The sequence below is a fragment of the Lathamus discolor genome, chromosome Z (assembly GCF_037157495.1).
Source record: "Lathamus discolor isolate bLatDis1 chromosome Z, bLatDis1.hap1, whole genome shotgun sequence".
Classification (NCBI taxonomy): Eukaryota; Metazoa; Chordata; class Aves; order Psittaciformes; family Psittacidae; genus Lathamus; species Lathamus discolor.
In genome coordinates, this window is record NC_088909.1 from 21,951,514 (window position 1) to 22,073,409 (window position 121,896).

The 121,896-nt window shown below is 55.4% G+C and overlaps 3 protein-coding genes across 3 annotated transcripts; all 3 read right to left on the minus strand.

Moving 5' to 3' along the window:
- Positions 1-10,824: 10,824 nt before the first annotated feature.
- On the minus strand, positions 10,825-48,332 carry LOC136005844 (hydrocephalus-inducing protein-like; the record flags this gene model as incomplete). Its single annotated transcript, XM_065663738.1, has 20 exons — positions 10,825-11,004; positions 12,213-12,266; positions 12,365-12,493; positions 13,261-13,398; positions 14,265-14,474; positions 15,183-15,222; positions 17,157-17,470; positions 18,204-18,347; positions 20,024-20,167; positions 22,268-22,508; positions 24,019-24,257; positions 27,076-27,228; positions 28,603-28,767; positions 30,645-30,734; positions 40,103-40,293; positions 41,751-41,875; positions 42,728-42,927; positions 43,477-43,611; positions 46,762-46,881; positions 48,243-48,332. Coding segments are annotated over 20 exons (3,102 nt in total), but the record flags the coding sequence as incomplete, so codon positions are not given.
- Positions 48,333-48,418: 86 nt separating this feature from the next.
- LOC136005845 (hydrocephalus-inducing protein-like) lies at positions 48,419-56,034 on the minus strand. Its single transcript, XM_065663739.1, has 4 exons — positions 55,977-56,034; positions 55,279-55,499; positions 54,442-54,834; positions 48,419-48,463 (listed from the first exon to the last, which is right to left on the minus strand). The coding sequence occupies exons 1-4, from the start codon at positions 56,032-56,034 to the stop codon at positions 48,419-48,421; spliced, it is 717 nt and encodes a 238-aa protein (XP_065519811.1).
- A 15-nt stretch (positions 56,035-56,049) lies between these two features.
- On the minus strand, positions 56,050-118,700 carry LOC136005846 (hydrocephalus-inducing protein homolog). The gene is made up of 48 exons (XM_065663740.1): positions 118,628-118,700; positions 117,660-117,787; positions 117,381-117,572; positions 116,836-116,985; positions 115,934-116,098; positions 114,317-114,426; positions 111,189-111,267; positions 110,689-110,868; positions 109,020-109,214; positions 102,813-102,902; positions 101,331-101,450; positions 98,045-98,179; positions 97,296-97,495; positions 96,319-96,443; positions 95,229-95,260; positions 90,816-90,915; positions 89,583-89,701; positions 88,991-89,214; positions 87,697-87,775; positions 87,500-87,560; positions 85,888-86,123; positions 85,205-85,305; positions 83,929-83,932; positions 83,174-83,338; positions 81,648-81,800; positions 78,633-78,871; positions 76,882-77,122; positions 74,638-74,781; positions 72,818-72,961; positions 71,775-72,088; positions 69,801-69,840; positions 68,868-69,077; positions 67,863-68,000; positions 66,918-67,095; positions 66,328-66,458; positions 65,551-65,601; positions 64,443-64,506; positions 63,475-63,602; positions 63,196-63,387; positions 62,651-62,800; positions 61,749-61,913; positions 61,076-61,138; positions 60,132-60,346; positions 59,581-59,773; positions 58,589-58,801; positions 57,051-57,214; positions 56,601-56,751; positions 56,050-56,352 (listed from the first exon to the last, which is right to left on the minus strand). The coding sequence occupies exons 1-48, from the start codon at positions 118,698-118,700 to the stop codon at positions 56,050-56,052; spliced, it is 7,047 nt and encodes a 2,348-aa protein (XP_065519812.1).
- Between the last annotated feature and the right edge of the window lie 3,196 nt (positions 118,701-121,896).

Below are 121,896 nucleotides of genomic sequence, written 5' to 3' on the forward strand. Positions count from 1 at the left end.
ATGGAGGTGGTGCCGCCGGCTGGGATGAGGAAGGGGCCCTGGGGTTCAGGGGGCAGCGCAAGGCCGATGAGTGGGATGCAGTAGTGCCCGCCCAGTGCAGAGCTGAGCTGCAGCGTGGCCTTGGCTTTGCCCAGGTGGCAGGGCTCAAAGGTCACTTCCACGTTCAGCTCCGAGCCCCCAGCGCTGGCGGGTGCCGCACTGATGGATTTTGCCGTCTGGAAGTCGGCACAGTCGGTCTGCGCAGAGGAGACAAGAGACCATGGGGGGTTGGTCACAACAGCAGAGCCAGCGCCTCGGGAAGAACACGATGGTCCCCTGGCCCTGGCCCGTCCCACCCAGACCATAGCCCTGGTGAGTGCCTGCGGTGAACGGGCACGAGAAGTGTGCAAACGTGCCCAGCAGGGACAACCCTGCACCCAAGCCCCAAGACTGCCAGACCTGGGCTGCAAGCGGGAAGCAAGCCCAGGCACCACGGGGCCTGCAAAAGCAGCTCCAACCAGGGCAGCAGACACGGGCCCGCAAGGGAGGACAAGCCCACACTAGTGGGAAGGCCCCTGGGCTCACATGGCCACCCTGGCTCTGCCAGGCCACGCCAGAGGCACTCGGACCCCTTGGTGGAGAGGGCTGGTGCTGGCCAGAGGAGCTGCCTCCCAGCCAGAGCCCTGGCAGCCCGGGCTCACCTGTAGGAGGTACTCGGTCTCCTGCTGGGCAAAATTCCGGATTTTGGTGGTGATGGTCTGACGGGAGCCCAGCGTGGTGCGGAAATACACGGGCTTCTCTGGCCTGCTCGAGGTGGCTTTCAGCTGCAGGTTGTAAGACAGAGAGCCCAAGTCGCTGCTCTGGAGCACCAGGTGCCCGGTGCTCTCACCCGTTTTCAGGGGCTGATACTCCAAGACAAGATCCGCCTGGGAGGAAGGAAGGAAAAAGCCACGGCGTCAGGCACAGGCAGGGAACACGTGTGCCTGAGAAGGGGGCAGCTGGTCCCTGCTCTGCTCAGGCAGCGCTTGAAGGCTGGGCTGCCTTCCCCGCTCTGACTCCCTCTCTCTCGGGCACAGCCTTGCTCCTTCTGGGGGACGGTTCACTCAGGGACAGATCCCAACAGCTCAGAGCCCTCCAGCATGATGCCAGAAGCTGCCCACCCTAAAAAGCCCCTGTGCTCCCCCAGGGCACACACCACCTCCTGTCAATGCAGGCTGCAGACAACCTGGCCGCGGGATCAGGCTTGTCCTGCAGCCACTCGCACCTGGAAGCAACACATTAAATGAGGGGCACATGGCACAAGGACCTGCCACGTGACGCCCAGTGGCGGCGTGTTACAGGGGCCAGCAGGGCAGACTCCACCAGCGCAGGATGATTCCCACTGGGGATATTCTCGCACACTGCTCCCTCTCTACATCATCGGCAGGGAGCTGCCACCACGGAAAGAGGCCCCACATGGCTCCTTTCAGGCATCACCCTCCAAGAGCCCCCCCTCCGGCCACGAGTAGGGAGAGCAGAGTGAGCCGCAGGAGCTTTGCTCCTACCTTTGACTGTGCAGGAACAGTAAAGTGCTGTGGAACGCTGACGCCCGGCACTTTGCAGTTGATGGCAAACGTCACCGGGACAGGCAGAGGGTTGTCCACCTTGACGGTGGAGGACACTCTCTGCCGAACGGCGGTGCTCATTTCGACAGTGCCGATGGGTCCCGAAGCCATCACCTTGAAAGTCACCATGTGGAACAAGTACTCTCCGGTTGTCTCGTTGAGGAAGGTCACCTGAATCAGACAGAAAGGGAAGTGCTGCTCATTCCACACATGAAAACAGACCCGGAAGAGCCCACCGAGCTCAGCGCCCTGCTTCCAGGAATGGCTATGAGCACCCAGCGAGGAGGAGTGCAAGACCAGAGAAAGCACCTGTGGTATTTCATAGGACCCGTGCACGTGGAGGTATGAAAACAGGCGTGTAGCTTCTCGGTGAGCCAACAGCTCCTTGAAGGGCCCTGCAGACCAGTGTCCTCACTCACCTTTGCCCTGTAGACTCCTTCTTTGTAGGAGAAGAAGGTGAGCTGGTAGTCCTTCTTCGCAGAGCTCGGCACGTCGATGTATGAACACCCCTGCAGCACAGAACTGCTTTCCAGGTTCTCTGGTTTGAGCATGTCAATAACCACCAGGAACCTGCGGGTGAGAAGGACGCAGTGAAGGTCAACAGGAAGGACTCCCATAGGATACCCATCCTGCGGGGGTACAATACAGCCCCTCTCATCCTCAGTGCCTCGGGCACAGGGCGCCAGCTCTCACCCCCCTTGGAGGAAAGCCCTCCAGGATGGCTCTGCACAGGCAGAACGTGGGTATGGCCAGACACGGCCAAGGAGAGGGAAAAGCTTTCAGGAAGGAGCTTCCAGGCACTGGAAGCTTCCTGCCTTGTGCTGCTGCAGGGATTGCTCATGAGGCCAGACTCCCTGGGCTGGACTCACCTCTGTGGTCTCTGCAGCCAGTTGGACACAGGGATGAGCTCCGTGTGGGAATTCCTGCACGGAACCTGCCGGGAAATGGCCCCTGAACACCTGGGGGCTTCAGCAGTTCCTTCCAGCTGGTAGCGTAAGCCTGTCCCGTCCGGCAGGGGGAAGAAGATGGAGCCCTACAGACAACGAATAGGACAAGTCGGCTCTGGAGCACCCCTGGACAGTCCCATGCCTGAGGCTCTCACTGAGGCAGCTTTCAGCACGTCCAGCTGGCAGAGCTGTGACTGCAGCCCCGTCCCGCGCAGGAGGAGACAGACGCCAGCGTCGCACCTGCTCTGAGCTGCTTGTGAGCGGGTGCGTGGCCCACAGGACACGGCACAGCTACAGGACACAGAGGCATCATCTCTGGGCAAAGCAAGGAAACACGGGCCCTGCAGCAGAGCTGCTCTGCACATCCCAACACTCCCTTACTGGCCCCACTCACCTTGGGCATGTCCCTGCCAGCCTGTGCTCACGCAGGGACAGCCGTGGGCAGGGGGTGGCCGTCCCTGATGAGCTCCATTGCCTCAGTCCTGCTGGCCTTAGCCCCAACAGCGCTGACCAGAGAGCAGCCTGTAAGCTGGCACAACAGGGGCCCCCCAGACATGGGCCATGGAAAGCTCATATCCATGCTCATTCTGGGTGCCCGTGGATCCCAGACACCTGCCTCTGCCTCCACAGCAGCTGAAAGCTGCAAGACTCCTCACGCAGGCTGAACGTTAAAGAGATGCTGAGCACGTGCGACCCTACGGGCACAGATCTGCTGAGCACCCTGGAGACTTGAGGCCAGAAATCTCTGACCTGGCCCACTGTAAGGCCAGCTGGAGCGGGACAAGGAGCGTGACAAGGACCCGGCAGCTCCAGCACCACAGAGCCCTTCTGAACTGACCCCTTGGATTTAGGAGCTTGTTGCTGGCCTGGCACAGAAAACATTGCAGAGGGGCCAGTCACCCCCATGTGCCCAGCCTGAGACCTGCAGGAAGGGCTCCTCCCAAAGCTCCTGCATGACCCTCAAGAGATCTCTCTCGTTTCCCACCTGCCTGCTCACGGCCAGGACGGCACTGACAAACTGCAGGGCAGCTTTGCCCTTCTTGCTCCCTGCAAGCTGCAGAAGGACACCAGCCAGGTGCTGCTGGCAGAAGTGGTTGTGCCCGGGGCTTGGAGAGCCTGTGCAGCCCGTGCGCTGAGCATGGGGGTCTCTGAGCCCCCTGGGCTGCCACAAGCAGCGACCCGGAGCTACGCAGAACAAACTTCATTTCTTGGCCTGCAGAAAGCCTGGCTTTTTACGTTAGCTGCTCCAACACGTTTGGCGCTCAGTCCCGACTTCCCATCTGCCCTTTGCCCGTGCCTGGCCCCCAGCCACCACAAAACCCAGCTTCCAACAGAGAGCACAGGACACCTTCAGCTTGGACAGGGCCTCCAAAGGTCATCTCGGCCAACCTCCTGCCCAAAGGAGAGTGACCTACGAGGGTCATGCCACGAGGGTCAGCACGCTGGCACAGCTCACCTACCTGATGCTTCTTGTTCCCACAGCTCATGGTTAGGGGTCTGTAGGTGACCTGGTAGGCCTTTTCTTTTTGCCTGGCCTCCAGATGGATAAATTCAGGCCCTTTCCAGTATTTCCCCTCAACAATGGGCTTCAGGGTCCAGGCCTCGCTGCTCGGGTTCGACAGGAGGATGGTCTGGCTCTGCTTCTCACGCACATTGCAGCTGAAAGTCAGGGTCTGTAACAGAGGAGCACACAGGCTGCTGGGTCGTACCCACAATCCTTGCCACTCTTCTCACGCTGGCTCTACACCAGGACCTGGAGCACAGGGAGCAGCTTTTCCTTGTCACATGCAAAAATTACACTTTGGCCACAGCTTTTGGAGTAAATCAAGCTGGTTGTTCTTGAAGAAGGGAGCAGAACAAGCCTTTCGCATGCTGGGTGAAAGGAAACTTCAGGGGAGTCCTGAAAGGAAACTGCTGTGCAAGGACAGATCTGCAGCCACACAGGCCCTTCCTTCATGGGCAGGATGAAGAGGAGCTCCATGCTCTCTTTGGGAGCAAGAGCCAACTGCTCCCAAGCTACCCCCTCCCAGGGGCTGGATGCAGATGCCTTGCCCCTTCCTACTGCTGAATGCCCTCCCCTGGCCCGGCACGGGGGAGAAGTGTGGCTGCGGGTGCAGTGCTGGGATACAGCGGGGTGGCTCTGTGGGGAGGGTCTCAGGAGAGCCCGGCAGGGTGCTCCCACGGCACGGGTGCTGCAGTGCAGAGCCAGGACAACCGAGCTGCTCACTGGAGGAGCAACACCTCGAACAGGGGAGAAAGGCAATGACAGGGCTCAGGAACTCTGGCAGTCCTGCCCAGCACTTTCTCTCTGGGATACCCCGGCACAAGCGAGTCTGCGCTCGCAAGTGTCCTTCAGTTCCTGCCCTGGGAGAGATGTGGCGCAAATGCTGGGGTCCAGGGGCCCATCCTGTCCCTGCTGCGTTACCTCTCTGGTGCCAGGGGCCTCCACGCAGGATCCTGATAGCGTAAGGCGGAGCGCCTCGCTGCCCGGGATGAAGCACCGCAGCCCCTCGTACTGGACAGCCTGGCTCAGCTTCGAGGGGCGGAAGGTCACAACGAAGGGGACATCCACCCCTGGCCTGATGGAACCCTTTGTGGGGCTGATAGAAAAGTCCGGCTGGAAGCTCTCCACGTCCCACAAAAACCTTGCCAAGGAAAGCACAAGGACAGGAAAGAAGGATTAGCCACGGGGAGCTGTCAAGGCAGGGTAAGTCTCAGCGTGAGGCTCTCCGTCTCTGGTGGGCTTTCCCACCACATCTCAGGCCTGATGCTGAGCCACCTGGCAATAAGGCTTCAGGCTGGGCAGGACCCACTGCACCCATCTCTAAATGAGCTTTTGCTCGTACCCCCTTGCTAACTGCCAGGGCCTGACTGCACGGCCATGGCTGCACGACTCTCCAGCGGGATGGAGAAGCAGAGAGGAGCTATCTGGGCACACTACGGCTCCTCACAACCCTCATCCAAGCAATCAGCCCTCAGAGAGGCGGGGGGGGTCCTGCTTTACCTGACTCCTGTGTTGCCCGCGTTCCGCATGACGACGCGCCGGCACGTGTAGCTCTGCCGCACCACGGCTCCAAAGCTGAGCTGGTCCTGGTCCAAGCTCACGAGGCTGCCCTGGCAGGAGCCCCGCACCGCAAAGAGGGAGCGCACCAGCCCGCGGCACTCCAGCAGCACTTCCCCGCTGAACGGCTGCATGCGGCGCTTCGGGGAGAAGGTCACCTCCACTTTGCAGGTGTCTCCTCTGGCCTTCAGCTTTAGCTCCTTGCTGGGCTTCAAGCACAGAACCTACCCGAAGAGATGAGTGGAGACTATTTCATCTGGCAAGCCAGCTGCGGAGCCTCCCTCACCAGACTCAGGGAAGAGGCTTCCAATTCCTCTTCTGTCCACACCAACACTGACCCAGTCCCACTCATTCCCTCGTAGGCATTCCTAGGTAATACCAAAGGTGTTTTCTGCCATGTGTCCACCTGGTCACGGTGAGGTCACCTCTGCCTTCTAAAGCTTTCATGGAAGTTCCAACAGAGCTGTAACCCTCCCTCTTTCAAGATTCACCTCCCTCGCCTTTCCAGATCTAAAATATGCGGCTGCATCCTGACCTATGCGTCTAAAACAGGTTAGAGGAATTGTGCCGCCTTCTCACTTGTGGCTCTCGGGGAGTCCTGGCACCCAGCTCAGCTGAAGCGTTCACACTGCAAGCATCTGCTGGCAGAGCAGTGCCAGCAGGGAGGACGGGGCAGGCACAGGCAGCCAGGGCAGCCCACAGCTGTCATTAGCTACTACCTCCCACCCACAGCAGCTCATCGCTCCCTGCAGGCACACTAAAGTGCTCTGCAGAGAAGGAATGGCACTTACCCCAGCTTCCTGCAACTCTGGCACGGTGGATGTGACTCTGAGCTTAAAGGCGAGAGGGCCTGCGCTCTTGTTGGCTATGGTGACGATCTTCTTCACCGTCTGCCCAATGCAGATGTTTCCTAGCTTCACCACCTTTCCTGGTGGATGCACAACGTCAACCTGAGGCAGTAGGGATTGATATCAAGCCAAAGGAAAGAAGGAGAAGAGGTTTTCTGCCACTCTCGTGGCAGAAACACAAACCATGGTAGGCTGGGGAAGAGATGAGGAAATGAGAAAACCACGCTGGTTGCCACCTGCACTTTTAGCATTTAGATTTCATCTCACCTTCATTTCTATGCCCCTTCCTTGGGCCTCAACAGTCAGCTTCTCAGCCGGGGCACACGGAGGCAGCAACAAGCTGTTGTGGCTGTTGTCGTCTTTAGGTGTCCGTAGGAGCTGCGCACAGAGGGAAGAGAAACCACAGACAGCATGAGTTTCTGGACCTTCACCACGTGAACAGACTCCCCAGACGAGCCATCCCCTCCCATATTCTTTCCCCCCAGTGGCAGGGATTATCCAAGTCCCTCCACAGCCTGCCAGCAGAGCCGGCTAACCCTGGGATGCTGCCGGGCTTTGCCCTGCGCGCTGCCCCCGTCTCCCTGGCACAAGCCTGGGAATGCTGGAGCGATGGGAATCTCCAGGAGCGTGCACAGACCTTCCCCCTCACCTGCTCCTCAGCAAGGTGCTGCTGGTCAAACTCCAGTGAGTAAACCCCACAGGGGTTCTTCACCACCACCGTCCCCTCTTCCCCATGGCTCTGTGGCAGCAGCGGTCCCAGCTCGAGCTCTGCGGGGCTCAACTCCAGCCGTGGCTGCAGACCACATCCCAGGACCGGCACCCGCAGGCGTTGGCTGCTCTGGCAAATCTGGATCTGCAGCTCGCCCCGGTAGCACTTCTGCAAAGAAGCAGCACAGAAAGCTCCTCCGTGAAGCCCCAGGTGACAGCGCCTCCAAGGCAACAATCGCCCCAGGCTCAGGGGTCTTCTCAGCACCTCTAAGCTGAACCCAAACCAGGCAGTTACTTAGAGCAGGGGCTACAGCATCGGCATGGCTCTGAGTAACTGCGGTGAGTCCTGCCGGGGAGTGTAACTGGTCAGTTGGCTACCAGATGGATCTAAAACGGCCTATCAGAGGTTTTCACCTAGTCGTGGGGGAGCGCAACGCACGTGAGAAAAGTCTGCTTTCTCAGACACAGTCCTGGCGCTGCAGCACCGGGCAAACATCAGCTGTGTGAAAGAGGCAGCTGAGCTCTCACTGGACAGAAATAAGGATCGTCTTCTCTGCTCAGTGCTTGGCTCTGGTCAAAGCCAGACACGAGACGCTGAAATCTCCACGAGCAATTGAAAGATCCCTGCGACTGTCCCAAGCCATGGAAGCACTTGGGTCCATCCTGTCACACGCTGCCAGTTTCCAAGTCACGGTGGCCACATGCAAACTGCCTTTGGGAATGCTCCACCATTTAAGCTGACTCCCAAACTGCGTGGGACCGTGCAGGGGAAACTGAGGAACGGTGGGCACAGGGCTGGCAGAAAGCTCCACGCGGAGGCAGAGCTCATTCCCCGCTCCCTGTGCTGGCCTCCCCTTACCACACTGCCCTGACAGACCTCCTGGGGGTGACACCCACCAAACTCACCTCTTCCGTGGGTGAAAAACGGACTTGGACATGGCACTGCTGTCCTGGAGCGAGGGTTCCACCTGAGGGCAGCACCTCAAAGCCACAGGGCGCGGGCCTCATCTCCTCCCACAGCTTGCCATGCTCGCTCGCTGGCAGATGCTTGTCCACCTGCGCACAGAAACCAGTCGCGTGAGGTCTCCTTGGTCTGTGAGGACAGACCCTCGGTTCCTGCAGTGCTCCGAGATGCTGGCACGGTGCAGGGAGCACCTTCATCCCACCCAGACGTGGCCACCCCTGCCTAGAACTGGAGGGCAAACATGTTGGCAGGGCAGGCAGATGGGGAGGCAGTGTTCTCGGAGGGGGAGGAATGGGTGAAGATGGCAGAGAAGTGAAGCATCAGCTAGTGAGCAGGCCCAGGTGAACCAGCCTTGCTCTGTACCCTCAAAAGCTTCCTCAAGCGAGCTGCAGCCCAAGTGCTCAGGCAGCCAGAGGGGCGGGAAAGCCAAGAGAGGCAAAGAAAACCCAACCGAGAAGTTGTGTGTTACACGTTGTCTGTGCTTTACCTCCTTAACAGCCTCATTCATGCTCATGGACCATTTACAGGGGACCTGGGACGTGTTGTGGAGCTGGATGGTTTCTTCCTGCCACTGCCCACACTGGACAGAGGAGAACTCCAGCCTGTCCCTCGAGAGGCAGAGGGATGGCTCAGCCACCATGGCACGGAGGTGGACCTGGAACGTGGGGCCTCCTCTGACCTAGAGAAGGACAGAGCATCCAGTTGAGAGCCCGGCTGACACTCGCTGCTGTGCCCAACCTGCTGCCTGCCCCACAAGCTGGCCTACCTTGATGGGCAGGAGCACATCCACCTTTCCCAGGGGCACGTTGGCACTTTGTGGGTCGAAGCACACTTCAAATGTCTTGGTCTCACAGCAGGGCAGGCGCTTCACAAGGTCCAGGCACACGCTGAAGCCTGAACACAGGAAAATCAAGCAGCTGAGATACACAAGCAACAGGAAATGGCTCAGGAGCATGGCAAGGCCACAGGGGTGTCCTGGCTGGCAGCTCTGTGAAAGACCCCTTTCCATCTCCAGAGAAGCTGCTCTTCTCCCCTTGTCACTGCCCAAAGCAAAAGGATTTTCACAGCCAGAATCCAGGGGTTGCAGGGTAAAACCGAACCACATTGGTTGAGGAGCTCCAGCAATTCCTTCAGCAGGCATCTCAGGGAAGGACGCATACACCTCTCCAAAGGACAATTTCCAACTAAGATACCAAATGCTGTGGTGTTCCCTGGACAGCGGCTTAGAAGAGACGCCTGGCCACCCGTCACAGACAGCAGTCCCCGTGTGACGGAGCTGCAGCCTTACCCCAAGGCCTCTTTGAGAAGCCTGTTTCAATACGGCACAGGATCCCACAGGCCGTTCAATAAGGCTGAGCAGAAGTGCTCTGGCACTAGGAACTCTAAACAAAGCACTTCCGAACCACAGAGGGTCCATCTGGCTGCAACATAAACCCTCAGAGTGCACAAAGAAACTCCGATGGTGCTCACGGGAGCCAAGAGCAGAAGATGCTGAGAGGCGATCACGCTGATCAGCCCATCTGGCCCCTGCAATGACTTTTTAGGGCAGCCACAGGCAGACCAGGTCTCTGGGCACTGCTCGACAGAATTCACGCTCTTGAACAGGGCACCGGCCAGAGGGGTACTAAGGAGGAAAAAGCTGCCCAAGGAAGTACTCAAATCTCCCCATGCCCAATGGCTCCAGCTGATGTGGCAGAGACAGCCCCTTCAAGCCCCCGTGAAGCCACTGGTTACCTGTGTTATACAGGACATATCCATCGGCCTTGAAAGATGCAGGGAAGTGCCCGGTGTTGGTGATCTTCACCATGTGTGTGTGGATGTCACCAGGAAAGACATAGCCAAGGTCCAGGACGTATTCGGGCAGCTCAGCTCTGAAAGGAGGAGGAAGGACACTCTGTAAAGCCCAGCATGGCGCGGGGTGGAGAAGCAAATGGAGTGGATAATTCTATATCCACTGCTGTGAAAACTCAAGCCAAGCCCAGGAAACCCAAGGCCTGACCTGAGCACCCAGTAATAAGACTTGGCTAAGTCATGGGGAGTGCAGGGCCTAGGATTTATCAGCCACCAACGGGATCTTCGAGTCAGTTTAAAGTGGGTACTGGACACAGTTCCTATGCTGTGAAAAGCCATTGCAGAGAAGTCCACTGCGTCTCCACGGGTCTCAATGAAACTGCTAAGCTGGTGTCCGGCCCAAGCCTGAAACTGCTTCAGGACCTTCTCATAGGATTTCCTTGCAGAGGATACCTCCACTGCTCTGCAGCCAGATCTGTCCCCAAAGCAGCGCTTGAGAGTATCGCGTGCAGTAACCAACACTACAAGATTGCTGTGAAGGTCTTTTTGCAGGCAATCCCACTTGGAAAAGCACATAAGGGATCTGGACCATTCCCTGCTCTTCCTGCTTAGTGGGGTCTGCTTCTCGGCACAAAGACTCCGGCTTGGAGATGCCCCTTTCACAGCTGGTCAGCAGGGGTGGTGCCTGTGCTGTCTGCAAGGGCTTGCTGGTCTGCACCCCCTCAGCTCTGAGAACAGAACCCAGCAACTGTGGGGAGTGGAGCACCTCCAGAGCTCAGGGTAGCACTGTGCAAGTGAGGACACCGAGCTGCCCACAGGGAGCACGGCGTAGCTCTCAGCATCAGGCCCTTTCGGAAGTCTTCAGCTATTCCCAACTCTGAGACACAAGGAGCTCTCAGGGGCAGGGCTGCACTGCTGGCTGTTACCCTCGCGGCCCCTGAAGACCGGCTACAGGAGTCCCTACTAACTTGAGAAGCCTCCGATGTACACGCTGGTGAAAGGCAGTGTCCTCTGGGGGACGGGAGGCGAGAGCTTTCTGCTGCTCCAGGGCATGTTCCTCAATCAGCATCTCCTCCATCTGCATCTGCAGCTGAGCATCCCACTGAGGAAAGGAAAGACAGGGGCTGGTTAGCCAAGGTCCTTCCCAAGGCACAAGCTTGTCTCGGGTGGAGGATCCCACCCTGCTCTTGTTGAGAGGGGCGATGGAGTCAGTCTGCCTCACTGATCGGTGTCTGTGACACTTCCTGCTCTCTCAGGCAGGATCATATCCCCACAGAAATGAACTCCAGTGTCTCTGCCTGCCCAGTTATCAAAGCTGATCTGGACAGACACACAAACAAGCCAGAAACCTTCCAAAGCTCCAAGTATGTCCCTGCCTCCAGTCAGTGCCAAAGCAGCCTGGACAAAAGCTCTCCTGGAAAGGGAACCATGAGAGAGCTGGAGCCTCCTGGAGATACACAGCACAGCCTCAGGATGCATTCAGGCTGCTGCTTTACGCTCTGTAAACCTGGCAGGGTTTGGCCGGTGAGCAACAAACCCCCCAGCACCGCCCTGTGTGTCCTTCAGAGCACCAGAAACCCAACTGCCCGAGCACAGCTTTCAGCATCTCCCTGGGGTAGTCAGGAGCTGGCGCATCGCCACGAGGGACAACTCCCAGAGGTGGGCAGCCCAAGGGGCACGCTGAGCTGACACACTCCGTGGCCAGGGGCGTGCAGGGAGGTGCCCAGTGCCGGCAGGGCCCTGGGCAGCTGCCGTGGGGCGCAGGGGCTCCAGTGTCTCGCAGGAGGGTGGCACGTGCGGGACAGGGCAGCAGCTCTACTCACCACGGTGCCCGAGTCGTCCACGCGGGGCTCGGCTGCCACAGCCTCCCCCAGAGCAATGGCCTCTTCTCTCTGGCTGCCTTTGTCCAGCTTTTCTTTGGCCTTTAGGAGGATCTTCTCATATTTGGCGTTGCCTGAAAGCACAGGACACCACCCATAGCAGTGGGGCAGCACAAATCCCACGGAAGACGGGAAGCCCCATTCCCCCGACACCCAGACACAAACTGCTCCAGCAATGTAGGGAAAGGAGATCCTGCTGCTTCTCACCCCCACCCGTCTTTCTCGCCACACAGGAGCATCTCAGCCCCACAGCGTGATGCAAACCCAACCCCTGTCAAAATCCCTGCCAGCCTCTATTACAGCTTTCCCAAGCTTTTCTGCCCAGCCATCATCTTCCCAGACCTCTTGGCAAGCTGTGCACGATGGTTCCTGCGACAAAGCCCACATGGGCTCGTCTGCCAGAGGCTAAAGAAGCAACCAGAGGGCTGACCTGGTCTGACAGCCCTGAAACCTCCAGGCCTGCTCGAGGTGCCTGTGAGCTGCCCTGTGGGCATATGGCATGGGGGAAAGCCGAGCAGACAGGCAGTGCTCACCTTGGATGTTCCTGGGCAGGTCCAAGTGGATCCTGGGAAAGGTCCCCTCTCCTTTCAGGGAGATTTTTTCTGGCTCCAGGTGACCCAGTTGGATCTGGAAAGCCCTGCAGAAGACTCCAGGCACTCCTGGCAGGTAATACACTTTCAGCACTTGCTGCTTGCCAGGTTCAACGTAACCCTGCAGGGCACACAAGAGGGAGGGACGTAGTGTACCAAAGAGGATTCAGTGGAGGGATGGCTCACATGACAGACGCGCTGAGAACACAAGACAGGTTCTCATACATAAGGAAACATCAGACATCACCACCTCCAGCTTTCCTGTATCCAAACGCCTGAGTCTCACAGCTCTTCTGCTCACAGGGTTTACCCTCTGCTAGCCAGAGCAAGGCACAACAAACCAAAGCTCTTTCACCAGCTGCTCTGGAAGAACGGAGAAGGGCCTCTGCTTCCAGCAGGGCCAGCAGCTCCTGGCAGCAGCTTGCAGGAGAGGACATCAGCATGTCACCCCTCAGACGGACAGGCACTGAGGAAGGTGGAAGCCACTTGGCCCTTTGGCTTCCTCTTCCCATCGCAAAAGGGCACCAAGACAGGAACACTGCTCCAGCTCTAAGACACCCAGGCAGGATGACAAGCTGCGATGGAGTGATGCTCCAGTGATGGCACAACCAGAGAGCTCAGCACTCAGCTCCAAAGAGCTCCCGGAGCACTCGTGTCTCCCACTGGTGCTTGCTGTAGGACAGCAGAGCCAGCGGCGCCCAAGGACAATCAGGGGCTCCGTTAGGATTCTGCTCGATGGACCTCCTCTGCCTCTGCAACAGTCGCTCACAGCCCTGTCTCTCCTGGCTGGTTTTGGACGGGGCTTGTGTGTTCATTCCCCCTGTTTTCCCCCAAAACGCTCTCCTGGGCAGCCTGACACAGGCCGGGTGAAGCCCTTGTGCTACTCACCCTGCTGGGCACGACCAGGGGCACGCCAGGCAGAGGGCTGGCTGCAGTGCCTGTGCCGGGGCTCAGCACCGCAAAGGCAAATCCCAGCTTGCCGCTGTTTTGCAGGGTCACCGCTGCTTCCGTGACTTTGTTAAACACCTGAGGAGAGGACAGAAGAGCAGGAAGTTACAGGCACACGTCTGCTGCCGAGAATTTCATTCCTCTTCCATCGGGTTGAAAGCAAAGGAACACAGCCCAGAAGCAGGGAGCGCACAGGAGAGATGGGCACTGGGCTCTCTGGGTTAGCCTGGGCAGCCCGCGGCCACAGGGTACCCCTGGGCCCTACACAGGAACAGCTATTTGTGGCAGAGGTGCAATAGCAACCATGGAAAGATCAGTAATAAAGCAAGTAGGGGACACAAGCTCTCTGCACCTGAAGGTGTCACCCAACTGCGAGCTGAAACACAGGAGGAGGCATTGGGGCATTTCAGGAGAAAAGGCACCTGCACACAAGTATTTGTGGGCACAACACAAGCCAAAAGGGAGGGAGAGAGGGCAACGCACACAGGGCCAACAGCTGGAAACAGCTGTGGGGGTTGTAACCGGAAAGAAGTACAGTGAGGGTTATTCGGGGACATTCTATCCGGCTACGGTGACTGGAAGCCCAAGTCAGCTGCCTCCTTGGTTGATGAATCAGGAGCATTAAAAGAGAGCACCTCATTTGGGCTTTAGGAGCAGATCAGCGGATGGATGTCTCAGGGACACATCCCTCTGCAGATCACCACTGGGATCCTGCCTGCCCCACGAGGCAGCGTTAGTTAGAGGAGGGATTCCCAGCTTTGGGCTGGGCTGGGGTGGAGATGGCCATTAAACGCCAGCTTGGAGGTATCCCCCAAACGTTGGACTTCCAAGCCACAGAGCCAGCGAAGCAGCTGGGAAGGGGGGAGAGCCCTGGACCCGGGTGGGCAGCAGCCCACCGGTCATGCTTGGAGGCAAGGAGCACTGACAAGAGCAGCGTGCGGCACCTGCAGCCCGCAGTCGATCTCGGTGGTGTCCAGGAGGTAGCTGATGCGCGAGGCCTCCCCACGCAGAGCCACCTCGTAGCTCGGGCCTCCCTCCACCCTGCACAGCGCCGTGACCTGGCTGACGGTGTTGGCGTGGCCGAAGAAGGAGAAGCAGACGCGCTGGCTCTGGCCCGGCTGCAGCTCACCGTGCAGCGGCAGGATATCGAAAACCTGCACGCAGGGAGGAGAGATCCACACGTGGAGCACGGGATTGATGCAGGAGAGCAGCCTCGGCTTGGGCCAAAGGACAGACGTGGCTGCAGGGGCCTCTTCCTCAAACACAGGCAACATCATCCTCATCTCACACTGCAGCCGTTCCACTCACCAACGGAGAGACCATGGGGAAAACCTTCTCCCACAGTCCCAATTAATGCAGTAGCTAATACACAACATTAATTTGTGGTGTCTCCTGGCAGCAAGAAATTCTCTCTGCTGCAGAACTTGCCTTCAAAAACACCTTTTCCTGCCCTCAGAAGAACACGAGACTGGGAGCTGAGAGCCTGTGGAGCCGGGGGCAGGATCCAGCCCAGCTCCTCGCACTCCTCATGCTTTTCCCTGTCTCTGATTCACATCCTGCTCTCTCCAGATGCTGCAGCAAATGCTGCCGCAGCAAATGCTGCTGCAGCAAATGCTGCTGCAGGAATTTCCTACCCACCACTTGATGAGGACCAAGATGGATAAAGTCCTCCATAGCTGCCGCACAAGGAATGTTCTTGACCAGCCCTATAACACCTCCCATGTGGCCTCTCCAATGACCAGCGATGCGCTTGTTATGACATGAGGCCACTCTGGCAGCAGCACCCAGGACACCAGTGGGAGTGGGAGTACGTAACTGCTTGCTACACTGGAAATGTGGAAGTGAGACAGATTCCCACTTACCTCCTCCACACCCAAGGCGAGGGGCTCTGTCTCCATGAACCTGGAAAAAGAACAGACCTTTGCTCAGGGACCTTGCAGTGGGAGGGAGGGAAGTCTGCACAGCAGCTCCTCGGCAGGATGGGGCCCCTGCGGGGGCATCAGTGGTGTGAGCTCAGCAATGAGCTCCAAAACTGGGATGGAGCAGGTCAACGCCTGGCAATGACACTGGTACAGCAGCGCTGCAGGCAGCTGGCAACTGCTTGCCTCCAGATCTGCTATCTCCTGCTGCGTGATTCTGAAGATCCATTCCGTCACTGGAGAAAACACCTTGGTGCAAAGGCTTAGCTCAGCTTTGAGCTCTCAGACGTCCAAGGGGTGAGGCTTAGGGTTAGTCTGTCTCTAACCACGTGGGTCTACAACAAGAGTAACCATGAGAGGTTCATGCCTCAGAAGTCAGAGAAAGGGCACACGTTGGTCTACACTGCCTATGTCCAGCCACACAGCAACAGTTGGATTGTGTTGCTCATATGATCACTCTGCCCCAGGTAGCAGCAATGACCAAAGAGCAAGGAGGAAAGAACGGGCTGGACAATTAGAAAGAAAAAAATGTAAACACACAAAGTCTTGTTGAGGCAGAGAAACAGCATTTTTCTCTCCTGACCAAAATAAACGTGCGCGACTGATCCTGGGAGTCTCTGATGACCAGCTCCAGCAAGGTCCCAGGTAGGGAAAGTTCCAGTCTTTGATCTCCCCTTCATGAGACCTGATGTTTGATTCCCTCCATGTCAGACTGAGCTAGAGCTGATAATTTAGAATACCAACAGTGCTTAGTGTGGACCAGAAATAACATCTGACACGCTGCTCTTCTGCAGGCTCCTAATGAACACTTTGAGGTGATAACACCTTGGAGACCATCTTCATTTCCAGCTCTGGCACACAGCATCCCATGGTGTGTGCGGAGCACCCCGGAGTGCTCCAGTGCCCTAGTCGTCTCCCCCAAGCCCTCCTAATAGCCACAGCTCATCTCCAGTTCCCAAGAGGTCACCTCCTCCGAGTCAGATCCCAATTCCCTTCACACAGCTGCTTCTTGATCATTTCCCTTGTTTGTAATAACAGCGCTTCAGTGCCACGTGGTGAACTTTGCTGGGTTTCCTAGGGCATTACTGAAAACCATTTGCTACCGTCCTTCAAACTGCCCAGAGCAGACTTTTGTGCTATGCAGAGAAGCCGCAGCAGAAGGAGCACTAGGAATGTGCTTCTAGATGTGCTTCAGCACCACTACAAGTTTGCTCTTGGCCTTGGAAACCGTAGACCACCACTGCATGGTCCTCCTTCCCAGGGATGTCCATACAAGGGCTCCCTCCAGCATCTACATCTGGACCTAAAGTCACAGCAGAACCTGCCATTCCTCACTAAAACTCTACATAGCTCTTCTGTGAATGTGACGTGCAGTTCAAGAGATGAACACTCACTTCAAGGGGCTGTTTGCCTCAGGCCACGAAGATCTGAGAAAGCAGCTTTCTACATCAGCCCTCCTGCCCCCAGGAACCCATACAGGCCTACAGCAAAGCAGAGCAAGGGACTGCGACAGCAGTGTGTCACTCTGGTGGCAGTGCCTGGGTAGGATCTTAGTACAAAATGACAACAGATGGGCTTAGCAGGGAAGGACACCTTCTACATCCGCTTCTCCAAGTGCCGAAGCATGCCTTTGCAGCTGCAGAGATAAAGCAGGACTCCAGCTTATGGCTATGTGAAAAGGGTCAGTAGTGTCCTGCAGTCCCAGCCTGGCTGGAGAATGCTGTCTCCTTCCCAGCATCAAACCGGTGGAGATCACCTGTTCCCTGAGCACCTTGGCTGAGCACAACTGAGAGGTGTGATTTCCTCAAGGGAAGGTTGCAAACAATTTGGCAGATCAGGCAAATGGCCTCAGGCTTTGCAAACCACAATCAGGACACCAGGAAGAAGAGCTTCCAGGAGGGGGAGAGGTGCGCATACCTCACTGGGTTCACCTGGCTGTCCTTCAGGAATGCCCAGTGGTACTGGACAACCAGTGGGCTGCAGTTGGTCATCTCCATGTAACGCACATCCTTGGTGTCATTCAAGATGCAGCCAAAGTCCACGGCCGTGGTCTGGATCTGGAGATTCGGGAAGTAGACTTCTCCCCGGACGGTGACCTGCTCTTCGTGAGGATGCTCCAGGAACTTGATCTTCAGAGCCTTCTCCGCTGCCCGGATAAGCAAATCCTCCTCATAAGCAGGGTTAAATCCGATGCAGAGTTGAAGTTCCTCCCCTGTCCTCAGCTTCATGGGCTGCAAGCAGATGAAGAGAAAATGTTCAACGTGTGACCCCAACACGGGCTTCTCGCTTCATCCTTCATTTTCTTCACGCTGTCTGACCAAGCACCGCACTTTTTTCTGAAGCTGCCTGAGGCTCACGGTTCTGTGCTCTGCACCAATACAAGAGGAAATCCACATTGGTCTCCTGAATTCTGGAGCCGCAGAAGCCACCTGCTAAACACAACCAAAGCAGCACTCTGGCACCCAGGCCTTCGCCCTCACTCTGGAGGAACTCCTTTAGCCTGCAGCACAGCGGTGGCTGCACCTCTGACAACACGTGCACTGCAGAGCCCATGCCCAACACCTTCCGCACACACCAGGGCAGGAGCCAGACAGCAGCTGGAGAAGCCTACCTCAGCCTTCCCAAAGGCAGGGCTGCCCTCAAAGACAGCAAGCTGTTCCCCAGCTTATCTGAGGATGGCTGCTGGAGAGCTGGCATGCCTTCCAGCAGACACCTTTCCTACAGCTTGCCCACAGCTGGGTGCCTGCTCCCTCCTCCCCCTGTCTTCAAGCCAGGAGGTCTCTTCCCGATTCAGATGGCATTCTGTTTCCTTCAGCAGCTCGTTTCACATCTGATTTAGCTCGGGCCACTTTACTGCAGACTCTACAGAACACACTTCCATCATGGAGGACCTCCCAACAGAGACACACCACCACGTTCATCCCCCTTCAAAGCCCAGCAGCAAGACAGTCCGGGGCTGCTCACCTGAGCATCTGCAGGGAGAGGCTGCTGGTCCGCAGTGCAGATGGAGAAGGGCTGCTCTAAGGCAAGGACCACGCTGAGGGGCAGCGAGCACATGTTCTTTACAGAGAGAGGCTTGTACATCACAGCCAGGACATCACCGGGGTGCTACAGAAACAGGAGACAAGAAAAAATGACCTTGAAGTGGCCATGGACCTCCTCCCCTTCAGACGCATTTCAAATTTTCCAACCCCAAAAGTGCATCCATCTCTATTTACTCTTTTGATTGGTTTCTACCCCTCTGCAAAGTTTGTCCTCCAACTCTAGCAGACGCTTTCGCGTTTAGAACCCACAGCCTTCCCCAGGGGACAGGGAAACAGTCTCGCGTACAGATGAGGGAGCAGCCCCCCAGAGGAGGCAGCTGCTTCAGCAAGATCCAAAACAGAAAGTGAACCCACTCTGGCTCCAGTTGTGTGTCCTCTCCTGCCCAGAGAGCACACACAGGCACAAGGCACAAGGCCATTTCCACTCCCATACAGTAGTTTCTTACCACCCTATCAGCTATGCCAGGCCCGCAAGGCAGTGATGCTGCTCAGAGGAGGCAAGCAAGCAGGATATGGCCTGCAGCGGACAGCCTGCAGCAGCCCGAGGTCAGCTTTGAACATTCACGGGCACATGCAGACAGCTCCAAACCTCAACAGTCTGGCCGCAACCTGCTGCCCCTGCTCCACTGACAAGATGTTGCAGCCTCAAAGCTAAGCTCAGCCTAAGCCTTTTCCTCCTGTCCATGCATTGCTCCGCGCTTCCTGCATGGTTTATCTAAACTAGACAGTCTTTGGGAAACTAATTGTGGATGCATTGGCATCCAACTCCTGCAGTGTCGCAGCACGCAACACATGGGAGCATGTGGCATCAAGCAGACCACAGGCAGACATCAGGGGGAGCTGAAAAGCTTCTGATTAGATGTGAACCGCCTGCTCACAGGATTTGTGCTTCTCTGGAAGCCTGGGAAGTGGAGGAGAGACCTGAAACCGCAGAAACTAAATCATGAGCTATCTGCTCTTTTTCAGACACCTCACGCGACGGGGAAAGGTGATGCAGGAGTCGGGATCCAGACACTAAAGGGCACACACGTTGCACTGGTGCTCTCATCGCTGCAGCTGAAGGGCACTCGTGGGTCCTTTGAAGAAGGTGAGGCTTGGGAAAGGCAAAGAGGCAGCACCCATACCGACGGCAGGGAAGGCAAAGAGGCGCAAGAGATGCCAGTTTTTCCTCATCAGCTTGAGGAGTTGACAGGAATCTCAGCTTTTCTCAGCTTCCCTACACGATCGCTGCTCGGACATCACCACACCTTGGAAGATCCTCAAAACCCTGACTACAGACACTGGCGTCTCTCTAGAGGGGGGCATGCTCCCCCTCGCCAGAGCAGCTGTAATCTCAGTTCTACCTGGCTCAACTTAGAGAACAGCCTCATCTCTAGCAGCATCCTCACTCCTCTCACCACCACCTCAGGGAGGGTGAGGAGGGATCTGCTCTCCACCTGCAGCCCCAGCACACCAAGTGGCTCTTCCAAAGCCCACGCTGCTCTCACGGGTCCCACATCTCAGCCCGTGCCCTTGGCTCAGCAGCTCAATTCTGTCTCCACCTCGAGAAGGGCAGAATAGAGCTGCGGAGACTGTCCCCAGCCCCACAGGGGTGAAATAATGATCTCGGCATTCATGACAAAAGCTGGGCCTGGCTCAAGTCAACAGCCAAAGCTCTGTGGACTTGGAGAACTTCCTCCTTAGGACACAGGCACACCCCAGCCACACCAGTCAGTGCCAGGATGCAATGCAGAGACTCACCTTCTCCACCCGGAAAGTGATTTCTCTGCTGGATATTTGCAGAGCAGGAGCAATGAACTCGCACGTGACGTCCACCTGCACGATCAGATTCTTCACTCCCTCCTTGCCCACGATGGCGTGACACAGCAGCTTCTCCTTCACCACCTGCATGCGAGCCACACGGCCCCCAGCGGGTGTTATCAGGGTGTCCACAAAACACACTGCATCTTTGAGCCGCCCACCCACACGCCCCATTACTGCATGAAGTTACAGCCATTGGTCTCCTCAGGAGCCCTCTCTTCTTTATAAGCTGCATCCTCTTTGTTCTGCACTCACGCGTCCCTCGTGTTACAACCCAACCACCACAAAAGGCCCTCAGGAGTCTTGTGCTGCCTACAGCTCTCAGAACAATCCCTGCCCAAACGGTTATTGCTTTGCTTTGTCCCACTGCCAAACAAAATGCTTACCGAAAACTGTAGGAACTCATTAAAAAAAAACAAACCAGACTGTATGAAGGGAAACAGGGGATAGAAGGATCAATGCCAGCAAATCCTCCCTTGCAAGTTTAGTGGAAAGGATCCCTGGGAAAACCCCAAACAGACAGCCTGCCTTCCTAGGATGTACTGTGTCCCCCTAGACCTGCCTGTAAAACAAACCTCCCCAGGAAAGAGATGTCTTCAACCTGGCATGAAAACCCTCTACTTAAGCTGGATGCTCTTACATCCAAGACTTTTCCTGATTCCTCCTCATGGTTTCACTTCCCCACATTCCTCCCTTTTTTCCTCTCTCTTCCCTCTGATAGACCACCACAACCCAACTCCTCCTCAGAGCCTAGAGACGTCAGAATCACCTGTGCTGCACGTGCACCACAGGGTCTTGGGCTTCTAACCAGCCTCAAGAGTATGAAGTTCTCGAGACCTAGGGAAGGTGGAAGACCCAATCCCAGGCTCTTGGCTTGGACTGCACGAGCCAGGTAGCCACAGCTGAGCTCACAGATGCCCATTTGGCTTTCCAGGAAGGCACCCTCACCAGTGGCCTGACCATTTCCCTTCTGGTTCCTTCTTCCCTCTTCAGCAAAGCCTCATGGGCTCAGGACTGCACACGGACAGTCCCATCGGAGTCAACCAGCTGAGAGAACAAGTCTTCCTCAAGCTACCACTCAGGCAATCCTTTAAAACACCTCTCAAACTCTAGCAGCAGCAGGAGCTTAATGCACATTTATTCCCCATTCACTTAAACACTTGTGCCCAGTGCTCCTGGAGCCAGGGAAGGCACACCGGGGTCAGACGGCAGCTCCTCTGCAGAGCTGGATTTCCCCCGGAGAGAAGGGTCCAGGGAGGAGAACACTCAGTGACCCTGCTGAAATCTGCCCCTCTGAGCTGCAACCCAAGGGTGCTGCAAGACCTGCCTGCCCTCGGCACACGGGGGCTGGCTGAGGGAGCGGGGCGAGCGCTGATGGGAATACTGACACAAGTCAAGCTCTCAGTTCTAATGATCCCTGGAACACTTTCCCATGTGGACGGACATCATTCGGATCATTAGAGCTGGCACACTGGGTTCATTTCTCTCGTCCCGGTCTCCGGGCCGGACAAGCTCCCGGCCCGTGTCTGTCTACAGAGGAAAATCAATGCTGCTCCCAGACACTCCCTACCTTCCTGGGTGTTTTGTTTCACTCGCTGCTTCCCCACACAGACAACTGGCCATTTCTTTAGTTACTTTCTGCCTGGGCTCCCAGTCTACCTCTAACTTTAAGGCCAGCTGAGAAAACTGGGGCTGCTCAGCCTGGAGAAGAGAAACCGCGGGGAGACCTCAGAGCAGCCTTCCACTAGCTGAACGGGGCCTACAAGGATGCCGGACACGGACTCTTCTCAGGGACTGCAGCAACAGGACAAGGGGTAATGGACTTAAACTCAAACAGGGCGAGTTCAGGTTAGATACAAGGAAGAGGTTCTTCACTGTGAGGATGGTGAGGCACTGGCACAGGTTGCCAAAGCAGTGGTGAATGCTCCATCCCTGGCAGGGTACAAGGCCATGCTGGACAGAGCCTGGGGCGACAGTGCCTTCAGGCCATGTTTTGCTACCACCAAGTTGGCTTTATGGTAGCCATGGAACTCAAAAAGCCTCAGCAACTGATGGTGGCGAGCATGGAAAGCAACTGGTGCTGCCACGGTAACTTATGGCAGGAAACCAGGTTCTCAGAAGCACTTGCCCATTTGCTCAGGCAAATGTCAAGGGGCTGCAGAAATGCCCTGATGCAGAACTCACCTGGGGGGTGCTGCAGGAGCCTTTCAGCACCACCTCCGCTGTCTGGCCGGGCATCAGCTCCGTCCTCAGCGGCTGAAGCTTCAGCACGGGGCCACAGGAGGAAACCTTGCCCTTGCTCTTACTGATGCGAGGGAGACGCTTGCGCTGCTTAAGTGTGGTGCCACCTTCTGTGGTCCAATAGAGCAGATGGGTGCGTCGTCCTTTGTTTGTCATCTTGAAGCGGTAACAGCAGGGATCCAGGCTAGAGGAGAAGCAGAGACACAAAATGGCAGGGGAGCTGCTATTTGCCACTGGTCACCCAGCTTCAGCACCCTGAGGGCACGACCTGACTGCACACTCGGCTTCACCAAAAGCCAGACCTTGGCTGCCCCTAGGTTTGTCACCATCCAGCAGCTGCTCTGCTGGCACCCTTCCAGCAAGGAAGAGCTTCGTAAAGAGCCGGCCCCACATGCAAGTAGCTGGAGGAACAGCCTCGCTGCCACTCCACCTTCCCCTTGGGAGCTGTTGTTCATGCCTCTGAGGCGTCTCGTAGGGAGCATCCAACCCTCATTGCCCCCAACGTACCACCCTCTGGTGGCGGCTCTGCAGCCGACAGCAATGGCAACAGCTCCAAACTGAGCCCGCGGGCAAAGACATAAAGGGGGGCAGAAGACAACTACATGAATCACATGGACACTGTCCCCTCCATTGTGCAGCCAGCTTGTGGCTGCACTGAGCACAGGAAACTCTGGACAAGCACCAACCTCCCTGCGATGTCCCTGCGTACGTGGAGGGCTCGTGGGTGCGTATTTTACCTCTCCAAATCTATCCCAAGTACTTAAGGTAGGATTAAGCTGCTCTTTCTACCCCAAGAATTCAGGTATCGGAGCACCACGGACCCTCTTTGCAGCCACAGAAAGGAAGAGCCACCCCAAGAAAACTGTTCTTCTTCTCTGAGGAGGTCTCCCACACAAGGCAAACAGCACTTTTTTCCTCCTGTCTTCAAGAACATGACTGGTTTCAGACACACACGTTGGGACCACTGAATCCTCTCCTTCCAGCTCACCAATTTCAATCGAGACTCTTCATTTATCCCACTCCACCTCAGCAGACTTCCACACTTCCACACTTCCTCCCCCTTCCAGAGCTGGTCCTGCATCCACACTCGCTTGCCCGTGCCTCGGGAAGCAGGCAGGAGAAACCAGGGAAGAGCCACCACGTCTAATAAAGAGCAACCGGGCACGGAGTGGGGTAGAGGAGCCAACTGGGGGATGACACAGGGCAAAGAAATTCTGCTGCTCCTCCAGGGCTCCTGGCCAGAGGGGAAATAAACCAGCGCCATTCATTCAGTCGAGGAGCTGCTAACAAGCTACTGCCCAGGCTTGCTGCTGCTCTGAGATCTTACTCCAGACGGAATGGCAAAGCAAGCAATATCACTGCAGAGAGAAACATGTCTGTACTTGTAAGGCAGCATTTCTCAGCTGGAGGCTTCCAGGACCTGCTCTCTTCCTCCAAATCTTTGTTTGATAAAGTGAGGAGACAAATGGATTATGACTAAAGACAATTCAGCAACAACTTAGCAACTGCTCTCCAGCTCGGTGGCTTTCAGAGTACCTACTGACTTGCAGATGGCCATAAAATGTTTCCAAAGGAAGCCCTGTGGCTTCAGGGAAGCAGAGCCAGGACTGTGAGCACTGAAGAAGCTTGAGGGACTGCAGCAGAACTCCTCCTTGCTGAGCCCATGGGGAAGTGGGAGCTGAGAGATTCCCTACCTGAAGCAGGGCGCCAGGTTGAGCTCCGGGCCAAAGGGTTTGTCAATGACAATCGTGGTGCCAACGCCAACAGCCTGGACGGGGATGACGTAGGCACGACTGTTCTCAATGAACAGCACCACCTCGTCCTTGAATTGCTCCGTGTCATCCAAGTTTGCAGTGACAGCCAGAGACACCTCGGCCTTGGCAGGGATCACTCCCTGACTGGGTCCAACGGTCCAGCACGAGTCTGCACCAGCCTGGAAGACAAACAACACTCATTTAGGACGGAAACCACAGACCTGGCTGCCACCAGCCAAGGCCTGCCCAGGCAACACGTTCACACCGAGCCAGTGGGTGTGAAGATTCCACTGACATTCATGTACAGCTTCTCTGGCTCGTGCTGACACAGGGCAGCTCGCTTGGAAAGGAGCCCTGAGAGCTCCGCTCCAAACGTGAATCTGAGAGTCTGCTCCCTGACAAAGCTCATTTATCAAAGCTTGGCAACAAGCCCGCCAGAAAATTGTACCCCAGAAACTATTCCTGAGGAATGAGGATGGGGGTCTCGACGGAGCCAGACCTTCAACTCCCTGGCGTGACCCAGCACAGCCCTGCTGGGCCCGCCCAGGCCAACAGCCCACGCCAACAGCCCAGGCCAGGGGAGGACGATTTGCATCCTCTCCTCATTCTTTCAGTCAGCATCTGCTCTGGCTCCAAGGGGCAGCACCGTGCACTGCTGAACAGGAGACCTGCCAGGGCCACAAGGCTCTGCCGAGACACATTCCCTTGGGTTTCTAGGTCAGCTTCTGCCTGCCCCCAATCCAGCCTGTGTCTCAGAGACAAGAAACCTCTTGGAGCCACGCTACAAAATACCCCCACTTTCAAGACAAGTACCCAACCTCTGATAACATCTCTGCTACTTGCTTATCCTTGAGTGCGCCGCAAAATGATGCCGTAGCTGCATGCACTGCATGCACAAAGACAGCGGCTATTTCTGACCCTATAGCAGCTTCTTGTACTATTGGGCATCAGAGCTCCTGAGTAACCAGTAAGGGCTGGGATCCACCACTTCAGAAGTTCACCACGATAATCAGAATCTTATCCCAGCACAGACGTCCATCGTGAATGAAAGCTTCCACAATCTGGTTACAATGGACACCAGTGTGCAGCTGACGGATGGAGGGAGGGAAGGAGAGAGGGAGGAAGGGACGGATAGCTTCCCCAAGGGATGACTGAGGAGACACCACAATCAGCTCTCTTGAATCTGTTTACAGATGAGTCACTGAAGTGATCTGGTCACTCTGGCCTTGCACAAGTGGCAGAGGAAGCAGAACTCCACGTTACAAATGCAGCTGCACTTGATCAAGCCGTAGCTCTAGCGAGAGCCGTAGCTCTAACAACAGCATTCCCATTCCCGTAGCTCTAACAACAGCATTCCCATTCTCAGTCAGGCTGAGTCACTGTCCTCGTAGGGCTGCTCATGAAGGGGAAATAAACCCCGTCCTGCACCAGCTGGCTGCAGAGCCTTGTCCCAGGTGGTTCAGCATTCCCGGTGGGGGGGACCCTCTGTTCTTCATTTCAAAGCTGCTCCTTATCCACACAAACAGCCAGTGGCAGGAAAGAGCCCAAAAGCACCCCGAGCCCTGCAGGAGGCGGAGATCAGAGCCTGAGGCTGGCTACATGCTCCCGCCAACAACCGGCCTCCTCCTGCCTCCTCAGCATCAGCATCTCCTCAGCACAAGCACGGGGACCACTGTGGTTTAGCCTCTGCCCCGAGCACCGTCAACGGGATGTTTTACGGGATCAAGGGGCAGAGCTTGTCTCCATTTGTGCTCCCTGTCCACAGCTCACCCCTCCATGATCGCATCTGCCCTCCCTGCCAGGCTGGGGAGGCCAGGGACACCACTCTGCGCATCGCGGCTCTCCAGGGCACGGCTACAGCTTGCCCAGCTGCTGCCAAGCACAACATTTAAGAACCAAACTGCTCCTGCTTTGCCTTTGGGAAAAGCTCTCAGCTTGCTTCTAGAAGCACAGCTGTCTTGAAGACTTCTAACCCTCTGTAATTCAGTTGCCAATAGGCACAGCGCAACAGGACATGTTTGCTTTCCCCTGACGAGCAGAGTAACAATTGCTTTGCTTACCAGCAAGTAAGAAAGGGCACTGAAGGAGGCAGCTGCTGAGGGCACTGGGGTGCTTGCTCTTTGCAGAGGTCAAAAGCAGATTTTTATGGTGCGGACAAAGCAAGCTGCCTGCGAATCCCCCACTTTGAGGTTCTATTTAACCCCCAAACGCCTGGAAAAGCAGCAGGAGGGAAATTCAGCCCCCTCCTCCTTGCCCAGGGGGCTGAGCCTGTGCTCTCACACCCTGCTGCATGCCTCATGCGCAGACACAACCAAGTCCCCAGCCACAGGCCTGCGTGAAGCGGCTCCAGAACTTCAACAACCCAGCCTGCAGAAGAACAAACCTCCTCTCAAGCCCCTCACAGACGCCCCTCCGGTGGGGAGCACCCCCCAGACCCAGCACACGAGCCCTTCCTGGCTGCATCAGCCCCTGTCAGAAGACCCCACAACCTCCTTCTGCTCCGCAGCCTGTTCCACTGTGCCGCCTCCAGGAATTAAACAGCCTCTTTCTGCAGCCACATGCTCTACAATGTTACAGAGCACACAGGCTCTGCAGGTACACAACCCTTACAAGTCTGCTTCTGGGCAACAACCCAGCTGGTTTGACCCCCGAGGAGGTGTGAAACCCACTTCACCGTAAGCGCCTTGAGGACAGACCTCTCAGTTCCAAAACCAAAGACTCTCACAGCTAAACGCCTTCCACAAAATAAAGGGAGAACTTGCAGAAATGAACTCCTTTCTGCTCAAACATCTCTGCAAACTCTGTTTTACTGACGGGTGCCCCAGCTACAAGTGCCCCCGGAGCCAGGCTCCTCTTGCTGCACTCGGATGGAACATCTGGCTTTCTCTCTCAGACACATCTCAGTGACGTGGAAATGTTGCATAGAAATAAGTGCTCCAGTCACAGGCTGCTATGGGCCACTCACTTGCTCTGGAAAACAGCCCCAGCGACACTTACCATCTTTGCCGAGAAGGATGCGGGGATGACAGACTGATTGGAGAGGTGGAGGGTCCGGGAAGCATCTTGTAGAACTTGGATGCTGCCAAAATTTATCTCACTTGGGTGCACGTGGACAACTGGTCCTTCTCCAGTGCTCAATAAATGGATTTCCTGCTCCAGGAGGCAGGCAGGAAAGAGAAAAAAACAACAGGGAAGGTTTAGAATGACTGGACAGCTCTAAGGGGGCTCGTAGGCTGAGGGAATTCTGACTGTTTGAAGCTGTCAGGGTTGTGAGGCTGAAACAGGAAGGCTGGAGCAAAGGTGGCAACTGGAGTGGTCCCTGCGGATCTGAAAGCCACAAGATCCCATTATGAGGGGATACAGAACCCCCATCTCCCACACATGCTTTTCACACCTCCTCCATGCTCTCAGCTCTCCTTCCGCTACTCTGTGCCTACGCCTGCTCCTTGTACTGCTCCATCATGCCATAAACCACCCTCCCTGACTGCTGCGGCTGCACAGCCACACTGCACAGGAACTTCTTCAACCTTCCCAAAGCTTCTCCTGTGAAAACCAGTAGAGGCTGGAAGCAAAGCTCTTCTCAGCAGAGATCATGCAAGTTAGTTGCCTCTCATTTCTGCTTGTGTGCATTCCTGGTATTACTTCTTTATTGCACCAAGACATTCATTATTAATTGCATCATTCGAGCAGTATTTTTTTCTGCTGACAGCCTGAGACCCAAAAGTTTGTTCCTGCAGAAGGGGCACAAACTAGCGGAGGAGGAATGTGGATCCTTTTGCTAAACCCCCTTCTCACATCACTAAAACCAATGAGAATTTATCCAGTCTGGCGGGATTTCCCCAGCTCCAAACACCCCAAGCTTTAACCAGGCTTGTAGAGCCTGAAGAAGGGAGGGATCTGGGGAGACCCTAAAGCACCTTCCAGTGCCTAAAGGGGCCAACAAGAAACCTTGAGAGGGGCTTTGGATAAGGGCCTGCGGGGACAGAACAGGGAAAGACGGCTCTAAATTGACGGGGGGGGGGGGGGGTGGTGATCAATATGGGATCCTGGGAAGAAGCTCTTCCCTGTGAGGGGTGGTGAGGCTCTGGCACAGGTTGCCAAGAGGAGCTATGGCTGGCACAGGCTGCCCAGAGGAGCTATGGCTGCCCCATCCGTGGCACTGTTCAAGGCCAGCTTGGATGTGGCTACCAGCTCCCGAAGCTGCACTCAAGCCATATGGCAGACCTAGAGGAAATGACACCCAGAAACTCCCATTTGTGCAGGCAACACCCAGCCAGGTTTTGACCAGCATTTGCGGGCTGGGAGCAGCAGCCGAGCACGAGCGCAGCGCCTTGAGGATGGATTGACCGGGCACAGGGTCACTCAGTCCCATGTCTTCTCCAGGCATTAGTGTTGCTTATGCCACGAATGCCTTCTTTCCTTGTAGACAACAGCCATAGATCATTTTCCCTGGAAGAACCCCTGTACGCTCTACATCCCACCAAGATGAGAGGCACAAAGGCACACGTCTGCCCCAGCACTCACCAGTGGGGATTCTCTACTCCCAAACACCGCAACACGAGCAATGGTGTCCTGCTTTCCCGTCACCTGGACTTCCAGTGTGAACGGGATCTCCACCGAGCTCTGAGGCTGGATAATCCCACGGGGCTCAGGGCTGGAGTACCACACAGCAGCAGCATCCTTGTTCTCCTATAAGGGACAGAACCAAACACGGCTTCAGACTGACCTTTGAGGAAACTTTCAACTCTTTAACATCTACCACAACGGCAACTCACACACGTGTCTAAAAATGCCTAGGAGAAAGCAGAAAGGCACAACTCAAGATGCAAGACATGTATGGGTTCAGCATCCTGAGGGGGGCCAACAGCTGCTGCCTCCACAACCCCCCGTCCCGTGCTGGCAGCCTCCTTGCAGCAGCTTTTCACAACCCTACAAGTTCTCCCGCATTGAAAGCATCCCGAAGACTAGAATATAATCTGCTTCCTGGAGAGTTTAAGCTGCTTCCTGGAGTTGATATTCAGGTAGCTTCCTGTTCCCAGCAAACCTTTAGGGTTGAATACAAACCAGCAACATCTTAACCAAACCCGGTTTTTCCCTAACAAACCCCTAGGCGACATTGGAGGCAGGAGGCGGATGCGATGCCAAACCTGAGGAAGAGCCCAGTAGCAGCCTGGAAGGTTGCTGTCGTTCACAAGGGTCAGCATCTGCTGGTAAGGGACTTTGAGAGAGCATCGTCCAAAGGTCAGAGCCGGGTGGAGCACTCGCAGCGGGGGAATTACACATCTAGGCAGAGAGATGAGCAAAAGGGAATTAGATTCTGACACAGCGTTGCTTACTTGTTTACTTCTCAATGAGCACCAAATGGAGCACGACCCATTTGTCACTGTCAAATAGACATTTGATACGCCTACAGTGAGAAACAGCCTTCAACCTCTTTTTACCCAACAACCTCTTGCAAAAGAGGGGCAGACCCTGAGTCTCAGCATCACAAAAGCTGCTCAGTGCCCAGGCAGAGCACGGTGCCCTGTCCCAGGTCAGCTTTGCCCCTCCTTTGCCCCAGGAGGCTCGCAAGGACCCTCTCAATGGCCCCAGCGAGGTGTGAGCTCTGAGGGAGCTTTCCCACCGAGGAGCAGCGCTCGCCAAGGCTCCAGGAACACCAGACTCCAGTGTCTCAGGGAAAACACCGCTGTGTCCCTGCCTGAAATCCAGCCCTTTACCCCAGCAACGCAGGGTGCAGGCCACCACCTGCCCTGCGCCGTGAGCGATAACCCTCTCCCAGGCCCTGTGGCTGCCTTGGTCCTTTCCCCACGGGTCCGCACGCCAGCTGCTCCCATTTGCACTTGTTCTACACAACTGCAGCCCAGGCACTGACTGCACAACTCTGCCCGGGAGAGGGAACAGCACCGGTGAAATGCATCCCTCTTGCCGTTGAACTGACGCCCACCGCAGCACAACAGGCCTGAATGTGGCTGAAGCAAGAACAGCTTTGCGCTTAACTCCGAGAACATCAATGCTCAGCAGAGCCAGACGGAAGCACAAAAACCTGAGCTCACCTTCCACACCAAGGACTACTTTGTCTGTCACAAGATCTCGCCTTTACTTTTCCCTCACCAGTCCTGCCCTAAGCCCCTTGCCCGTCTGCACAGCCCCTCCTTAACTGAGGCAGACAACAGCTTGCAGCAGCTGCTTGCTGTGGCCTAAACCAGTCCTGGATCCTGGCCACAACCCAGCACAAGTCCAACACTTGCAGGAAGGAGGAGAGGCGGCCCTTTGGAAACATTACACCTCAAGCCCCCAGAGCAGGCCGATAAGGAATATAATCACAGTTTCCTGTAGGAGAAGGCCCTGGGCCATGCCTGTGGCTGAGCACAAGTGCTGCTCATCATGGACTGCTTTCCATGCGCTGCTGTTCTCCTGTCTAGCTGGGCAGAACTAGCTCATTGAGCAATGCTCCTTGTTTGGAGCTGGAGCCAGCCAGCTCTACGCAAGGCAGCACCACTTGCTTCTGGCAGATGCATAGGGAAAGAAGAGGGGCTGCAAGGGAAGCATTGGTACCTGGCTCTGACGGGCAGTGATAACACCTCTCTGCCAACACCATCCACATCAACCACCAGGGCCAGCTTGTATCTCTTCACGGTGTTGGAGCACAGGGTGACCTGGAAGACAAGAGCATCAAATACTTCATCACTCCCAAAACCCATCGGCCATATGCAGTGCCCTCCACATCTCCTTCCACAGCAAGGAAAGGGAGGATTTAGTAGATATGAGGAAGATGAGGTATCAGGAAGAAGTTCTTCCCTGTGCGGGTGCTGAGGCCCTGGCACCGGCTGCCCAGAGAAGCTGCGGCTGCCCCATCCCTGGCGGTGTTCAAGGCCAGTTTGGATGTGGCTTGGAGCAGCCTCGTCTGGTGGAAGGTGTCCCTGCCCATGGCAGGGGGCTGGAACTGGATGAGCTGTAAGGTCCCTTCCAACCCAAAACAGGCTAGGATTCTGTGATGTTTGCCTTTAATTCTTCTGCTGGTTCATGTGTAGGGCACAGTCTCTGGCAGTAACAGAAGTCTTTGGACAATACCTGAATTACCGAATGCGCTTTGCGTTGCCAGGGCAGATGTAGAGCCCAACACTAGTGCCCAACTCTCACTCGCAGGATGCTCAGAGCCAGCAGTGCTAAAGCCCCCTCAACACCACCGAAGCTCCAGCTCCACCTCTGAAGCACACAGGGCTGGACTCTTCGCGTACCTGGATATCCAAGTGTCCCTTGGCGCAGATGGTCCCTGTGCAGGGCCTGATAGTAAATTCAGCTGGCTTCTTGGCACCTGGGGCTCGCTTTCTCCACGACGGACCAGTGCTGTCTGACACCTGAGCAAAACTGGTCACGCTGGGTGCTCCCGAGCCGTCCCCAGGAATGCGAAGGTTGAAGTTGAAGGGCACCGAGGAAGTGTTAGTGAGGCGGCAGCACAGGGTGCGAGGAAAGCCTGGGAAAAGGACACCACAGGAGTTTATTATCCCGTGATTCCTGGGGTGGACATCCTGCGCTGATAAAACTGCGCTTGGAGTTTGCCTCCTTTCAATGGCAATTACAGCTGATTGAGAAGCTCTGTGGGGAAGTTGTCGTCAATTACGGTCCCTTTTACGCTTGTCACACAGAAATGCCACTCTGACACAGGTGTCTCTAACTGTGAGGAGCTCTCACCTCCCCCAGACCAGCACCAATTCCTTCTCAACCGTGACGGTGCATCCAGAACATTTACTCTCAAAAGTCAGTCCAGAAAAGTCCCTGTGAACTCCACAAACACTCCCACAGTTTTCGAGAGATAAAAGCAGTATGTTGTCATCAAAGAGATGATCCAGGAAAGGAAAGGAAAGATGAAATTGGCAGCCACAGCATGATGCAGAGCACTCTGAAGCAGCTTCTCCAGACAGGAACCTCGGTGCATCTCCTGGTTTGGGACAATCGAGACCGAGCCTGTGGCAGCTCACGGCCCACTTCACTGGAGGCAAACCTGATGCTTGCTCAAGAACAAGCAGGACCTGCGTCTCACCCTCCCGAAGGAGCGGGGACAAACGGCCATGCTGCACACCGCCTTTCATTACCCCACAAAGGCTGACATGGCTTCAGCTTTGGTACTTGCTTTCCATAATGGAAGCCACTGAGACAATCGCAGCTGATCTGGGGGGTTGAGTTCACGTTTAAACTTGAGACCATCTCAGTGAGAAGTCCTTTGCGAGACTGAGGTGGAGAACCAGAATCTGCATCTCAGTGGAGAAGCTCTGGGTGCACAGCCGCCAGCTCTGTCAGCAGAGCTGGGCTTTTGGTGGGGAAGGAGGAGCCCATGTCTGAAGACATGGGCGCCCAATGCGGAGCTACTGCTTGGCCATGTTACCTGGGAGCTGACAACGAGTTGGCCTCACAGCACTAATTGATTTCTCACGCTAACGGTCAGGTGGGTAAATGGTGCCCTTGCCTCACAACAGCAAAATTCACCCAGGGCACCTACAACTTGCCTTCAACTCCCTTCTCCAGTTGGCCGCGGACAAGAAAGACTTTCACAGTCATTCTGTTGCTGAGGACTGGCAGATTGGGGCTGGACTGACTGTGAGGGACACCAGAGAACACTGACTTTCTACTCCTTCCGTTCTATTTGAACCATTCAATTGGCTCTGTGCCATTCTGTCTGGTTCTGTTTGATCTCATGATGGCAAAATACTGCCTAGCAGCTGGCAGTCCTGGTTTTGACATGCTGAAGGTGGCTATGGAGGAACACAAGTGACAATGCTGTCCTGGACAAGTGCTCCATCTGGGTAAGGCTCAGACCTCCCACCCTGCAGCCCAAGCCCAGGGCACACTCACCAAAGGAGACTTCACCGAAGCGGAGGGACGATACATTGAAATGAAACGCCGGCCCAGTGACACAGCCACTGTGAGGACAAAGGCAGAGGAGACATGGCCTCGGTTAAAGAGAACTGCAAAGCCTTCAGCTTTCCTTACCGTTCCGGTGGGTAAAAGCCGGCCTGAGAACCTCAGGGGGTTTCAAATCAAGCCCTCACCCTCATGCTCAGCACAGCATCCAGGTGGACGGGAGGCAGCCAAAGCAAAGCGGTCAGCAGCCCATAGCTGCTTGTGGGGCTTGGGGCACAGTGTCATGCAGGGTATGCCCCCAAGTTGTTGATGGCCTGAGGAAGGACACCAAACAAGTGATGGCTGCGTGCCTCAGTTTCCCCATCTGTAATGTGTTGGACACAGGGGTGTCCCCAGTAAAGCACACTCAATGTAACTACCCTTCCCAGCCACAGCTTTCCTGCTTTGGCATTTCTTAGCTGGAACCGCTCTTCCCATGGAGTACAGGAACACCTTGCTCAGAAGATCTTGATCCACGCAAGCGTTATGGGGGCAGGACTTTGAGACACGAAGCCGGGGGAGCCCCAAACATCCCTTGACAAGAGCCGCAACAGCTCAACAGAGCGGACAGTTGAATCTTGGAGGAAAACATCAGCCAACCACCAGGGCACCAGCTGACCCATCCAAGAGCAACACGTCTTAAACCACCCAACACAGAATCGTCAAATCATCTACGCTGGAAAAGACCTTTAAGATCATCAAGTCCAACTGTCACCCCAGCGCTGCCAAGCCCACCACTAATCCATGTCACTAAGGGCCTCGTCTACACGGTTTGGGAACACTTCCAGGGATGGTGACTCCACCACTGCCCGGGGCAGCCTCTTCTAATGCCTGACCACCCTTTCGGGGAGAAACTGTTCCTAACATCAAGTCTAAATCTGCCCTGCACACACTGAGGCCGTTTCCTCTTGTCCTTTCCCTTGTTACTTGGGAAAAGAGACCAGCCACCGCCTGGCTCCATCCTCCTTTCAAGTAGTTGCAGGCATAACGGAACCTGAACACACCGCATCTCCTCACCCGCCCTTAAATTCAGCAGACTTGAAGGCTCCAAACTCCAGGACTCACCAACATCCACCTGAATCACCACGTGAAGCTGCACAGCACCCATTAATTTATTTCATGGTTGATGCCAACCAATGCCAGCTCTGCCTCTCAGCTCAAAATCAAGGACCACAGCAAATGGTGTGTTCAACCCAACCTATTCCATGGCTCCCTCTTGCTGACAATTCCACTTCATTTGCTGCTGCGGTCGCAAGGAGTCAGCGTCAAACTGGAGTCAAGGTTAGTGTGGGCTCCTAGTGTGGGGATGCCAGGATGAGAGCCAAGATCAAGACCTCAGACAAGCCTTTTCTTTCTCTGCTCCATCAGCAAATGAGGCAGGTGGGAGATGACTACCCAGAGAGAGCTACAAATGTGGCCGCCAAGCTCCTAGAACCCTCCTCACCTCACAGTCAGCGTCAGAGGCTCAGGGGATCCCTTCACATTGAACTGGAATTCCTCTGTGAACTGCCCCACGACACTGGCATTGAAGGAGATCCAGATGGCCTGATGATCAAAAGGCAAAAGCATGCCCTCCCGGGGGCCAAAGGTGAAGCAGGAGCCCAGAGCTCTCTCCGGAGAGACCACGCTGAAGGGCGTCTCAGTAACTCCTCTGTTGAGCAGGAACACCTGCAGCAGCAGCGAGAAGGCAACATGGAAATACATGAGGAATCCTCTTTGCTTACAGAAGGCTCACTTCTTTTCTAGTTTAGCAATTAACATCTGTAAAAGGCAGAAGATGCTGAGCGCTGCTGCCAAATACAACAGGACGAGTTCTGCCTCGGGGTTTTTTTCCATGCAAAGCGGGGATAACTTCACACAAACAGAGCCACTCTGGGCTTATTCCCCTGACACAGAGCACTCCACTTGACCTGCAGTGCCAAGCGCCTGCTCAGCACCACCAAGTTGATTCAGACCCATCCCACAGCTCCACGAGGCTCGCTGCTGCCCGGGAGCCATCCGGATCCACCCCATGCCCTGCGCCCCGTCCTGCTCACCCTGTAGCTGTGGCTTGAGCCAACAGTCACCTCCCCGATGCTCAGCTGGTCACAGCTGAGTTGGACCTGGGGCCCGACGCCTTCCCCGCTGATGCACAGGGGCAGCCTGGTCTCACAGCCTGTGGAGGGAAATCTCTGTGAGTGCAATTCCCTCTGCTACCCGGCACTTTCCAGGTTGTCTCAGTGCTGCTGCCGGTCCCTGGGCTGGATGGAACCAGCTCTAGATGCTCCAGGAGAAGATACGGGACCCATCTCGTCCCTCAGGACATACGCCTTGGGGCTGCTTTCTCATTTCTAACCAACCCCCTGGGCCGGTGTCTCAGACAACCACAGAATGGTTTGCGTTGGAAAGGACCTTAAGATCATCCAGTTCCAACCCCTTGCCATGGACAGGGACACCTTCCACTAGAGCAGCTTGCTTCAAGTCCCGTCCAGCCTGAACTTGAACATTGCCACGGGTAGAGCAACTTCCTTGGGCAGCCTCTTCCAGTGCCTCACCACTCTCACAGGAAAGAATTTCTTCTGTACATCTAAACTAAATCTCCCCTGTTTAAGCTCGAACCCATCAGCCCTTGTCTTATCTCTCCAGTCCCCGATGAAGGCGCTCTCTCCAGTCATGGAAAACCAGCCTTCCCACTGAGCAGATCACATAAGCCATGAATGTACTGCTAACGTGCACATCCCTTGGTGCAAAGGCAACCGAGACCTCAAGGCTTACAGCTAAACTCCAAGGTGGGTCCTTTCCCTTAAATTTGCTAGAGATGACAGAGCACAAGATCTTCAGTCTGAAGGCTGCTCTCAGCCACTGAAGCAGCCTAAGGTGCCTGAATCCTGGCTCAAATTTTGGATGAGCTCTCACTGCCATCCCAGCCTACTCTGCACACAAAGTGAGCAGCACGAGAAGGAGGAGAGAGCCACGCCACAAAGACTCATCTTGGACGTAACTGGTCTGCAGGGGCCTGGTGCTCCTTCACTAAAGCTGTGTTGCAAATGCTGGCAAAGCCATGGCGGGAAAGCTTATTCCTTCACTGCTTGGTCACTTCTGGGATCAGGAAGGCAGAGCCAGGCATCCTGAGCCCTGGCCTCCGACAGGAGACCACCGGGAACCACGGGGACAGCGGCGTGTGCCAGCACTGCCCTGTTGAGCCCTCCAGAACTACATGAGGTCCGAGTGGGCTGGAAGAGTGTTTCTACCTCCTCTGTGGGAACAGGAGCAGGAGGAAAGAGCTGTACCTGAGATGTCACAGTAGACTGTCTCTTGGTAGACTCTGGCTTCTTTGGGCTGAAAGATCACACTGATTTCAAGGGAAGAATTGGGCAAGACATCTCCCTCCTGAAACAGAAGTGACAGCAAACCATTTATCTTCAAACATCACATTCTTGTTTCCACTGCAGCCCTGGAAGCCTCTATTTAGAGCATCAGCAAAGAGCAAGGAGCAAGCAACGCTTGTCAACAGCATTTATAGGAGAGCTTGGAAGCAGCAGCTTCCAAAGTCCCTCGCCTTTACTGGCACCCGGAAGGGGCATTTTGTTCCCCTCAGAAGAGACTGAGCTCTTGCCCACGGATTTAAGTCTGGGCCACGCTACCAGTTTCTGCAACTCTCTGCTGCTCTCGCAGAGGATCCTGGCACTGGTGCACATTCCCAGGAAGCCCTGCCACACATTTCAGGAGGCATCCCTGGTTTCTATAGGCGCTCACTTCCTGCAACTGGTTTAAGGAAAGGCACCTCTCAGCCTTACATGGGCTGCAGGAGCAACCAAGAAGAGAACAGCAGCCCCTTCCTCGGAAAACAAAATAGAAAAAATAAACTACTTTCACCCACTGTAAAAGAAAGAAGAGGTTGGGATTATTCCAGGGTTTACTCCAAGATGAGAAGGGATGCTGCGCTGCTCAGACAGCAGCCATTCTTCATCTCAAGACCATGCAAATACTCAGAAGGCAGGCTCTGGCTGATTGAAGGCCATGGGGTTTTTGCTGGCATCACCAGGAAAGTGAGCAGTTTTCTCTGCCTATCTGCAGTAGAACTCAAAAAGCCCGTTTAAACCTGCCAGCCTCGTGTCCAGGCTCACAGACGACACTGGAAGGGAGACTCAGATGTGGTATAAATCCAGGTTTTAGGAAGGGATTGCTGTGCTTGGGCTCAATTTGGCCTCCTTTCCACCCAGGACCATTGCATTCTGCAGGTCAGTATGTGAACTAACAGTGCACCAGTGTCCTTTCTTCACCCCCGCGCGCTACGTGGGAATGTGTCCTTACGGAGAATAACTGATACCTCTGAACACTGTGAGGACACTCATGACGTGCCCTTAATTCACAGCCCTTGCAGCAGAGCCCAGCCTGGGGTCGGCTCTTGCCGCTGTTCAGAAATGCTTTTTGCAACAAGTGCCCCTAGCCTCACCAGAAACCGGATGTCTCCTCTCTTGGCACATCAAGCAGCTGATGTGGGATCTGCCAAGGGACCTCCTTCAGAGATGAGAAGGAGGAGGAGCAGCAGGAAGGGAGGTTCTCAGCCATCACTTACCATGGGCACAATGGTGAAAATATCACTGCAGAAAGGCATGGAGCCTCCCTGCACCTCTGTCCCCTGGTTCTGGGAGCTGCAGATGGGAAGGGAAGGGTGTTCTCTGAGAGGGGGGACCAGCCTGTGCTCCGCAGGAACATCAACCAGCTTGTCCTCTTCCTGCCTCTGCAGCCTGTGCCATGGGAGAGACGAACCAAGCAGATAATTGAATAAGCAGCAGATGTGCAAAGCCTGTCGTGTCAGTGCACGAGCAGCAAAGCACTCGGCGAGGAAGAGCAGCAGCTCAGCACAGGGCTGACCCTGAGACACAGGCTCCCACATGGATCCCATTATTGCCGTTCTTCCCAGCACAGCAAGGAGTTTTACTCCTCACTGACGAGCTAACAAGAGGTTTCTTAAAGCTGGCAGCCCTCAAGAAAAAGCCTCCTGCATTGGGAGGGGAGAAGCAACTGGCTTTCAGCTGCTCGTTACCAGCATCACACTTTTCCCCTTCCCTTTTGCACCCACAGGGGTGAGGAGACAGTATCTGCACTGCCTTTCACCAGAGGATCCCGGTGCACTTCCAAAGCAAAGCAACGGATTTGGGCATCCCATCACTTCAGTGACACAAATGGGTTTCTGAGCATGAAAACAGAGGTGCCAAGAGACGAAGGGACTCTGCCCAGCATCACCTAGTAAAGAAGTCAGGACCAGCATCTCTGAATGCAAACCCTACGTGGAATCTTGAACCACCTCATCTTTTCCCTCGTTTTGGCCTCCACTGCAGAGCTGTGATGCACTTAACCTCTCCCTTTATCGGCGGCTGCAGCAGAAATCAATCTAGTGTTTAAAGATCACAAGCGGGAGATGAAAGGGGAGCACTGCTGCAGAGCGGTTGCTCCTTGCTGGCACACTGCTGTCCCCCCTTCACGCTCCAGTCCCCTGGCCATGAAGAACCAGCAGGTGACAGCACTGGGGGACCAGGGGAAAGCTCCATGTGCAGCAAATCGAGGCAACGCCGTGTGAACGGTCATCACCCAGCTAAATCCAAACGCAAAGAGAAGGGAAACAGGCAAGGACGTTACTTGTTGCACACACACTGAGCCTCGCGCACATGCTGTGCATGAGGAGGGCTTCCACACACTGGCATGAGCAGCCCTCAACTCAAGCTCCGTCAGCAGGCCAGAATCACATCCCCAAAAGCGCTGCAGGAGGGACACCTTCTAATGGGCCATGTCTTTTGGGGTCACATCCCAACACAGGCTCCTGCACTGCCTCCTCTCAGGAAAAGGCCCTCTCTCCTCTGAGGTCTCAAAAGCTTCTCTGACAGCAGGACGGTGGCCTTGGACCATCCCCAAAACTACGAGTAAGGAGGAACCAAGCGTCGTGCTCAGAGTCAAGGACAGAGACTGGCACGACAGCAAGTCTCATACGTAAAAAATCAGGTTGAAGTGAACTCTGGGGAAAGCTGGTGGCTTCTGAGGGGACAGAGGATCACCCAGGGTCCAGTCCGAGACAGGCAGGTGGGGAGAGATGCTAAAGAAATGGTCCAGGGAAGAATCAAGGCAAGCTCACGAGATTTTCTTTTAACTCAGTGCGTTTGCACAGAACTCACACACTGTGTCATTAAAAACAGACAACAGTGGAAAACCAGTTCTGGCCTTTGAGGCATTTCTGACCTAATTACGCTGAACTTGATGTGCTCAAAGCCCTTGAAAAGTGCTGCAGTTCAAGGCAGTTTCCTGATCAGCTCTGGGTTCAGACTAACTCCCGTATATCTGCACCCATCTGAGCCTGAAAAGTCGCACAAGGATTGCCCAAGTCACATAAGCTTTAAAGTGTCATTTCCAGTTCATCCCCCCAGGCTGTGAGTGTTTCTCTGCTGCCTGAAATGGCAATTTCAAAGCTTCGCCAGAGACACCCTTGGAAGAACCTGCCCCATCTCTCACCACCACGACGACACAGGTTGCTGAAGCCCAAAAGCACTTCCAAGTCCTGGCTGCCCTCCCTTCCCCGCAGAGCCCTCCACATCTGCCCAGCCTATGAGGAAGGGGAGAAACACCTCGTTGGGCCAGAAACCAGGACACTGAAAGGCAATTCCCCAGCCTACGGCAGGACGGCCTCCACCTTCTGGGCCAACCAAGCACTCTACCCTGCCTGTGACTGGAAAAGGAGCCTGCCAGCTTATCAAAGAAGAAACTGCTTGAGTATCACAATAGCTGTGCCACCTGCAGCTCTTCAGTGCTACTGCTCAGTGCAGTCCCAGGTACCGAGTGCTGACACCTTCCTCAGCCTCATGGACCCTCCGTAGTGCACGGATCTCTGAACTCAATAGTTTGCCGCTCCCAAACGTGAGTTTGCCCTCTCAGGCAATCCAGTGATTGCACTCAACCTTCTCTCCCCAAAACATCATCCTCAGCTGTAGCACGGCTGGGACTGCAATGGCAAGGGTTAAGCTCCACGCTGTGCATGGGTTTACGTGCCCTAATCCGTTCAAAAGCCCCAACAGCCCTCTGAGACCGTGTGTTAGTTTTCCCCTGGGGAATCTATCTTTCTGAGACGAATCTCTCAAACAAACCTCAGCTTCTGCCGCTCCTCCTCTTCCTGATCAACAAAACGCTTCCACTGGAAGTGGGCCGTGATGGCACTCTGATTGTGGATGACCAGGGATCTTAGCTTTGACAGCGTGACAGAAGTCTTCTCAACTGTCAAGGAGCTCTTGTCAAGCCTGATGTTGACATTTACGGCTGTTCCACAAAGGCTTTTGTGAACATCTTCACCTGGAACAAAGCAAAAGCAAGTCTCGCCTCATCTCACTTGCTGACGGAAGTACAAGGAACAGAGCAATCTGCAGGCAACAGAAGAAAGAGCTGCAGTTTTGAGCTGCATAAGCAGTTCCCCGGATCAGGACACTTAGCATATCCTGACAGCTGCACATGCTACAGCATGAGGATGTCCTGGCACCACCTTAGGCACCTTATTTTGGGGGACGTTCGTGGAGATGTATCTTTTCAGATGTGCCCGGGTGCCCTTTGGGCTGCCATCCCACTCAGGTCACAGGGAATTCTACATCCAAGTCACTCAGTGACGCTGAGGAGCGCCACCTCAGCCATGCCTTGCCCAGGGTCTCCTGCAGGCAGGAGATGCCCCCAGTGTCGTGTCATCCTCATCTCCTGGTCCTGAAATATTGGGCATAGCTCTGATCTCAGAACCCAAGCGGGAGCATTTGAAATGAAATGGAGAAGGGCAGAAACAACAATGGAAACTACAGAGCAGCTTCGGTGCTGAGCTCTGCACTCAACAGGCTGCTACTGGGCCCTCGGATCCATCTGCCAACTCCTTCTTTGGCTCCTGCTACGGTCACAGCCAGGTGTCTCACCACTGCCCGCACATTCTTCCTTGTCAAACGTGCTGCTGTTACCACTTCACCACCGGAGAAGTGAGTCCCTTCACTAGGGTAAGTGTCCTCTGGAGGGCTGGAGACTTACTTCCAGCACCAGAGCAACACGCACAGCAGCACAGCCATTTCAAAGTGTTTCTCCAAGGTGGTGTTCACGACCTACCTTCAGGCATCATTGCGCCCTCACATTACTGACTCCAGCCAGCCCTAGCAGCAGCTTGCTCATAAACCTCACCACTAAAGAACTGCTGCTAACAAGGCGGTTTCTACAGAATCATTCCCAGGCTACAGCAAAGCTCAGAGCACACTAACGGCTACCGCTGCCACAGTTACTGCTCCTCCTGGTCACAAGTCCTCAGCATGGCCCAGCTCTCAGCACAGCACCAACTGTACCCATGCAGCACATCACAAGAAGAGGGTCTCTACCTCAAAGGCCTTCCCAGGAACTGTAACACAACAGATCGGGATGAAAAGCAATGACCCGTCAGGAGAGCTCTAGGGGACAGGTTGCAGGCTCTTCAGAGAGCTCTCTTGCACGTTAAAAGCCATCTCCTTTTCAGTCAGGCTCCCTGCTGTGAGTTCTTCTGCAATGGAGCACCCAGAATATTCGCCATCGCCCCTGGTGCACCGTGCGCAGGAAGATCTGCCTGCCTTGTTACAGGCTGAAATACTCCAGCACAGGAATATCTGGCAGCCAGCAGGGGAGCTTTGCTCTACTCAGCGTGAAGGAACCTTGCAGAAGGGATTCAACAGGGCAATGAAGCCACCAGATGATGACAGACAGCGCAGACACCGCTCTGGTTCGAAGGACACACGGAGGGTGCTCCACGCGCTTACCTGTGTCATAGTGAACGATCATTGGACTCGTATAAACACCGGTCTTTGGTGGGTGGAATTCCACCGTGACTTCCATCGCTTCTCCAACGCCAAGAGTCCCAATGGAGGGATCCACAGAGAAAGGGCTGCAACACAAAGAGAGAGATCAGGACTGTATGGGAGACCCGGGCCCTCCGTTAAGTTTGCAGTCTAGTTCGCTTCAGCTCACTTGTGCAAGCAAGGAGCAAGCAAACCACAGTCGGTACAAGAAAACCAGAACATCCAGGATCAGAAATAGAGCGGGTGACTCTCCCTGCTGAAAGAGAACCAGACCTCAGAAGATCCCGCGGTATAACACGACCCCAGCCCCCCACACTCTGCACCCAGTTCTCAGTTCTCAGCTCTTCACCTCTGCACACGTGCAATCCAGTTACTCAGAATTCTGCTTTTTTGTGTAGTTCACTTAAAACTTTCCTAATGCTTCCCATTTCTTTATTGCAACTTGGGACTGAAATAGTTCATTGCCGAAGTTCGGGAACTCTTAAAACCCTTGTCAAGGAGCTCTCCACACACGCTCTATTACCCAGTAGAGTAGTTGGCAAGCGCCTTGCAAATAGATGCTAGACTTCACTGGGTATTTATTGTGGTGGTGCCTCTCACCAGCTCATTGCTTGCCTGTTTCTTGAGGCTGTGTTTGGGATCCGTGACCTGAGCCCCTCGAACTGTCCTCTGCCACACAGCACCTTCTTCAGCAGTCAAGCTGCCTTCCTACCTTGCCTCTTCCAACCCAACAGCATCAGACCTGCAAGATGCTGCGTTGCAGACACCACTGCAGTGTAAAACTTGCTTGCAGAGCTTTCTCAAAACACTGCAAGCAATGGCAAACCCCACGTGTCCTGCCCATCTCCAGCACCTCAGATGCTCTGCCTCCTTTTTCTCACAGTTTACAAGCCCATGACCACGCAACAGCGTTTTGCGCAAGGGATGAGCTCCTTTACCTCAGAGTGGTGATGCTGTAGCAAGCCTCCCGCTTCCCCACGTTGCGCACCAGCAGAGTTTTCTGGGTGCTGAACCTGACTGGACACTCGGAGAAGTTCAGCTGCTCAGGGAAGTCCAGGCTGGCTCGGGCACCTATGGCTCGGATAGGCACAAAGAACTTCTCCCTCTCTGTGATGATGATAAGCTCGTCGAAATAATCCTGCAGGGAGAGAAACAATCTCAGCACAGTGCCTTTAGCACCATGCCCATGGCAGAAGAAGAGCTGCTGGTTTCTGTGACTCTCACAGTAGCATTCGGTAATGTACATGCACTTTTTACCTTCATGGCCTTTCATTACAGATTATTTCACAAGCAGGGGCAGCCAGGGACCATGGGGCAGATCCTCTTTAGTTTCTACAGGCATGCTGCCCGAGGGTAGGCCAGAGTATTGAACTACATTTAAGCAGCAAACAGAAGATGAGGAAAAGGCCATGCACAGGCAGCAGACTCTCAGCCCTGAAGCCAACAGACGTTACGTTAAATATTCCACCACTGAAGGGGAAAACAGCCTGAAACAGGCAAGAGCCTCCAGCCTATGGGAGCACAACCTTCACCACCAGGAAAGAGTCTCCCCCAGGTCTAGATCCAGTGCAACTCCACTGAACGCAGGCCACTTCTTCAAAACCCACACCACACGCCTGCTTTGGAACCCAGCCCTGCAGGTTCACCTTCCCCTCAAGGCGCCATCTCTCGGGACCTCCACTCTCACCTTGTCCTCATCAGGTCTGAAAAGGATGCGGTAGGTTGAAGACATGCCCGGTGCTACCTTATAGTCCTCATTACTCGGGCTGATCAACTCGAAGTAAGGAGAGTTCCCCAGGATGACGTTCAGCAGACGAGGAACCTGCAGGGAAGACACAAGTAGGATTTTGTCGCTTGTGGAAACATGAGAAGGGACCAGGACAGGCCATGTGACATCCTTCCTTACCACCTTTCCAAAACACTTTTAGCTCTGAAGCTACACGCACGTAACACACGAGAGTGGACTTGAATCCCTTCTGCTGAGCTACACAGCTGCAGCACAGAGACAGTAGGAACAACACGACCTGCTCTGAAGGCAGCAGGAAGGAGATGCAGTACCTCAAGCCACCTGCGTATTCAACAAGCCCAAAGAACATGCTTGCTTCTGCCTGCACACATCCATGCAGTCATACCTCTGGAGGGGGAATGTATCATCTGAAGGCAAACCAGCGTGCGTTACACGGGGAGGGAAGGAAGTCACTTCTGACACACCAGGGTGGAGCGGGGTGGTCAAGCTGCGGTGCTAGTCATGGCGGTGGACCAGCAAGAGAAGCAGACCACAGACACTCTGGGCTTCCTGAGAATAAAAGCTTACCTCAAGAGCAAAAGGACGAGCGCAGGAAGACAAAAGAACAACCAGGAAGAAGCAGATGGCTAAGAGAATTTAAAGGGGGCTGCAAAGCAGCAAGGGAGATCCGTAATACAAGGAAAGGCTGGTGCAGAGATGAGAACACCCAACGTGCCTCTATGATGGATACCACAGGCACGGAGACAGCAAACAGACATTCTCTAGCACACAGGCAGCAACGCCCCAGCACCCAATCTCATCTCAGAAAGCATAACAAGGCGACTTTGAATGACAGGCAGCTCCACTGATGAACACGACGAGCCTTGGAAAAAATGGAGGCTCATTCTGCACCCCTGACCCAAGCCTGGTGACCCATGGCCAAGGCAGCCCTGGACGCTCTAAACACCCTTTGCTCCCACCAATGCCCTGGGGCAGCAAGCTCCAGGAGCCCATTTCCCACTGCAGCCACACGTTCTGGTCGCCAAGTCCCTTGGCACGTGAGCCCAGGTGGCAAAGATCTTCAGCAAGAGCCACCCAGGATGCCTCTGAGGGTGCTGAGGAGCAGCCTGAAGACAGGAAAGCAATTCGACAGCAAGTACGCAAGAGCAGTAAGCACAGAGTGCAGCACTTCCGTATCGGAGTGAATACAGAGCACCTATTGGGCTCGATTACACTTTGCCTCTGTTACACATTGCTGCTAGCTGCAGTTTTAGGGAGCAGACAACCTCAGCTACCACGCAGGATACATCAGTAGGATTCCGAGGAATGTGGGAAACTCGTGAGACAGAGCACAATGTTCCTTTTCTCCAGGACATGACCAAAACCCAGCAAAATTAGAACATAATGAACTCTCTTGGGATTAGCATCTCTATCTTTGTGCATTTAAATATGCCAAGGGTTTTCCTTAGAGCTCATCTGCCTTTTACACCAGGGCTCTCTGACGCCTGAGGTTGTACCAGCTTCACAACTGATTCATTTTGGGTAAAATCAACAGTTCACACACTGCCTCCCCTTCACAGGGCATAGAAATCCCAAGCTGCAGCTGTTACCAGTCTCTTACGTTTTATTGGGAATGGCACCAACATCAATGCAGGTGTTGTTTTCCACTTGGGAAGCACGAATAGAGCAAATTCACTGTTTGCCTCTTTGCTGGTACTTGGCAAAGGCAAACATTCTGAGGAGCTGCACGGATGAGGGAGCAGCTGAAGCCAAAAGGCACAGTGGGAACGAAGCAGAGCAGTAGGAAAAGAGAAACTGAGGCCCATTTTAATAAGCGAAGGGCACACCTGCAGCAAAGATTGCCCAAAGTCACTGTGAACCACACCAGTGGTGTCCCTTGGGCATAGGTACCCACATTGCAACTTCCCAGTATGCCCAAGCTACACCAGGAATGACACAGTACTCTCTGGGAGTAACTGAGGGACCATACCTTCATCCTTCCTTGCCAAAGGGTCTTCCATGCTCTACCACGTCCCTGTAAAACCCGTTATCTCAGGAGATACTTTGACTTCTCTTGCTGTTCCTCCCGCTACATTAAGCCCTGACGGTGTCACTCCTTTTGTCCCCTCCTTTGTTTCTCCCAACAGGGAGATTTGAGGAGGGCGTTAATTCACCTGCACACTTCCACCTCCCCCCCAGCTCCCCGCTGTGCCCTCCTCTCACACACACGTCTTGCTCTTTCTTACACAACCGGATCCTGAATTACGCCTGTTTCTCACCTTTCTCTGCTTCCAGCACACTTCCTCTTACGTACCAAGAGAATCCCTGTGCGGAAGAAAGCGCTCCGCGACAGGACATTGAACTCAGCCCCTTTCCTCCCTCCTGTCTTTTCCCACCAGCTTGCTCTTGGCACATGCCTCACTGGAGCAAACGTTTCCCCAGCTGAAATTCAAAAGGTCTCCATTTCCCCCTCTACAGCAGAGCAGAACAAAATTGCTGCCACTTCTCAACTTCTCCCTGCTCATTTTTCGTAGGAAATCTCAACAGGATCACAATCTTTCCCGTTCCAAGTTGGAGACCTTCAGGAGCACATTACCCTGCCTGTGCTGGGATTCTCCAAAGAGAACGCACAGCCACGCTGGCTTAGAAACACCTGAGCAGAACCGAATTAGGCTTAGCAGGAGACTCAAGTGGCACCTCAAGTCCAGCCCTTTAACTGCTGCTGCTAAGCCAGCCTGTTTCTCCTGCTCTTCCAAAACACCCAGCCTGGAGTGCTAATGCCAGGAGTTACAACTTAGTCCAGCACAAAGTGGAGAAAACTCAAGCCCTGTGCTTTGACACGGAGTTGCACACAGGGGGCTCAACAGGCTGAGAGAGGGAAACACGCCCTGCCAGAAACCAAGATTAACCAAGGAGCCACCGGGACATGGTGCACACTCGCGGTAAAGCATGACAGCAGGCAAGCACTGCCCAGCCCTCGACATTCCCATCAGTCCAGGGCTTTCAAGGGGAAGCATGCTGGCTCAAAAAGCTCCTTTGGCTTAGTTACCACCAGTGCGCGGCCAAAACCAGCGGCACAATCCCCAGCATGGCAACATTTCCCCCATCTTGCAGAATCACGCTGCTGAGACATTTTATTCTGGATGCGCTGCGCTGCAGCAGGTAACTTGCTCTGCTGCACACCACGTGAATTCCACTGCTCTCCTCCTCCAGCCCAGTGCTCAGCCTCCACAGCCCAGCACTTACCCTGTCGATGTTCCTCAGAGCTAGCGCCGCTATGTAGAACTGGCGGGGAACGTAGTTCTCAAACACCACCTCGGATGGGAACGGCTGGAACAACCTCTGCTCCAGGCCAACTGCTGAGAACTGCAGATGCAAGACAGAGCAGAGAGAGCTTCAGCTGCTGGGAGAAAGATTAACGAATGAAGATCCCACACTGATCTCCAGTAAACACAGTCTCTTGGTGAGTGCATCTGCCCAGCTCACACTAGGAGATGGGAGCCCACCCACCTCCGCTCTCAGCTCACAAAACGTTTCTGGACCACGTTGAGCAGCCTCAAGCTAAGAAGCTCTTTTGCAGGCTCTTTCTCCAGGTTGCCTTCTCCAAAAGGCAAAGCAGCGCCCACCTCCAGCAGAGCCCTCTGCTAAGGGGCTCCCTCAGCTCCAGACGCTTGCTGGAACAGTCACGAGCACTCAGGGAGCAAGCAAAACCCAGGAGTTTCCAGGAGCCTCCACAGGAAACAATTTGCAGGTGAACTTCCCTCTGAGACAGCGAGACTGAGTCCCACGCATCCCAAATATCTTTTTGGTTTTTTGATGCAGACCCGAGAAACCAGTCGGAAGACACCAGTACCAGGGAGGAAAGGCCAACAAGAAAGAAACAGGGCAGGTGGGAAACAGACAAATGAGGTGAATGCTGGATGGGGATGAAGTTTCAGCTGAAGTCTCAGCATTACGGGGCAACTTGAGCTAGACTGCAATTCGTATCCCCTTTCCCCACGAGCTTTAAGTTGATGCTTCACTGTATTCTCTTACTGCTCGTTTCTTGAATACCGCTGCAGAAGCAGCTCTGAAAAATGCACGCAAAGACCAAACGCTGACCCAGCAGAGGCAGTACTTGGAGATAATTCCTCCCTGCTTGCTCTCCCCTCTCCCAGCTGCACTGTTGTCACTCGAGAGACACAGGCAGCTCTCCCGCTTCTCCACAAAAGCCACGCTCAGGCCGAGCCCAGTAGCTGTAGCACTGCCAGTTATTTGGGCGCCCGTCTTACGTGTTCCCACCTCCTGTGCTGCCTGGGGCAACCCGTAACCGATGTGCTACATCAGGTCTCTTGCTGGTAGCTTTCTGCTCAACAGCCTACCTCAGTCATCCACCCACCTGGACTGTGTGTTAGACTGAGCAGTCCTGCAAGAAAAGCAGCTTTGAACATCCATCTAAGAGAACACTGATCCAGGCAAAGCGCATCCACTCTTCTCTGCCCAGCAAAACCCACCCACTGCAGCAGAGGTTCCACTGCCTTTGTGCAGACCAGGACTTCAATGGCTCATTGGAGAAATGTGTTTTTTGCCTTTCCCTCAGCACAAAGAACTCCACCACCACCAGTTGGAAATGACAACAGGACCTCATCACCAAGCTGCTTGGGTAAGCTGGAGGCAAGGCTGCCACAAGCACGTGCCCTCTTCAAATGTCACATCAAACGGCAAGGAGAAGAGCAGGGAAAGGCTACCTTTTGATGGGAGACTTCACCCATGTCCCGAAGCTGGGTAGCCCGGGGCCGCCTCATCTCCCGAGGGCTGGCCAGCCTCTGCCTGGTGGTGAGAGACTCTTCTGCCTCTCTGACCAGCTTCGGATTACGAGATGCTACCACTCTGCTCTGGAATCCATCCGCCCTTCTGGAGGACCTCATGGGCCGGGGGGTCTTGCCACTGGCCATGTCGCAGAGGTCGCCTGGAAGAAGCAACAGTTGGACAATCCACAACCCCAGAACCTTAAAACCCTGGATTCATGGAACCCCGCAACCTCAGGGAAGGGCCCTTAAAACTCACCCAGTTCCAACCCCCTGCCACGGGCAGGGACACCTTCCACTAGGGCAGGTTGCTCCAAGCCCCGTCCAACCTGGCCTTGAACACTGCCGGGGATGGGGCAGCCACAGCTTCTCTGGGCAACCTGTGCCAGCGCCTCGCCATTCCTGGCACACCCAAAGGACACAGCTGTGTCTCCAGCCTCTGGCATCCTTCCTAAGCGGAGAACACAGGGCCTCCCCACCCTCACTCATGATTAGACCATATTTAGGCTCCATTCATAGACGTAAAACCCCACAACAAACAGACCCTGAGCCAAAACAGCCTTTTGCTCTGGGGGCAGTCCCACGAGCCACACAGACGCACCAGGCGCTACTGGCACTTCTCACCCTCTCTGCAAGGAGCCTGATGATGTTTCTAACTAACTCAGCACAGAGTTCAAGACTCTGATTAAGAACTATACTTTCTCAAGGCTACCTTGCCTGGCTCACGTTACAAAGATTATCTGGCAAAAACGGCTCCTTCCAGGCAGGAAATCACCCCACTGCCCAAGAGCATTTCTCCATGCAGAAGGACGCCCTCATTTTCGCTTGTTAACACCCAAACTCCAGGCTCCCTACAGGCACTCCAGGCTGCCACAGCAGGAAAAAAGCAGGAAACCATCGAAGGCACATGAGCAATTAGCTCAGAGCTACGTAAAATCCAGGATGATATTCCCTCCTGCTTCCCTGTGCTCCACATCACCTCTGCTGTGTGCACTTGCTGGACACAGCAAGACAGCATCTAGGCAAAGATGGCCATTCCCTGCCCCTCGACTGCTCCCCACACCCTGCAAGCAAGGCAATCACTTCACTCCTTTACTGCCAAGGCAGTGACAGCACTGCACGTGTTTGTGGTGCCGGGCCCTCCACGGCTTCAGGAAACAAGGCTACCGTTTCCTTTTGTCCTTGCAAGAAACTCCAGAGCTCTGCACTGCCCTACGGACAGGAGGACCTGCTGCAGCAAGAGCTGGGATTTAGAGCTGGAAATAACTCCTTTTCAAGGGAGAAACCTAATGGGGATGATCCAGCATTAAGCTGGATTTCAGTGGTTTCTTACCGGGTCTTAAGAATAACTGCCTTATTCGTTCCAATTCTCCAAGCTGTGATTTCACTTCACTTGAAACGAACCCTGTCGTCGCCCCCACAATGCTTATTTCCAGAGGGCTTCCAACCTCCACAGCCCAGCCAGCCCAGCAGCTTCCCCCCGTGCCCTGGAGCAAGGCTCTTCCACAGCCCCAGAGCCTGCAGGGACCAGCCTCCCAGAGGAGCAGGAAAGGAGCACAACGGAGCAATCGGGCACATCTCCCTGCAGGGGCAGGACAAACCAGCCACCAGGACACAGCACCCCTCCAGCCCACCACCCCACGGCTCCCTGCTCCCCACCTCAGACAGCCAAGGCTCCCTTTGCTGCAGGACCTACAGCCTAGCTCCAAGTCTCTACCCTCACTGCAAGTTGCACGGCAATTTCAGAGCCCGTTCAAGCCCTTCTACCTGCCCAGCCCTGCTCTTAGCCCAGGGATGTTTAAATCCTGCCGGCTATCACACAACTGCCCCATCCCTGCTGCCAGCGGAGCTGCCTCCTCCCTGCCCAGGGCCAGACGCTACCTGAGCACGGGTGATTCACGCTTCTCCTGGAGGATTCCTCCGTGCGGGGCCCAGCCTTGGCTCCTGAATGCCCTCGCGCTGCTCGGCAGCTGTGGGCAGCTGCAGGGACAGGAGCCGCCCAGGGACGCCTCGGTGTGGCTCTTGCCCACCAGCACAGCAGCTAACTGCTGCTGGGCTGCCAACAGCCAGGGGAACCTGGGCAGCAAAGGACAGGGCTGGCACCTGGGCTGCCCAGCCCCTCTCCTCAACGCTCTGGCTTTGCCAGCTAGGGCAGGGTTTCACCAGCGCCTCGAGGAAGCAGAGCTCAGAGCCTGACAGTAGCTCAAGCCTGCTCCTGCCTCAGCGGCTCAGCAACTCCTGCTCTCACTGGGCCACGGCTGCTGCTCGCCTTTAACAGCAGCAGCTCCCCTGTACGTCACAATAGGCGAGGGCCACACGTGGCTTCCACGGCCACCGCAGGGCCTTGCTAAAGCTACAGCCTTGCGGATCCCTGCAGCCCCCCTACGCCTTCAATGTCTCCCCCGCAGTGAAGCCCTGCACCAGGGCTAAAGTGCACCTTACAGCAGCATTTGGTCACGCTCCGTGAGCGACACATAAATTGCTGGAGACACCGCAGATGAGCCAAGAATTTCTCTGCTTCAGCAGGAAACAAAAAAGCTTCCGCACTGACTACAAAGCAACCATTTAATTCCTACTTTGCTGGCCCACGAGGAGCCCCGCCACACCAGGGCCATGGCCAGCCTGCCTTTGGGGTGACCCCTGTTGCTGTCCCTGGTGAGCGCCCGTCGATGACTTTGTACCCATTAAGCCTGCGCACACGGGCACACGCACCACACAAGGCCACCCAACTGCCCGGGGCATCTCAGCTGCCAGGAGCTTCACACGTTTGCAGCACAGCGTTTGCCAGAAACAAAAGCTTCCCATGAGACTCGGGGCCACAGGCAAAGCAAATCCTCACACCTGCCTGGCGGGGAACGTGGAGCCCTCACTTTGAAACCAACACTCATCATCTGGGCCTTTACAACACAGGCAGGGAGGATATGAGCCCCGAGTGCTAACTGGCTCTCCAGGCAGCCAGCCTCTGGAAACACTCCAAAACATGTCCCGCACCATGTCCAGCCACGAATCCAGCTGGAAACTGGAGAGCTCAGGCAAAGACACCTCAGGCGTGACACCCCTGTGTGCTGAAGGCACCAAGGCAGAAGCTCTCTAACTAAAGGAAACCCCTTACAAAAGCTCTACCACAGCTGACATCATTAATAGGAGCCCACTAGTAGAGCTTCCTGCTATTTCCTTCATAACCTTCAACTGCCAGCCAACGCCGAGACAGCCCAAGCTCCCTTCCAGGGTCACAGAATCATAGAATCATAGAATAGTTAGGGTTGGAAAGGACCTCAAGATCATCTAGTTCCAACCCCCCTGCCATGGCCAGGGACACCTCACGCTAAACCATCCCACGCAAGGCTTCATCCAACCTGGCCTCGAACACCGCCAGGGATCGAGCACTCACAACCTCACTGGGCAACCCATTCCAGTGTCTCACCACCCTAACAGGAAAGAATTTCCTCCTTAGATCCAATCTAAACTTCCCCTGTTTAAGTTTTAACCCCTTACCCCTTGTGCTGTCACTACAGTCCCTGATGAAGAGCCCCTCCCCAGCATCTCTATAGGCACCCTTCAGGTACTGGAAGGCTGCTATTAGGTCCCCACGCAGCCTTCTCTTCTCCACGCTGAACAGCGCCAACTTGCTCAGCCTATCTTCATACGGGAGGCGCTCCAGTCCCCTGATCATCCTCGTGGCCCTCCTCTGGACTTGTTCCAGCAGTTCCATGTCCTCTTTATGTCGAGGACACCAGAACTGCACACAATACTCCAGGTGAGGTCTCACAAGAGCAGAGTAGAGGGGCAGGATCACCTCTTTCGACCTGCTGGTCTCGCTCCTTTTGATGCAGCCCAGGATACGGTTGGCTTTCTGGGCTGCGAGCGCACACTGCCGGCTCATGTTCATTTTTTCATCGACCAGCACCCCCAAGTCCTTCTCTGCAGGGCCGCTCTGAATCTCTTCTTTGCCCAACCTGTAGCTGTGCCTGGGATTGCTCCAACCCAGGTGTAGGACCTTGCACTTGTCATGGTTGAACTTCATAAGGTTGGCATCAGCCCACCTTACAAGCGTGTCAAGGTCCCTCTGGATGGCATCCCTTCCCTCCAGCATATCAACCGGACCACACAGCTTGGTGTCACTGGCAAACTTGCTGAGGGCACACTCAAGCCCACTGTCCATGTCAGCGACAAAGATGTTGAATAAGACCGGTCCCAACACCGCTCCCTGAGGGACACCACTCGTTACCGGTCTCCAGCCGGACATCGAGCCATTGAGCACAACTCTTTGCGTGCGGCCGTCCAGCCAGTTCTTTATCCACCGAGTGGTCCATCCATCAAATTGGTATCTCTCCAATTCAGAGAGAAGGATGTCGTGTGGGACAGTGTCAAACGCTTTGCACAAGTCCAGGTAGATGACATCAACTGCTTTACCCTTGTCCATCAATTCTGTAGCCCCATCATAGAAGGCCACCACATTGGTCAGGCAGGATTTCCCCTTAGTGAAGCCATGCTGGCTGTCACCAAGCACCTTGTTGTTTTTCATGTGCCTTAGCATGCTGTCCAGGAGAATGTGCTCCACGATTTTACCAGGCACAGAGGTGAGACTCACTGCTCTGTAATTCCCCGCGTCTTCCATTTTCCCCTTCTTGAAAATGGGGGTTATATTTCCCGTTTTCCAGTCGTCGGGAACTTCACCTGGCTGCCATTATTTTTCAAATATGATGGCCAGTAGCTTAGCAACGTCATTCGCCAGCTCCTTCAGGACCCGCGGATGGATTCCATCAGGTTCCATGGACTTGTGCACGTTCAGGTTCTTAAGACGGTCTTGAACCAGATCCTCTCCTACACTGGGCCTAAGGTCTTCATTCTCAAATTTTTACCTTTAAGTGGAACCGACTGAAGTCTTAACCGCGCTTTCCCAAAGAATCTTAGAGAATAACAGAATCGCAGAACGGTTTGGATTGGAAAGGACCTTAAGATCCCCTAGTTCCAACACCCTGTCACAGGCAGGGACACCTCACACAAGACCATGGTGCTCAAGCCCCGTCCAACCTGGCCTTGAACACTGCCAGGGATGGAGCATTCACCACTGCTTTGGGCAACCTGTGCCAGTGCCCCACCACCCGCACAGTGAAGAATTTCTTCCTTCTAGCTAACCTGAACTTCCTCTGTTTCACTTTAAGCCCATCACCCCTTGTCCTCTTGATACAGTCCCTGATGAAGAGTCCCTCCCCAGCATGCTGGTAGGCCCCCTTCAGATACTGGAAGGCTGCTATGAGGTCTCCACCGCGCCTTCCCTTCTCCACGCTGAACAGCCCCAGCTTTCTCAGCCTGTCTTTGTGCAGGAGCTGCTCCATCCCCCTTAGCATCCTCGTGGCCCTCCTCTGGATTTGCTCCAACAGCTCTAGGTCCTTCTGTTGAGGACACCAGAACTGTACACTGTGCTCCCAGTGGGGGTCTCATGAGAGCAGAGGAGCAGGATCACCTCCCTTGACCTGCTGGTCATGCTCTTGGTGATACAGCCCAGGACACAGGGGGTTTCCGGGCTCAAGCGCACGCTGAAGCGCCTCATGTTCCAACCCCCAGGTCCTTCTCCTCACGCTGCTCTGAATCACTTCTCTGCGCAGCCTGTAGCTGTGCCTGGGATTGCCCTGACCCAGGGGCAGGAGCCTGCACTCGGCTTTGCTGAACTTCATGAGGCTGGCCACCTCTCCAGCATGTGCAGGTCCCTCTGGATGCCATCCCTTCCCTCCAGCGCGCCGGCTGCACCACACAGCTTGGTGTCGTCTGCAAGCTTGCTGAGGGTGCTCTATCCCACTGTCTGTGTCAGCGACAAAGATGTTGAACAGGGTCTGCCCCAACACCGACCCCTGACGGACACCATTCGTCACTGGTCTCCGTTTACACATTGAGCCATTGACCGCGACTCTCTGTGTGCAGTCATCCAGCCAATTCCTTGTCCACCGGCTGTGCATCCAGCAAATTCATGCCTCTCCCGTTTAGAGACAAGGACGTCGTGTGGGAGGATGCTAAATGAAATTTATTGGCTCCAGAGAGCACGAACGTGGCGGGAAGGGCCAGGGGCAGCTGGTCACTTGCGGGTGGAGGGCAGGCCCCGGAGGTGGTAGATCCAGGAGCCGCCAGGGCAAGAGACCACCAGCCTGCTGGTGACAGGAGTGGGGCCGCCCGTGAAGGAGACAGTGATGGTGGTGCTGCTCTTGGCGCGCAGCATCTCCGGGGCCCTGACGCTGAAGGCCGGGTGCTTTACGGCATACTGGAACGCCGTGGCCCTCGGGAAGACGTTCCTGAAGGAGATGGAGGTGGTGCCGCCGGCTGGGATGAGGAAGGGGCCCTGGGGTTTAGGGGGCAGCGCAAGGCCGATGAGTGGGATGCAGTACTGCCCGCCCAGTGCAGAGCTGAGCTGCAGCGTGGCCTTGGCTTTGCCCAGGTGGCAGGGCTCAAAGGTCACTTCCACGTTCAGCTCCGAGCCCCCAGCGCTGGCGGGTGCCGCACTGATGGATTTTGCCGTCTGGAAGTCGGCACAGTCGGTCTGCACAGAGGAGACAAGAGACCATGGGGGGTTGGTCACAACAGCAGAGCCAGCGCCTCGGGAAGAACACGATGGTCCCCTGGCCCTGGCCCGTCCCACCCAGACCATAGCCCTGGTGAGTGCCTGCGGTGAACGGGCACGAGAAGTGTGCAAACGTGCCCAGCAGGGACAACCCTGCACCCAAGCCCCAAGACTGCCAGACCTGGGCTGCAAGCGGGAAGCAAGCCCAGGCACCACGGGGCCTGCAAAAGCAGCTCCAACCAGGGCAGCAGACACGGGCCCGCAAGGGAGGACAAGCCCACACTAGTGGGAAGGCCCCTGGGCTCACATGGCCACCCTGGCTCTGCCAGGCCACGCCAGAGGCACTCGGACCCCTTGGTGGAGAGGGCTGGTGCTGGCCAGAGGAGCTGCCTCCCAGCCAGAGCCCCGGCAGCCCGGGCTCACCTGTAGGAGGTACTCGGTCTCCTGCTGGGCAAAATTCCGGATTTTGGTGGTGATGGTCTGACGGGAGCCCAGCGTGGTGCGGAAATACACGGGCTTCTCTGGCCTGCTCGAGGTGGCTTTCAGCTGCAGGTTGTAAGACAGAGAGCCCAAGTCGCTGCTCTGGAGCACCAGGTGCCCCGTGCTCTCACCCGTTTTCAGGGGCTGATACTCCAAGACAAGATCCGCCTGGGAGGAAGGAAGGAAAAAGCCACGGCGTCAGGCACAGGCAGGGAACACGTGTGCCTGAGAAGGGGGCAGCTGGTCCCTGCTCTGCTCAGGCAGCGCTTGAAGGCTGGGCTGCCTTCCCCGCTCTGACTCCCTCTCTCTCGGGCACAGCCTTGCTCCTTCTGGGGGACGGTTCACTCAGGGACAGATCCCAACAGCTCAGAGCCCTCCAGCATGATGCCAGAAGCTGCCCACCCTAAAAAGCCCCTGTGCTCCCCCAGGGCACACACCACCTCCTGTCAATGCAGGCTGCAGACAACCTGGCCGCGGGATCAGGCTTGTCCTGCAGCCACTCGCACCTGGAAGCAACACATTAAATGAGGGGCACATGGCACAAGGACCTGCCACGTGACGCCCAGTGGCGGCGTGTTACAGGGGCCAGCAGGGCAGACTCCACCAGCGCAGGATGATTCCCACTGGGGATATTCTCGCACACTGCTCCCTCTCTACATCATCGGCAGGGAGCTGCCACCACGGAAAGAGGCCCCACATGGCCCCTTTCAGGCATCACCCTCCAAGAGCCCCCCCTCCGGCCACGAGTAGGGAGAGCAGAGTGAGCCGCAGGAGCTTTGCTCCTACCTTTGACTGTGCAGGAACAGTAAAGTGCTGTGGAACGCTGACGCCCGGCACTTTGCAGTTGATGGCAAACGTCACCGGGACAGGCAGAGGGTTGTCCACCTTGACGGTGGAGGACACTCTCTGCCGAACGGCGGTGCTCATTTCGACAGTGCCGATGGGTCCCGAAGCCATCACCTTGAAAGTCACCATGTGGAACAAGTACTCTCCGGTTGTCTCGTTGAGGAAGGTCACCTGAATCAGACAGAAAGGGAAGTGCTGCTCATTCCACACATGAAAACAGACCCGGAAGAGCCCACCGAGCTCAGCGCCCTGCTTCCAGGAATGGCTATGAGCACCCAGCGAGGAGGAGTGCAAGACCAGAGAAAGCACCTGTGGTATTTCATAGGACCCGTGCACGTGGAGGTATGAAAACAGGCGTGTAGCTTCTCGGTGAGCCAACAGCTCCTTGAAGGGCCCTGCAGACCAGTGTCCTCACTCACCTTTGCCCTGTAGACTCCTTCTTTGTAGGAGAAGAAGGTGAGCTGGTAGTCCTTCTTCGCAGAGCTCGGCACGTCGATGTATGAACACCCCTGCAGCACAGAACTGCTTTCCAGGTTCTCTGGTTTGAGCATGTCAATAACCACCAGGAACCTGCGGGTGAGAAGGACGCAGTGAAGGTCAACAGGAAGGACTCCCACAGGATACCCATCCTGCGGGGGTACAATACAGCCCGTCTCATCCTCAGTGCCTCGGGCACAGGGCGCCAGCTCTCACCCCCCTTGGAGGAAAGCCCTCCAGGATGGCTCTGCACAGGCAGAACGTGGGTATGGCCAGACACGGCCAAGGAGAGGGAAAAGCTTTCAGGAAGGAGCTTCCAGGCACTGGAAGCTTCCTGCCTTGTGCTGCTGCAGGGATTGCTCATGAGGCCAGACTCCCTGGGCTGGACTCACCTCTGTGGTCTCTGCAGCCAGTTGGACACAGGGATGAGCTCCGTGTGGGAATTCCTGCACGGAACCTGCCGGGAAATGGCCCCTGAACACCTGGGGGCTTCAGCAGTTCCTTCCAGCTGGTAGCGTAAGCCTGTCCCGTCCGGCAGGGGGAAGAAGATGGAGCCCTACAGACAACGAATAGGACAAGTCGGCTCTGGAGCACCCCTGGACAGTCCCATGCCTGAGGCTCTCACTGAGGCAGCTTTCAGCACGTCCAGCTGGCAGAGCTGTGACTGCAGCCCTGTCCCGCGCAGGAGGAGACAGACGCCAGCGTCGCACCTGCTCTGAGCTGCTTGTGAGCGGGTGCGTGGCCCACAGGACACGGCACAGCTACAGGACACAGAGGCATCATCTCTGGGCCAAGCAAGGAAACACGGGCCCTGCAGCAGAGCTGCTCTGCACATCCCAACACTCCCTTACTGGCCCCACTCACCTTGGGCATGTCCCTGCCAGCCTGTGCTCACGCAGGGACAGCCGTGGGCAGGGGGTGGCCGTCCCTGATGAGCTCCATTGCCTCAGTCCTGCTGGCCTTAGCCCCAACAGCGCTGACCAGAGAGCAGCCTGTAAGCTGGCACAACAGGGGCCCCCCAGACATGGGCCATGGAAAGCTCATATCCATGCTCATTCTGGGTGCCCGTGGATCCCAGACACCTGCCTCTGCCTCCACAGCAGCTGAAAGCTGCAAGACTCCTCACGCAGGCTGTACGTTAAAGAGATGCTGAGCACGTGCCACCCTAAGGGCACAGATCTGCTGAGCACCCTGGAGACTTGAGGCCAGAAATCTCTGACCTGGCCCACTGTAAGGCCAGCTGGAGCGGGACAAGGAGCGCGACAAGGACCCGGCAGCTCCAGCACCACAGAGCCCTTCTGAACTGACCCCTTGGATTTAGGAGCTTGTTGCTGGCCTGGCACAGAAAACATTGCAGAGGGGCCAGTCACCCCCATGTGCCCAGCCTGAGACCTGCAGGAAGGGCTCCTCCCAAAGCTCCTGCATGACCCTCAAGAGATCTCTCTCGTTTCCCACCTGCCTGCTCACGGCCAGGACGGCACTGACAAACTGCAGGGCAGCTTTGCCCTTCTTGCTCCCTGCAAGCTGCAGAAGGACACCAGCCAGGTGCTGCTGGCAGAAGTGGTTGTGCCCGGGGCTTGGAGAGCCTGTGCAGCCCGTGCGCTGAGCATGGGGGTCTCTGAGCCCCCTGGGCTGCCACAAGCAGCGACCCGGAGCTACACAGAACAAACTTCATTTCTTGGCCTGCAGAAAGCCTGGCTTTTTACGTTAGCTGCTCCAACACGTTTGGCGCTCAGTCCCGACTTCCCATCTGCCCTTTGCCCGTGCCTGGCCCCCAGCCACCACAAAACCCAGCTTCCAACAGAGAGCACAGGACACCTTCAGCTTGGACAGGGCCTCCAAAGGTCATCTCGGCCAACCTCCTGCCCAAAGGAGAGTGACCTACGAGGGTCATGCCACGAGGGTCAGCACGCTGGCACAGCTCACCTACCTGATGCTTCTTGTTCCCACAGCTCATGGTTAGGGGTCTGTAGGTGACCTGGTAGGCCTTTTCTTTTTGCCTGGCCTCCAGATGGATAAATTCAGGCCCTTTCCAGTATTTCCCCTCAACAATGGGCTTCAGGGTCCAGGCCTCGCTGCTCGGGTTCGACAGGAGGATGGTCTGGCTCTGCTTCTCACGCACATTGCAGCTGAAAGTCACGGTCTGTAACAGAGGAGCACAGAGGCTGCTGGGTCGTACCCACAATCCTTGCCACTCTTCTCACGCTGGCTCTACACCAGGACCTGGAGCACAGGGAGCAGCTTTTCCTTGTCACATGCAAAAATTACACTTTGGCCACAGCTTTTGGAGTAAATCAAGCTGGTTGTTCTTGAAGAAGGGAGCAGAACAAGCCTTTCGCATGCTGGGTGAAAGGAAACTTCAGGGGAGTCCTGAAAGGAAAGTGCTGTGCAAGGACAGATCTGCAGCCACACAGCCCCTTCCTTCATGGGCAGGATGAAGAGGAGCTCCATGCTCTCTTTGGGAGCAAGAGCCAACTGCTCCCAAGCTACCCCCTCCCAGGGGCTGGATGCAGATGCCTTGCCCCTTCCTACTGCTGAATGCCCTCCCCTGGCCCGGCACGGGGGAGAAGTGTGGCTGCGGGTGCAGTGCTGGGATACAGCGGGGTGGCTCTGTGGGGAGGGTCTCAGGAGAGCCCGGCAGGGTGCTCCCACGGCACGGGTGCTGCAGTGCAGAGCCAGGACAACCGAGCTGCTCACTGGAGGAGCAACACCTCGAACAGGGGAGAAAGGCAATGACAGGGCTCAGGAACTCTGGCAGTCCTGCCCAGCACTTTCTCTCTGGGATACCCCGGCACAAGCGAGTCTGCGCTCGCAAGTGTCCTTCAGTTCCTGCCCTGGGAGAGATGTGGCGCAAATGCTGGGGTCCAGGGGCCCATCCTGTCCCTGCTGCGTTACCTCTCTGGTGCCAGGGGCCTCCACGCAGGATCCTGATAGCGTAAGGCGGAGCGCCTCGCTGCCCGGGATGAAGCACCGCAGCCCCTCGTACTGGACAGCCTGGCTCAGCTTCGAGGGGCGGAAGGTCACAACGAAGGGGACATCCACCCCTGGCCTGATGTAACCCTTCGTGGGGCTGATAGAAAAGTCCGGCTGGAAGCTCTCCACGTCCCACAAAAACCTTGCCAAGGAAAGCACAAGGACAGGAAAGAAGGATTAGCCACGGGGAGCTGTGAAGGCAGGGTAAGTCTCAGCGTGAGGCTCTCCGTCTCTGGTGGGCTTTCCCACCACATCTCAGGCCTGATGCTGAGCCACCTGGCAATAAGGCTTCAGGCTGGGCAGGACCCACTGCACCCATCTCTAAATGAGCTTTTGCTCGTACCCCCTTGCTAACTGCCAGGGCCTGACTGCACGGCCATGGCTGCACGACTCTCCAGCGGGATGGAGAAGCAGAGAGGAGCTATCTGGGCACACTACGGCTCCTCACAAGCCTCATCCAAGCAATCAGCCCTCAGAGAGGCGGGGGGGTCCTGCTTTACCTGACTCCTGTGTTGCCCGCGTTCCGCATGACGACGCGCCGGCACGTGTAGCTCTGCCGCACCACGGCTCCAAAGCTGAGCTGGTCCTGGTCCAAGCTCACGAGGCTGCCCTGGCAGGAGCCCCGCACCGCAAAGAGGGAGCGCACCAGCCCGCGGCACTCCAGCAGCACTTCCCCGCTGAACGGCTGCATGCGGCGCTTCGGGGAGAAGGTCACCTCCACTTTGCAGGTGTCTCCTCTGGCCTTCAGCTTTAGCTCCTTGCTGGGCTTCAAGCACAGAACCTACCCGAAGAGATGAGTGGAGACTATTTCATCTGGCAAGCCAGCTGCGGAGCCTCCCTCACCAGACTCAGGGAAGAGGCTTCCAATTCCTCTTCTGTCCACACCAACACTGACCCAGTCCCACTCATTCCCTCGTAGGCATTCCTAGGTAATACCAAAGGTGTTTTCTGCCATGTGTCCACCTGGTCACGGTGAGGTCACCTCTGCCTTCTAAAGCTTTCATGGAAGTTCCAACAGAGCTGTAACCCTCCCTCTTTCAAGATTCACCTCCCTCGCCTTTCCAGATCTAAAATACGCGGCTGCATCCTGACCTATGCGTCTAAAACAGGTTAGAGGAATTGTGCCGCCTTCTCACTTGTGGCTCTCGGGGAGTCCTGGCACCCAGCTCAGCTGAAGCGTTCACACTGCAAGCATCTGCTGGCAGAGCAGTGCCAGCAGGGAGGACGGGGCAGGCACAGGCAGCCAGGGCAGCCCACAGCTGTCATTAGCTACTACCTCCCACCCACAGCAGCTCATCGCTCCCTGCAGGCACACTAAAGTGCTCTGCAGAGAAGGAATGGCACTTACCCCAGCTTCCTGCAACTCTGGCACGGTGGATGTGACTCTGAGCTTAAAGGCGAGAGGGCCTGCGCTCTTGTTGGCTATGGTGACGATCTTCTTCACCGTCTGCCCAATGCAGATGTTTCCTAGCTTCACCACCTTTCCTGGTGGATGCACAACGTCAACCTGAGGCAGTAGGGATTGATATCAAGCCAAAGGAAAGAAGGAGAAGAGGTTTTCTGCCACTCTCGTGGCAGAAACACAAACCATGGTAGGCTGGGGAAGAGATGAGGAAATGAGAAAACCATGCTGGTTGCCACCTGCACTTTTAGCATTTAGATTTCATCTCACCTTCATTTCTATGCCCCTTCCTTGGGCCTCAACAGTCAGCTTCTCAGCCGGGGCACACGGAGGCAGCAACAAGCTGTTGTGGCTGTTGTCGTCTTTAGGTGTCCGTAGGAGCTGCGCACAGAGGGAAGAGAAACCACAGACAGCATGAGTTTCTGGACCTTCACCACGTGAACAGACTCCCCAGACGAGCCATCCCCTCCCATATTCTTTCCCCCCAGTGGCAGGGATTATCCAAGTCCCTCCACAGCCTGCCAGCAGAGCCGGCTAACCCTGGGATGCCGCCGGGCTTTGCCCTGCGCGCTGCCCCCGTCTCCCTGGCACAAGCCTGGGAATGCTGGAGCGCTGGGAATCTCCAGGAGCGTGCACAGACCTTCCCCCTCACCTGCTCCTCAGCAAGGTGCTGCTGGTCAAACTCCAGTGAGTAAACCCCACAGGGGTTCTTCACCACCACCGTCCCCTCTTCCCCATGGCTCTGTGGCAGCAGCGGTCCCAGCTCGAGCTCTGCGGGGCTCAACTCCAGCCGTGGCTGCAGACCACATCCCAGGACCGGCACCCGCAGGCGTTGGCTGCTCTGGCAAATCTGGATCTGCAGCTCGCCCCGGTAGCACTTCTGCAAAGAAGCAGCACAGAAAGCTCCTCCGTGAAGCCCCAGGTGACAGCGCCTCCAAGGCAACAATCGCCCCAGGCTCAGGGGTCTTCTCAGCACCTCTAAGCTGAACCCAAACCAGGCAGTTACTTAGAGCAGTGGCTACAGCATCTGCATGGCTCTGAGTAACTGCGGTGAGTCCTGCTGGGGAGTGTAACTGGTCAGTTGGCTACCAGATGGATCTAAAACGGCCTATCAGAGGTTTTCACCTAGTCGTGGGGGAGCGCAACGCACGTGAGAAAAGTCTGCTTTCTCAGACACAGTCCTGGCGCTGCAGCACCGGGCAAACATCAGCTGTGTGAAAGAGGCAGCTGAGCTCTCACTGGACAGAAATAAGGATCGTCTTCTCTGCTCAGTGCTTGGCTCTGGTCAAAGCCAGACACGAGACGCTGAAATCTCCACGAGCAATTGAAAGATCCCTGCGACTGTCCCAAGCCATGGAAGCACTTGGGTCCATCCTGTCACACGCTGCCAGTTTCCAAGTCACGGTGGCCACATGCAAACTGCCTTTGGGAATGCTCCACCATTTAAGCTGACTCCCAAACTGCGTGGGACCGTGCAGGGGAAACTGAGGAACGGTGGGCACAGGGCTGGCAGAAAGCTCCACGTGGAGGCAGAGCTCATTCCCCGCTCCCTGTGCTGGCCTCCCCTTACCACACTGCCCTGACAGACCTCCTGGGGGTGACACCCACCAAACTCACCTCTTCCGTGGGTGAAAAACGGACTTGGACATGGCACTGCTGTCCTGGAGCGAGGGTTCCACCTGAGGGCAGCACCTCAAAGCCACAGGGCGCGGGCCTCATCTCCTCCCACAGCTTGTCATGCTCGCTCGCTGGCAGATGCTTGTCCACCTGCGCACAGAAACCAGTCGCGTGAGGTCTCCTTGGTCTGCGAGGACAGACCCTCGGTTCCTGCAGTGCTCCGAGATGCTGGCACGGTGCAGGGAGCACCTTCATCCCACCCAGACGTGGCCACCCCTGCCTAGAACTGGAGGGCAAACATGTTGGCAGGGCAGGCAGATGGGGAGGCAGTGTCCTCGGAGGGGGAGGAATGGGTGAAGATGGCAGAGAAGTGAAGCATCAGCTAGTGAGCAGGCCCAGGTGAACCAGCCTTGCTCTGTACCCTCAAAAGCTTCCTCAAGCGAGCTGCAGCCCAAGTGCTCAGGCAGCCAGAGGGGCGGGAAAGCCAAGAGAGGCAAAGAAAACCCAACCGAGAAGTTGTGTGTTACACGTTGTCTGTGCTTTACCTCCTTAACAGCCTCATTCATGCTCATGGACCATTTACAGGGGACCTGGGACGTGTTGTGGAGCTGGATGGTTTCTTCCTGCCACTGCCCACACTGGACAGAGGAGAACTCCAGCCTGTCCCTCGAGAGGCAGAGGGACGGCTCAGCCACAATGGCACGCAGGCGGACCTGGAACGTGGGGCCTCCTCTGACCTAGAGAAGGACAGAGCATCCAGTTGAGAGCCCGGCTGACACTCGCTGCTGTGCCCAACCTGCTGCCTGCCCCACAAGCTGCCCTACCTTGATGGGCAGGAGCACATCCACCTTTCCCAGGGGCACGTTGGCACTTTGTGGGTCGAAGCGCACTTCAAATGTCTTGGTCTCACAGCAGGGCAGGTGCTTCACAAGGTCCAGGCACACGCTGAAGCCTGAACACAGGAAAATCAAGCAGCTGAGATACACAAGCAACAGGAAATGGCTTAGAAGCATGGCAAGGCCACAGGGGTGTCCTGGCTGGCAGCTCTGTGAAAGACCCCTTTCCATCTCCAGAGAAGCTGCTCTTCTCCCCTTGTCACTGCCCAAAGCAAAAGGATTTTCACAGCCAGAATCCAGGGGTTGCAGGGTAAAACCGAACCACATTGGTTGAGGAGCTCCAGCAATTCCTTCAGCAGGCATCTCAGGGAAGGACGCATACACCTCTCCAAAGGACAATTTCCAACTAAGATACCAAATGCTGTGGTGTTCCCTGGACAGCGGCTTAGAAGAGACGCCTGGCCACCCCTCACAGACAGCAGTCCCCGTGTGACGGAGCTGCAGCCTTACCCCAAGGCCTCTTTGAGAAGCCTGTTTCGATACGGCACAGGATCCCACAGGCCGTTCAATAAGGCTGAGCAGAAGTGCTCTGGCACGAGGAACTCTAAACAAAGCCCTTCCGAACCACAGAGGGTCCATCTGGCTGCAACATAAACCCTCAGAGTGCACAAAGAAACTCCGATGGTGCTCACGGGAGCCAAGAGCAGAAGATGCTGAGAGGCGATCACGCTGATCAGCCCATCTGGCCCCTGCAATGACTTTTTAGGGCAGCCACAGGCAGACCAGGTCTCTGGGCACTGCTCGACAGAATTCAGGCTCTTGAACAGGGCACCGGCCAGAGGGGTACGAAGGAGGAAAAAGCTGCCCAAGGAAGTACTCAAATCTCCCCATGCCCAATGGCTCCAGCTGATGTGGCAGAGACAGCCCCTTCAAGCCCCCGTGAAGCCACTGGTTACCTGTGTTACACAGGACATATCCATCGGCCTTGAAAGATGCAGGGAAGTGCCCGGTGTTGGTGATCTTCACCATGTGTGTGTGGATGTCACCAGGAACGACATAGCCAAGGTCCAGGACGTATTCGGGCAGCTCAGCTCTGAAAGGAGGAGGAAGGACACTCTGTAAAGCCCAGCATGGCGTGGAGTGGAGAAGCAAATGGAGTGGATAATTCTGTATCCACTGCTGTGAAAACTCAAGCCAAGCCCAGGAAACCCAAGGCCTGACCTGAGCACCCAATAATAAGACTTGGCTAAGTCATGGGGAGTGCAGGGCCTAGGATTTATCAGCCACCAACGGGATCTTCAAGTCAGTTTAAAGTGGGTACTGGACACAGTTCCTATGCTGTGAAAAGCCATTGCAGAGAAGTCCACTGCGTCTCCACGGGTCTCAATGAAACTGCTAAGCTGGTGTCCGGCCCAAGCCTGAAACTGCTTCAGGACCTTCTCATAGGATTTCCTTGCAGAGGATACCTCCACTGCTCTGCAGCCAGATCTGTCCCCAAAGCAGCGCTTGAGAGTATCGCGTGCAGTAACCAACACTACAAGATTGCTGTGAAGGTCTTTTTGCAGGCAATCCCACTTGGAAAAGCACATAAGGGATCTGGACCATTCCCTGCTCTTCCTGCTTAGTGGGGTCTGCTTCTCGGCACAAAGACGCCGGCTTGGAGATGCCCCTTTCACAGCTGGTCAGCAGGGGTGGTGCCTGTGCTGTCTGCAAGGGCTTGCTGGTCTGCACCCCCTCAGCTCTGAGAACAGAACCCAGCAACTGTGGGGAGTGGAGCACCTCCAGAGCTCAGGGTAGCACTGTGCAAGTGAGGACACCGAGCTGCCCACAGGCAGCACGGCGTAGCTCTCAGCATCAGGCCCTTTCGGAAGTCTTCAGCTATTCCCAGCTCTGAGACACAAGGAGCTCTCAGGGGCAGGGCTGCACTGCTGGCTGTTACCCTCGCGGCCCCTGGAGACAGGCTACAGGAGTCCCTACTAACTTGAGAAGCCTCCGATGTACACGCTGGTGAAAGGCAGTGTCCTCTGGGGGACGGGAGGCGAGAGCTTTCTGCTGCTCCAGGGCATGCTCCTCAATCAGCATCTCCTCCATCTGCATCTGCAGCTGAGCATCCCACTGAGGAAAGGAAAGACAGGGGCTGGTTAGCCAAGGTCCTTCCCAAGGCACAAGCTTGTCTCGGGTGGAGGATCCCACCCTGCTCTTGTTGAGAGGGGCGATGGAGTCAGTCTGCCTCACTGATCAGTGTCTGTGACACTTCCTGCTCTCTCAGGCAGGATCATATCCCCACAGAAATGAACTCCAGTGTCTCTGCCTGCCCAGTTATCAAAGCTGATCTGGACAGACACACAAACAAGCCAGAAACCTTCCAAAGCTCCAAGTATGTCCCTGCCTCCAGTCAGTGCCAAAGCAGCCTGGACAAAAGCTCTCCTGGAAAGGGAACCATGAGAGAGCTGAAGCCTCCTGGAAATACAGAACACAGCACAGCCTCAGGCTGCATTCAGGCTGCTGCTTTACGCTCTGTAAACCTGGCAGGGTTTGGCCGGTGAGCAACAAACCCCCCAGCACCGCCCCGTGTGTCCTTCAGAGCACCAGAAACCCAACTGCCCGAGCACAGCTTTCAGCATCTCCCTGGGGTAGTCAGGAGCTGGCGCATCGCCACGAGGGACAACTCCCAGAGGTGGGCAGCCCAAGGGGCACGCTGAGCTGACACACTCCGTGGCCAGGGGCGTGCAGGGAGGTGCCCAGTGCCGGCAGGGCCCTGGGCAGCTGCCGTGGGGCGCAGGGGCTCCAGTGTCTCGCAGGAGGGTGGCACGTGCGGGACAGGGCAGCAGCTCTACTCACCACGGTGCCCGAGTCGTCCACGCGGGGCTCGGCTGCCACAGCCTCCCCCAGAGCAATGGCCTCTTCTCTCTGGCTGCCTTTGTCCAGCTTTTCTTTGGCCTTTAGGAGGATCTTCTCATATTTGGCGTTGCCTGAAAGCACAGGACACCACCCATAGCAGTGGGGCAGCACAAATCCCACGGAAGACGGGAAGCCCCATTCCCCCGACACCCAGACACAAACTGCTCCAGCAATGTAGGGAAAGGAGATCCTGCTGCTTCTCACCCCCACCCGTCTTTCTCGCCACACAGGAGCATCTCAGCCCCACAGCGTGATGCAAACCCAACCCCTGTCAAAATCCCTGCCAGCCTCTATTACAGCTTTCCCAAGCTTTTCTGCCCAGCCATCATCTTCCCAGACCTCTTGGCAAGCTGTGCACGATGGTTCCTGCGGCAAAGCCCACATGGGCTCGTCTGCCAGAGGCTAAAGAAGCAACCAGAGGGCTGACCCTGTCTGACAGCCCTGAAACCTCCAGGCCTGCTGGAGGTGCCTGTGAGCTGCCCTGTGGGCATATGGCATGGGGGAAAGCCGAGCAGACAGGCAGTGCTCACCTTTGATGTTCCTGGGCAGGTCCAAGTGGATCCTGGGAAAGGTCCCCTCTCCTTTCAGGGAGATTTTTTCTGGCTCCAGGTGACCCAGTTGGATCTGGAAAGCCCTGCAGAAGACTCCAGGCACTCCTGGCAGGTAATACACTTTCAGCACTTGCTGCTTGCCAGGTTCAACGTAACCCTGCAGGGCACACAAGAGGGAGGGACGTAGTGTACCAAAGAGGATTCAGTGGAGGGATGGCTCACATGACAGACGCGCTGAGAACACAAGACAGGTTCTCATACATAAGGAAACATCAGACATCACCACCTCCAGCTTTCCTGTATCCAAACGCCTGAGTCTCACAGCTCTTCTGCTCACAGGGTTTACCCTCTGCTAGCCAGAGCCAGGCACAACAAACCAAAGCTCTTTCACCAGCTGCTCTGGAAGAACGGAGAAGGGCCTCTGCTTCCAGCAGGGCCAGCAGCTCCTGGCAGCAGCTTACAGGAGAGGACATCAGCATGTCACCCCTCAGACGGACAGGCACTGAGGAAGGTGGAAGCCACTTGGCCCTTTGGCTTCCTCTTCCCATCGCAAAAGGGCACCAAGACAGGAACACTGCTCCAGCTCTAAGACACCCAGGCAGGATGACAAGCTGGGATGGAGTGATGCTCCAGTGATGGCACAACCAGAGAGCTCAGCTCTCAGCTCCAAAGAGCTCCCGGAGCACTTGTGCCTCCCACTGGTGCTTGCTGTAGGACAGCAGAGCCAGCGGCGCCCAAGGACAATCAGGGGCTCCGTTAGGATTCTGCTCGATGGACCTCCTCTGCCTCTGCAACAGTCGCTCACAGCCTTGTGTCTCCTGGCTGGTTTTGGACGGGGCTTGTGTGTTCATTCCCCCTGTTTTCCCCCAAAACGCTCTCCTGGGCAGCCTGACACAGACCGGGTGAAGCCCTTGTGCTACTCACCCTGCTGGGCACGACCAGGGGCACGCCAGGCAGAGGGCTGGCTGCAGTGCCTGTGCCGGGGCTCAGCACCGCAAAGGCAAATCCCAGCTTCCCACTGTTTTGCAGGGTCACCGCTGCTTCCGTGACTTTGTTAAACACCTGAGGAGAGGGCAGAAGAGCAGGAAGTTACAGGCACACGTCTGCTGCCGAGAATTTCATTCCTCTTCCATCGGGTTGAAAGCAAAGGAACACAGCCCAGAAGCAGGGAGCGCACAGGAGAGATGGGCACTGGGCTCTCTGGGTTAGCCTGGGCAGCCCGCGGCCACAGGGTACCCCTGGGCCCTACACAGGAACAGCTATTTGTGGCAGAGGTGCAATAGCAACCATGGAAAGATCAGTAATAAAGCAAGTAGGGGACACAAGCTCTCTGCACTTGAAGGTGTCACCCAACTGCGAGCTGAAACACAGGAGGAGGCATTGGGGCATTTCAGGAGAAAAGGCACCTGCACACAAGTATTTGTGGGCACAACACAAGCCAAAAGGGAGGGAGAGAGGGCAACGCACACAAGGGCCAACAGCTGGAAACAGCTGTGGGGGTTGTAACAGGAAAGAAGTACAGTGAGGGTTATTCGGGGACATTCTATCCGGCTACGGTGACTGGAAGCCCAGGTCAGCTGCCTCCTTGGTTGATGAATCAGGAGCATTAAAAGAGAGCACCTCATTTGGGCTTTAGGAGCAGATCAGCGGATGGATGTCTCAGGGACACATCCCTCTGCAGATCACCACTGGGATCCTGCCTGCCCCAGGAGGCAGCGTTAGTTAGAGGAGGGATTCCCAGCTTTGGGCTGGGCTGGGGTGGAGATGGCCATTAAACGCCAGCTTGGAGGTATCCCCCAAACGTTGGACTTCCAAGCCACAGAGCCAGCGAAGCAGCTGGGAAGGGGGGAGAACCCTCGACCCGGGTGGGCAGCAGCCCACCGGTCATGCTTGGAGGCAAGGAGCACTGACAAGAGCAGCGTGCGGCACCTGCAGCCCGCAGTCGATCTCGGTGGTGTCCAGGAGGTAGCTGATGCGCGAGGCCTCCCCACGCAGAGCCACCTCGTAGCTCGGGCCTCCCTCCACCCTGCACAGCGCCGTGACCTGGCTGACGGTGTTGGCGTGGCCGAAGAAGGAGAAGCAGACGCGCTGGCTCTGGCCCGGCTGCAGCTCACCGTGCAGCGGCAGGATATCGAAAACCTGCACGCAGGGAGGAGAGATCCACACGTGGAGCACGGGATTGACGCAGGAGAGCAGCCTCGGCTTGGGCCAAAGGACAGACGTGGCTGCAGGGGCCTCTTCCTCAAACACAGGCAATATCATCCTCATCTCACACTGCAGCCGTTCCACTCAACAACGGAGAGACCATGGGGAAAACCTTCTCCCACAGTCCCAATTAATGCAGTAGCTAATACACAACATTAATTTGTGGTGTCTCCTGGCAGCAGGAAATTCTCTCTGCTGCAGAACTTGCCTTCAAAAACACCTTTTCCTGCCCTCAGAAGAACATGAGACTGGGAGCTGAGAGCCCGTGCAGCCGGGGGCAGGATCCAGCCCAGCTCCTCGCACTCCTCATGCTTTTCCCTGTCTCTGATTCACATCCTGCTCTCTCCAGATGCTGCAGCAAATGCTGCCGCAGCAAATGCTGCTGCAGCAAATGCTGCTGCAGCAAATGCTGCTGCAGGAATTTCCTACCCACCACTTGATGAGGACCAAGATGGATAAAGTCCTCCATAGCTGCCGCACAAGGAGTGTTCTTGACCAGCCCTATAACACCTCCCATGTGGCCTCTCCAATGACCAGCGATGCGCTTGTTATGACATGAGGCCACTCTGGCAGCAGCACCCAGGACACCAGTGGGAGTGGGAGTACGTAACTGCTTGCTACACTGGAAATGTGGAAGTGAGACAGATTCCCACTTACCTCCTCCACACCCAAGGCGAGGGGCTCTGTCTCCATGAACCTGGAAAAAGAACAGACCTTTGCTCAGGGACCTTGCAGTGGGAGGGAGGGAAGTCTGCACAGCAGCTCCTCGGCAGGATGGGGCCCCTGCGGGGGCATCAGTGGTGTGAGCTCAGCAATGAGCTCCAAAACTGGGATGGAGCAGGTCAACGCCTGGCAATGACACTGGTACAGCAGCGCTGCAGGCAGCTGGCAACTGCTTGCCTCCAGATCTGCTATCTCCTGCTGCGTGATTCTGAAGATCCATTCCGTCACTGGAGAAAACACCTTGGTGCAAAGGCTTAGCTCAGCTTTGAGCTCTCAGAGGTCCAAGGGCTGAGGCTTAGGGTTAGTCTGTCTCTAACCACATGGGTCTACAACAAGAGTAACCATGAGAGATTCATGCCTCAGAAGTCAGAGAAAGGGCACACGTTGGTCTACACTGCCTATGTCCAGCCACACAGCAACAGTTGGATTGTGTTGCTCATATGATCACTCTGCCCCAGGTAGCAGCAATGACCAAAGAGCAAGGAGGAAAGAACGGGCTGGACAATTAGAAAGAAAAAAATGTAAACACACAAAGTCTTGTTGAGGCAGAGAAACAGCATTTTTCTCTCCTGACCAAAATAAATGTGTGCGACTGATCCTGGGAGTCTCTGATGACCAGCTCCAGCAAGGTCCCAGGTAAGGAAAGTTCCAGTCTTTGATCTCCCCTTCATGAGACCTGATGCTTGATTCCCTCCATGTCAGACTGAGTTAGAGCTGATAATTTAGAATACCAACAGTGCTTAGTGTGGACCAGAAATAACATCTGACACGCTGCTCTTCTGCAGGCTCCTAATGAACACTTTGAGGTGGTAACACCTTGGAGACCATCTTCATTTCCAGCTCTGGCACACAGCATCCCATGGTGTCTGCGGAGCACCCCGGAGTGCTCCAGTGCCCTAGTCGTCTCCCCCAAGCCCTCCTAATAGCCACAGCTCATCTCCAGTTCCCAAGAGGTCACCTCCTCCGAGTCAGATCCCAATTCCCTTCACACAGCTGCTTCTTGATCGTTTCCCTTGTTTGTAATAACAGCACTTCAGTGCCACGTGGTGAACTTTGCTGGGTTTCCTAGGGCATTACGGAAAACCATTTGCTACCGTCCTTCAAACTGCCCAGAGCAGACTTTTGTGCTATGCAGAGAAGCCGCAGCAGAAGGAGCACTAGGAATGTGCTTCTAGATGTGCTTCAGCACCACTACAAGTTTGCTCTTGGCCTTGGAAACCATAGACCACCACTGCATGGTCCTCCTTCCCAGGGATGTCCATACAAGGGCTCCCTCCAGCATCTACAGCTGGACCTAAAGTCACAGCAGAACCTGCCATTCCTCACTAAAACTCTACATAGCTCTTCTGTGAATGTGACGTGCAGTTCAAGAGATGAACACTCACTTCAAGGGGCTGTTTGCCTCAGGCCACGAAGATCTGAGAAAGCAGCTTTCTACATCAGCCCTCCTGCCCCCAGGAACCCATACAGGCCTACAGCAAAGCAGAGCAAGGGACTGCGACAGCAGTGTGTCACTCTGATGGCAGTGCCTGGGTAGGATCTTAGTACAAAATGACAACAGATGGGCTTAGCAGGGAAGGACACCTTCTACATCCGCTTCTCCAAGTGCCGAAGCATGGCTTTGCAGCTGCAGAGATAAAGCAGGACTCCAGCTTATGGCTATGTGAAAAGGGTCAGTAGTGTCCTGCAGTCCCAGCCTGGCTGGAGAATGCTGTCTCCTTCCCAGCATCAAACCGGTGGAGATCACCTGTTCCCTGAGCACCTTGGCTGAGCACAACTGAGAGGTGTGATTTCCTCAAGGGAAGGTTGAAAACAATTTGGCAGATCAGGCAAATGGCCTCAGGCTTTGCAAACCACAATCAGGACACCAGGAAGAAGAGCTTCCAGGAGGGGGAGAGGTGCGCATACCTCACTGGGTTCACCTGGCTGTCCTTCAGGAATGCCCAGTGGTACTGGACAACCAGTGGGCTGCAGTTGGTCATCTCCATGTAACGCACATCCTTGGTGTCATTCAAGATGCAGCCAAAGTCCACGGCCGTGGTCTGGATCTGGAGATTCGGGAAGTAGACTTCTCCCCGGACGGTGACCTGCTCTTCGTGAGGATGCTCCAGGAACTTGATCTTCAGAGCCTTCTCCGCTGCCCGGATAAGCAAATCCTCCTCATAAGCAGGGTTAAATCCGATGCAGAGTTGAAGTTCCTCCCCTGTCCTCAGCTTCATGGGCTGCAAGCAGATGAAGAGAAAATGTTCAACGTGTGACCCCAACACGGGCTTCTCGCTTCATCCTTCATTTTCTTCACGCTGTCTGACCAAGCACCGCACTTTTTTCTGAAGCTGCCTGAGGCTCACGGTTCTGTGCTCTGCACCAATACAAGAGGAAATCCACATTGGTCTCCTGAATTCTGGAGCCGCAGAAGCCACCTGCTAAACACAACCAAAGCAGCACTCTGGCACCCAGGCCTTCGCCTTCTGGAGGAACTCCTTTAGCCTGCAGCACAGCGGTGGCTGCACCTCTGACAACACGTGCACTGCAGAGCCCATGCCCAACACCTTCCGCACACACCAGGGCAGGAGCCAGACAGCAGCTGGAGAAGCCTACCTCAGCCTTCCCAAAGGCAGGGCTGCCCTCAAAGACAGCAAGCTGTTCCCCAGCTTATCTGAAGATGGCTGCTGGAGAGCTGGCATGCCTTCCAGCAGACACCTTTCCTACAGCTTGCCCACAGCTGGGTGCCTGCTCCCTCCTCCCCCTGTCTTCAAGCCAGGAGGTCTCTTCCCGATTCAGATGGCATTCTGTTTCCTTCAGCAGCTTGTTTCACATCTGATTTAGCTCGGGCCACTTTACTGCAGACTCTACAGAACACACTTCCATCATGGAGGACCTCCCAACAGAGACACACCACCACGTTCATCCCTCTTCAAAGCCCAGCAGCAAGAAAGTCCGGGGCTGCTCACCTGAGCATCTGCAGGGAGAGGCTGCTGGTCCGCAGTGCAGATGGAGAAGGGCTGCTCTAAGGCAAGGACCACACTGAGGGGCAGCAAGCACATGTTCTTTACAGAGAGAGGCTTGTACATCACAGCCAGGACATCACCGGGGTGCTACAGAAACAGGAGACAAGAAAAAATGACCTTGAAGTGGCCATGGACCTCCTCCCCTTCAGACGCATTTCAAATTTTCCAACCCCAAAAGTGCATCCATCTCTATTTACTCTTTTGATTGGTTTCTACCCCTCTGCAAAGTTTGTCCTCCAACTCTAGCAGACGCTTTCGCGTTTAGAACCCACAGCCTTCCCCAGGGGACAGGGAAACAGTCTCGCGTACAGATGAGGGAGCAGCCCCCCAGAGGAGGCAGCTGCTTCAGCAAGATCCAAAACAGAAAGTGAACCCACTCTGGCTCCAGTTGTGTGTCCTCTCCTGCCCAGAGAGCACACACAGGCACAAGGCACAAGGCCATTTCCACTCCCATACAGTAGTTTCTTACCACCCTATCAGCTCTGCCAGGCCCGTAAGGCAGTGATGCTGCTCAGAGGAGGCAAGCAAGCAGGATATGGCCTGCAGCGGACAGCCTGCAGCAGCCCGAGGTCAGCTTTGAACATTCACGGGCACATGCAGACAGCTCCAAACCTCAACAGTCTGGCCGCAACCTGCTGCCCCTGCTCCACTGACAAGATGTTGCAGCCTCAAAGCTAAGCTCAGCCTAAGCCTTTTCCTCCTGTCCATGCATTGCTCTGTGCTTCCTGCATGGTTTATCTAAACTAGACAGTCTTTGGGAAACTAACTGTGGATGCATTGGCATCCAACTCCTGCAGTGTCGCAGCACGCAACACATGGGAGCATGTGGCATCAAGCAGACCACAGGCAGACATCAGGGGGAGCTGAAAAGCTTCTGATTAGATGTGAACCGCCTGCTCACAGGATTTGTGCTTCTCTGGAAGCCTGGGAAGTGGAGGAGAGACCTGAAACCGCAGAAACTAAATCATGAGCTATCTGCTCTTTTCCAGACACCTCGCGCGAGGGGGAAAGGTGATGCAGGAGTCGGGATCCAGACACTAAAGGGCACACACGTTGCACTGGTGCTCTCATCGCTGCAGCTGAAGGGCACTCGTGGGTCCTTTGAAGAAGGTGAGGCTCGGGAAAGGCAAAGAGGCAGCACCCATACCGACGGCAGGGAAGGCAAAGAGGCGCAAGAGATGCCAGTTTTTCCTCATCAGCTTGAGGAGTTGACAGAAATCTCAGCTTTTCTCAGCTTCCCTACACGATCGCTGCTCGGACATCACCACACCTTGGAAGATCCTCAAAACCCTGCCTACAGACACTGGCGTCTCTCTAGAGGGGGGCATGCTCCCCCTCGCCAGAGCAGCTGTAATCTCAGTTCTACCTGGCTCAACTTAGAGAACAGCCTCATCTCTAGCAGCATCCTCACTCCTCTCACCACCACCACAGGGAGCGTGAGGAGGGATCTGCTCTCCACCTGCAGCCCCAGCACACCAAGTGGCTCTTCCAAAGCCCACGCTGCTCTCACGGGTCCCACATCTCAGCCCGTGCCCTTGGCTCAGCAGCTCAATTCTGTCTCCACCTCGAGAAGGGCAGAATAGAGCTGCGGAGACTGTCCCCAGCCCCACAGGGGTGAAATAATGATCTCGGCATTCATGACAAAAGCTGGGCCTGGCTCAAGTCAACAGCCAAAGCTCTGTGGACTTGGAGAACTTCCTCCTTAGGACACAGGCACACCCCAGCCACACCAGTCAGTGCCAGGATGCAATGCAGAGACTCACCTTCTCCACCCGGAAAGTGATTTCTCGGCTGGATATTTGCAGAGCAGGAGCAATGAACTCGCACGTGACGTCCACCTGCACGATCAGATTCTTCACTCCCTCCTTGCCCACGATGGCGTGACACAGCAGCTTCTCCTTCACCACCTGCATGCGAGCCACACGGCCCCCAGCGGGTGTTATCAGGGTGTCCACAAAACACACTGCATCTTTGAGCCGCCCACCCACACGCCCCATTACTGCATGAAGTTACAGCCATTGGTCTCCTCAGGAGCCCTCTCTTCTTTATAAGCTGCATCCTCTTTGTTCTGCACTCACGCGTCCCTCGTGTTACAACCCAACCACCACAAAAGGCCCTCAGGAGTCTTGTGCTGCCTACAGCTCTCAGAACAATCCCTGCCCAAACGGTTATTGCTTTGCTTTGTCCCACTGCCAAACAAAATGCTTACCGAAAACTGTAGGAACTCATTAAAAAAAAACAAACCAGACTGTATGAAGGGAAACAGGGGATAGAAGGATCAATGCCAGCAAATCCTCCCTTGCAAGTTTAGTGGAAAGGATCCCTGGGAAAACCCCAGACAGACAGCCTGCCTTCCTAGGATGTACTGTGTCCCCCTAGACCTGCCTGTAAAACAAACCTCCCCAGGAAAGAGATGTCTTCAACCTGGCATGAAAACCCTCTACTTAAGCTGGATGCTCTTACATCCAAGACTTTTCCTGATTCCTCCTCATGGTTTCACTTCCCCACATTCCTCCCTTTTTTCCTCTCTCTTCCCTCTGATAGACCACCACAACCCAACTCCTCCTCAGAGCCTAGAGACGTCAGAATCACCTGTGCTGCACGTGCACCACAGGGTCTTGGGCTTCTAACCAGCCTCAAGAGTATGAAGTTCTCGAGACCTAGGGAAGGTGGAAGACCCAATCCCAGGCTCTTGGCTTGGACTGCACAAGCCAGGTAGCCACAGCTGAGATCACAGATGCCCATTTGGCTTTCCAGGAAGGCACCCTCACCAGTGGCCTGACCATTTCCCTTCTGGTTCCTTCTTCCCTCTTCAGCAAAGCCTTATGGGCTCAGGACTGCACAGGGACAGTCCCATCGGAGTCAACCACCTGAGAGATCAAGTCTTCCTCAAGCTACCACCCAGGCAATCCTTTAAAACCCCTCTCAAACTCTAGCAGAAGCAGAAGCTTAATGCACATTTATTCCCCATTCACTTAAACACTTGTGCCCGGTGCTCCTGGAGCCAGGGAAGGCACACCGGGGTCAGACGGCAGCTCCTCTGCAGAGCTGGATTTCCCCTGGAGAGAAGGGTCCAGGGAGGAGAACACTCAGTGACTCTGCTGAAATCTGCCCCTCTGAGCTGCAACCCAAGGGTGCTGCAAGACCTGCCTGCCCTCGGCACACAGGGGCTGGCTGAGGGAGCGGGGCGAGCGCTGATGGGAATACTGACACAAGTCAAGCTCTCAGTTCTAATGATCCCTGGAACACTTTCCCATGTGGACGGACATCATTCGGATCATTAGAGCTGGCACACTGGGTTCATTTCTCTCGTCCCGGTCTCCGGGACGGACAAGCTCCCGGCCCGTGTCTGTCTACAGAGGAAAATCAATGCTGCTCCCAGACACTCCCTACCTTCCTGGGTGTTTTGTTTCACTCGCTGCTTCCCCACACAGACAACTGGCCATTTCTTTAGTTACTTTCTGCCTGGGCTCCCAGTCTACCTCTAACTTTAAGGCCAGCTGAGAAAACTGGGGCTGCTCAGCCTGGAGAAGAGAAACCGCGGGGAGACCTCAGAGCAGCCTTCCACTAGCTGAACGGGGCCTACAAGGATGCCGGACACGGACTCTTCTCAGGAACTGCAGCAACAGGACAAGGGGTAATGGACTTAAACTCAAACAGGGCGAGTTCAGGTTAGATACAAGGAAGAGGTCCTTCACTGTGAGGATGGTGAGGCACTGGCACAGGTTGCCAAAGCAGTGGTGAATGCTCCATCCCTGGCAGGGTTCAAGGCCATGCTGGACAGAGCCTGGGGCGACAGTGCCTTCAGGCCATGTTTTGCTACCACCAAGTTGGCTGTATGGTAGCCATGGAACTCAAAAAGCCTCAGCAACTGATGGTGGCGAGCATGGAAAGCAACTGGTGCTGCCACAGTAACTTATGGCAGGAAACCAGGTTCTCAGAAGCACTTGCCCATTTGCTCAGGCAAATGTCAAGGGGCTGCACAAATGCCCTGATGCAGAACTCACCTGGGGGGTGCTGCAGGAGCCTTCCAGCACCACCTCCGCTGTCTGGCCGGGCATCAGCTCCGTCCTCAGCGGCTGAAGCTTCAGCACAGGGCCACAGGAGGAAACCTTGCCCTTGCTCTTACTGATGCGAGGGAGACGCTTGCACTGCTCAAGTGTGGTGCCACCTTCTGTGGTCCAATAGAGCAGATGGGTGCGTCGTCCTTTGTTTGTCATCTTGAAGCAGTAACAGCAGGGATCCAGGCTAGAGGAGAAGCAGAGACACAAAATGGCAGGGGAGCTGCTATTTGCCACTGGTCACCCAGCTTCAGCACCCTGAGGGCACGACCTGACTGCACACTCGGCTTCACCAAAAGCCAGACCTTGGCTGCCCCTAGGTTTGTCACCATCCCGCAGCTGCTCTGCTGGCACCCTTCCAGCAAGGAAGAGCTTCGTAAAGAGCCTGCCCCACATGCAAGTAGCTGGAGGAACAGCCTCGCTGCCATTCCACCTTCCCCTTGGGAGCTGTTGTTCATGCCTCTGAGGCGTCTCGTAGGGAGCATCCAACCCTCATTGCCCCCAATGTACCACCCTCTGGTGGCGGCTCTGCAGCCGACAGCAATGGCAACAGCTCCAAACTGAGCCCGCAGGCAAAGACATAAAGGGGGGCAGAAGACAACTACATGAATCACATGGACACTGTCCCCTCCATTGTGCAGCCAGCTTGTGGCTGCACTGAGCACAGGAAACTCTGGACAAGCACCAACCTCCCTGCGATGTCCCTGCGTATGTGGAGGGCTCGTGGGTGCGTATTTTACCTCTCCAAATCTATCCCAAGTACTTAAGGTAGGATTAAGCTGCTCTTTCTACCCCAAGAATTCAGGTATCGGAGCACCACGGACCCTCTTTGCAGCCACAGAAAGGAAGAGCCACCCCAAGAAAACTGTTCTTCTTCTCTGAGGAGGTCTCCAACACAAGGCAAACAGCACTTTTTTCCTCCTGCTTTCAAGAACATGACTGGTTTCAGACACACACGTTGGGACCACTGAATCCTCTCCTTCCAGCTCACCAATTTCAATCGAGACTCTTCATTTATCCCACTCCACCTCAGCAGACTTCCACACTTCCACACTTCCTCCCCCTTCCAGAGCTGGTCCTGCATCCACACTCGCTTGCCCGTGCCTCGGGAAGCAGGCAGGAGAAACCAGGGAAGAGCCACCACGTCTAATAAAGAGCAACCGGGCACGGAGTGGGGTAGAGGAGCCAACTGGGGGATGACACAGGGCAAAGAAATTCTGCTGCTCCTCCAGGGCTCCTGGCCAGAGGGGAAATAAACCAGCACCATTCATTCAGTCGAGGAGCTGCTAACAAGCTACTGCCCAGGCTTGCTGCTGCTCTGAGATCTTACTCCAGACAGAATGGCAAGGCAAGCAATATCACTGCAAAGAGAAACATGTCTATACTTGTAAGGCAGCATTTCTCAGCTGGAGGCTTCCAGGACCTGCTCTCTTCCTCCAAATCTTTGTTTGATAAAGTGAGGAGACAAATGGATTATGACTAAAGACAATTCAGCAACAACTTAGCAACTGCTCTCCAGCTCGGTGGCTTTCAGAGTACCTACTGACTTGCAGATGGCCATAAAATGTTTCCAAAGGAAGCCCTGTGGCTTCAGGGAAGCAGAGCCAGGACTGTGAGCACTGAAGAAGCTTGAGGGACTGCAGCAGAACTCCTCCTTGCTGAGCCCATGGGGAAGTGGGAGCTGAGAGATTCCCTACCTGAAGCAGGGCGCCAGGTTGAGCTCCGGGCCAAAGGGTTTGTCAATGACAATCGTGGTGCCAACGCCAACAGCCTGGACGGGGATGACATAGGCACGACTGTTCTCAATGAACAGCACCACCTCGTCCTTGAATTGCTCCGTGTCATCCAAGTTTGCAGTGACAGCCAGAGACACCTCGGCCTTGGCAGGGATCACTCCCTGACTGGGTCCAACGGTCCAGCACGAGTTTGCACCAGCCTGGAAGACAACCAACACTCATTTAGGACGGAAACCACGGACCTGGCTGCCACCAGCCAAGGCCTGCCCAAACAACACGTTCACACCGAGCCAGTGGGTGTGAAGATTCCACTGACATTCATGCACAGCTTCTCTGGCTCGTGCTGACACAGGGCAGCTCGCTTGGAAAGGAGCCCTGAGAGCTCCGCTCCAAACGTGAATCTGAGAGTCTGCTCCCTGACAAAGCTCATTTATCAAAGCTTGGCAACAAGCCCGCCAGAAAATTGTACCCCAGAAACTATTCCTGAGGAATGAGGATGGGGGTCTCGACGGAGCCAGACCTTCAACTCCCTGGCGTGACCCAGCACAGCCCTGCTGGGCCCGCCCAGGCCAACAGCCCAGGCCAGGGGAGGACGATTTGCATCCTCTCCTCATTCTTTCAGTCAGCATCTGCTCTGGCTCCAAGGGGCAGCACCGTGCACTGCTGAACAGGAGACCTGCCAGGGCCACAAGGCTCTGCCGAGACACATTCCCTTGGATTTCTAGGTCAGCTTCTGCCTGCCCCCAATCCAGCCTGTGTCTCAGAGACAAGAAACCTCTTGGAGCCACGCTACAAAATACCCCCACTTTCAAGACAAATACCCAACCTCTGATAACATCTCTGCTACTTGCTTATCCTTGAGTGTGCTGCAAAATGATGCCGTAGCTGCATGCACTGCATGCACAAAGACAGTGGCTATTTCTGACCCTATAGCAGCTTCTTGTACTATTGGGCATCAGAGCTCCTGAGTAACCAGTAAGGGCTGGGATCCACCACTTCAGAAGTTCACCACGATAATCAGAATCTTATCCCAGCACAGACGTCCATCGTGAATGAAAGCTTCCACAATCTGGTTGCAATGGACACCAGTGTGCAGCTGACGGATGGAGGGAGGGAAGGAGAGAGGGAGGAAGGGACGGATAGCTGCCCCAAGGGATGACTGAGGAGACACCACAATCAGCTCTCTTGAATCTGTTTACAGATGAGTCACTGAAGTGATCTGGTCACTCTGGCCTTGCACAAGTGGCAGAGGAAGCAGAACTCCACGTTACAAATGCAGCTGCACTTGATCAAGCCGTAGCTCTAGCGAGAGCCGTAGCTCTAACAACAGCATTCCCATTCTCAGTCAGGCTGAGTCACTGTCCTCGTAGGGCTGCTCATGAAGGGGAAATAAACCCCGTCCTGCACCAGCTGGCTGCAGAGCCTTGTCCCAGGTGGTTCAGCATTCCCGGTGGGGGGGACCCTCTGTTCTTCATTTCAAAGCTGCTCTTTATCCACACAAACAGCCAGTGGCAGGAAAGAGCCCAAAAGCACCCCGAGCCCTGCAGGAGGCTGAGATCAGAGCCTGAGGCTGGCTACATGCTCCCGCCAACAACCGGCCTCCTCCTGCCTCCTCAGCATCAGCATCTCCTCAGCACAAGCACCGGGACCACTGTGGTTTAGCCTCTGCCCCGAGCACCGTCAACGGGATGTTTTACGGGATCAAGGGGCAGAGCTTGTCTCCATTTGTGCTCCCTGTCCACAGCTCACCCCTCCATGATCGCATCTGCCCTCCCTGCCAGGCTGGGGAGGCCAGGGACACCACTCTGCGCATCGCGGTTCTCCAGGACACGGCTACGGCTTGCCCAGCTGCTGCCAAGCACAACATTTAAGAACCAAACTGCTCCTGCTTTGCCTTTGGGAAAAGCTCTCAGCTTGCTTCTAGAAGCACAGCTGTCTTGAAGACTTCTAACCCTCTGTAATTCAGTTGCCAATAGGCACAGCGCAACAGGACATGTTTGCTTTCCCCTGACGAGCAGAGTAACAATTGCTTTGCTTACCAGCAAGTAAGAAAGGGCACTGAAGGAGGCAGCTGCTGAGGGCACTGAGGTGCTTGCTCTTTGCAGAGGTCAAAAGCAGATTTTTATGGTGCAGACAAAGCAAGCTGCCTGCGAATCCCCCACTTTGAGGTTCTATTTAACCCCCAAACGCCTGGAAAAGCAGCAGGAGGGAAATTCAGCCCCCTCCTCCTTGCCCAGGGGGCTGAGCCTGTGCTCTCACACCCTGCTGGATGCCTCATGCGCAGACACAACCAAGTCCCCAGCCACAGGCCTGCGTGAAGCGGCTCCAGAACTTCAACAACCCAGCCTGCAGAAGAACAAACCTCCTCTCAAGCCCCTCACAGACGCCCCTCCGGTGGGGAGCACCCCCCAGACCCAGCACACGAGCCCTTCCTGGCTGCATCAGCCCCTGTCAGAAGACCCCACAACCTCCTTCTGCTCCGCAGCCTGTTCCACCGTGCCGCCTCCAGGAATCAAACAGCCTCTTTCTGCAGCCACATGCTCTACAATGTTACAGAGCACACAGGCTCTGCAGGTACACAACCCTTACAAGTCTGCTTCTGGGCAACAACCCAGCTGGTTTGACCCCCGTGGAGGTGTGAAACCCACTTCACCGTAAGCGCCTTGAGGACAGACCTCTCAGTTCCAAAAACAAAGACTCTCACAGCTAAACACCTTCCACAAAATAAAGGGAGAACTTGCAGAAATGAACTCCTTTCTGCTCAAACATCTCTGCAAGCTCTATTTTACTGACGGGTGCCCCAGCTACAAGTGCCCCCGGAGCCAGGCTCCTCTTGCTGCACTCGGATGGACCATTTGGCTTTCTCTCTCAGACACATCTCAGTGACATGGAAATGTTGCATAGAAATAAGAGCTCCAGTCACAGGCTGCTATGGGCCACTCACTTGCTCTGGAAAACAGCCCCAGCGACACTTACCATCTTTGCCGAGAAGGATGCGGGGATGACAGACTGATTGGAGAGGTGGAGGGTCCGGGAAGCATCTTGTAGAACTTGGATGCTGCCAAAATTTATCTCACTTGGGTGCACGTGGACAACTGGTCCTTCTCCAGTGCTCAATAAATGGATTTCCTGCTCCAGGAGGCAGGCAGGAAAGAGAAAAAAACAACAGGGAAGGTTTAGAATGACTGGACAGCTCTAAGGGTGCTCGTAGGCTGAGGGAATTCTGACTGTTTGAAGCTGTCAGGGTTGTGAGGCTGAAACAGGAAGGCTGGAGCAAAGGTGGCACCTGGAGTGGTCCCTGCGGATCTGAAAGCCACAAGATCCCATTATGAGGGGATACAGAACCCCCATCTCCCACACATGCTTTTCACACCTCCTCCATGCTGTCAGCTCTCCATCCGCTACTCTGTGCCTACGCCTGCTCCTTGTACTGCTCCATCATGCCATAAACCACCCTCCCTGATTGCTGCGGCTGCACAGCCACACTGCACAGGAACTTCTTCAACCTTCCCAAAGCTTCTCCTGTGAAAACCAGTAGAGGCTGGAAGCAAAGCTCTTCTCAGCAGAGATCATGCAAGTTAGTTGCCTCTCATTTGTGCTTGTGTGCATTCCTGGTATTACTTCTTTATTGCACCAAGACATTCATTATTAATTGCATCATTCGAGCAGTATTTTTTTCTGCTGACAGCCTGAGACCCAAAAGTTTGTTCCTGCAGAAGGGGCACAAACTAGCGGAGGAGGAATGTGGATCCTTTTGCTAAACCCCCTTCTCACATCACTAAAACCAATGAGAATTTATCCAGTCTGGCGGGATTTCCCCAGCTCCAAACACCCCAAGCCTTAACCAGGCTTGTAGAGCCTGAAGAAGGGAGGGCTCTGGGGAGACCTTAAAGCACCTTCCAGTGCCTAAAGGGGCCAACAAGAAACCTTGAGAGGGGCTTTGGATAAGGGCCTGCGGGGACAGAACAGGGAAGGACGGCTCTAAATTGACGGGGGGGGGGGGGGTGGTGATCAATACGGGATCCTGGGAAGAAGCTCTTCCCTGTGAGGGGTGGTGAGGCTCTGGCACAGGTTGCCAAGAGGAGCTATGGCTGGCACAGGCTGCCCAGAGGAGCTATGGCTGCCCCATCCGTGGCACTGTTCAAGGCCAGCTTGGATGTGGCTACCAGCTCCCGAAGCTGCACTCAAGCCATATGGCAGACCTAGAGGAAATGACACCCAGAAACTCCCATTTGTGCAGGCAACACCCAGCCAGGTTTTGACCAGCATTTGCGGGCTGCGAGCAGCAGCCGAGCACGAGCGCAGCGCCTTGAGGATGGATTGACCGGGCACAGGGTCACTCAGTCCCATGTCTTCTCCAGGCATTAGTGTTGCTTATGCCACGCATGCCTTCTTTCCTTGTAGACAACAGCCATAGATCATTTTCCCTGGAAGAACCCCTGTACGCTCTACATCCCACCAAGATGAGAGGCACAAAGGCACACGTCTGCCCCAGCACTCACCAGTGGGGATTCTCTACTCCCAAACACCGCAACACGAGCAATGGTGTCCTGCTTTCCCGTCACCTGGACTTCCAGTGTGAACGGGATCTCCACCGAGCTCTGAGGCTGGATAATCCCACGGGGCTCAGGGCTGGAGTACCACACAGCAGCAGCATCCTTGTTCTCCTATAAGGGACAGAACCAAACACGGCTTCAGACTGACCTTTGAGGAAACTTTCAACTCTTTAACATCTACCACAACGCCAACTCACACACGTGTCTAAAAATGCCTAGGAGAAAGCAGAAAGGCACAACTCAAGATGCAAGACATGTATGGGTTCAGCATCCTGAGGGGGGCCAACAGCTGCTGCCTCCACAACCCCCCGTCCCGTGCTGGCAGCCTCCTTGCAGCAGCTTTTCACAACCCTACAAGTTCTCCCGCATTGAAAGCATCCCGAAGACTAGAATATAATCTGCTTCCTGGAGAGTTTAAGCTGCTTCCTGGAGTTGATATTCAGGTAGCTTCCTGTTCCCAGCAAACCTTTAGGGTTGAATACAAACCAGCAACATCTTAACCAAACCCGGTTTTTCCCTAACAAACCCCTAGGCGACATTGGAGGCAGGAGGCGGATGCGATGCCAAACCTGAGGAAGAGCCCAGTAGCAGCCTGGAAGGTTGCTGTCGTTCACAAGGGTCAGCATCTGCTGGTAAGGGACTTTGAGAGAGCATCGTCCAAAGGTCAGAGCCGGGTGGAGCACTCGCAGCGGGGGAATTACACATCTAGGCAGAGAGATGAGCAAAAGGGAATTAGATTCTGACACAGCGTTGCTTACTTGTTTACTTCTCAATGAGCACCAAATGGAGCACGACCCATTTGTCACTGTCAAATAGACATTTGATACACCTACAGTGAGAAACAGCCTTCAACCTCTTTTTACCCAACAACCTCTTGCAAAAGAGGGGCAGACCCTGAGTCTCAGCATCACAAAAGCTGCTCAGTGCCCAGGCAGAGCACGGTGCCCTGTCCCAGGTCAGCTTTGCCCCTCCTTTGCCCCAGGAGGCTCGCAAGGACCCTCTCAATGGCCCCAGCGAGGTGTGAGCTCTGAGGGAGCTTTCCCACCGAGGAGCAGCGCTCGCCAAGGCTCCAGGAACACCAGACTCCAGTGTCTCAGGGAAAACACCGCTGTGTCCCTGCCTGAAATCCAGCCCTTTACCCCAGCAACGCAGGGTGCAGGCCACCACCTGCCCTGCGCCGTGAGCGATAACCCTCTCCCAGGCCCTGTGGCTGCCTTGGTCCTTTCCCCACGGGTCCGCACGCCAGCTGCTCCCATTTGCACTTGTTCTACACAACTGCAGCCCAGGCACTGACTGCACAACTCTGCCCGGGAGAGGGAACAGCACCGGTGAAATGCATCCCTCTTGCCGTTGAACTGACGCCCACCGCAGCACAACAGGCCTGAATGTGGCTGAAGCAAGAACAGCTTTGCGCTTAACTCCGAGAACATCAATGCTCAGCAGAGCCAGACGGAAGCACAAAAACCTGAGCTCACCTTCCACACCAAGGACTACTTTGTCTGTCACAAGATCTCGCCTTTACTTTTCCCTCACCAGTCCTGCCCTAAGCCCCTTGCCCGTCTGCACGGCCCCTCCTTAACTGAGGCAGACAACAGCTTGCAGCAGCTGCTTGCTGTGGCCTAAACCAGTCCTGGATCCTGGCCACAACCCAGCACAAGTCCAACACTTGCAGGAAGGAGGAGAGGCGGCCCTTTGGAAACATTACACCTCAAGCCCCCAGAGCAGGCCGATAAGGAATATAATCACAGTTTCCTGTAGGAGAAGGCCCTGGGCCGTGCCTGTGGCTGAGCACAAGTGCTGCTCATCATGGACTGCTTTCCATGCGCTGCTGTTCTCCTGTCTAGCTGGGCAGAACTAGCTCATTGAGCAATGCTCCTTGTTTGGAGCTGGAGCCAGCCAGCTCTACGCAAGGCAGCACCACTTGCTTCTGGCAGATGCATAGGGAAAGAAGAGGGGCTGCAAGGGAAGCATTGGTACCTGGCTCTGACGGGCAGTGATAACACCTCTCTGCCAACACCATCCACATCAACCACCAGGGCCAGCTTGTATCTCTTCACGGTGTTGGAGCACAGGGTGACCTGGAAGACAAGAGCATCAAATACTTCATCACTCCCAAAACCCATCGGCCATATGCAGTGCCCTCCACATCTCCTTCCACAGCAAGGAAAGGGAGGATTTAGTAGATATGAGGAAGATGAGGTATCAGGAAGAAGTTCTTCCCTGTGCGGGTGCTGAGGCCCTGGCACCGGCTGCCCAGAGAAGCTGCGGCTGCCCCATCCCTGGCGGTGTTCAAGGCCAGTTTGGATGTGGCTTGGAGCAGCCTCGTCTGGTAAAAGGTGTCCCTGCCCATGGCAGGGGGCTGGAACTGGATGAGCTGTAAGGTCCCTTCCAACCCAAAACAGGCTAGGATTCTGTGATGTTTGCCTTTAATTCTTCTGCTGGTTCATGTGTAGGGCACAGTCTCTGGCAGTAACAGAAGTCTTTGGACAATACCTGAATTACCGAATGCGCTTTGCGTTGCCAGGGCAGATGTAGAGCCCAACACTAGTGCCCAACTCTCACTCGCAGGATGCTCAGAGCCAGCAGTGCTAAAGCCCCCTCAACGCCACCGAAGCTCCAGCTCCACCTCTGAAGCACACAGGGCTGGACTCTTCGCGTACCTGGATATCCAAGTGTCCCTTGGCGCAGATGGTCCCTGTGCAGGGCCTGATAGTAAATTCAGCTGGCTTCTTGGCACCTGGGGCTCGCTTTCTCCACGACGGACCAGTGCTGTCTGACACCTGAGCAAAACTGGTCACGCTGGGTGCTCCCGAGCCGTCCCCAGGAATGCGAAGGTTGAAGTTGAAGGGCACCGAGGAAGTGTTAGTGAGGCGGCAGCACAGGGTGCGAGGAAAGCCTGGGAAAAGGACACAACAGGAGTTTATTATCCCGTGATTCCTGGGGTGGACATCCTGCGCTGATAAAACTGCGCTTGGAGTTTGCCTCCTTTCAATGGCAATTACAGCTGATTGAGAAGCTCTGTGGGGAAGTCGTCGTCAATTACGGTCCCTTTTACGCTTGTCACACAGAAATGCCACTCTGACACAGGTGTCTCTAACTGTGAGGAGCTCTCACCTCCCCCAGACCAGCACCAATTCCTTCTCAACCGTGACGGTGCATCCAGAACATTTACTCTCAAAAGTCAGTCCAGAAAAGTCCCTGTGAACTCCACAAACACTCCCACAGTTTTCGAGAGACAAAAGCAGTATGCTGTCATCGAAGAGATGATCCAGGAAAGGAAAGGAAAGATGAAATTGGCAGCCACAGCATGATGCAGAGCACTCTGAAGCAGTTTCTCCAGACAGGAACCTCGGTGCATCTCCTGGTTTGGGACAATCGAGACCGAGCCTGTGGCAGCTCACGGCCCACTTCACTGGAGGCAAACCTGATGCTTGCTCAAGAACAAGCAGGACCTGCGTCTCACCCTCCCGAAGGAGCGGGGACAAACGGCCATGCTGCACACCGCCTTTCATTACCCCACAAAGGCTGACATGGCTTCAGCTTTGGTACTTGCTTTCCATAATGGAAGCCACTGAGACAATCGCAGCTGATCTGGGGGGTTGAGTTCACGTTTAAACTTGAGACCATCTCAGTGAGAAGTCCTTTGCGAGACTGAGGTGGAGAACCAGAATCTGCATCTCAGTGGAGAAGCTCTGGGTGCACAGCCGCCAGCTCTGTCAGCAGAGCTGGGCTTTTGGTGGGGAAGGAGGAGCCCATGTCTGAAGACATGGGTGCCCAATGCGGAGCTACTGCTTGGCCATGTTACCTGGGAGCTGACAACGAGTTGGCCTCACAGCACTAATTGATTTCTCACGCTAACGGTCAGGTGGGTAAATGGTGCCCTTGCCTCACAACAGCAAAATTCACCCAGGGCACCTACAACTTGCCTTCAACTCCCTTCTCCAGTTGGCCGCGGACAAGAAAGACTTTCACAGTCATTCTGTTGCTGAGGACTGGCAGATTGGGGCTGGACTGACTGTGAGGGACACCAGAGAACACTGACTTTCTACTCCTTCCGTTCTATTTGAACCATTCAATTGGCTCTGTGCCATTCTGTCTGGTTCTGTTTGATCTCATGATGGCAAAATACTGCCTAGCAGCTGGCAGTCCTGGTTTTGACATGCTGAAGGTGGCTATGGAGGAACACAAGTGACAATGCTGTCCTGGACAAGTGCTCCATCTGGGTAAGGCTCAGACCTCCCACCCTGCAGCCCAAGCCCAGGGCACACTCACCAAAGGAGACTTCACCGAAGCGGAGGGACGATACATTGAAATGAAACGCCGGCCCAGTGACACAGCCACTGTGAGGACAAAGGCAGAGGAGACATGGCCTCGGTTAAAGAGAACTGCAAAGCCTTCAGCTTTCCTTACCGTTCCAGTGGGTAAAAGCCGGCCTGAGAACCTCAGGGGGTTTCAAATCAAGCCCTCACCCTCATGCTCAGCACAGCATCCAGGTGGACGGGAGGCAGCCAAAGCAAAGCGGTCAGCAGCCCATAGCTGCTTGTGGGGCTTGGGGCACAGTGTCATGCAGGGTATGCCCCCAAGTTGTTGATGGCCTGAGGAAGGCACCAAACAAGTGATGGCTGCGTGCCTCAGTTTCCCCATCTGTAATGTGTTGGACACAGGGGTGTCCCCAGTAAAGCACACTCAATGTAACTACCCTTCCCAGCCACAGCTTTCCTGCTTTGGCATTTCTTAGCTGGAACCGCTCTTCCCATGGAGTACAGGAACACCTTGCTCAGAAGATCTTGATCCACGCAATCATTATGGGGGCAGGACTTTGAGACACGAAGCCGGGGGAGCCCCAAACATCCCTTGACAAGAGCCGCAACAGCTCAACAGAGCGGACAGTTGAATCTTGGAGGAAAACATCAGCCAACCACCAGGGCACCAGCTGACCCATCCAAGAGCAACACGTCTTAAACCACCCAACACAGAATCGTCAAATCATCTACGCTGGAAAAGACCTTTAAGATCATCAAGTCCAACTGTCACCCCAGCGCTGCCAAGCCCACCACTAATCCATGTCACTAAGGGCCTCGTCTACACGGTTTGGGAACACTTCCAGGGATGGTGACTCCACCACTGCCCGGGGCAGCCTCTTCTAATGCCTGACCACCCTTTCGGGGAGAAACTGTTCCTAACATCAAGTCTAAATCAGCCCTGCACACACTGAGGCCGTTTCCTCTTGTCCTTTCCCTTGTTACTTGGGAAAAGAGACCAGCCACCTCCTGGCTCCATCCTCCTTTCAAGTAGTTGCAGGCATAACGGAACCTGAACACACCGCATCTCCTCACCCGCCCTTAAATTCAGCAGACTTGAAGGCTCCAAACTCCAGGACTCACCAACATCCACCTGAATCACCACGTGAAGCTGCACAGCACCCATTAATTTATTTCATGGTTGATGCCAACCAATGCCAGCTCTGCCTCTCAGCTCAAAATCAAGGACCACAGCAAATGGTGTGTTCAACCCAACCTATTCCATGGCTCCCTCTTGCTGACAATTCCACTTCATTTGCTGCTGCGGTCGCAAGGAGTCAGCGTCAAACTGGAGTCAAGGTTAGTGTGGGCTCCTAGTGTGGGGATGCCAGGATGAGAGCCAAGATCAAGACCTCAGACAAGCCTTTTCTTTCTCTGCTCCATCAGCAAATGAGGCAGGTGGGAGATGACTACCCAGAGAGAGCTACAAATGTGGCCGCCAAGCTCCTAGAACCCTCCTCACCTCACAGTCAGCGTCAGAGGCTCAGGGGATCCCTTCACATTGAACTGGAATTCCTCTGTGAACTGCCCCACGACACTGGCATTGAAGGAGATCCAGATGGCCTGATGATCAAAAGGCAAAAGCATGCCCTCCCGGGGGCCAAAGGTGAAGCAGGAGCCCAGAGCTCTCTCCGGAGAGACCACGCTGAAGGGCGTCTCAGTAACTCCTCTGTTGAGCAGGAACACCTGCAGCAGCAGCGAGAAGGCAACATGGAAATACATGAGGAATCCTCTTTGCTTACAGAAGGCTCACTTCTTTTCTAGTTTAGCAATTAACATCTGTAAAAGGCAGAAGATGCTGAGCGCTGCTGCCAAATACAACAGGACGAGTTCTGCCTCGGGGTTTTTTTCCATGCAAAGCGGGGATAACTTCACACAAACAGAGCCACTCTGGGCTTATTCCCCTGACACAGAGCACTCCACTTGACCTGCAGTGCCAAGCGCCTGCTCAGCACCACCAAGTTGATTCAGACCCATCCCACAGCTCCACGAGGCTCGCTGCTGCCCGGGAGCCATCCGGATCCACCCCATGCCCTGCGCCCCGTCCTGCTCACCCTGTAGCTGTGGCTTGAGCCAACAGTCACCTCCCCGATGCTCAGCTGGTCACAGCTGAGTTGGACCTGGGGCCCGACGCCTTCCCCGCTGATGCACAGGGGCAGCCTGGTCTCACAGCCTGTGGAGGGAAATCTCTGTGAGTGCAATTTCCTCTGCTACCCGGCACTTTCCAGGTTGTCTCAGTGCTGCTGCCGGTCCCTGGGCTGGATGGAACCAGCTCTAGATGCTCCAGGAGAAGATACGGGACCCATCTCGTCCCTCAGGACATACGCCTTGGGGCTGCTTTCTCATTTCTAACCAACCCCCTGGGCCGGTGTCTCAGAGAACCACAGAATGGTTTGCGTTGGAAAGGACCTTAAGATCATCCAGTTCCAACCCCTTGCCATGGACAGGGACACCTTCCACTAGAGCAGCTTGCTTCAAGTCCCGTCCAGCCTGAACTTGAACATTGCCACGGGTGGAGCAACTTCCTTGGGCAGCCTCTTCCAGTGCCTCACCACTCTCACAGGAAAGAATTTCTTCTGTACATCTAAACTAAATCTCCCCTGTTTAAGCTCGAACCCATCAGCCCTTGTCTTATCTCTCCAGTCCCCGATGAAGGCGCTCTCTCCAGTCATGGAAAACCAGCCTTCCCACTGAGCAGATCACATAAGCCATAAATGTACTGCTAACGTGCACATCCCTTGGTGCAAAGGCAACCGAGACCTCAAGGCTTACAGCTAAACTCCAAGGTGGGTCCTTTCCCTTAAATTTGCTAGAGATGACAGAGCACAAGATCTTCAGTCTGAAGGCTGCTCTCAGCCACTGAAGCAGCCTAAGGTGCCTGAATCCTGGCTCAAATTTTGGATGAGCTCTCACTGCCATCCCAGCCTACTCTGCACACAAAGTGAGCAGCACGAGAAGGAGGAGAGAGCCACGCCACAAAGACTCATCTTGGACGTAACTGGTCTGCAGGGGCCTGGTGCTCCTTCACTAAAGCTGTGTTGCAAATGCTGGCAAAGCCATGGCGGGAAAGCTTATTCCTTCACTGCTTGGTCACTTCTGGGATCAGGAAGGCAGAGCCAGGCATCCTGAGCCCTGGCCTCCGACAGGAGACCACCGGGAACCACGGGGACAGCGGCGTGTGCCAGCACTGCCCTGTTGAGCCCTCCAGAACTACATGAGGTCCGAGTGGGCTGGAAGAGTGTTTCTACCTCCTCTGTGGGAACAGGAGCAGGAGGAAAGAGCTGTACCTGAGATGTCACAGTAGACTGTCTCTTGGTAGACTCTGGCTTCTTTGGGCTGAAAGATCACACTGATTTCAAGGGAAGAATTGGGCAAGACATCTCCCTCCTGAAACAGAAGTGACAGCAAACCATTTATCTTCAAACATCACATTCTTGTTTCCACTGCAGCCCTGGAAGCCTCTATTTAGAGCATCAGCAAAGAGCAAGGAGCAAGCAACGCTTGTCAACAGCATTTATAGGAGAGCTTGGAAGCAGCAGCTTCCAAAGTCCCTCGCCTTTACTGGCACCCGGAAGGGGCATTTTGTTCCCCTCAGAAGAGACTGAGCTCTTGCCCACGGATTTAAGTCTGGGCCACGCTACCAGTTTCTGCAACTCTCTGCTGCTCTCGCAGAGGATCCTGGCACTGGTGCACATTCCCAGGAAGCCCTGCCACACATTTCAGGAGGCATCCCTGGTTTCTATAGGCTCTCACTTCCTGCAACTGGTTTAAGGAAAGGCACCTCTCAGCCTTACATGGGCTGCAGGAGCAACCAAGAAGAGAACAGCAGCCCCTTCCTCGGAAAACAAAATAGAAAAAATAAACTACTTTCACCCACTGTAAAAGAAAGAAGAGGTTGGGATTATTCCAGGGTTTACTCCAAGATGAGAAGGGATGCTGCGCTGCTCAGACAGCAGCCATTCTTCATCTCAAGACCATGCAAATACTCAGAAGGCAGGCTCTGGCTGATTGAAGGCCATGGGGTTTTTGCTGGCATCACCAGGAAAGTGAGCAGTTTTCTCTGCCTATCTGCAGTAGAACTCAAAAAGCCCGTTTAAACCTGCCAGCCTCGTGTCCAGGCTCACAGACGACACTGGAAGGGAGTCTCAGATGTGGTATAAATCCAGGTTTTAGGAAGGGATTGCTGTGCTTGGGCTCAATTTGGCCTCCTTTCCACCCAGGACCATTGCATTCTGCAGGTCAGTATGTGAACTAACAGTGCACCAGTGTCCTTTCTTCACCCCCGCGCGCTACGTGGGAATGTGTCCTTACGGAGAATAACTGATACCTCTGAACACTGTGAGGACACTCATGACGTGCCCTTAATTCACAGCCCTTGCAGCAGAGCCCAGCCTGGGGTCGGCTCTTGCCGCTGTTCAGAAATGCTTTTTGCAACAAGTGCCCCTAGCCTCACCAGAAACCGGATGTCTCCTCTCTTGGCACATCAAGCAGCTGATGTGGGATCTGCCAAGGGACCTCCTTCAGAGATGAGAAGGAGGAGGAGCAGCAGGAAGGGAGGTTCTCAGCCATCACTTACCATGGGCACAATGGTGAAAATATCACTGCAGAAAGGCATGGAGCCTCCCTGCACCTCTGTCCCCTGGTTCTGGGAGCTGCAGATGGGAAGGGAAGGGTGTTCTCTGAGAGGGGGGACCAGCCCGTGCTCCGCAGGAACATCAACCAGCTTGTCCTCTTCCTGCCTCTGCAGCCTGTGCCATGGGAGAGACGAACCAAGCAGATAATTGAATAAGCAGCAGATGTGCAAAGCCTGTCGTGTCAGTGCACGAGCAGCAAAGCACTCGGCGAGGAAGAGCAGCAGCTCAGCACAGGGCTGACCCTGAGACACAGGCTCCCACATGGATCCCATCATTGCCGTTCTTCCCAGCACAGCAAGGAGTTTTACTCCTCACTGACGAGCTAACAAGAGGTTTCTTAAAGCTGGCAGCCCTCAAGAAAAAGCCTCCTGCATTGGGAGGGGAGAAGCAACTGGCTTTCAGCTGCTCGTTACCAGCATCACACTTTTCCCCTTCCCTTTTGCACCCACAGGGGTGAGGAGACAGTATCTGCACTGCCTTTCACCAGAGGATCCCGGTGCACTTCCAAAGCAAAGCAACGGATTTGGGCATCCCATCACTTCAGTGACACAAATGGGTTTCTGAGCATGAAAACAGAGGTGCCAAGAGACGAAGGCACTCTGCCCAGCATCACCTAGTAAAGAAGTCAGGACCAGCATCTCTGAATGCAAACCCTACGTGGAATCTTGAACCACCTCATCTTTTCCCTCGTTTTGGCCTCCACTGCAGAGCTGTGATGCACTTAACCTCTCCCTTTATCGGCGGCTGCAGCAGAAATCAATCTAGTGTTTAAAGATCACAAGCGGGAGATGAAAGGGGAGCACTGCTGCAGAGCGGTTGCTCCTTGCTGGCACACTGCTGTCCCCCCTTCACGCTCCAGTCCCCTGGCCATGAAGAACCAGCGGGTGACAGCACTGGGGGACCAGGGGAAAGCTCCACGTGCAGCAAATCGAGGCAACGCCGTGTGAACGATCATCACCCAGCTAAATCCAAACGCAAAGAGAAGGGAAACAGGCAAGGACGTTACTTGCTGCACACACACTGAGCCTCGCGCACATGCTGTGCATGAGGAGGGCTTCCACACACTGGCATGAGCAGCCCTCAACTCAAGCTCCGTCAGCAGGCCAGAATCACATCCCCAAAAGCGCTGCAGGAGGGACACCTTCTAATGGGCCATGTCTTTTGGGGTCACATCCCAACACAGGCGCCTGCACTGCCTCCTCTCAGGAAAAGGCCCTCTCTCCTCTGAGGTCTCAAAAGCTTCTCTGACAGCAGGACGGTGGCCTTGGACCATCCCCAAAACTACGAGTAAGGAGGAACCAAGCGTCGTGCTCAGAGTCAAGGACAGAGACTGGCACGACAGCAAGTCTCATACGTAAAAAATCAGGTTGAAGTGAACTCTGGGGAAAGCTGGTGGCTTCTGAGGGGACAGAGGATCACCCAGGGTCCAGTCCGAGACAGGCAGGTGGGGAGAGATGCTAAAGAAATGGTCCAGGGAAGAATCAAGGCAAGCTCACGAGATTTTCTTTTAACTCAGTGCGTTTGCACAGAACTCACACACTGTGTCATTAAAAACAGACAACAGTGGAAAACCAGTTCTGGCCTTTGAGGCATTTCTGACCTAATTACGCTGAACTTGATGTGCTCAAAGCCCTTGAAAAGTGCTGCAGTTCAAGGCAGTTTCCTGATCAGCTCTGGGTTCAGACTAACTCCCGTATATCTGCACCCATCTGAGCCTGAAAAGTCGCACAAGGATTGCCCAAGTCACATAAGCTTTAAAGTGTCATTTCCAGTTCATCCCCCCAGGCTGTGAGTGTTTCTCTGCTGCCTGAAATGGCAATTTCAAAGCTTCGCCAGAGACACCCTTGGAAGAACCTGCCCCATCTCTCACCACCACGACAACACAGGTTGCTGAAGCCCAAAAGCACTTCCAAGTCCTGGCTGCCCTCCCTTCCCCGCAGAGCCCTCCACATCTGCCCAGCCTATGAGGAAGGCGAGAAACACCTCGTTGGGCCAGAAACCAGGACACTGAAAGGCAATTCCCCAGCCTACGGCAGGACGGCCTCCACCTTCTGGGCCAACCAAGCACTCTACCCTGCCTGTGACTGGAAAAGGAGCCTGCCAGCTTATCAAAGAAGAAACTGCTTGAGTATCACAATAGCTGTGCCACCTGCAGCTCTTCAGTGCTACTGCTCAGTGCAGTCCCAGGTACCGAGTGCTGACACCTTCCTCAGCCTCATGGACCCTCCGTAGTGCACGGATCTCTGAACTCAATAGGTTGCCGCTCCCAAACGTGAGTTTGCCCTCTCAGGCAATCCAGTGATTGCACTCAACCTTCTCTCCCCAGAACATCATCCTCAGCTGTAGCACGGCTGGGACTGCAATGGCAAGGGTTAAGCTCCACGCTGTGCATGGGTTTACGTGCCCTAATCCGTTCAAAAGCCCCAACAGCCCTCTGAGACCGTGTTAGTTTTCCCCTGGGGCATCTATCTTTCTGAGACGAATCTCTCAAACAAACCTCAGCTTCTGCCGCTCCTCCTCTTCCTGATCAACAAAACGCTTCCACTGGAAGTGGGCCGTGATGGCACTCTGATTGTGGATGACCAGGGAGCTTAGCTTTGACAGCGTGACAGAAGTCTTCTCAACTGTCAAGGAGCTCTTGTCAAGCCTGATGTTGACATTTACGGCTGTTCCACAAAGGCTTTTGTGAACATCTTCACCTGGAACAAAGCAAAAGCAAGTCTCGCCTCATCTCACTTGCTGACGGAAGTACAAGGAACAGAGCAATCTGCAGGCAACAGAAGAAAGAGCTGCAGTTTTGAGCTGCATAAGCAGTTCCCCGGATCAGGACACTTAGCATATCCTGACAGCTGCACATGCTACAGCATGAGGATGTCCTGGCACCACCTTAGGCACCTTATTTTGGGGGACGTTCGGGGAGATGTATCTTTTCAGATGTGCCCGGGTGCCCTTTGGGCTGCCATCCCACTCAGGTCACAGGGAATTCTACATCCAAGTCACTCAGTGACGCTGAGGAGCGCCACCTCAGCCATGCCTTGCCCAGGGTCTCCTGCAGGCAGGAGATACCCCCAGTGTCGTGTCATCCTCATCTCCTGGTCCTGAAATATTGGGCATAGCTCTGATCTCAGAACCCAAGCGGGAGCATTTGAAATGAAATGGAGAAGGGCAGAAACAACAATGGAAACTACAGAGCAGCTTCGGTGCTGAGCTCTGCACTCAACAGGCTGCTACTGGGCCCTCGGATCCATCTGCCAACTCCTTCTTTTGCTCCTGCTACGGTCACAGCCAGGTGTCTCACCACTGCCCACACATTCTTCCTTGTCAAACGTGCTGCTGTTACCACTTCACCACCGGAGAAGTGAGTCCCTTCACTAGGGTAAGTGTCCTCTGGAAGGCTGGAGACTTACTTCCAGCACCAGAGCAACACGCACAGCAGCACAGCCATTTCAAAGTGTTTCTCCAAGGTGGTGTTCACGACCTACCTTCAGGCATCATTGCGCCCTCACATTACTGACTCCAGCCAGCCCTAGCAGCAGCTTGCTCATAAACCTCACCACTAAAGAACTGCTGCTAACAAGGCGGTTTCTACAGAATCATTCCCAGGCTACAGCAAAGCTCAGAGCACCCTAATGGCTACCGCTGCCACAGTTACTGCTCCTCCTGGTCACAAGTCCTCAGCATGGCCCAGCTCTCAGCACAGCACCAACTGTACCCATGCAGCACATCACAAGAAGAGGGTCTCTACCTCAAAGGCCTTCCCAGGAACTGTAACACAACAGATCGGGATGAAAAGCAATGACCCGTCAGGAGAGCTCTAGGGGACAGGTTGCAGGCTCTTCAGAGAGCTCTCTTGCACGTTAAAAGCCATCTCCTTTTCAGTCAGGCTCCCTGCTGTGAGTTCTTCTGCAATGGAGCACCCAGAATATTCGCCATCGCCCCCGGTGCACCGTGCGCAGGAAGATCTGCCTGCGTTGTTACAGGCTGAAATATTCCAGCACAGGAATATCTGGCAGCCAGCAGGGGAGCTTTGCTCTACTCAGCGTGAAGGAACCTTGCAGAAGGCATTCAACAGGACAATGAAGCCACCAGATGATGACAGACAGCGCAGACACCGCTCTGGTTCGAAGGACACACGGAGGGTGCACCACGCGCTTACCTGTGTCATAGTGAACGATCATTGGACTCGTATAAACACCGGTCTTTGGTGGGTGGAATTCCACCGTGACTTCCATCGCTTCTCCAACGCCAAGAGTCCCAATGGAGGGATCCACAGAGAAAGGGCTGCAACACAAAGAGAGAGATCAGGACTGTATGGGAGACCCGGGCCCTCCGTTAAGTTTGCAGTCTAGTTCGCTTCAGCTCACTTGTGCAAGCAAGGAGCAAGCAAACCACAGTCGGTACAAGAAAACCAGAACATCCAGGATCAGAAATAGAGCGGGTGGCTCTCCCTGCTGAAAGAGAACCAGACCTCAGAAGATCCCGCGGTATAACACGACCCCAGCCCCCCACACTCTGCACCCAGTTCTCAGTTCTCAGCTCTTCACCTCTGCACACGTGCAATCCAGTTACTCAGAATTCTGCTTTTTTGTGTAGTTCACTTAAAACTTTCCTAATGCTTCCCATTTCTTTATTGCAACTTGGGACTGAAATAGTTCATTGCCGAAGTTCGGGAACTCTTAAAACCCTTGTCAAGGAGCTCTCCACACACGCTCTATTACCCAGTAGAGTAGTTGGCAAGCGCCTTGCAAATAGATGCTAGACTTCACTGGGTATTTATTGTGGTGGTGCCTCTCACCAGCTCATTGCTTGCCTGTTTCTTGAGGCTGTGTTTGGGATCCGTGACCTGAGCCCCTCGAACTGTCCTCTGCCACACAGCACCTTCTTCAGCAGTCAAGCTGCCTTCCTACCTTGCCTCTTCCAACCCAACAGCATCAGACCTGCAAGATGCTGCGTTGCAGACACCACTGCAGTGTCAAACTTGCTTGCAGAGCTTTCTCAAAACACTGCAAGCAATGGCAAACCCCACGTGTCCTGCCCATCTCCAGCACCTCAGATGCTCTGCCTCCTTTTTCTCACAGTTTACAAGCCCATGACCACGCAACAGCATTTTGCGCAAGGGATGAGCTCCTTTACCTCAGAGTGGTGATGCTGTAGCAAGCCTCCCGCTTCCCCACGTTGCGCACCAGCAGAGTTTTCTGGGTGCTGAACCTGACTGGACACTCGGAGAAGTTCAGCTGCTCAGGGAAGTCCAGGCTGGCTCGGGCACCTATGGCTCGGATAGGCACAAAGAACTTCTCCCTCTCTGTGATGATGATAAGCTCGTCGAAATAATCCTGCAGGGAGAGAAACAATCTCAGCACAGTGCCTTTAGCACCATGCCCATGGCAGAAGAAGAGCTGCTGGTTTCTGTGACTCTCACAGTAGCATTCGGTAATGTACATGCACTTTTTACCCTCACGGCCTTTCATTACAGATTATTTCACAAGCAGGGGCAGCCAGGGACCATGGGGCAGATCCTCTTTAGTTTCTACAGGCATGCTGCCCGAGGGTAGGCCAGAGTATTGAACTACATTTAAGCAGCAAACAGAAGATGAGGAAAAGGCCGTGCACAGGCAGCAGACTCTCAGCCCTGAAGCCAACAGACGTTACGTTAAATATTCCACCACTGAAGGGGAAAACAGCCTGAAACAGGCAAGAGCCTCCAGCCTATGGGAGCACAACCTTCACCACCAGGAAAGAGTCTCCCCCAGGTCTAGATCCAGTGCAACTCCACTGAACGCAGGCCACTTCTTCAAAACCCACACCACACGCCTGCTTTGGAACCCAGCCCTGCAGGTTCACCTTCCCCTCAAGGCGCCATCTCTCGGGACCTCCACTCTCACCTTGTCCTCATCAGGTCTGAAAAGGATGCGGTAGGTTGAAGACATGCCCGGTGCTACCTTATAGTCCTCATTACTCGGGCTGATCAACTCGAAGTAAGGAGAGTTCCCCAGGATGACGTTCAGCAGACGAGGAACCTGCAGGGAAGACACAAGTAGGATTTTGTCGCTTGTGGAAACATGAGAAGGGACCAGGACAGGCCATGTGACATCCTTCCTTACCACCTTTCCAAAACACTTTTAGCTCTGAAGCTACACGCACGTAACACACGAGAGTGGACTTGAATCCCTTCTGCTGAGCTACACAGCTGCAGCACAGAGACAGTAGGAACAACACGCCCTGCTCTGAAGGCAGCAGGAAGGAGATGCAGTACCTCAAGCCACCTGCGTATTCAACAAGCCCAAAGAACATGCTTGCTTCTGCCTGCACACATCCATGCAGTCATACCTCTGGAGGGGGAATGTATCATCTGAAGGCAAACCAGCGTGCGTTACACGGGGAGGGAAGGAAGTCACTTCTGACACACCAGGGTGGAGCGGGGTGGTCAAGCTGCGGTGCTAGTCATGGCGGTGGACCAGCAAGAGAAGCAGACCACAGACACTCTGGGCTTCCTGAGAATAAAAGCTTACCTCAAGAGCAAAAGGACGAGCGCAGGAAGACAAAAGAACAACCCCAGGAAGAAGCAGATGGCTAAGAGAATTTAAAGGGGGCTGCAAAGCAGCAAGGGAGATCCGTAATACAAGGAAAGGCTGGTGCAGAGATGAGAACACCCAACGTGCCTCTACGATGGATACCACAGGCACGGAGACAGCAAACAGACATTCTCTAGCACACAGGCAGCAACGCCCCAGCACCCAATCTCATCTCAGAAAGCATAACAAGGAGACTTTGAATGACAGGCAGCTCCACTGATGAACACGACGAGCCTTGGAAAAAATGGAGGCTCATTCTGCACCCCTGACCCAAGCCTGGTGACCCATGGCCAAGGCAGCCCTGGACGCTCTAAACACCCTTTGCTCCCACCAATGCCCTGGGGCAGCAAGCTCCAGGAGCCCATTTCCCACTGCAGCCACACGTTCTGGTCGCCAAGTCCCTTGGCACGTGAGCCCAGGTGGCAAAGATCTTCAGCAAGAGCCACCCAGGATGCCTCTGAGGGTGCTGAGCAGCAGCCTGAAGACAGGAAAGCAATTCGACAGCAAGTAGGCAAGAGCAGTAAGCACAGAGTGCAGCACTTCCGTATCGGACTGAATACAGAGCACCTATTGGGCTCGATTGCACTTTGCCTCTGTTACACATTGCTGCTAGCTGCAGTTTTAGGGAGCAGACAACCTCAGCTACCACGCAGGATACATCAGTAGGATTCCGAGGAATGTGGGAAACTCGTGAGACAGAGCACAATGTTCCTTTTCTCCAGGACATGACCAAAACCCAGCAAAATTAGAACATAATGAACTCTCTTGGGATTAGCATCTCTATCTTTGTGCATTTAAATATGCCAAGGGTTTTCCTTAGAGCTCATCTGCCTTTTACACCAGGGCTCTCCGACGCCTGAGGTTGTACCAGCTTCACAACTGATTCATTTTGGGTAAAATCAACAGTTCACACACTGCCTCCCCTTCACAGGGCATAGAAATCCCAAGCTGCAGCTGTTACCAGTCTCTTACGTTTTATTGGGAATGGCACCAACATCAATGCAGGTGTTGTTTTCCACTTGGGAAGCACGAATAGAGCAAATTCACTGTTTGCCTCTTTGCTGGTACTTGGCAAAGGCAAACATTCTGAGGAGCTGCACGGATGAGGGAGCAGCTGAAGCCAAAAGGCACAGTGGGAACGAAGCAGAGCAGTAGGAAAAGAGAAACTGAGGCCCATTTTAATAAGCGAAGGGCACACCTGCAGCAAAGATTGCCCAAAGTCACTGTGAACCACACCAGTGGTGTCCCTTGGGCATAGGTACCCACATTGCAACTTCCCAGTATGCCCAAGCTACACCAGGAATGACACAGTACTCTCTGGGAGTAACTGAGGGACCATACTTTCATCCTTCCTTGCCAAAGGGTCTTCCATGCTCTACCACGTCCCTGTAAAACCCGTTATCTCAGGAGATACTTTGACTTCTCTTGCTGTTCCTCCCGCTACATTAAGCCCTGACGGTGTCACTCCTTTTGTCCCCTCCTTTGTTTCTCCCAACAGGGAGATTTGAGGAGGGCGTTAATTCACCTGCACACTTCCACCTCCCCCCCGCTCCCTGCTGTGCCCTCCTCTCACACACACGTCTTGCTCTTTCTTACACAACTGGATCCTGAATTACGCCTGTTTCTCACCTTTCTCTGCTTCCAGCACACTTCCTCTTACGTACCAAGAGAATCCCTGTGCGGAAGAAAGCGCTCCGCGACAGGACATTGAACTCAGCCCCTTTCCTCCCTCCTGTCTTTTCCCACCAGCTTGCTCTTGGCACATGCCTCACTGGAGCAAACGTTTCCCCAGCTGAAATTCAAAAGGTCTCCATTTCCCCCTCTACAGCAGAGCAGAACAAAATTGCTGCCACTTCTCAACTTCTCCCTGCTCATTTTTCGTAGGAAATCTCAACAGGATCACAATCTTTCCCGTTCCAAGTTGGAGACCTTCAGGAGCACATTACCCTGCCTGTGCTGGGATTCTCCAAAGAGAACGCACAGCCACGCTGGCTTAGAAACACCTGAGCAGAACCGAATTAGGCTTAGCAGGAGACTCAAGTGCCACCTCAAGTCCAGCCCTTTAACTGCTGCTGCTAAGCCAGCCTGTTTCTCCTGCTCTTCCAAAACACCCAGCCTGGAGTGCTAATGCCAGGAGTTACAACTTACTCCAGCACAAAGTGGAGAAAACTCAAGCCCTGTGCTTTGACACGGAGTTGCACACAGGGGGCTCAACAGGCTGAGAGAGGGAAACATGCCCTGCCAGAAACCAAGATTAACCAAGGAGCCACCGGGACATGGTGCACACTCGCGGTAAAGCATGACAGCAGGCAAGCACTGCCCAGCCCTCGACATTCCCATCAGTCCAGGGCTTTCAAGGGGAAGCATGCTGGCTCAAGAAGCTCCTTTGGCTTAGTTACCACCAGTGCGCGGCCAAAACCAGCGGCACAATCCCCAGCATGGCAACATTTCCCCCATCTTGCAGAATCACGCTGCTGAGACATTTTATTCTGGATGCGCTGCGCTGCAGCAGGTAACTTGCTCTGCTGCACACCACGTGAATTCCACTGCTCTCCTCCTCCAGCCCAGTGCTCAGCCTCCACAGCCCAGCACTTACCCTGTCGATGTTCCTCAGAGCTAGCGCCGCTATGTAGAACTGGCGGGGAACGTAGTTCTCAAACACCACCTCGGATGGGAAAGGCTGGAACAACCTCTGGTCCAGGCCAACTGCTGAGAACTGCAGATGCAAGACAGAGCAGAGAGAGCTTCAGCTGCTGGGAGAAAGATTAACGAATGAAGATCCCACACTGATCTCCAGTAAACACAGTCTCTTGGTGAGTGCATCTGCCCAGCTCACACTAGGAGATGGGAGCCCACCCACCTCCGCTCTCAGCTCACAAAACGTTTCTGGACCATGTTGAGCAGCCTCAAGCTAAGAAGCTCTTTTGCAGGCTCTTTCTCCAGGTTGCCTTCTCCAAAAGGCAAAGCAGCGCCCACCTCCAGCAGAGCCCTCTGCTAAGGGGCTCCCTCAGCTCCAGACGCTTGCTGGAACAGTCACGAGCACTCAGGGAGCAAGCAAAACCCAGGAGTTTCCAGGAGCCTCCACAGGAAACAATTTGCAGGTGAACTTCCCTCTGAGACAGCGAGACTGAGTCCCACGCATCCCAAATATCTTTTTGGTTTTTTGATGCAGACCCGAGAAACCAGTCGGAAGACACCAGTACCAGGGAGGAAAGGCCAACAAGAAAGAAACAGGGCAGGTGGGAAACAGACAAATGAGGTGAATGCTGGATGGGGATGAAGTTTCAGCTGAAGTCTCAGCATTACGGGGCAACTTGAGCTAGACTGCAATTCGTATCCCCTTTCCCCACGAGCTTTAAGTTGATGCTTCACTCTATTCTCTTACTGCTCGTTTCTTGAACACCGCTGCAGAAGCAGCTCTGAAAAATGCACGCAAAGACCAAACGCTGACCCAGCAGAGGCAGTACTTGGAGATAATTCCTCCCTGCTTGCTCTCCCCTCTCCCAGCTGCACTGTTGTCACTCGAGAGACACAGGCAGCTCTCCCGCTTCTCCACAAAAGCCACGCTCAGGCCGAGCCCAGTAGCTGTAGCACTGCCAGTTATTTGGGCGCCCGTCTTACGTGTTCCCACCTCCTGTGCTGCCTGGGGCAACCCGTAACCGATGTGCTACATCAGGTCTCTTGCTGGCAGCTTTCTGCTCAACAGCCTACCTCAGTCATCCACCCACCTGGACTGTGTGTTAGACTGAGCAGTCCTGCAAGAAAAGCAGCTTTGAACATCCATCTAAGAGAACACTGATCCAGGCAAAGCGCATCCACTCTTCTCTGCCCAGCAAAACCCACCCACTGCAGCAGAGGTTCCACCGCCTTTGTGCAGACCAGGAACTTCAATGGCTCATTGGAGAAATGTGTTTTTTGCCTTTCCCCCAGCACAAAGAACTCCACCACCACCAGTTGGAAATGACAACAGGACCTCATCACCAAGCTGCTTGGGTAAGCTGGAGGCAAGGCTGCCACAAGCACGTGCCCTCTTCAAATGTCACATCAAACGGCAAGGAGAAGAGCAGGGAAAGGCTACCTTTTGATGGGAGACTTCACCCATGTCCCGAAGCTGGGTAGCCCGGGGCCGCCTCATCTCCCGAGGGCTGGCCAGCCTCTGCCTGGTGGTGAGAGACTCTTCTGCCTCTCTGACCAGCTTCGGATTACGAGATGCTACCACTCTGCTCTGGAATCCATCCGCCCTTCTGGAGGACCTCATGGGCCGGGGGGTCTTGCCACTGGCCATGTCGCAGAGGTCGCCTGGAAGAAGCAACAGTTGGACAATCCACAACCCCAGAACCTTAAAACCCTGGACCCATGGAACCCTGGAACCCCGCAACCTCAGGGAAGGGCCCTTAAAACTCACCCAGTTCCAACCCCCTGCCACGGGCAGGGACACCTTCCACTAGGGCAGATTGCTCCAAGCCCCGTCCAACCTGGCCTTGAACACTGCCGGGGATGGGGCAGCCACAGCTTCTCTGGGCAACCTGTGCCAGGGCCTCGCCATTCCTGGCACACCCAAAGGACACAGCTGTGTCTCCAGCCTCTGGCATCCTTCCTAAGCGGAGAACACAGGGCCTCCCCACCCTCACTCATGATTAGACCATATTTAGGCTCCATTCATAGACGTAAAACCCCACAACAAACAGACCCTGAGCCAAAACAGCCTTTTGCTCTGGGGGCAGTCCCACGAGCCACACAGACGCACCAGGCGCTACTGGCACTTCTCACCCTCTCTGCAAGGAGCCTGATGATGTTTCTAACTAACTCAGCACAGAGTTCAAGACTCTGAGTAAGAACTATACTTTCTCAAGGCTACTTTGCCTGGCTCACGTTACAAAGATTATCTGGCAAAAACGGCTCCTTCCAGGCAGGAAATCACCCCACTGCCCAAGAGCATTTCTCCATGCAGAAGGACGCCCTCATTTTCGCTTGTTAACACCCAAACTCCAGGCTCTCTACAGGCACTCCAGGCTGCCACAGCAGGAAAAAAGCAGGAAACCATCGAAGGCACATGAGCAATTAGCTCAGAGCTACGTAAAATCCAGGATGATATTCCCTCCTGCTTCCCTGTGCTCCACATCACCTCTGCTGTGTGCACTTGCTGGACACAGCAAGACAGCATCTAGGCAAAGATGGCCATTCCCTGCCCCTCGACTGCTCCCCACACCCTGCAAGCAAGGCAATCACTTCATTCCTTTACTGCCAAGGCAGCGAGAGCACTGCACGTGTTTGTGGTGCCGGGCCCTCCACGGCTTCAGGAAACAAGGCTACCGTTTCCTTTTGTCCTTGCAAGAAACTCCAGAGCTCTGCACTGCCCTACGGACAGGAGGACCTGCTGCAGCAAGAGCTGGGATTTAGAGCTGGAAATAACTCCTTTTCAAGGGAGAAACCTAATGGGGATGATCCAGCATTAAGCTGGGTTTCAGTGGTTTCTTACCGGGTCTTAAGAATAACTGCCTTATTCGTTCCAATTCTCCAAGCTGTGATTTCACTTCACTTGAAACGAACCCTGTCGTCGCCCCCACAACGCTTATTTCCAGAGGGCTTCCAACCTCCACAGCCCAGCCAGCCCAGCAGCTTCCCCCCGCGCCCTGGAGCAAGGCTCTTCCACAGCCCCAGAGCCTGCAGGGACCAGCCTCCCAGAGGAGCAGGAAAGGAGCACAACGGAGCAATCGGGCACATCTCCCTGCAGGGGCAGGACAAACCAGCCACCAGGACACAGCACCCCTCCAGCCCACCACCCCACGGCTCCCTGCTCCCCACCTCAGACAGCCAAGGCTCCCTTTGCTGCAGGACCTACAGCCTAGCTCCAAGTCTCTACCCTCCCTGCAAGTTGCACGGCAATTTCAGAGCCCGTTCAAGCCCTTCTACCTGCCCAGCCCTGCTCTTAGCCCAGGGATGTTTAAATCCTGCCGGCTATCACACAACTGCCCCATCCCTGCTGCCAGCGGAGCTGCCTCCTCCCTGCCCAGGGCCAGACGCTACCTGAGCACGGGTGATTCACGCTTCTCCTGGAGGATTCCTCCGTGCGGGGCCCAGCCTTGGCTCCTGAATGCCCTCGCGCTGCTCGGCAGCTGTGGGCAGCTGCAGGGACAGGAGCCGCCCAGGGACGCCTCGGTGTGGCTCTTGCCCACCAGCACAGCAGCTAACTGCTGCTGGGCTGCCAACAGCCAGGGGAACCTGGGCAGCAAAGGACAGGGCTGGCACCTGGGCTGCCCAGCCCCTCTCCTCAACGCTCTGGCTTTGCCAGCTAGGGCAGGGTTTCACCAGCGCCTCGAGGAAGCAGAGCTCAGAGCCTGACAGTAGCTCAAGCCTGCTCCTGCCTCAGCGGCTCAGCAACTCCTGCTCTCACTGGGCCACGGCTGCTGCTCGCCTTTAACAGCAGCAGCTCCCCTGTACGTCACAATAGGCGAGGGCCACACGTGGCTTCCACGGCCACCGCAGGGCCTTGCTAAAGCTACAGCCTTGCGGATCCCTGCAGCCCCCCTACGCCTTCAATGTCTCCCCCGCAGTGAAGCCCTGCACCAGGGCTAAAGTGCACCTTACAGCAGCATTTGGTCACGCTCCGTGAGCGACACATAAATTGCTGGAGACACCGCAGATGAGCCAAGAATTTCTCTGCTTCAGCAGGAAACAAAAAAGCTTCCGCACTGACTACAAAGCAACCATTTAATTCCTACTTTGCTGGCCCACGAGGAGCCCCGCCATACCAGGGCCATGGCCAGCCTGCCTTTGGGGTGACCCCTGTTGCTGTCCCTGGTGAGCGCCCGTCGATGACTTTGTACCCATTAAGCCTGCGCACACGGGCACACGCACCACACAAGGCCACCCAACTGCCCGGGGCATCTCAGCTGCCAGGAGCTTCACACGTTTGCAGCACAGCGTTTGCCAGAAACAAAAGCTTCCCATGAGACTCGGGGCCACAGGCAAAGCAAATCCTCACACCTGCCTGGCGGGGAACGTGGAGCCCTCACTTTGAAACCAACACTCATCATCTGGGCCTTTACAACACAGGCAGGGAGGATATGAGCCCCGAGTGCTAACTGGCTCTCCAGGCAGCCAGCCTCTGGAAACACTCCAAAACATGTCCCGCACCATGTCCAGCCATGAATCCAGCTGGAAACTGGAGAGCTCAGGCAAAGACACCTCAGGCGTGACACCCCTGTGTGCTGAAGGCACCAAGGCAGAAGCTCTCTAACTAAAGGAAACCCCTTACAAAAGCTCTACCACAGCTGACATCATTAATAGGAGCCCACTAGTAGAGCTTCCTGCTATTTCCTTCATAACCTTCAACTGCCAGCCAACGCTGAGACAGCCCAAGCTCCCTTCCAGGGTCATAGAATCATAGAATCATAGAATAGTTAGGGTTGGAAAGGACCTCAAGATCATCTAGTTCCAACCCCCCTGCCATGGCCAGGGACACCTCACACTAAACCATCCCACGCAAGGCTTCATCCAACCTGGCCTCGAACACCGCCAGGGATCGAGCACTCACAACCTCCCTGGGCAACCCATTCCAGTGTCTCACCACCCTAACAGGAAAGAATTTCCTCCTTAGATCCAATCTAAACTTCCCCTGTTTAAGTTTTAACCCCTTACCCCTTGTGCTGTCACTACAGTCCCTGATGAAGAGTCCCTCCCCAGCATCCCTATAGGCCCCCTTCAGGTACTGGAAGGCTGCTATTAGGTCCCCACGCAGCCTTCTCTTCTCCACGCTGAACAGCGCCAACTTGCTCAGCCTATCTTCATACGGGAGGCGCTCCAGTCCCCTGATCATCCTCGTGGCCCTCCTCTGGACTTGTTCCAGCAGTTCCATGTCCTCTTTATGTTGAGGACACCAGAACTGCACACAATACTCCAGGTGAGGTCTCACAAGAGCAGAGTAGAGGGGCAGGATCACCTCTTTCGACCTGCTGGTCTCGCTCCTTTTCATGCAGCCCAGGATACGGTTGGCTTTCTGGGCTGCGAGCGCACACTGCCGGCTCATGTTCATTTTTTCATCGACCAGCACCCCCAAGTCCTTCTCTGCAGGGCCGCTCTGAATCTCTTCTTTGCCCAACCTGTAGCTGTGCCTGGGATTGCTCCAACCCAGGTGTAGGACCTTGCACTTGTCATGGTTGAACTTCATAAGGCTGGCATCAGCCCACCTTACAAGCGTGTCAAGGTCCCTCTGGATGGCATCCCTTCCCTCCAGCATATCAACCGGACCACACAGCTTGGTGTCACTGGCAAACTTGCTGAGGGCGCACTCAAGCCCACTGTCCATGTCAGCGACAAAGATGTTGAGTAAGACCGGTCCCAACACCGCTCCCTGAGGGACACCACTCGTTACCGGTCTCCAGCCGGACATCGAGCCATTGAGCACAACTCTTTGCGTGCGGCCGTCCAGCCAGTTCTTTATCCACCGAGTGGTCCATCCATCAAATTGGTATCTCTCCAATTCAGAGAGAAGGATGTCGTGTGGGACAGTGTCAAACGCTTTGCACAAGTCCAGGTAGATGACATCAACTGCTTTACCCTTGTCCATCAATTCTGTAGCCCCATCATAGAAGGCCACCACATTGGTCAGGCAGGATTTCCCCTTAGTGAAGCCATGCTGGCTGTCACCAAGCACCTTGTTGTTTTTCATGTGCCTTAGCATGCTGTCCAGGAGAATGTGCTCCACGATTTTACCAGGCACAGAGGTGAGACTCACTGCTCTGTAATTCCCCGCGTCTTCCATTTTCCCCTTCTTGAAAATGGGGGTTATATTTCCCGTTTTCCAGTCGTCGGGAACTTCACCTGGCTGCCATTATTTTTCAAATATGATGGCCAGTAGCTTAGCAACGTCATTCGCCAGCTCCTTCAGGACCCGCGGATGGATTCCATCAGGTTCCATGGACTTGTGCACGTTCAGGTTCTTAAGACGGTCTTGAACCAGATCCTCTCCTACACTGGGCCTAAGGTCTTCATTCTCAAATTTTTACCTTTAAGTGGAACCGACTGAAGTCTTAACCGTGCTTCCCCAAAGAATCTTAGAGAATAACAGAATCGCAGAACGGTTTGGATTGGAAAGGACCTTAAGATCCCCTAGTTCCAACACCCTGTCACAGGCAGGGACACCTCACACAAGACCATGGTGCTCAAGCCCCGTCCAACCTGGCCTTGATCACTGCCAGGGATGGAGCATTCACCACTGCTTTGGGCAACCTGTGCCAGTGCCCCACCACCCGCACAGTGAAGAATTTCTTCCTTCTAGCTAACCTGAACTTCCTCTGTTTCACTTTAAGCCCATCACCCCTTGTCCTCTTGATACAGTCCCTGATGAAGAGTCCCTCCCCAGCATGCTGGTAGGCCCCCTTCAGATACTGGAAGGCTGCTATGAGGTCTCCACCCCGCCTTCCCTTCTCCACGCTGAACAGCCCCAGCTTTCTCAGCCTGTCTTTGTGCAGGAGCTGCTCCATCCCCCTTAGCATCCTCGTGGCCCTCCTCTGGATTTGCTCCAACAGCTCCATGTCCTTCTGTTGAGGACACCAGAACTGTACACTGTGCTCCCAGTGGGGGTCTCATGAGAGCAGAGGAGCAGGATCACCTCCCTTGACCTGCTGGTCATGCTCTTGGTGATACAGCCCAGGACACAGGGGGTTTCCGGGCTCAAGCGCACGCTGAAGCGCCTCATGTTCCAACCCCCAGGTCCTTCTCCTCACGCTGCTCTGAATCACTTCTCTGCGCAGCCTGTAGCTGTGCCTGGGATTGCCCTGACCCAGGGCCAGGAGCCTGCACTCGGCTTTGCTGAACTTCATGAGGCTGGCCACCTCTCCAGCATGTGCAGGTCCCTCTGGATGCCATCCCTTCCCTCCAGCGCGCCGGCTGCACCACACAGCTTGGTGTCGTCTGCAAGCTTGCTGAGGGTGCTCGATCCCACTGCCTGTGTCAGCGACAAAGATGTTGAACAGGGTCTGCCCCAACACCGACCCCTGACGGACACCATTCGTCACTGGTCTCCGTTTACACATTGAGCCATTGACCGCGACTCTCTGTGTGCAGTCATCCAGCCAATTCCTTGTCCACCGGCTGTGCATCCAGCAAATTCATGCCTCTCCCGTTTAGAGACAAGGACGTCGTGTGGGAGGATGCTAAATGAAATTTATTGGCTCCAGAGAGCACGAACGTGGCGGGAAGGGCCAGGGGCAGCTGGTCACTTGCGGGTGGAGGGCAGGCCCCGGAGGTGGTAGATCCAGGAGCCGCCAGGGCAAGAGACCACCAGCCTGCTGGTGACAGGAGCGGGGCCGCCCGTGAAGGAGACGGTGATGGTGGTGCTGCTCTTGGCGCGCAGCATCTCCGGGGCCCTGACGCTGAAGGCCGGGTGCTTTACGGCATACTGGAACGCCGTGGCCCTCGGGAAGACGTTCCTGAAGGAGATGGAGGTGGTGCCGCCGGCTGGGATGAGGAAGGGGCCCTGGGGTTCAGGGGGCAGCGCAAGGCCGATGAGTGGGATGCAGTACTGCCCGCCCAGTGCAGAGCTGAGCTGCAGCGTGGCCTTGGCTTTGCCCAGGTGGCAGGGCTCAAAGGTCACTTCCACGTTCAGCTCCGAGCCCCCAGCGCTGGCGGGTGCCGCACTGATGGATTTTGCCGTCTGGAAGTCGGCACAGTCGGTCTGCACAGAGGAGACAAGAGACCATGGGGGGTTGGTCACAACAGCAGAGCCAGCGCCTCGGGAAGAACACGATGGTCCCCTGGCCCGTCCCACCCAGACCATAGCCCTGGTGAGTGCCTGCGGTGAATGGGCACGAGAAGTGTGCAAACGTGCCCAGCAGGGACAACCCTGCACCCAAGCCCCAAGACTGCCAGACCTGGGCTGCAAGCGGGAAGCAAGCCCAGGCACCACGGGGCCTGCAAAAGCAGCTCCAACCAGGGCAGCAGACACGGGCCCGCAAGGGAGGACAAGCCCACACTAGTGGGAAGGCCCCTGGGCTCACATGGCCACCCTGGCTCTGCCAGGCCACGCCAGAGGCACTCGGACCCCTTGGTGGAGAGGGCTGGTGCTGGCCAGAGGAGCTGCCTCCCAGCCAGAGCCCCGGCAGCCCGGGCTCACCTGTAGGAGGTACTCGGTCTCCTGCTGGGCAAAATTCCGGATTTTGGTGGTGATGGTCTGACGGGAGCCCAGCGTGGTGCGGAAATACACGGGCTTCTCTGGCCTGCTCGAGGTGGCTTTCAGCTGCAGGTTGTAAGACAGAGAGCCCAAGTCGCTGCTCTGGAGCACCAGGTGCCCGGTGCTCTCACCCGTTTTCAGGGGCTGATACTCCAAGACAAGATCCGCCTGGGAGGAAGGAAGGAAAAAGCCACGGCGTCAGGCACAGGCAGGGAACACGTGTGCCTGAGAAGGGGGCAGCTGGTCCCTGCTCTGCTCAGGCAGCGCTTGAAGGCTGGGCTGCCTTCCCCGCTCTGACTCCCTCTCTCTCGGGCACAGCCTTGCTCCTTCTGGGGGACGGTTCACTCAGGGACAGATCCCAACAGCTCAGAGCCCTCCAGCATGATGCCAGAAGCTGCCCACCCTAAAAAGCCCCTGTGCTCCCCCAGGGCACACACCACCTCCTGTCAATGCAGGCTGCAGACAACCTGGCCGCGGGATCAGGCTTGTCCTGCAGCCACTCGCACCTGGAAGCAACACATTAAATGAGGGGCACATGGCACAAGGACCTGCCACGTGACGCCCAGTGGCGGCGTGTTACAGGGGCCAGCAGGGCAGACTCCACCAGCGCAGGATGATTCCCACTGGGGATATTCTCGCACACTGCTCCCTCTCTACATCATCGGCAGGGAGCTGCCCCTCCGGCCACGAGTAGGGAGAGCAGAGTGAGCCGCAGGAGCTTTGCTCCTACCTTTGACTGTGCAGGAACAGTAAAGTGCTGTGGAACGCTGACGCCCGGCACTTTGCAGTTGATGGCAAACGTCACCGGGACAGGCAGAGGGTTGTCCACCTTGACGGTGGAGGACACTCTCTGCCGAACGGCGGTGCTCATTTCGACAGTGCCGATGGGTCCCGAAGCCATCACCTTGAAAGTCACCATGTGGAACAAGTACTCTCCGGTTGTCTCGTTGAGGAAGGTCACCTGAATCAGACAGAAAGGGAAGTGCTGCTCATTCCACACATGAAAACAGACCCGGAAGAGCCCACCGAGCTCAGCGCCCTGCTTCCAGGAATGGCTATGAGCACCCAGCGAGGAGGAGTGCAAGACCAGAGAAAGCACCTGTGGTATTTCATAGGACCCGTGCACGTGGAGGTATGAAAACAGGCGTGTAGCTTCTCGGTGAGCCAACAGCTCCTTGAAGGGCCCTGCAGACCAGTGTCCTCACTCACCTTTGCCCTGTAGACTCCTTCTTTGTAGGAGAAGAAGGTGAGCTGGTAGTCCTTCTTCGCAGAGCTCGGCACGTCGATGTATGAACACCCCTGCAGCACAGAACTGCTTTCCAGGTTCTCTGGTTTGAGCATGTCAATAACCACCAGGAACCTGCGGGTGAGAAGGACGCAGTGAAGGTCAACAGGAAGGACTCCCATAGGATACCCATCCTGCGGGGGTACAATACAGCCCCTCTCATCCTCAGTGCCTCGGGCACAGGGCGCCAGCTCTCACCCCCCTTGGAGGAAAGCCCTCCAGGATGGCTCTGCACAGGCAGAACGTGGGTATGGCCAGACACGGCCAAGGAGAGGGAAAAGCTTTCAGGAAGGAGCTTCCAGGCACTGGAAGCTTCCTGCCTTGTGCTGCTGCAGGGATTGCTCATGAGGCCAGACTCCCTGGGCTGGACTCACCTCTGTGGTCTCTGCAGCCAGTTGGACACAGGGATGAGCTCCGTGTGGGAATTCCTGCACGGAACCTGCCGGGAAATGGCCCCTGAACACCTGGGGGCTTCAGCAGTTCCTTCCAGCTGGTAGCGTAAGCCTGTCCCGTCCGGCAGGGGGAAGAAGATGGAGCCCTACAGACAACGAATAGGACAAGTCGGCTCTGGTGCACCCCTGGACAGTCCCATGCCTGAGGCTCTCACTGAGGCAGCTTTCAACAGCGCTGACCAGAGAGCAGCCTGTAAGCTGGCACAACAGGGGCCCCCCAGACATGGGCCATGGAAAGCTCATATCCATGCTCATTCTGGGTGCCCGTGGATCCCAGACACCTGCCTCTGCCTCCACAGCAGCTGAAAGCTGCAAGACTCCTCACGCAGGCTGTACGTTAAAGAGATGCTGAGCACGTGCCACCCTAAGGGCACAGATCTGCTGAGCACCCTGGAGACTTGAGGCCAGAAATCTCTGACCTGGCCCACTGTAAGGCCAGCTGGAGCGGGACAAGGAGCGCGACAAGGACCCGGCAGCTCCAGCACCACAGAGCCCTTCTGAACTGACCCCTTGGATTTAGGAGCTTGTTGCTGGCCTGGCACAGAAAACATTGCAGAGGGGCCAGTCACCCCCATGTGCCCAGCCTGAGACCTGCAGGAAGGGCTCCTCCCAAAGCTCCTGCATGACCCTCAAGAGATCTCTCTCGTTTCCCACCTGCCTGCTCACGGCCAGGACGGCACTGACAAACTGCAGGGCAGCTTTGCCCTTCTTGCTCCCTGCAAGCTGCAGAAGGACACCAGCCAGGTGCTGCTGGCAGAAGTGGTTGTGCCCGGGGCTTGGAGAGCCTGTGCAGCCCGTGCGCTGAGCATGGGGGTCTCTGAGCCCCCTGGGCTGCCACAAGCAGCGACCCGGAGCTACGCAGAACAAACTTCATTTCTTGGCCTGCAGAAAGCCTGGCTTTTTACGTTAGCTGCTCCAACACGTTTGGTGCTCAGTCCCGACTTCCCATCTGCCCTTTGCCCGTGCCTGGCCCACAGCCACCACAAAACCCAGCTTCCAACAGAGAGCACAGGACACCTTCAGCTTGGACAGGGCCTCCAAAGGTCATCTCGGCCAACCTCCTGCCCAAAGGAGAGTGACCTACGAGGGTCATGCCACGAGGGTCAGCACGCTGGCACAGCTCACCTACCTGATGCTTCTTGTTCCCACAGCTCATGGTTAGGGGTCTGTAGGTGACCTGGTAGGCCTTTTCTTTTTGCCTGGCCTCCAGATGGATAAATTCAGGCCCTTTCCAGTATTTCCCCTCAACAATGGGCTTCAGGGTCCAGGCCTCGCTGCTCGGGTTCGACAGGAGGATGGTCTGGCTCTGCTTCTCACGCACATTGCAGCTGAAAGTCACGGTCTGTAACAGAGGAGCACAGAGGCTGCTGGGTCGTACCCACAATCCTTGCCACTCTTCTCACGCTGGCTCTACACCAGGACCTGGAGCACAGGGAGCAGCTTTTCCTTGTCACATGCAAAAATTACACTTTGGCCACAGCTTTTGGAGTAAATCAAGCTGGTTGTTCTTGAAGAAGGGAGCAGAACAAGCCTTTCGCATGCTGGGTGAAAGGAAACTTCAGGGGAGTCCTGAAAGGAAAGTGCTGTGCAAGGACAGATCTGCAGCCACACAGCCCCTTCCTTCATGGGCAGGATGAAGAGGAGCTCCATGCTCTCTTTGGGAGCAAGAGCCAACTGCTCCCAAGCTACCCCCTCCCAGGGGCTGGATGCAGATGCCTTGCCCCTTCCTACTGCTGAATGCCCTCCCCTGGCCCGGCACGGGGGAGAAGTGTGGCTGCGGGTGCAGTGCTGGGATACAGCGGGGTGGCTCTGTGGGGAGGGTCTCAGGAGAGCCCGGCAGGGTGCTCCCACGGCACGGGTGCTGCAGTGCAGAGCCAGGACAACCGAGCTGCTCACTGGAGGAGCAACACCTCGAACAGGGGAGAAAGGCAATGACAGGGCTCAGGAACTCTGGCAGTCCTGCCCAGCACTTTCTCTCTGGGATACCCCGGCACAAGCGAGTCTGCGCTCGCAAGTGTCCTTCAGTTCCTGCCCTGGGAGAGATGTGGCGCAAATGCTGGGGTCCAGGGGCCCATCCTGTCCCTGCTGCGTTACCTCTCTGGTGCCAGGGGCCTCCACGCAGGATCCTGATAGCGTAAGGCGGAGCGCCTCGCTGCCCGGGATGAAGCACCGCAGCCCCTCGTACTGGACAGCCTGGCTCAGCTTCGAGGGGCGGAAGGTCACAACGAAGGGGACATCCACCCCTGGCCTGATGTAACCCTTCGTGGGGCTGATAGAAAAGTCCGGCTGGAAGCTCTCCACGTCCCACAAAAACCTTGCCAAGGAAAGCACAAGGACAGGAAAGAAGGATTAGCCACGGGGAGCTGTCAAGGCAGGGTAAGTCTCAGCGTGAGGCTCTCCGTCTCTGGTGGGCTTTCCCACCACATCTCAGGCCTGATGCTGAGCCACCTGGCAATAAGGCTTCAGGCTGGGCAGGACCCACTGCACCCATCTCTAAATGAGCTTTTGCTCGTACCCCCTTGCTAACTGCCAGGGCCTGACTGCACGGCCATGGCTGCACGACTCTCCAGCGGGATGGAGAAGCAGAGAGGAGCTATCTGGGCACACTACGGCTCCTCACAAGCCTCATCCAAGCAATCAGCCCTCAGAGAGGCGGGGGGGTCCTGCTTTACCTGACTCCTGTGTTGCCCGCGTTCCGCATGACGACGCGCCGGCACGTGTAGCTCTGCCGCACCACGGCTCCAAAGCTGAGCTGGTCCTGGTCCAAGCTCACGAGGCTGCCCTGGCAGGAGCCCCGCACCGCAAAGAGGGAGCGCACCAGCCCGCAGCACTCCAGCAGCACTTCCCCGCTGAACGGCTGCATGCGGCGCTTCGGGGAGAAGGTCACCTCCACTTTGCAGGTGTCTCCTCTGGCCTTCAGCTTTAGCTCCTTGCTGGGCTTCAAGCACAGAACCTACCCGAAGAGATGAGTGGAGACTATTTCATCTGGCAAGCCAGCTGCGGAGCCTCCCTCACCAGACTCAGGGAAGAGGCTTCCAATTCCTCTTCTGTCCACACCAACACTGACCCAGTCCCACTCATTCCCTCGTAGGCATTCCTAGGTAATACCAAAGGTGTTTTCTGCCATGTGTCCACCTGGTCACGGTGAGGTCACCTCTGCCTTCTAAAGCTTTCATGGAAGTTCCAACAGAGCTGTAACCCTCCCTCTTTCAAGATTCACCTCCCTCGCCTTTCCAGATCTAAAATACGCGGCTGCATCCTGACCTATGCGTCTAAAACAGGTTAGAGGAATTGTGCCGCCTTCTCACTTGTGGCTCTCGGGGAGTCCTGGCACCCAGCTCAGCTGAAGCGTTCACACTGCAAGCATCTGCTGGCAGAGCAGTGCCAGCAGGGAGGACGGGGCAGGCACAGGCAGCCAGGGCAGCCCACAGCTGTCATTAGCTACTACCTCCCACCCACAGCAGCTCATCGCTCCCTGCAGGCACACTAAAGTGCTCTGCAGAGAAGGAATGGCACTTACCCCAGCTTCCTGCAACTCTGGCACGGTGGATGTGACTCTGAGCTTAAAGGCGAGAGGGCCTGCGCTCTTGTTGGCTATGGTGACGATCTTCTTCACCGTCTGCCCAATGCAGATGTTTCCTAGCTTCACCACCTTTCCTGGTGGATGCACAACGTCAACCTGAGGCAGTAGGGATTGATATCAAGCCAAAGGAAAGAAGGAGAAGAGGTTTTCTGCCACTCTCGTGGCAGAAACACAAACCATGGTAGGCTGGGGAAGAGATGAGGAAATGAGAAAACCATGCTGGTTGCCACCTGCACTTTTAGCATTTAGATTTCATCTCACCTTCATTTCTATGCCCCTTCCTTGGGCCTCAACAGTCAGCTTCTCAGCCGGGGCACACGGAGGCAGCAACAAGCTGTTGTGGCTGTTGTCGTCTTTAGGTGTCCGTAGGAGCTGCGCACAGAGGGAAGAGAAACCACAGACAGCATGAGTTTCTGGACCTTCACCACGTGAACAGACTCCCCAGACGAGCCATCCCCTCCCATATTCTTTCCCCCCAGTGGCAGGGATTATCCAAGTCCCTCCACAGCCTGCCAGCAGAGCCGGCTAACCCTGGGATGCCGCCGGGCTTTGCCCTGCGCGCTGCCCCCGTCTCCCTGGCACAAGCCTGGGAATGCTGGAGCGCTGGGAATCTCCAGGAGCGTGCACAGACCTTCCCCCTCACCTGCTCCTCAGCAAGGTGCTGCTGGTCAAACTCCAGTGAGTAAACCCCACAGGGGTTCTTCACCACCACCGTCCCCTCTTCCCCATGGCTCTGTGGCAGCAGCGGTCCCAGCTCGAGCTCTGCGGGGCTCAACTCCAGCCGTGGCTGCAGACCACATCCCAGGACCGGCACCCGCAGGCGTTGGCTGCTCTGGCAAATCTGGATCTGCAGCTCGCCCCGGTAGCACTTCTGCAAAGAAGCAGCACAGAAAGCTCCTCCGTGAAGCCCCAGGTGACAGCGCCTCCAAGGCAACAATCGCCCCAGGCTCAGGGGTCTTCTCAGCACCTCTAAGCTGAACCCAAACCAGGCAGTTACTTAGAGCAGTGGCTACAGCATCTGCATGGCTCTGAGTAACTGCGGTGAGTCCTGCTGGGGAGTGTAACTGGTCAGTTGGCTACCAGATGGATCTAAAACGGCCTATCAGAGGTTTTCACCTAGTCGTGGGGGAGCGCAACGCACGTGAGAAAAGTCTGCTTTCTCAGACACAGTCCTGGCGCTGCAGCACCGGGCAAACATCAGCTGTGTGAAAGAGGCAGCTGAGCTCTCACTGGACAGAAATAAGGATCGTCTTCTCTGCTCAGTGCTTGGCTCTGGTCAAAGCCAGACACGAGACGCTGAAATCTCCACGAGCAATTGAAAGATCCCTGCGACTGTCCCAAGCCATGGAAGCACTTGGGTCCATCCTGTCACACGCTGCCAGTTTCCAAGTCACGGTGGCCACATGCAAACTGCCTTTGGGAATGCTCCACCATTTAAGCTGACTCCCAAACTGCGTGGGACCGTGCAGGGGAAACTGAGGAACGGTGGGCACAGGGCTGGCAGAAAGCTCCACGTGGAGGCAGAGCTCATTCCCCGCTCCCTGTGCTGGCCTCCCCTTACCACACTGCCCTGACAGACCTCCTGGGGGTGACACCCACCAAACTCACCTCTTCCGTGGGTGAAAAACGGACTTGGACATGGCACTGCTGTCCTGGAGCGAGGGTTCCACCTGAGGGCAGCACCTCAAAGCCACAGGGCGCGGGCCTCATCTCCTCCCACAGCTTGTCATGCTCGCTCGCTGGCAGATGCTTGTCCACCTGCGCACAGAAACCAGTCGCGTGAGGTCTCCTTGGTCTGCGAGGACAGACCCTCGGTTCCTGCAGTGCTCCGAGATGCTGGCACGGTGCAGGGAGCACCTTCATCCCACCCAGACGTGGCCACCCCTGCCTAGAACTGGAGGGCAAACATGTTGGCAGGGCAGGCAGATGGGGAGGCAGTGTCCTCGGAGGGGGAGGAATGGGTGAAGATGGCAGAGAAGTGAAGCATCAGCTAGTGAGCAGGCCCAGGTGAACCAGCCTTGCTCTGTACCCTCAAAAGCTTCCTCAAGCGAGCTGCAGCCCAAGTGCTCAGGCAGCCAGAGGGGCGGGAAAGCCAAGAGAGGCAAAGAAAACCCAACCGAGAAGTTGTGTGTTACACGTTGTCTGTGCTTTACCTCCTTAACAGCCTCATTCATGCTCATGGACCATTTACAGGGGACCTGGGACGTGTTGTGGAGCTGGATGGTTTCTTCCTGCCACTGCCCACACTGGACAGAGGAGAACTCCAGCCTGTCCCTCGAGAGGCAGAGGGACGGCTCAGCCACAATGGCACGCAGGCGGACCTGGAACGTGGGGCCTCCTCTGACCTAGAGAAGGACAGAGCATCCAGTTGAGAGCACGGCTGACACTCGCTGCTGTGCCCAACCTGCTGCCTGCCCCACAAGCTGGCCTACCTTGATGGGCAGGAGCACATCCACCTTTCCCAGGGGCACGTTGGCACTTTGTGTGTCGAAGCACACTTCAAATGTCTTGGTCTCACAGCAGGGCAGGTGCTTCACAAGGTCCAGGCACACGCTGAAGCCTGAACACAGGAAAATCAAGCAGCTGAGATACACAAGCAACAGGAAATGGCTTAGAAGCATGGCAAGGCCACAGGGGTGTCCTGGCTGGCAGCTCTGTGAAAGACCCCTTTCCATCTCCAGAGAAGCTGCTCTTCTCCCCTTGTCACTGCCCAAAGCAAAAGGATTTTCACAGCCAGAATCCAGGGGTTGCAGGGTAAAACCGAACCACATTGGTTGAGGAGCTCCAGCAATTCCTCCAGCAGGCATCTCAGGGAAGGACGCATACACCTCTCCAAAGGACAATTTCCAACTAAGATACCAAATGCTGTGGTGTTCCCTGGACAGCGGCTTAGAAGAGACGCCTGGCCACCCCTCACAGACAGCAGTCCCCGTGTGACGGAGCTGCAGCCTTAGCCCAAGGCCTCTTTGCGAAGCCTGTTTCGATATGGCACAGGATCCCACAGGCCGTTCAATAAGGCTGAGCAGAAGTGCTCTGGCACGAGGAACTCTAAACAAAGCCCTTCCGAACCACAGAGGGTCCATCTGGCTGCAACATAAACCCTCAGAGTGCACAAAGAAACTCCGATGGTGCTCACGGGAGCCAAGAGCAGAAGATGCTGAGAGGCGATCACGCTGATCAGCCCATCTGGCCCCTGCAATGACTTTTTAGGGCAGCCACAGGCAGACCAGGTCTCTGGGCACTGCTCGACAGAATTCAGGCTCTTGAACAGGGCACCGGCCAGAGGGGTACGAAGGAGGAAAAAGCTGCCCAAGGAAGTACTCAAATCTCCCCATGCCCAATGGCTCCAGCTGATGTGGCAGAGACAGCCCCTTCAAGCCCCCGTGAAGCCACTGGTTACCTGTGTTACACAGGACATATCCATCGGCCTTGAAAGATGCAGGGAAGTGCCCGGTGTTGGTGATCGTCACCATGTGTGTGTGGATGTCACCAGGAACGACATAGCCAAGGTCCAGGACGTATTCGGGCAGCTCAGCTCTGAAAAGAGGAGGAAGGACACTCTGTAAAGCCCAGCATGGCGTGGAGTGGAGAAGCAAATGGAGTGGATAATTCTGTATCCACTGCTGTGAAAACTCAAGCCAAGCCCAGGAAACCCAAGGCCTGACCTGAGCACCCAGTAATAAGACTTGGCTAAGTCATGGGGAGTGCAGGGCCTAGGATTTATCAGCCACCAACGGGATCTTCAAGTCAGTTTAAAGTGGGTACTGGACACAGTTCCTATGCTGTGAAAAGCCATTGCAGAGAAGTCCACTGCGTCTCCACGGGTCTCAATGAAACTGCTAAGCTGGTGTCCGGCCCAAGCCTGAAACTGCTTCAGGACCTTCTCATAGGATTTCCTTGCAGAGGATACCTCCACTGCTCTGCAGCCAGATCTGTCCCCAAAGCAGCGCTTGAGAGTATCGCGTGCAGTAACCAACACTACAAGATTGCTGTGAAGGTCTTTTTGCAGGCAATCCCACTTGGAAAAGCACATAAGGGATCTGGACCATTCCCTGCTCTTCCTGCTTAGTGGGGTCTGCTTCTCGGCACAAAGACACCGGCTTGGAGATGCCCCTTTCACAGCTGGTCAGCAGGGGTGGTGCCTGTGCTGTCTGCAAGGGCTTGCTGGTCTGCACCCCCTCAGCTCTGAGAACAGAACCCAGCAACTGTGGGGAGTGGAGCACCTCCAGAGCTCAGGGTAGCACTGTGCAAGTGAGGACACCGAGCTGCCCACAGGGAGCACGGCGTAGCTCTCAGCATCAGGCCCTTTCGGAAGTCTTCAGCTATTCCCAGCTCTGAGACACAAGGAGCCCTCAGGGGCAGGGCTGCACTGCTGGCTGTTACCCTCGCGGCCCCTGGAGACAGGCTACAGGAGTCCCTACTAACTTGAGAAGCCTCCGATGTACACGCTGGTGAAAGGCAGTGTCCTCTGGGGGACGGGAGGCGAGAGCTTTCTGCTGCTCCAGGGCATGCTCCTCAATCAGCATCTCCTCCATCTGCATCTGCAGCTGAGCATCCCACTGAGGAAAGGAAAGACAGGGGCTGGTTAGCCAAGGTCCTTCCCAAGGCACAAGCTTGTCTCGGGTGGAGGATCCCACCCTGCTCTTGTTGAGAGGGGCGATGGAGTCAGTCTGCCTCACTGATCGGTGTCTGTGACACTTCCTGCTCTCTCAGGCAGGATCATATCCCCACAGAAATGAACTCCAGTGTCTCTGCCTGCCCAGTTATCAAAGCTGATCTGGACAGACACACAAACAAGCCAGAAACCTTCCAAAGCTCCAAGTATGTCCCTGCCTCCAGTCAGTGCCAAAGCAGCCTGGACAAAAGCTCTCCTGGAAAGGGAACCATGAGAGAGCTGAAGCCTCCTGGAAATACAGAACACAGCACAGCCTCAGGCTGCATTCAGGCTGCTGCTTTACGCTCTGTAAACCTGGCAGGGTTTGGCCGGTGAGCAACAAACCCCCCAGCACCGCCCCGTGTGTCCTTCAGAGCACCAGAAACCCAACTGCCCGAGCACAGCTTTCAGCATCTCCCTGGGGTAGTCAGGAGCTGGCGCATCGCTACGAGGGACAACTCCCAGAGGTGGGCAGCCCAAGGGGCACGCTGAGCTGATACACTCCGTGGCCAGGGGCGTGCAGGGAGGTGCCCAGTGCCGGCAGGGACCTGGGCAGCTGCCGTGGGGCGCAGGGGCTCCAGTGTCTCGCAGGAGGGTGGCACGTGCGGGACAGGGCAGCAGCTCTACTCACCACGGTGCCCGAGTCGTCCACGCGGGGCTCGGCTGCCACAGCCTCCCCCAGAGCAATGGCCTCTTCTCTCTGGCTGCCTTTGTCCAGCTTTTCTTTGGCCTTTAGGAGGATCTTCTCATATTTGGCGTTGCCTGAAAGCACAGGACACCACCCATAGCAGTGGGGCAGCACAAATCCCACGGAAGACGGGAAGCCCCATTCCCCCGACACCCAGACACAAACTGCTCCAGCAATGTAGGGAAAGGAGATCCTGCTGCTTCTCACCCCCACCCGTCTTTCTCGCCACACAGGAGCATCTCAGCCCCACAGCGTGATGCAAACCCAACCCCTGTCAAAATCCCTGCCAGCCTCTATTACAGCTTTCCCAAGCTTTTCTGCCCAGCCATCATCTTCCCAGACCTCTTGGCAAGCTGTGCACGATGGTTCCTGCGACAAAGCCCACATGGGCTCGTCTGCCAGAGGCTAAAGAAGCAACCAGAGGGCTGACCTGGTCTGACAGCCCTGAAACCTCCAGGCCTGCTCGAGGTGCCTGTGAGCTGCCCTGTGGGCATATGGCATGGGGGAAAGCCGAGCAGACAGGCAGTGCTCACCTTGGATGTTCCTGGGCAGGTCCAAGTGGATCCTGGGAAAGGTCCCCTCTCCTTTCAGGGAGGTTTTTTCTGGCTCCAGGTGACCCAGTTGGATCTGGAAAGCCCTGCAGAAGACTCCAGGCACTCCCGGCAGGTAATACACTTTCAGCACTTGCTGCTTGCCAGGTTCAACGTAACCCTGCAGGGCACACAAGAGGGAGGGACGTAGTGTACCAAAGAGGATTCAGTGGAGGGATGGCTCACATGACAGACGCGCTGAGAACACAAGACAGGTTCTCATACATAAGGAAACATCAGACATCACCACCTCCAGCTTTCCTGTATCCAAACGCCTGAGTCTCACAGCTCTTCTGCTCACAGGGTTTACCCTCTGCTAGCCAGAGCCAGGCACAACAAACCAAAGCTCTTTCACCAGCTGCTCTGGAAGAACGGAGAAGGGCCTCTGCTTCCAGCAGGGCCAGCAGCTCCTGGCAGCAGCTTGCAGGAGAGGACATCAGCATGTCACCCCTCAGACGGACAGGCACTGAGGAAGGTGGAAGCCACTTGGCCCTTTGGCTTCCTCTTCCCATCGCAAAAGGGCACCAAGACAGGAACACTGCTCCAGCTCTAAGACACCCAGGCAGGATGACAAGCTGGGATGGAGTGATGCTCCAGTGATGGCACAACCAGAGAGCTCAGCACTCAGCTCCAAAGAGCTCCCGGAGCACTCGTGCCTCCCACTGGTGCTTGCTGTAGGACAGCAGAGCCAGCGGCGCCCAAGGACAATCAGGGGCTCCGTTAGGATTCTGCTCGAT

Excerpts from the sequence above, each read along its gene's own strand:
- LOC136005845 (XM_065663739.1), bottom strand. The coding sequence starts at position 56,034 with ATGTGGGGCCTCTTTCCGTGGTGGCAGCTCCCTGCCGATGATGTAGAG. Across the intron at positions 55,500-55,976 it reads TGATGTAGAGAGGGAGCAGT|ATCTTGTCTTGGAGTATCAG; the intron begins GTGCGAGAATAT and ends CCTCCCAGGCGG. Across the intron at positions 54,835-55,278 it reads AGACCGAGTACCTCCTACAG|ACCGACTGTGCCGACTTCCA; the intron begins GTGAGCCCGGGC and ends TCCTCTGTGCAG.
- LOC136005846 (XM_065663740.1), bottom strand. The coding sequence starts at position 118,700 with ATGGTGACGATCACCAACACCGGGCACTTCCCTGCATCTTTCAAGGCC. Across the intron at positions 66,459-66,917 it reads CCTGCCCAGGAACATCAAAG|GCAACGCCAAATATGAGAAG; the intron begins GTGAGCACTGCC and ends CTGTGCTTTCAG. Across the intron at positions 58,802-59,580 it reads GCCTTACGCTATCAGGATCC|ACCGTGACTTTCAGCTGCAA; the intron begins TGCGTGGAGGCC and ends CCTCTGTTACAG.